This window comes from Dipodomys merriami, unplaced genomic scaffold, assembly GCF_024711535.1.
Source record: "Dipodomys merriami isolate MVZ:Mamm:240054 unplaced genomic scaffold, mDipMer1.0.p SCAF_174, whole genome shotgun sequence".
NCBI classification, from domain to species: domain Eukaryota; kingdom Metazoa; phylum Chordata; class Mammalia; order Rodentia; family Heteromyidae; genus Dipodomys; species Dipodomys merriami.
In genome coordinates, this window is record NW_027203093.1 from 444,884 (window position 1) to 582,483 (window position 137,600).

General features: G+C 60.9%; 2 protein-coding genes and 1 pseudogene across 12 annotated transcripts; 2 read left to right on the plus strand and 1 right to left on the minus strand.

The window, feature by feature from the left end:
- Positions 1–388: 388 nt before the first annotated feature.
- On the plus strand, positions 389–26,632 carry LOC138829576 (protein tyrosine phosphatase type IVA 3). 6 transcript variants are annotated; one of them, XM_070025930.1, is made up of 7 exons: positions 389–414; positions 9,234–9,349; positions 19,853–20,788; positions 23,305–23,397; positions 24,920–25,050; positions 25,725–25,799; positions 26,132–26,632. In XM_070025930.1, exons 3-7 carry the CDS (start codon positions 20,684–20,686, stop codon positions 26,247–26,249), a joined length of 522 nt encoding a protein of 173 aa, XP_069882031.1. In that variant the 5' UTR covers positions 389–414; positions 9,234–9,349; positions 19,853–20,683; the 3' UTR covers positions 26,250–26,632. The 6 variants fall into 6 exon arrangements, with proteins under 6 accessions (XP_069882031.1, XP_069882032.1, XP_069882036.1 ...); XM_070025931.1 differs by lacking the exon at positions 389–414 and adding an exon at positions 7,410–7,512 and having other exon boundaries at positions 9,234–9,351; XM_070025935.1 differs by lacking the exons at positions 389–414; positions 9,234–9,349 and adding an exon at positions 14,332–14,416.
- A 1,584-nt stretch (positions 26,633–28,216) lies between these two features.
- On the minus strand, positions 28,217–63,552 carry LOC138829577 (maestro heat-like repeat family member 5). 6 transcript variants are annotated; one of them, XM_070025939.1, is made up of 30 exons: positions 63,446–63,552; positions 57,691–57,875; positions 56,612–56,757; positions 55,892–56,020; positions 54,540–54,699; positions 53,930–53,973; positions 52,495–52,602; positions 52,130–52,246; positions 51,664–51,783; positions 50,819–50,965; positions 50,379–50,501; positions 49,228–49,307; positions 48,086–48,221; positions 46,679–46,774; positions 46,281–46,385; positions 45,198–45,327; positions 44,787–44,959; positions 42,535–42,684; positions 42,117–42,271; positions 38,718–38,877; positions 37,211–37,389; positions 34,677–34,814; positions 34,111–34,225; positions 33,166–33,309; positions 30,557–30,733; positions 29,784–29,939; positions 29,184–29,306; positions 28,965–29,067; positions 28,802–28,876; positions 28,217–28,439 (listed from the first exon to the last, which is right to left on the minus strand). In XM_070025939.1, exons 2-30 carry the CDS (start codon positions 57,854–57,856, stop codon positions 28,339–28,341), a joined length of 3,756 nt encoding a protein of 1,251 aa, XP_069882040.1. In that variant the 5' UTR covers positions 57,857–57,875; positions 63,446–63,552; the 3' UTR covers positions 28,217–28,338. The 6 variants fall into 6 exon arrangements, 4 of the variants coding, with proteins under 4 accessions (XP_069882040.1, XP_069882038.1, XP_069882039.1 ...); XM_070025937.1 differs by having other exon boundaries at positions 44,787–44,956; positions 63,409–63,552; XM_070025938.1 differs by having other exon boundaries at positions 29,184–29,303; positions 63,409–63,552.
- Positions 63,553–67,466: 3,914 nt separating this feature from the next.
- On the plus strand, positions 67,467–72,821 carry LOC138829557 (uncharacterized protein C8orf90-like; annotated as a pseudogene).
- The last annotated feature ends 64,779 nt before the right edge of the window (positions 72,822–137,600 follow it).

Sequence of the window (137,600 nt, forward strand, 5' to 3'; positions counted from 1 at the left end):
GGAACTCCGGTAGGAATGAGAACCCAGAGGCTGGAGAGGAGGAGGACGGAAGGAGCGGCGCCGGCGGGCGGCGGGTTTCCCAGCAGGGTCTTGGCTGGGAGGACGGCTGGGGGCCGGCGCGGGGAAGGACGCGGCCTGCGGGGGCCCCGGGTGGGCGTAGCCGGGCCCAGGCGTGCACGGGACGGGGTGGGGGGGCAGCCCGCGCCCCAGGGCCGCGCCCGCCTGCGCCGCCGCCCCGACCCGGCCTCCGGGCCGCGCGCGCCCCCGCGGGCGTGGAGGGGGGGGCGCTCCCATTGGGCCGCGGTCACGTGACCCGGCGGGCCGAGCGCGCGCCCCGCTGCGCCTCCGCCCCGCGCGCGCGCGCGCCCGCAGCCCCTCCGCCCGTCGTGCCGGCGCCGGCGCCCGGACCGCCAGGTCAGTCTCCCCCGCGCCCGCTCGGGCGGGGGCGCGCGGGGCGCGCGGCGCGGGCGCGGGCGCGAGGGGGGACCGTCCGCGCGCGAGCCCGCCGCCCGCCGCGGGCGCCGCCTCGGGGCCGCGCCGGAGCGCCCGCCCGCGCCCGGGGCTCGCCCGCACCCCGCCTGCGGGAGCGCGGGCCCGCGGCCCCACGCGCGGGGAGGGGGCCCGGCCCGGGGAGGCGGCCTGCCAGCCACCCGACGGCCCCGCCCCGCCCCCGCCCTCCAGCCTCAGTTTCCTCGTCTGGCAGGGTCTGGGGCGCAGCACCCTACGCCCCCCCCCCCCCGCCTCTGGGGAGGGTGTGGGCCGCACGAGGGCACCCCGTGGGGGCCACCCGGCCACCCGCCCCGGGGTGGGATTAACGGAGGTCCCGGGCAGGTGCCCCAGCGTGGCCGGGCCCGCGGGCGCTGTCCCCCAGCCCCAGCGGAGTGGCCACCGTCCTGGGCCGGCTCTGCCCGGTGGGGACCCTGCGGGCCAGGGGCCGGTGGTTGAGAGGCCCGTGGAGGGGCGCCGTCCGTGGGAGCTGCGGCGCCGCCCGCACCAGGCCTCCCTCGCCTCCGCTCTGCGTTGGCTGCCCGCACATGTGGGGGTCAGGCGGTGAGTGGACGCCGAGGGGCCTGCTCCCCAGGGCCGCAAGCTGGGTGTAGGTCGGGGATGGACGCCCCTCTTCTCACCCAGAGAGGAGCCCCTGGGCCGTGGGGTGCTGGCCACACGCCTCGGAGCGGCCCTCCAGGTCACTGACCCCATGCTCAGATGAGGAGGTGGAGGCCCAGACGGGTGGTGTCCCGTCCAGCCTTTCCTGAAGCCGCCTCACCTGACCCTTGCTTTCCTCACCCCGTGCTGCTGTGTGGGACACCTGGGAGGGGGACCGGGTCTGTGGCCCAGAGTGGAACGAGGCATTGGGGCTCCCCACGGCCACTCCAGCACTCTTGCTCTGGGTCCCCATGGAGCTGGCCACCCTCTAGGACCCCCAGATGTTCACCCAGCACGCCTTCTGGGGCAGGCTTGGTGCTGGGCCTGGAGGGGGCCCAACCCCATTGGCTTGTGGGTAGAGCAGGGGTGGGCGGCCTCCTGGTCCCGGGCAGGCAGCTGTGATGGCCGGAAGTGCAGGTGGTGTTCCTCGGCTCACCTGCCCTCCTCCAGGACGTCTTCCCGACCACGGGAGCCAGCTGGTCCCATCTTCTCCCACCAGCTCAGGACTGGCGGGGTGGCCAGTGGTGAAGGCATGGTCAGGAGGCTCTACTGGCCTGTCACTCTGGCTGTGTGTAGTTCAGAGGACTCGCTTCCATTTTGCTTCGCTCGGGTCTGCGGGATTGCCCAGCAGGATAGGGTGCGCGGTTTGGGAGGCCTGTCACCCCTGCTGTCTGACCTGGAGACCAGCTGGATGCTAGAGTGAATGAGTGCCCGCCAGTCAGACAGGCAGACCTGCCCTGCAGGGGGTGGGGCTCCAGCTGAGCGGCCAGGAACCACACTGGGGTGGGTGGAGCTAGGCGTCTTGGTGTGGGGGTGGGGGGTGGGGGGGTGAGACCATGCAGGCTTGGTTAGGAGTTCACCTGGTGGAAAGGCTGGAAAGTGTCTCCCTTCATAGGTGGTCTTGGGTCAACACTGAGACCCTCGCCTGTCCCGTCAGCCAGGTGGGGCCTGGACCCGTGAGGAGGCCGGCGGTGCCCCATCAGGCGGGCACAGCCTCCCGCTTTCTCAGGGCAGTCCTGGGCTTGGAGCGGGAGCTCTGCTGTCCAGCCATGCTGGCAGCTGGGGGCTGGCCATCCCGTGAATGTGGGGGCCCAGGTCTTGCCCTCCTCTGGGAATCTTGGAGAGGGGTGGTGTGCTCTGCACAGCTCCTGCCCCGGGCGCTCCCGCTCTGTCCTGGGGCCCAGGGTCTCTCTGCTGTCCACCCCTGCAGTTCCCGTCTATGGCTCCTTTGCACACAGGAGTCCCAGATCTGGGTGTCCGTGCATGCGAGGAGCTCGTGGTGCGGGGAGGACCGGGCGCCGTGTCGTGTGCTTACTGCTGTGCCCCGCCCCATCCTGGCTAGGTACATAGGTGCTGCCCCACCTGCTCCCTCTGCCCTGCTCAGAGGAGACAGGCTTACCCCAATGTGTGACCAAGGCCCCAAGCCCCATGGCCTGGTGCTGGCAGAGATGGGTGATGGGCATGTGGTGTGGCCCGGGGACCCCAGTACTTGGTGTGTCTCCCTCAGGCCTTGGGCAAAGAGGACTGCTCCTTGTCATTGTCCTGACCTGCGGCCGGGTGGGCCCTAGGGGCAAAGTGATCCATCCTCCCAGAGGCTTTCAGCTGGCAGGAGAGTGGAGATTGAGACACTGGCCGCCTGGGCCTGGGGCCTGTGCCCACTGCCTGTGCTCCCGCCACGATACCATGCCTCCTTTCTGGGGAAGGGTCAGCCCGTGGGCAGGGGACTTCCCGCCACGTGAGGTGCAGTCCTCGGGGTTCAGGCAGCGCTCTGGTCTCCAGCATGTGCAGCCCCTGCTCGCTGAGCCCACCAAGAGTGACCACCCATGGTGCGCCTGCCAGATCCGGACAGTCCAGCCCGCCCCTGCCCTCACACCTGGCCAGCCAGATGAACCACAGGCCACCAGGCCTCTGCTGTGAGGGGATGGAATAGGTTGGGGCCATCGGTGGTGCAGGGGCGGGGTGGCCGGGGCAAGGGCTGGAGAGCCGGTGCCAGCTCAGGGGTGCCGCCCTCTGCGCCGAGGCGTTCCTCCCGTCACATGGCACACACCACGCTCCCCCGGACCCCGCCTTTAGGAGCCCCGTGTCTGCTAGGTGGCCGGCCCGCCGGCTGGCTGGGAGCCCAGCACTCCCGTCTCACCCGGTGCCAGGCCCGGTGGACTCTGATGGCTCCAGGGTGGGAAATTGTGTCCAGTGTAGTTTGCATGGTCCCAGCAGCCTCCCAGCCCCTCCCTGTCTGGAAAGGGGGCTGGGGTACGGAGCCCAGCCCTGGAGGGTCAGGTTTCTCTGGCAATAGGCAGCAGGGCCTGACTAGGCTGCCTGCCTCAGTCTCCCCAGCGTGCAGGCCTAGGTTAGCCCAGGGGATACTCTAGTTGATGACCCTGGCCAGGAGGCGGTTCTCTTGGGCCGCAGTTTCCCTACAGAGTAGGCACGGATTCACACACTCGCTGGCTCCTCCATCTCTGTCCCTCTCGGGAGCTGAGGGAGCCTGTTCTCACGGTCTCGCTTCACCCGCCACAGACCCAGAGCCAGGCCTGGCCCTGCCGAGGAGGTGGGCAGGCTGCGGTGGGCCTGCCCTGCCCCCTTCCCATGAGACTGGGACTCCCTGGCCGGGGGCCCTCCTGGACCCAAGCGTTCAGGAAGAGGCTTGGCTGGTCCCAGCCCGCGTGCCCCTGTCCAGCATGGTCCCTACAGGCGGCCAGTTTCATCTGTTTATCCCCGCAGCCCATCTGCTTGCCCACACCAGGGGGTGCCGCTTCCTCCTGGCAGCCCTCCCTGGCATCGTCGGCTGGTGACCAGGGCATCAGCTCTTCCCCTGGCCTGGCCTGGGCCCAGGACTCCTGCCAAGGCAAACAATTTGCTCCTTTAATCTCTGCGCTGGGGTCAGTGAGTGCTCCCTCCTCCCTCACCAGGGCCCTGCTTCCCTCTGGCTGCCCGCCAGAGCCGGTCATCTGCTGGGAATCGCATTTCCCGGCTCAGGGGGCCCCGGGGTGCCTGGGGCTCCCGGCTACCCACCTCACAGTGGCTCCCCCGCTTCCTCCCCTGGGCCCAGGCTCTGCCAACCTCTCCGCGTGACCTGGGCCCACCCCGCCCTTCCTGAGCCTCAGTTTCCTTCTCTGGAGATGGGGAGCCCCCAATAGATGGCTGGGAGGCAGGGGGCGGTCAGCCCAAAAGCCAGGTGCCCAGTGGAAGCAGGCACGCTTCCGCTCTCTCCTGGTCTGGGCTCTGCAGGTGCGTCGGTTTCCTTGCCTGTCGGGCAGGTGCTGCTGGGGTCCGCGGGGACCTGCAGTGGCAGCACTGCGGCTCCTCGTAGGGGACTGTGCCACCAAGCCAGCTGTGTTTGGATTGCGGACATGGGCACCTTGGGTATCAAAGTTTGAATAGCTCAGGAGACGCGCGGGCCGGCCCCGCTTCCTGGTGTGTGTTGAACTCCACGGGGCCAGGACAGCTCCTCACACAGCGCCCAGCACCCCTGGCTTCCCGCGACCCCGGCCGTGGGCCTCTCCTCCCCCAAACCAGCACGTTTGGCCCCTGACCCTTATGGTCACGGTCCCCTTTACCTGTGGCCCTCGTGAAGGAGGTGCTGAGAGCCAGGGGCACGTCTGCCCGCCCATGTGGGTCTGTTCTGTAGCGCAGGCTTGGGCTAGAGAAGAGGAGGGTGGGTGCGGCTAGCCCTGTGCCTGTCACTCCCCGGGCCTGGTGCGCCCCCCCCATCCACCCCGTCCTGGCTGCTGTGCAGTGGGGCTGGTGCAGGTCTGGCTCCCTCCTCTCCAGACCTTGTCAGAGAGCCGCTGCCCAGGCCTGAGTTGGCTCCATGATGGTTTGAAGCTTGTCAGCATGAATCTGACTCTCGCCTTCTTGGAGCCTTCAAGGTCTTGGTGTGGCAGGAAGGTACCTTGCCTGGTGGCCAGGTGGGTTTCTGGGAGGAGGTGGGGTCTGGGGAGAGCTGGGGTTCAGTTGGCATCTCCATGGGTGTGGGGGAAGATTCTGCAGAGCCGCTCCCTTCCTCCCCCCCGCAGATGACAGGATGTCTGGTTCATAGTTGGTCCTGCCGCTGCCTCGGCTGGAATTTGCCTGCCTGGGCCTTAGTTTCTCCTCTGGCAGCACCAGGCGTGAGGGCCTCTCCTTGGGGATGCGGGGAGGCCTCCCTGCTGCCCCAGAGGCCTCTTCCCACGCTGCCTAGCCTCAGGAAGCCATCTGGAGGGCTTGTTTACCTTCCCCGCCCTCCCTGGCAGGAAGTCACTGGAAGGGACATCCCAAGGGCCCCCCCTTCCCTCTTCCCCCTCCCCCCAGAGGACAGCCAGCAGCCTGGGCAGGGCATGGGGGTCGTGGAGCCCAAGGACTGTGCTGGGTGGGGCTGGGAGCCAGATTGGCTCAAGGGTTGGAGCGGGTGGAACCGGCAGATCCCCGCCCCCCACAGGCCCCAGACCCAGAGGGGGCCCAGCAGAGCTCAGCCTAGAAGCCTGGCCTGGAAACGGATGAGGCCACCTAAGCTTCAGCCCAGGGCGGGGAGGGGTCCTAGGGTTAGGAGGTGGGGCCTGGTGTCACACAGAGCACCCTGCGCAGGGCTGGAGGGAGGGTTGACTATAGGCTGGGGGTGTGGCCCTGGGGCGTGTGGGGATTCTGAGGGGCAAGGGCAGGGGCTGGGGAGGCAGAGAGGTGGACAGGCCCCCCTCCAGCCCTGTGGTGGAGGCATGGACGGCCAGTCGGCGTTAGGGCCAGTGGTCGTGGCTGTGAAGAGCCCTCCCCACCCCTCCACCAGGCCCTGGCCTCTCCTTCAGGGCTCCCCCAGGACCCAGCCCCAGGTTGGTCCCCAAGTCTGGACTTGGTTCCAGCACTCCTGTCCTATGGGACGTATCTCGCCGCCCTGGCATTTGTAGCACTCCAGTGCCCACTGACTAGCTGAGTATGGGGGCTGGCACAGTTCCCATGAACACTGTCCGCTGAGCCTGCCTGGCCCTGGGAGGGTCTTTGGCCCCAGGGAGACTGGTAGGTAGCCTGTGTTCTTGGCTGCTTTGTCTGTCTTCAGAAGTTGGGTGGCCATGAGGAGGCTGAGCCACAGCCCTGCAGCCTCTGCCCTCCCCCCTGCTCCCCCTCTCCGTTGGTCATCTCTGGCTCATGGCTGTGTGCATGCAGCCCTGCTTGGAGTTTCCTCAGATGAGAGTGCCCCCCCCCACCCCCCCGGCCGCCATCCCTACCCCAGCTCGTGTCTCAAAACAACTACAAGCAAAGCAAAGACAAGCAAAGAAGCCAAGGATCTTCACCCCTTAGGCCAGTGCTCTGACCTTCCCTGGCAGCCTGGCCAGGCTGGCGATGCGCTTGGGAAGGTATGAGCAGGTGTTCTAGGTAGGGGCTGGGTTCTGCTGTCCTGCCGTGGCCTACACTCCAGCCTGGACACCCAGCCTCAAGCTTCCCCGTCCTCTGTGTGCCGAGTGCCCTGGGCCCCAGGATCTCTACGGAATAGATGCTGGGTACGTTGGCCAAGATGAGCCTGTCTCCCATCTCAGCAGTGCCCCGGGAGGATTGCCCCCCCCCACCCCAGGGTGGCTTTCAGCCCCAGAGAGTAACATCAAAATTGATGTAGAAATGACCAACATGTCCATCAGCCGAGGAGCAGATCAAGTGTGGCCTGTCCCTTCAGTGTATGTTACTTCGCCAGTAAAAGGAACGAAGTGCCGACATGCTAGGACAAGGGAGAATCTTGAAACATCACACCGTGTAGAAAAACCAGTCACAGGAGTCCACGTGCATGATTCTGTTCCTATGAGTGTACAAGACAGACAAGGCCATGGAGCCTGGGAGTGATCTGCAGGTGCCAGGGCCAGTGTGGGGCAGAGGAGGCGTCGCTGCTCAGGGGTGCAGTGTCTCGTACTAGGGGTGGAACCCAGGGCCTGGTGCATGCTGGGTAAGTGCCCTGCCACTTTGAGTCAGTTTCTGGCTGTGTAGGCTGGCTTTGAACTTGGGACCCCTCTGCCTGTCCTCCCCAGTCCTGGCGTGCCTGGCTATGGGTCCCCTCTGAGACAGTGCATGTGACACTGCATCTGCCACCACATGTGTGTCGCCCATGTTAACCTGGTGAGAAAGTAGATCTCACATGACTGGAATTTTCTCTCGGTGAGGATACATCCAAACAGCCGGGGCTGAGCGGGCAGGGCTTGCGTCAGGGGATGGATGTTCCCCTGGCCCTGCTCCAAGGTTCCGGGGCAGGCGCTTTGGGACTTCCGAGCGGCTGGAGAGCCACGGGGAACGCGCTGGGGCAGGGCCTGTGTTCAACGCCCCTCTGCCCCCGGGGTGACCCTTTTTCCTTGTTCCTCTGGTGGATTGTCCAGTTGCTGTTCCCGGGGGTCCCCAGGGCCGAGCCGAGAGCGAGTGAGTACAGCCGAAGCTTCCGTGTCCCCAAGGTACAGAGCAGCGGCTGCCTTCCTGAGTCCTTGCCTGGCCCTGTCAGAGGTGGCCTGGGAACCCCGGCCCTTGAGAGTGGCCTGGCACGGCACTGCCAAGTGGGTCAGAGTTCCCGGTCCCAGCAGCGTCCCAGGCCCGCAGAGCCGGGCTCCTCGAGCCCCTCCGCCCCTCCAGGTCCTCAGTCCTGTTCTACACGGGATGGGAAGGCTGGAGCCCTGGGTGCTCAGCTCCCTGGCTCCCTGTAGCCTGCCGGTTGTGGCCTTCTCCTACCCCTACTCCAGCCGTGTGCCTCGGGCAGTACCTGCCCAGGGCACAGGACAGAGGGTGGTTCAGTGGGGGAGGGGGTCCCGGGCTGCCAGCTAGGTCCTTAGATGCCAGGAGAAGTTTTCCTGTCTCTCCTGGGAGCTGGGCAGGGGCTGTGGGGGTGATGAGCTTGTACCCTGCACATTGAGTGACCGCTCCTGCTGTCCACCTGGGAGGACGGGGCGATGGCTCGGTGGTATCAGTGTGGTCGTGAGCGGTGGCTGAGCTTTCTGCCGCACGTTCGGCTTTGGCGTGGAGTCTGGGGGATCAGGCAGCCCCTAGCCCAGACCGTGGCTGCGGGCTGAGCAGGCTGTAGGGCAGGTCACCGGGGCCAGGATGTGGAGGGGCCTGTGGGCAGCCTCCGTGCTTGGAGCTAGGTGAAGGCTCCATGCTGGGGCCATGGTCTGGTTTCCCCATGGGGGAGATGGTCCCTGGCGCCGAGCAGGACCCACAGGGAGGTCACCTTCAGTGGCTCCCAGCGCCGGCCTGCAGGCTGTGTGTGCCACAGGTGACTTGTGAGGCGGGGTGGCCGGCAGTGTCTCCGCCGTTACCTGTCTCTCCCACCGTGTGCCCAGATCCACGGCGCCCGTCCTGCCTTTCGTGGGCTCGGGGAGGGGCTGCTGCCTTCGCACCCACATGTGCCGGGCACAGCTTGGCCTGTCTGGAGCCTTGTCTGCCAGCGGGGTGAGATACCTCGATGTCAGATGGGGATGGAGACTGAGGGAGCAGACTCCAGGCTCCCAACACCCCGGGGACATGTGTCCACGTGGACTCTCCACCTGTGTCCAGGCACTGGTCCTGCTGGGCCCCAGCTACCTCTTGCTGACCGGCTCAGAGGGTGCCGGAGCTGTGTCTCACCACAGGCCAACCCCAAAATAGCCTTGACCTTCCTCAGCCAGCTTCGCAGCGCTGGGCTGGCTGGGCCACAGCTACGTGCGCCCAGCCCAGCCCAGCTGTCTCACCGGGCCAAGCTGGCTATTTTGGACGTGGCCTCCTGAGGCCAGGTCAGAGCTCTTTTCCCAGCTCCTCAGGGCCTCTGATGCGAGTCTCAGGGCCTTGGCCCGTGGCCCTGACTCCCGCCATGATCCTGGGCTCCCTCCCACCCGTCTGACTCCAGGGGCCCTGGCTTTGGGTAGACTAGGAAGCTCCCTGGGGTGGAGGCACCAAGGGACACGCGGCCTCCGGCGTGAGCTGGACCCTTCGTTGCTTTTAGGGACAAGTGCACAGAAGGGTCATCCTGGGCTGACTCTGAATCCCATGCAGCCCCAGAGCTGTGCACCGAGCCTCCATTTCCCGCTCTGTGAAATGGGGGCACTCTGTGGATGGTGCTGGGCCGGGCCTGTGAAAGGCGCCTCATGTCTTCTCAGGCCTCTCTCATCTCACAGGACTGGACGGTGATCCAGGAGGGGACAAGACTTGGGGACTGAGCCACAGCTGACCCTGGACTGCAGACCACACGTGGATGACAATCAGCAGTGACCTCATCCCTGCCACGACACAGGTGTGTGTATCTTGGTCCTGCCTGGACCTGGCACAAGTGACCCCACGCTGTGATGTCACCCAGGGAACCGTAGTGACCCCACTGTGATGTCACCCAGGGGACCACAGTGACCCCACTGTGATGCCACCCAGGGGACCCCAGTGACCCCACTGTGTGATGTCACCCTGGGGAACCACAGTGACCCCACTGTGATGTCACCCTGGGAACCGTAGTGACCCCACTGTGATGCCACCCAGGGGACCCCAGTGACCCCACTGTGATGTCACCCTGGGAACCGTAGTGACCCCACTGTGATGCCACCCAGGGGACCCCAGTGACCCCACTGTGATGTCACCCAGGGGACCGCAGTGACCCCACTGTGATGCCACCCAGGGGACCCCACTGTGTGATGTCACCCTGGGGAACCACAGTGACTCCACTGTGATGTCACCCAGGGGACCGCAGTGACCCCACTGTGATGCCACCCAGGGGACCTCAGTGACCCCACTGTGATGTCAGCCAGGGGACCAAAGTGACCCCACTGTGATGCCACCCAGGGAACCGCAGTGACCCCACTGTGATGCCACCCTGGGGACCTCAGTGACCCCACTGTGATGCTACCCAGGGAACCGCAGTGACCCCACTGTGATGTCACAAAGGGGACCGCAGTGACCCCACTGTGATGCCACCCTGGGGACCTCAGTGACCCCACTGTGATGTCACCCTGGGGACCCCAGTGACCCCACTGTGATGCCACCCAGGGGACCCCAGTGACCCCACTATGTGATGTCACCCTGGGGACCTCAGTGACCCCACTGTGATGCCACCCAGGGGACCCCAGTGACCCCACTGTGATGTCACCCTGGGAACCGTAGTGACCCCACTGTGATGCCACCCAGGGAACCCCAGTGACCCCACTGTGATGTCACCCAGGGGACCGCAGTGACCCCACTGTGATGCCACCCAGGGAACCGCAGTGACCCCACTGCGATGTCAGCCAGGGAACCGCAGTGACCCCACTGTGATGCCACCCAGGGGACCAAAGTGACCCCACTGTGATGCCACCCAGGGGACCAAAGTGACCCCAATGTGATGCCACCCAGGGGGCCGCAGTGACCCCACTGTGATGCCACCCTGGGGACCGCAGTGACCCCATGCCGTCATGTTATCCAGGGAACCCCAGTGACCCCACTGTGATGTCACAAAGGGGACCGCAGTGACCCCACTGTGATGCCACCCAGGGAACCACAGTGACCCCACTGTGATGTCACCCTGGGAACCACAGTGACCCCACTGTGATGTCACCCAGGGAGCCACAGTGACCCCACTGTGATGCCACCCAGGGGACCGCAGCTTCCTGAGTCCTGCTAGAGGAGTGGCCCGCCTGGTCCTGGGCTGTGTGGTGGTGGGGAAGGGCAGCAGTCCCTCTGTGAGGGTGCTGGGGTGGGGTCCAGCCCTGCTTTGCACTAGTGCTGGCCTTGTGGGCCTGGTCCCTGTACTGTCCAGGAGTCCCAGGAGATGGGCTCTGGGCCCGGGGTGGGGTCCGGCCTGCCGCTTCTGCCACTCGGCAGTTCCTGACCCCTTCTGCCCACACCTGCTTTGTTGCATGGGCTGATTGCGTGGTGGCTGCGTCACCAGTCTTCACTGAGGGAGGTGCTGGGGACAGTGGCCTGGGACAGTGGGCATCCGTGAGGCCCTGGGTGCCACGCAGGCACTGGTGGTGGCCCTGTGTGACCCAGCCAGAGTTGGCTTGGACATTAAAGGGGATGGACTTGAACGCACCCCGGCTGGCACCAGGCTGTTGGGAAGAGGCAGAAGTTGCGACTAATGGTCGCCGTAAGTGCTGCTGACTTCTAGTGGGCCATAATGGTGTGAATATCAGGAGTCTCTGGGCTCGGAGTCGAAGCCCCGAGAGGCCCCAGGCTGTGTGGGCACCCATGCTGGCCTCCGCCTGTCCCCACCTCCCTGGCCTTTGTGAGTGTGCTGCCTTCCTGGGCTGGGCTCGGGACAGCTGAGGCCCGTCTGGCCTTGGCTGAAGCAGGGCTGCTGGGTCTTCCGTCGGCCAAGGTGTGCGGCGGGCGTGGTGATGGGGGTCCATGGCAGCTCAGAGGCGCTGCCGCGGGCTGTTGCCAGGGGCTCCAGGTAGAGTCTGGTATGTGTCCTGCCCCTGGGGTCCATTGCCACCACCTGATCATGGGGCCATGTGTCTGTCTGAGGGCCTCCTCAGGGAGGCCTCCGTGATTACCCTCCCATGGCGAGCCTTCCCTCTGCTCTGAACCCCTGCCTGTTTATCATGCCCACCTCTGGACCGGCCCCCTGACGTGGTCCTGTGTGTTCACTCACCCCTGCCCCCTGCCCCATGGTCTCCGTGAATCCAGGAGTTTCAGGGTGCCTGCGGGCTGCCTGGAGGAAGAGACCCTGGCCTCATCAAAGGGCTGAGGGTGTGGTGGGCATTCTGGGGGAGATTGGAGCTCCTGGAGGTGTGTCTGGAGAGGCGTGGGTGGTGTACAGTCAGGTTGGCAGGTGGCATAGGCCCCCGGTCAGGGGTCCAGGGTGGGCTGGACACACGTGTGCTCTGTACAGCTGCCCGGCCTGGGGGGGGTGTGGGCTGCAGGCCAGGCAGGGTGGGAGGCAGAGGGCTGGTGGCGGGGGGCGGGGGTGGGAGTGGAGTGGGAGTGTGGCATCAGGGGCCCTGGGGGCTCTGCCCTCTTTGATGGCAGGGGTAGGGCTGGCACCTTCTGAGACCACTGTTTATTGTCCAGGCCTGACTGCCTGGGGCTGGCAGAGATGTTGGAGAGGAGAGGCGGGAACAGCACAGGGAGAAGCCTGTGACCTGGGCCAGAGGGGAGGCAGAGGTCAAGGGCACTGTGGCTGAGGCGGGAAGAGCAGAGGCTGTGCCGTGCTCCTGGGTGGATCGCAGGTCTGGGCTGCTCAGGGCTTTATGACTGTGAGGGAGTGACTGTCGTCACACTGGTTCACATGAGGCAGCAGAGGCGCAGACAGCAGCGTGCTGGGTCACCGGTGCGGCGACGCTCCCTCTGACCCTGAGGAAAGGAGGTGGGCGGACCTGCAGCCAGCGCCCTGTGTGCTGTGCGGCCTTGTGAACACTGCTGGGGGCAGGGAGGTACCAGGAGGCTCTGGGACTGGTCCAGACCTGAGGTCGCTCAGCCCAGTGAGGGGCAGCTCTGCCCTCCTCACTCTGCGCATGGCCGCCTGGGGAACTGAGTCACAGATTGGTATCCTCTTCTTTGAGGACACCCAGGGGTGTGGTTCCAGAGTAGAAATGGCCCCTGACTCAGTAGTGGTACCTGCATAGGCATCCCTCCCCCTTGGAGCACCCCAATATCATAACTACGGGGTCCACAAGGGGCCTGTGGCTGCCTGGTCCTCCTGTGCATGTTTCCTTGTCTCCCCAAGCCCGGCCCCAAGCCCGGCCCCATGCCTGGCCAGGGAGACACCAGCACGTATTTGTCAAGTTGGGCGAATGCTGGCCTGCCGCTCCCCCTCTGGTCAGGGTCCTGAGGTCTCTGGGGTCTGCATTGCAGAAGACCTCCAGGCTGAGGCTGGGTCCCAGAGGCGAGAGACAGTGTGAGCGAAGGGGTGGGCCTCCCCGTGATGAGGGCAGGTCCTCCGGGGCCACTGGAGGCCAGGCTGGCTCAGAGTGGCTTCTCCCTGGGTGGCCCTACCTGGCTGCCTCACCCCCAGCCTGCTGGCAGCCAGGGTGTGCCCAGTGGCCATGAACACACTGGGTGCCTGCCTGCGGCTGCACAGGCCACGGTGGAGGAGCGGTCTGTGACTGGCGCGGGTGGGCGGCTTAGGGAGAGAGCCGAGCCAGTGGCCGGTCTGGAGAGGCCTGGCAGCCGCTGCCCAGAGCTCCGCGGCAGGCCAACAGGTGCCAGGCTGGCATCACCAGGCTCCCTGCAGCGCTGCTTCCTGTCACAGCCCAGGCGCCCTCTGACCCGCTGGGTGGGCACCATCTAGAAGGTGCCGTGTGTCCACTGATAGAGCGGCGCTGGCCCCAGGTTGCACAGGAAATTGGTGCCACCCGCCTACCAGCTCCTCCTCCAAGAAGCCTTCCTGTCTACCCTGCCTGGCGGCCCCTGCCAGCCAGGTTGCTGCCTGGAGCCTCTTGCTGTCCGCCTCCTGGCTGTGGGCGCTCAGGAGCTACCCCTTGGGTCACCAGCACCTCAGGGAGCTGCCCGAATCCGGAGGCCTGAGGCCCACCCGCAGGCCACCCAGGTCCCGAGCGCCCTCCCTGGAGGTGAGCGAGCGAGTTGAGCTGGATTAGGTGGCGGGGTGACCTTTGAGGCTCCTCAGACCTCCAGGGCTGAGATCTCGTGATGGCTTCTGGATATGCCCCACATCTGGACCTTTGCCCGGAACGCTGGGTCACTTGTTCCTTCCACAAACAAGCAGGGGCCCTCTCGTGCCAGGGCCTGTGCGGGAGGGAGTGGTGCCAGGCCCGAGGAGAGGCCCTCCCCGTGGTGGGGACACGCTGCTCCTCGGGCTCATGGCCAGGAGACGGGGGCTGGGTGGGCAGGGCCAGTGGTGCCAGTCACTTGGGAGAGCAGGGCTCAGAGCTGTGGGGTTCACGGCCCTAGGCTCTGGGAACATCGCGGGCAGGGCCTGACTCGGGGCTCCCCTCTGGGCCCACAGTGATGGCTGCCCTGGAGGGTTCCAGGAACGGCTCCTGCCGTGGTATAAATAGACTTCTCCGAAAGGCCTGGGACCCTGCCAGCTGAAGAAGGTGCCCCCCTCCCCCGCCTGCCCCCGCCAGGCCGGAGGCCTCTGGGAAGGGGTCTCGGTGGGAGACTGGCACGCGCTGGGGGCTCCCAGCCGCTCTGTGAGCTCGGCGTCCTCGCGCAGCTGCACGGAGCTGGCTGGCACCTCTCACGGAGCCTCCCTGGTGGTAGGAACAGGTGGACGGCAGCGCCAGCTGGGCCAGCTTCTCTGCTGGAGGCACGAACCTGGGGCCAGTAGAGTCTCTAGGATCTCTAGTCCTTCTGCTTTGTGCTGAGCGACTGGGAAAGCTGTTCAACCTCTCTGAGCTGCTGTGTGGGGTGAAATGTCCACCAGCAGGTGATGAAGGTGGGAAACTGGAGGGCAGTGAGTGTCCAGAGCTGAGTCAGCCAGGGCTTAGGGACATTCTGCCGTAAGGGAGGGGGGCACTGGAAAGGGAGGGGGGCACTGGAAGGGAGGGATAAGAGCCCTGGAAGGAGGTGGGGAGCACTGGAAGGAGAGTGGAAAGCACTGGAAGGAGGGTGGAGAGCACTGGGAGGAGGGTGGGGAGCATTGGGAGGAGGTGGGGAGCATTGGGAGGAGGTGGGGAGCACTGGGAGGAGGTGGGGAGCATTGGGAGGAGGTAGGGAGCACTGGGAGGAGAGTGGGGAGCACTAGGAGGAGGTGGGGAGCACTAGGAGGAGAGTGGGGAGCATTAGGAGGAGGTGGGGAGCACTGGGAGGAGGTGGGGAGCACTGGGAGGAGGTGGAGAACACTGGGAGGAGAGTGGGGAGCACTGGGAGGAGGGTGGGGAGCACTGGGAGGAGGGTGGGCAGCACTGGGAGGAGGGTGGAGAGTACTGGGAGGAGGGTGGGGAGCACTGGGAGGAGGTGGAGAGCACTGGGAGGAGATGGGGAGCACTGGGAGGAGGTGGGGAGCACTGGGAGGAGGTGGGGAGCACTGGGAGGAGGTGGAGAGCACTGGGAGGAGAGTGGGGAGCACTGGGAGGAGGGTGGGGAGCACTGGGAGGAGGGTGGGCAGCACTGGGAGGAGGGTGGAGAGCACTGGGAGGAGGGTGGAGAGCACTGGGAGGAGGTGGAGAGTACTGGGAGGAGGGTGGGGAGCACTGGGAGGAGGTGGAGAGCACTGGGAGGAGATGGGGAGCACTGGGAGGAGGTGGGGAGCACTGGGAGGAGGTGGAGAGCACTGGGAGGAGGGTGGAGAGCATTGGGAGGAGGTGGAGAGCACTTGGAGGAGGGTGGAGAGTACTGGAAGGAGGTGGGGAGTACTGGGAGGAGGTGGGGAGCACTAGGAGGAGATGGGGAGTACTGGGAGGAGGTGGAGAGCACTGGGAGGAGGGTGGAGAGCACTGGGAGGAGGGTGGAGAGCACTGGGAGGAGGTGGAGAGTACTGGAAGAAGGTGGGGAGTACTGGGAGGAGGTGGGGAGCACTAGGAGGAGATGGGGAGCACTGAGAGGAGGTGGGGAGCACTGGGAGGATGTGGAGAGCACTGGGAGGAGGGTAGGGAGCACTGGGAGGAGGTGGGGAGCACTGGGAGGAGGGTGGGGAGCACTGGGAGGAGGTGGGGAGCACTGGGAGGAGGGTAGGGAGCACTGGGAGGAGATGGGGAGCACTGAGAGTAGGGTGGGGAGCACTGGGAGGAGAGTGGGGAGCACTGGGAGGAGGGTGGGGAGCACTGGGAGGAAATGGGGAGCACTGGGAGGAGGGTGGGGAGCACTGGGAGGAGAGTGGGGAGCACTAGGAGGAGGGTGGAAAGCACTGGGGGGAGGGTGGCGAGCACTGGGAGGAGGTGGAGAGCATTGGGAGGAGGTGGGGAGCAGTGGGAGGAGGTGGGGAGCACTGGGAGGAGGTGGGGAGCACTGGAAGGAGAGCGGGGAGCACTGGGAGGAGGGTGGGGAGCACTAGGAGGAGGGTGGAGAGCACTGGGAGGAGGGTGGGGAGCACTGGGAGGAGGGTGGGGAGCATTGGGAGGAGGTGGGGAGCACTGGGAGGAGGTGGAGAGCACTGGGAGGAGGGTGGGGAGCATTGGGAGGAGGGTGGGGAGCACTGGGAGGAGGTGGAGAGCACTGGGAGAGTGGAGAGCACTGGGAGGAGGTGGGGAGCACTGGGAGGAGGTGGAGAGCACTGGGAGGAGGTGGGGAGCACTGGGAGGAGGTGGGGAGCACTGGGAGGAGGGTGGAGAGCACTGGGAGGAGGTGGAGAGCACTGGGAGGATGTGGGGAGCAGTGGGAGGAGAGTGGAGAGCACTGGGAGGAGGGTAGAGAGCACTGGGAGGAGGGTGGGGAGCATTGGGGGGAGGGTGGGGAGCACTGGGGGGAGGGTGGGGAGCATTGGGAGGAGGTGGGGAGCACTGGGGGGGAGGGTGGGGAGCATTGGGAGGGGAGCTAGAACTTAAGGCTGCCTGAACCATCCCCTGGTCCTTGCCCTGAGCCCCAGCTGCTGGGCTTCCTGTGTTTGTGGGCCTGCTGCCTGGCGTGTTGGGGTGCTCTGTGTTCTGGGGTCTCTCCTTCCCTGGGGTGGGTGGTGAGGCCTGGTGTGTTGGGGTGCTGTGTGTGTTCTGGGGTCTCTCCTTCCCTGGGGTGGGTGGTGAGGCCTGGCGTGTTGGGGTGCTGTGTGTGTTCTGGGGTCTCTCCTTCCCTGGGGTGGGTGGTGAGGCCTGGTGTGTTGGGGTGCTGTGTGTGTTCTGGGGTCTTTCCTTCCCTGGGGTGGGTGGTGAGGCCTGGCGTGTTGGGGTGCTGTGTGTGTTCTGGGGTCTCTCCTTCCCTGGGGTGGGTGGTGAGGGTGGCGGCTCAGGCAGGTGCGTTTTGGGGAGGGCAGTCTGGAGGAAGTGTCTGCTGACCTCTGGCCAGCCTTCCCCTGCCCTCCGCCCTCCCGATGACTGTGGTCCAGGGGTCGGCGTCCGTCTGGGAGCTACGCTTTGAGCTGGCTTCCCAGCATGGAGAGGCCGGGGCCTGCCGCGGGCCAGGCCTGGCAGGTCTGGAGAGGCCGACGCGTGGAACCCAGACCTGGGGCTGTGTCTGGGGAGCGCGGGGCCTGGGGAGCACCATGGCTTAGAGTCCTCTGGGCTCCAGGCGCGGGGCGCGTGCACCGTGCTCCTCAGTTCCCTGCCTCCCTGTGTGATTGGGGCCTCTCCCCGGCTCTGTGCCTCAGTTTCCTCAGCTGTAGGCTGTTGGAGGAGATGACCGGAGTGAGGAGCTGGCCTGGGCTGTGCGCCCTCCGGCCTCTGCCCCATCCTGACTCCCCGGTGGGGGTCTTGGGGGCTGGTGGCCAGGGGACCCAGGCTGGCTCAGGGCCACTCCCTTCCCGCCCCGCCCTGCCCGAGTGCTGTCTTGGGGTGGCAGGTGCCCGAGGGCCGTGGGCCGCCGCCCCCCCACGTGATGCCGGGCGCTATAAATAGCGGGGCAGGCGCTGGTCCTGAGCCAGCGGCCGGCGGCGCATGGAAGCCTGGAAGCCGCTGCTCAGCTGCTGGGCTGCGCGCGGGAGGCGTGCGTGGTGAGCCGGGCTTAGGCGTGCGTGGTGAGTCGGGCTTGGGCGCAGGTGGGGGGCACAGCGGGCCCCCATCTCCTCCCGGGACGGTAACCTGGGATCCAGCCCCGCCCCGGGGAGGCGGTGCCCTGGCTGGGAGCGGGTGTGTCCCTCCCCGCTCCCCAGACCCCAGGGTTCCAGCCTGGGGCACCCCAGCCCACCCGTCCCTGCCTGCTCAGCGGGTAGCCTTCTCTGCCCCGGGCCCCACCTCCACTGCTGGGTCTGTGTACCCAGGACCCCCTGCAGCCCACCAGACTCAAACCCCTTCACCAGATCTGTTCTGCCCCAAGGCAGGTCCCACGGGGAGCAGTCTCCTGAGCTCAACCTGCCTCTGCTTCCCCTACCCAGGTTGCAAAAACCCACTTGAGCTGAGGGCCTAGTCTGGCCTGCCCGGCAGACAGGTGGGCCTCCCTTAAAGCATTTTGAGAAGAGAGCAGTTCAGGGAACAGCACTGGACCTGGGGCTGTGGGCTGGACTCCGTGGAAGGGGAGGACCTGGGGGAGGGGCTGGCCCACATGGAGATGAGGCGGTGGGCGTGGTGGCCTGGCTCTGGAAAGTGGGGCTGGGTGAACTGCACGGGCTCAGTAGGCAGAGGCCTCAGCCACAGGGAGCTCACCCGGCCCTGCTTCGCCCACCTCTGGAGGCACTAGGATTGGAGGATGGATGGCCAGGTAGACTGTGGCTGGGCCCCCATGTCGGCTGGGATGGCTGGCAGCCCTCCCTCTCCCCTTCCTCAGGGACCTTGCAGAAGGGCGTGGACAGGAGGGGCTTCTAGGGGCAGTGTGTGGGGCCTGGCTGTTTGCTGCTTTGGCAGAGCCCGGGCTGCTGGGAAATGGGGTGTGTGGTAAGATAGTGGTGTGGCCCGGTCCTACCCGCCTGGGGTCCCTGGCTCGTGCTGGTCAGGCTCTGCTCTGGGCCCTTGGTCCAGCCCTGTGTGCTTCGAGTGTGTGCACAGGTGCTCTTCTGTCCTGGGGATCTGTCCAGAGACAGCAGAGCCACACTATGTGGTGGATAGGGGGGTCAGCCTCTTTGGAGGCTCCTAGAATCTCATGGCTTCCTTGGGCTTTCTCCCTTTATTCTCTGTACACATGAGGTGTGCATGCTCCCACGGGACCTTGCCTTCCCAGGGGCCCTGGGTGTTTGTGTAAAAGCTCTCCTCACGAATGCTCAGGTGGTGAGCTTGCCCGCCCGCGCTGGAGTGCTATGCCTTACCTCCCGGTGGAGGTCAGGGAGTGAGGGGCTCAGCCCGAGGGGCTTGTGCCCACAGCTGGGCCCAGTCTGCAGCCAGGCTGAGGTTCCAAGGGCCTGGTCTGCCTGGTGGGCTGCTGGAGAAGGGGGCAGGGGTAGAGGTAAGAGGTGGTGGGCTGGGGAGGGACTCTGCCAGGTGGGGGCAGATCGAGGCCGGCGCTGTGGGTAGACTGAATCCGGTGGCTGGAGGCTTGCTGACCACCGGATTACGGCTGGAGGAACTGAGAAGGCATCTTGTTTGGCTCCTCATTGTGCCGATGGAGACACAGGCCCAGAGACCCCTGGGAGGGGCCCGGGTGCCCCTTGCCTGGGGCCTTTGGAGCTGTTGGCCCCCCGAGAGGAAGAGAGGCAGGATGGGGTGCTCCTGTGGCCCTGACCAGCTTCCCCAGAGCCCTGTCACTCTGTGACCCCACCCTTGGCCACCCTTGCTGTACCACCTTGGCATGCTCCTGGCGGCTGGCCCTTGTCCTGTGGTGTGCCCGCCTGGCAGCTCCCGGAGGACAGGACGGCTTGTTTACCTCTCCAGCCCAGCCAGCCCAAGCGCGTGGTGGCTGGGGGCGGAGACCACAGAAAGACCCAGGCAGCTAGGACTGCTTGTGTCTGTGAGCGGGATCTCTCAACCCTGTCCCTCTCACACGGCACCCCCAGAACACTCCTTATCCTGAGCTCCCTTTCCCAAGGTCAGCTGCTCCTGCTGACCCCGGCTCAGAAACTCCAAGACAAGGGCCACTGCTCTTGGGGGGACTGGGGGGGGAGTGCTACTGTCCTGGCCTGTGGGGTAAGGGCTAGGCTGAGAGGATTGGTGGCCTCTGTTGCCTGCTTGTTGGGGTTCAGAATGCTTCTGGAGTGTGTGTCCCTGACACCGTTCCCTTCCAACTGTCTAGAGGCTGAAATGGCTAATCTACCAATCCCCGGTCCCGGGAAGGCCAGGCAGGTGCTGCGCTCCTTGTGTTCACAGATGGGAAACTGAGGTCCAAGAAGGGACACTCATTCTCTCTCTCCTCGCCCCAGGCAGTGCCAGCGATTGATGGCGAGACCTTGGCGGGCCGGCTCTGAGTACTGCCGCTCCCAACATTGCAGCTGCGCCCGGCGCTGAGAAGAACAGGGTCCCTGAGCCCTCACCACTGCCCGGCCTGCCAATGGCTCCTGCTGCCAGCCTGGGGACCAGCTCCGCCTCTGGATCCCGCTGACCCCCTCCGGGACGTGCCCCACCCCAATGGGGTAACGCGCTGGGGGGCCCCCCACATGCCAGAGGCCGCCTGCCACGGCTGCTTCCTGCGACCCTGTCCCGGGGCTGCTGGATCCAGTGTTCCTTTTGGCCCTCGGTGACTTGGGACGCAGCTTTGGACAAAGGGGGCTGTGTGGCCCACGGATGCATCCACAGAGACCCTGCCACGCTCCACACTGCCGGCAGCCAGACTCACTTTGGAGTTTTTGGATTCTTTTAAGTCTTTTAATTCCCCCACCCCACCGAGGCTGTTGTTTTGTCTTTGTTATTCCTTTAACATTTTACCCTTTTATAATTACCAGCTCTGACACAGGAGCTTGAAACTGCCCAGTTTACTGTGGGGCTGTTTTGTTCATTTTCCTGTTTGATTTAGGTTTTTTTTTTAAATAGTCTGAGCACAGGGAAGCTTCTCTTTCTCCCAGGAATTTGCACAATATTTGTGTGTGTGGGGGTGGGGGGGATGAGATTTTAAAAAGTTATTTTTGTTTTGTCTTTGGACAAGCACGGGGATCTCATTTGACACAGTTTGGGGGGTGGGAGGAAGTGTGCAGGTCTGGGTCCCGGGCCTCTCTGCAGCCCCCAGCTGGCCTGCCCCCCGCCTGCCTGGAGGAGGCATGGCCCGCATGAACCGCCCGGCCCCGGTGGAGGTGAGCCACAGGAACATGCGCTTCCTCATCACGCACAACCCCACCAACGCCACGCTCAGCACCTTCATTGAGGTGAGTCCAGGGCGTGCCCCGCCAGGCTCCTGTCACAGGACACGGGTGCTTGGGTAGGGGGCACTGGGGGCCGGTTGGGTTCCTAGATAGCACAGGGCGGGCCAGGACTGAGCAGTGGTCCGTGGGCTGTGTGAACCGAGGCAGTGGAGAGCTGAGGGTCTTGAGCGATGAGATGCTGCCTAGGCTGTGCTGGTAGCCTCTGCAAAGGCTGAGCAGAAAGGGGGCCCTGGTGTGGCTGCTGCTGGGGAAACAGCCCGTAGGCAGATGGGGAGAAAAGGTCAGCCGCACAGCCAGCCAGGCTGGGAGAGGCCCTCGGGCTCCGGGAGGCGTTGGGCTGGGACAGGCAGGGCAGTGGCTCTGGGCTCAGATGTCAGGTAAGGACCAGGCAAGAGTCACGCCTGGACGTGGGAGGGGGCAATGGCTGCCACTGGAGAGGCAAGGGGGCGCCCCTGCCTGCTGCCCAAGGCCCCACAAATGTGAGCAGGTGTGCTTGTGGACCCTGAGCTGGCACGGCATCAGGTACTGTCAGCGAGGTCACGTGGAGTGACCGCCGTGGGGCTCCCTCCTGGCCGCAGATAGAGGGCTGCTTACAGAGCCTGGGCTGTGCAGGGCACCCAGGGGCTGTGTGCAGGGCCACCCGTGGAGCTTGTCACCTTCAAAACGGAAAACAAGCTAGATGGGGCAGAGGTGTCCTACTCTTGGGGAGCCGGGACCCTGGCCCTGCAGGGAGCGGAGGACTGTTCCTCCCATGGACACCCTGCAGATCCCAGCCAGCACTGAGTGACCACACCAGAACTCAGGGTGTAACAAGCATGAAGGCTCAGTGTGTGACAGGCCAGGGACCAGGATAAGGAGGGCTCAGTGTGTGAGCAGGATCAGGGCTCAGTGTGTGAGCAGTCAGGACTGAGAATGTGAGCAGGGTCAGGGCTCAGTGTGTAAGCAGGATCAGGGCTCAGGGTGAGTAGGGTCAGGGCTCAGTGTGAGTAGGGTCAGGGCTCAGTGTGAGTAGGGTCAGGGCTCAGAGTTTGAGCAGGGTCAGGGCTCAGTGTGTGAGCAGGGTCAAGGCTTAGTGTGAGCAGGGTCAGGGCTCAGTGTGAGCAGGGTCAGGGCTCAGTGTGAGTAGGGTCAGGGCTCAGAGTTTGAGCAGGGTCAGGCTCAGTGTGTGAGTAGGGTCAGGGCTCAGTGTGTGAGCAGGGTCAGGGCTTTGTGTGAGCAGGGTCAGGACTCAGTGTGAGCAGGGTCAGGGCTCAGTGTGAGCAGGGTCAGGACTCAGTGTGAGCAGGGTCAGGGCTCAGTGTGAGCAGGGTCAGAGCTCAGTGTGAGTAGGGTCAGGGCTCAGAGTTTGAGCAGGGTCAGGCTCAGTGTGTGAGTAGGGTCAGGGCTCAGTGTGTGAGCAGGGTCAGGGCTTAGTGTGAGCAGGGTCAGGGCTTAGTGTGAGCAGGGTCAGGACTCAGTGTGAGCAGGGTCAGGGCTCAGTGTGAGCAGGGTCAGGACTCAGTGTGAGCAGGGTCAGGGCTCAGTGTGAGCAGGGTCAGGGCTCAGTGTGAGTAGGGTCAGGGCTCAGAGTTTGAGCAGGGTCAGGCTCAGTGTGTGAGTAGGGTCAGGGCTCAGTGTGTGAGCAGGGTCAGGGCTCAGTGTGAGCAGGGTCAGGGCTCAGTGTGACCAGAGTCAGGGCTCAGTGTGAGCAGTGTTAGGACTCAGTATGTGAGCAGGATCAGGGCTCAGTGTGAGCAGGGTCAGGGCTCAGCGTGCGAGAGCAGCAGCAGTGTTTGGGGCTGGGTGGTGTTTCCTTCTCTGAAGGCTGGGGAGGTCGGTTCAGTGCCCTGTTGCCTGCATTCTCGGAATGCTTGGGTTCCAGCCTTGCTGTGTCTGGTGTCTCTGTCCCTTGACTGGCAAGGCCAGTGATTCTCACCACTCCCAAAATATCAGCCCGGAGCAGGTGGGGAGCTGGCCCGGCCCCCGTGTATAAATACCGGTATCTGGCTGTGAGTTCCCTGACCTTTGCTTGGGTGCGGGGTTTCCCCGGTGTGCAGGGCCTGGCTCCCTGGACCCCTGGGGCTGCTGCCCTGATGGCCGAGGCTGTGTGCGTGGGCACTATGCAGGATGGTGCTGGGTCAGGCCCCCCAGCTGAGCAGACAAGGCCCACCTATGAGTGGTGTCCTGTTTTTGCTGGGCACCCAGAAGCTTCTGGGAGAGCCTTGCTGCTGAGGTGGGGGTCCTGAGCACCACAGGGTGGAAGGGTGGAGGAAGGGGCTATGTGGGAGGTGGAGCTATGGGTTACAGCGAAGGTGGGTGGGTGGACAGGGACACAGCCCCGCCGGCCATCCTGCCTGTCGCTGAGTTTCGTGTCCAGCACTGCTAGGCCATTGGCCTCCTGTGGTTGAGGGGACAGTTCCCTGGCCTGATGTCTAGGAGTGGGGACATAGTCCTGTCCTGGGCCCCCAGGAGGCGTGGGCATGCCTGGGGGTCCCAATCCAGGCCCCTGCCCAGCCCCCTCCCTCCTTCCATCCTGCCAGGACCTGAAGAAATATGGGGCCACCACTGTGGTGCGCGTGTGTGAAGTGACCTACGACAAGGCCCCGCTGGAGAAGGACGGCATCACCGTGGTGGTGAGGGTGTGGCCCCAGTGGTGAGGTGGTGGTGGGGTGGGGCCCTGGCTGTGGGTCCAGCATGGAAGCCCCCTCTCGTGCCTGGACCGTGGGCGCGCGGGCACCGGTAGGCAGTGAGCATTGGGACCGAGGACCTTGAGTGCATCGCCCCTCTGCCCCCGAGGTGGGGTTGCCGCGCTGGGGGAAGCGTCGGCTAGCCTCCCGAGAGCCAGGCCTTCCTGTGTGTCGGGGCGGGCGGTCCTCACTGATGTCACCAAGCCTCAGACCCACATCCCTCCTGGGGAAATGGAGGCCTGGGGGCCAGGCATTGTGGGGCACAGTCAGTCAGGAGGACTTAGCTGGGGAGTGTCTGCCTGGGCCCCTGGCCCGGGCCGCCGTGGTGCAGAGCGGCTGAGACGTAGCGGGCGCGTCCCCATGCCTGGCTCCTCTGTGCTTGGGCCTGTCCCGGGGGCCTCTTCTCAGCCTCTGCATGCCAGATGCCCGGAGCCCTGTAGCTGGGCAGCCGTGGGCGTCTGGGGAGGGCCTCGTGGAGGCCTGAGGCCTCCTGGGCCGTTTCCTTGGTGCCTGTGGCTCTGGGGACCCTGTGGAGGATGACACAGCGCTGTGGGACGGGCTGCAGGCAGGCTCCCTGGTGCAGGAGGGAGGCCTGGGTGGGCCAGGCCGGGGAGGAAGGCCCCAACTAGCTTGGTGCTGAGCCACTCCTGGGCAAGGACCCTCTTGTAGTCGTGAACAACCACTGATTGGCGGTTTGGGGTCATCAGGTCGGGGCTGAGTCCTGCTGCCGTCCCTTCCTGGCTGTGGGTCCCCATGGGCCACTCGGAGCCTCAGGATCCTCACCTGGTGTGGGTGGTTGGAAAGCACCAAGTACCTCTTCCTTCCCCCCCAGGCAGATCGGGTTGGGGTAGACACTGGCAGGACACGGCAGCACGTTGCTGTGTTCCCGCTGACCCAGAGGCTCCTAGACTGCCGCTGGCACAAGACGTGGGAGAGGCTGTGGCCCCAGAACTACAGGCAGGCCAGGTGCCGTGGCTCACGCCTGTAACCCTCGCTCAGGAGGAGCCGAGAGTCCAGCACTCCAAGTAGGGTTGGAAGCCAGCCTGGGCAGGAAAGTCCCTGAGACTCTCATCTCCAATAAACTACCAAAAAAGCCAGAAGTAAAGCTGTGATTCCAGTAGGGTTGGAAGCCAGCCTGGGCAGGAAAGTCCCTGAGACTCTCATCTCCAATAAACTACCAAAAAAGCCAGAAGTAAAGCTGTGATTCCAGTGGTAGAGCGCTAGCCTGGAGTGAAAAGGCTCAGGGACAGCGCCCAGGCCCTGAGTTCAGGCCTCAGGATTGGTGTCCCAAACCACAGGCAGGTGACCAGGAGCCTCTAGAGAGAGGGGAAGGGCCCCAGAGGAGGAGAGGGGGAGGACGTGGAGGGAGGCCTGGGTGCTCTGCATGGCTTGGGCTCAGCACCCTGTGCCCTGGCTCTGCCCACTCTCCCCAGGCCCCAGCGTAGGTTCTCAGCTCTTCCCTCTGCAGGACTGGCCCTTCGATGACGGGGCGCCTCCGCCCGGCAAGGTGGTGGAAGACTGGCTGAGCCTGCTGAAGGCCAAGTTCTGCGATGACCCGGGCAGCTGTGTGGCCGTGCACTGCGTGGCGGGCCTGGGGAGGTGAGCCATGGGTGGGGCTGGTGGCCGGCCGGACTCGGAGTGGCGGGAGTTCACATTGAACCTGGCTTCCTGTGCATTGCCTTTCCTGCCTTCTGATGCGGGCCCCATCCACCTGGCCTTCCCAGAGTCAGCTGTCCGTATTCCAGGGTCCCAGTCAAGTCCTCCCATAGCCTGGCAGGGAAGAAGGCCTTCCGAAGCCGAACCTCACCCCCTCCTGCTGTCACCTGCCCCTCCCTAGACACAAAGACCCCCCAGCTCACTGAGCTGGGCCTGCAGCTCTTCCTGGAGAAGGAACAGGATCTGGCTTGGCTGGGAATGAGCCAGGCTGGGGAATCGCCCATTAAAGGGACCACCAGCATCATGGTAGTCGCCGTGTCCCGAGCTCTCATCCCAGACACTTGGCCTGGGCCCTGGTCTAACTGTTCACAGCAAGTTACCCACAAGGCACAGAGGCACAGAGAAGTTGTTGCAACCAGGAAGAACCCTGGAGGGAGCTGGGATTTGGTCTGGGCCTTCCATTGAGGAGCTTAGGGAACTGGGAGGGGGGTGGGGGGATGGGAGGAGGATCAGGCCTCTGGAACACCCTAACACCATGCCCGCGTCTCCAGAGGTGCTGTGTTGGGGGACACGGGTTACAGGGGCTCGGATGACCAGCCCTTGTCACATGCCCGCAGGGCTCCGGTCCTTGTGGCACTGGCCCTCATTGAAAGTGGGATGAAGTATGAAGACGCAATCCAGTTCATCCGGCAGTGAGTGCGGGGGGGGGGGGGGGGGGCGGTGGGAGGGCCCCGGGGGTGGGAACCCATGAATGCCCTGGCGGTGGGAGGGGTTGAGGGCCCAGGTGCAGGGCTCCTGCTGCTGGGGGAAGGGCAGGACTATCACACCGCTCTGTCCTCTGGGGCTCCATTGCTTTTGCCTGTGCGGCTGGCTCCCTGGCCTGAGGCTGCTCAGGTTGCATGGAGGCCTTGTCGTCGTCCTGGTTCAGGGTCGCTTCGCTTGTGCAGGGGGATGGATCCTAGCCCGGGCAGGTGGGGGCTGAGCCGGGCCTGGTGACCCGGCCGCCTGTCTCCCATCTCTGCAGGAAGCGCCGTGGAGCCATCAACAGTAAACAGCTCAGCTACCTGGAGAAGTACCGGCCCAAGCAGAGGCTGCGGTTCAAAGACCCGCACGCGCACAAGACCAAATGCTGCGTCATGTAGCGCAGGAGCCTGGCCAGGCCCAGCTCTGTGATGGCCGCGTCCGTCAAGGCCCGTCCTGGCTGCCTTGTGTCATCCCAGGGCCTCCCCGGGCTGTGTACACCTGTGTCCGAGGAGGCCATGGCGGTGTGCGGGGTCTCTCTGTCTTCCTGTCCGTCTGCAGCTCCACCCATGCTGCCCCTCTGAGGCCGGTTGGCCCTCTGTCCTGGACTTGTGGGCAGCGCGCTCTCCCGGCTGCAGGCTGCCCTTGGCCTGCTCGCTGTGGGCATGTGTTTTTTAACCACTGGCCCTTTTTGGCAACCCCTCACCTGTTCTCGGCACCTCGTTATTGGATCCCGGGGCGTCAGACGCTCTGGACGTTTGAAGGCAATAAAATGGGAGCCGTGGCTACGTGTGGATACTGGACACAGGGCCGGGTGGGGGTGGGTGGCCCCACGGCCCTGGGAGGCTACTACTACTGTCCCTCTGCCCCTCATGCTAGGGCTCCCGTGTGCTCCCACAGCGCCCCTTGGTGGCCAGGCCTGGCCCTACATGCCTGGACTGCGTGTGTGGTGGGATGGGGGCGCTGTTGGTCCAGGGCCCGATGCCATCCCTTCCCCTTGGTGGTGTTTGAGGCCCTGGATAGGCCCAGGCAACCACCCACCAGTCCCCAACTGGCACTTCTGTCCTCTGGGCCCACCCGCCTGCCCTGGTCGCCAGGCACCTGAAAGGGGTCCTGAGCCCCTAAAATCTCCGTTCCTTCCTCCGTTGGCTCACCCACCAGCGGCAGCACCCTGCCCCCAGGCCTGTGCCACCCGCACTGGCCTTAGGAGTCCTAGGGTGGCCTGGGGAGGATGCAGCTTTCCCGCAGCCCTAGAGGGGGGACAAGGGGGGACACGGCTCCCCCTTTCCATTCCAAGTCTGCTTTGTCAGGCTTGGCTTGGCCTGGTGTTGCTGTGGGTGTCTGAGCACCTATTATGTACGTCTGAGCACCTACTGTGTGCCACCTCCCCAGAGCCTGCCTGTCCACGCCATGGGACACCACCACGGAGCCTGTCTCAGGGCCAGGTCTGAGGGCCCAGGCCTGAGAGCCGCAGGTGGGCCTGCTGCCCAGGGCCCAGGGCTCTCGAGGGCAGCCAGGAGGGCTAAGAGTAGCCCTCTCCAAGAGCCCACCCTTCTCTGCAGAGTCAGTCCTGGCCCCTGCTGCCCCGGCCCATCAGGCTGGATCCAGGAGAGACCCCAGGCACGAGTAATGGCTCGGATGCCGGCACCCACGAGGTCAGTGGTCAAGCTGGTGACACACAGAGAGGCAGAAGTACGCTGAACGCGCATAGCCGTGCCCCGCGGGCAGAGGCTGGGGAGGTGGGAGGATAGGCTGGGTTTTGTCTAGGCGAGGTGGGGTGCTAGGCCGCAGGAGCAGCCCAGGCCTCTGTCCAGCAGGGCTCGTTGCTGGGCCTTGGGGTTGAGGGGTGGGGATGTGCGGGTTGAAAGCTCTGCTGGGGTGTCCAGCCTGGGAGAGCTGGCTGGCCCGTCTGGCGGGGGCGGGGTGGGGTGGGGGCACAGACAAGGGAAGGCCTGCCACTCCACACGAGGGCAAGCACCCTCCCCTGCCTCAGCCCGACGTGGGCCAGGCTGGCCGTGGCTGCCAGCCCCTGGGACCTGCCCTGACTGGACGCAGGAGGGTGGAGGGGTTGGAAGGGAGACTCGGGTCCCTGCCTGGCTTGACATCCTCCCCCGCCATCAGCTTCAGCCCCAACATGGCTCCAAGATGGAGACAGACCAGAGGCCAGGGGCGCCAGGGGGTCGCGTGGAGCTGGCCGTGTCTCTGGAAGCGGAGGGGCTATCACGGGCTCCCAGCCCTCACAGCCCGTCCCTGCTGCCCTGCTGGCAGTCCCCGAGTCCCCGCCAGGGTCTCGCGTGGCGTGGCCACAGCGGAGGGGCTGCGGATGTTGGGATGGGGCCACGGAGGGGAGCCGGTGGGTCCACAGTGCTTTGTTGAATCTAGACTTTTCTTTCAAATGGAAAAATGTCATGCAGCCGAGCTCTGGCGAGCGGCACCGGGGCTGCCCTGCGTGGGCTCAGGGAGCAGGACAGGCAGGGAGGCGGCTGCCAGTCAGTCCTGGGATTTGGCCGACATCTCCCGGAAGAAGGAGAGCAGTCTGGTGGCAAATTCCCGGATGCCTGGTTCTGGGTCTTTTCTGAGATCTTCGAAAGCTCCAGGGAGGGGAGAAGAGATAAGTCAGAGGGGACCTGGCCGTGGAGTGGCCCCAAGGCAGCCGCGTGGGGGTGGGTGCGAGCCAGGGCCTAGACCTCATTCTCCATCACATTTGCCAGCCCACCCCTCGTGTCCTGGCTCTGTTGGAGGGGTTCAGTGGGCTGGGCAGAACCCCACACCCCAGGGGCCCTGTCTGGAGCTCCAGGCCAGGGACAGAGGCAGGGCGGGAGATGCCTGGGTCCCATGCTGGGGCTGGCACTAGGCTGGGGAGGAGCTGGAGGAGCCGCTGATCTCTGGGGTTTTGGTTTTGCCATCTGTGAAGTGGGTCTTAGTATGTGGAGTCAGGACAGGGGCTGCTTACTGCAAAATAGTAGCTTTCTATCGATGTCATTGGTCATCTGGGACACGGCCTCAGGGTGGTAGCAGGTGGTGTACCCTGTGAGAGACCGCTGACAGCTCTTGGGGGCCCAGAGCCACCCTGTGTCCCTTCCCCCAGGTTCCCTCCCCCAGGGCCTGCTGCCCACCTATGAAGAGTGCTGCCCAGGTCTTGATGTGGTGGTGGCGGCTGTGCAGGTAGCTGAGGGCCTGGGATAAGTGGATGCTGAACTCCTCCTGGCTGTGGGTCATCTGGCCACAGGAAGCCCACTCATCACCACCGGGCTGGCCCGGCCCCCACGAGACAGCGAGGGGTCGGGGCGGGTAGCCCAGGCCCCCACGCCCGGCCCTGGACCCCAGCAGCTCACCAGGCAGGTCCAGAGGAAGTGGCGGGCGCTGAGACCATGCTCCCAGGCCAGCGTGCAGAACAGTGTGTGCTGTAGCGGCCAGCAGAGCAGGACCGCACAGCGGTAGAAGGCGAACTTGGCCTGCTGTGGGGACAGCCAGGGGGCACTTCAGCCACTGCCCTGTGTGTCTGGGCCCGGGGTCTACCTCCTCCCTCAGTGACCACAGTGCTGAGGATGCCCGGGCAGGCTGAGGTCCGGGGAAGCCCCCAGCCTCAGGCTGGACTGTGAGTAGCTCTGACTTGGCCCCTTCCGGCTGTGCTGCGTGTCCATTTCCCAGGTGACAGCGAGGCCACCAATGCTGGGCACAGCAGGGAGTATTGCAGCCAGTGTACAAGCTCAGTGCTCCTCAGAGCCCTGTGCATGCCCCGTGCGGGGAACAGACACCTGGCTCACAGAGAGCACAGTGAGAATGCACGTGAGAGTGCATTTGCATGCATGCAAGTGTGTGCCAGGTGTGTGGCCACCTGTGTGGGTGCATGCACCTGCATGCACGTACACGTGCACCCACACGGACCCCTCTGTGAATGCCCTCGTGTGCACGCAGCCACCGCGGGCACTGACCGCGACGACGGCCGGGCACTGGTCCTTCAGGTGCAGGAGTAGAGGCAGCATGCTCTGGCACACCTGGGTCTGGAGCCCACGCAGTTCCCTGTTTGCCACCGTTGCCACCAGATCTCCGAACAATGCCATGGCTGCTGCTCGAATCTTGTCCCGCTCCTGTGAGGCAGGGGCTTGGAGGGGGTGCCCGGAACCCCTAACTTGGGGCCTTCCTCTCTTTTGGTTCCCTCAGGCAGGCCTAGCGCTCCAGGGCAGCACCGTGCCTCCAACTCCTGCAGGGGCCCTGGACCTGGCCTTCCCCTTCAGACAGGAATCCAGGAAAGAGCCAGGCCTCCTACCTCAGACTGAGCCAGGCCTCCCCCCTCAGGCAGGGCCCCAGGCCACGTCTCAGACTGTCCTCATACACAGGGCAGCCTGTTTCTCACACCCAATGATTGCATCCTTTCAATCCAGCTTGGTGCAGAACTTATGCTTCACCCCCTGCTCCCCTTCTCCCAGCGAAGGGAGGGCGGCTGCTGCAGATGTAACTTGTCTTAGGTTTGGGGGACTGCAGGGCCACTGGTGGAGCCGTTGGTGGAGGGGCCAGAGAGAGATTGGCCTTGACACTGCTCAGCCACACAGGGACCGGGCAGGCCAGCCCACCTGTGGCCTGGGCTCCTGCAGCTCCCTGGCCTTGGAGTCCCCCAGAGCAGGAGGGGAGTGGGGTTCCCAGGTCCCAGGGAGGCGCAGGGAGGGCCGCGTGGGACGCACCCAGCCCCACCTGGCCCCGCGCTCACGTCATCGAAGAAGGAGCGGGCGTTGATAGCGATGCTGAGGCTCAGGGCCCCGGCGCCCTGCGCCCCGAGGCAGCGCAGCACATCTGACAGGGTTTTCATGACGCCCACCACCATGGCCTCGCTGTTCTGGAAGAAGCCGGCCAGGAAGGGTGGGATCTGTCTGCGGAGCAGGCTTCTCTGTGGATCAGGGGGTGAGGGCGTGGGCTACTCCTCCTCCTGGAGCCCCTATCCTTGCACCCCCATCCCTTGCACCCCTATCCCTTCCCCGTCCCTGTCCCCCGGGCCACAGGCTGTGCGGAGCCCCTGGGCACCCCACGCTGGGCTGCCTGGGGCAGTGCAGTCCAGGAGACGGGCTCCGTACTGCTCCCTCTCAGCCTCTTCCTCCTCCTGGTCCTGAGTCACCCCTCCCTCCCTCCGTCCCGTCTGGCCTTCGCCCCATTTCCAGCTCCCCTCGGGTCAGATGCCGGCTGGAGCCGGACCAGTGGAGGCAGGTCCAGGGACACCTACTGAAGCCCCTGCTTTCCCCCATAAGCAGAATTCCATGGGTCCCCGGTGGTGGTTTCCGGCTATGACCACTGTGCTCCATTTTTATACCATCTTAAAATAATAATTGTTATTTTTCTTTGTTGGTCGTGGGGCTTGAACTCTGGGCCTGGCTAGAGCTCTGCCACTTGAGCCACAGCACTACTTCTAGTTTTCTGGTGGTTAATTGTAGATGACAGCCTCATGGACTTTCCTGCTCCGGCTGGCTTTGAACTGTGATCCTCAGATCTCAGCCTCCTGAGTAGCTAGGATGACAGGCATGAGCCACCCACGCCCAGATTAAAATTAAAGATCCCTGGATCTTAACATGGATGTGACTGGATCCTCAAGGGAGTTCACTGTGAGCCAATTCTGCCCGTCCCACTTGTTGGCAGTACACTCCCGAATTCTCTAGATGATCATCAGAAAGCACGGTGGATGTCCCCAGATCTTGTGCTGTTTATCGATAATGTGTGCAAGCCAGGGTGACTTGATTTTACAACTTTTAAGCAAAGAGCCAGGGTCCTCATGCATTTGGCACCTGCAGGTGCCCCTGAGGAGTGTTTTATAGTTAGGTGACTCAGTTGTTGAGAATGAGTCAGATGAAGGGACTAAGGAACAAATAGATGATGGATAGGTGGATGGATGAGTGGGTGGGTATACAGATGAATGGGTAGCTGGCTGAATGGCTGGATAGGCAGATGAATGGATGGGGATAAATGGACGAGAGATAAATGGATAAATGGTGGGTGGTTTTGTAGGCAGATGGAAGGATGAACAGGTGGGGGAAGGATGTTTGGGTGGATGGATGAATGGATAGGTTGATGTGGTTGTATGGGTATGTGAGTGGGTAAAGGAATGAGTTGCTAAGGAGATACATGGGTAGATGAAGGGTTAGATAGAAGGGTGGGTGGACAGTGTATGGGTGTAAGGATTGATGAATAGATGGGTAGATGCAGCAGTGGATGGATGGATGATGGGTCAGTAGATATGTGTGTATATATGTATGGTTGGTGGATGAATGGATGGGTAAATGAATGGAAGGTGAGATGACTGGTTGGATGGGTAGATGATTGTGTGGAGGGATGGAGGGTATATATACACAAGGTTGGTGGATTGATGAGTGGGTGAATGGGTGGGTGGATGGGTGAATGGATGGATAGAGGGTTGGATGGGTGGATGGATGGATAGAGGGTTGGATGGGTGGATGGATGGTTGGGTGGATGGATGGGTAGAGGGTTGGATGGATGAATGGATGGAGGGTTGGGTGGGTGGATGGATGGAGGGGTGTGTGGGAGTATGTATGTATGGAAGGTTGGTGATGGATGGGTGGATGGATACCTGCGTAGGTAGATGGAAAGGAAGGGTGGATGGTCAGGAGGCGGTAGGTGGATGGAAGAATTGAACCAATGCTGTCTCCAGCTCGACTCTCAGGTACCTACTATGTGTCACGTGCTGTTAAAGGGCGTTGCTGACTGGGGGGCCCTTACTGACGGTGCCTCTTTCTCCTGTGGAGATCTACAAGCTGAACACCAGTGGCGAGAGCCAGACTGGGGGTTCTCTGGAAAGCATCCCTCTGTGCCTCCTGGTGACCACGCTGTCCTGCGAGCTCTGAGGGTCCTGTGTCTCTAACAGCTTCCTCAACAGACACGGGGGCGAGGCGCGCCTCCCCGGACAGAGGCGGCAAGGCGAGGTCTCCCTTCCCCGTCAGCGAGGACGCCGCTGTCTAGCTGGCTTTTAGCCTGGGAGGGCCACACCGTGCAGGGTGCCAGCCACAAAGGGGACAAAGTGCTTGGGGCTGACCACAGGCCCGCGCTGCTCTCCGCAGGAACTCATGTTCTGTCTACCACGGAGAGGCAGACAGGGCGTTGGGACCCCGCCTCTGGGGATGTCCCGTCTGGGAGCCAGCTGGCTGGCTTGTCTCTGTGTGGGGACTGGTCTGCCCTTGGTGCGGAGGGGTGCGGTGCTCCCTCCCACATGGGAAACTGGTGCAGAGGTGTCAGGTGTCCCCGCCACACCAGTGGAGGTGACAGAGACGGCGTGCCGGCCCGCGGGCCCCGCTGCCCCGGCGTGGTGACCCCGCTCACCTTTTCTGGGTGGAAGAGGATGTTTCCGAGGCCCTGCAGGCTGGACACGCGAACCTTGGGGTTGGGGTCCTCGAGGCCTTGTGCCAGGATGGTCAGTGCCTGCTGTTTGGACAGCACCTCCAGCAGGGTGGGGCTGTAGAGGAACTGGGCGGGAGGCGGTCCCAGAAGGCAGGTTGCTCAGGCCCGGCCCTCCCTCCCAGTAGGCTGCACCCTCATTGGTGGTCAGGGGGGCCAGTGTCTGGGAGGGGCAAGGGGCCTTAGCTAGCTCCCCCTGGGCTTACACACATTTGAAGTTACCTGTCCACTCTTTCAGGTACACTGGCCCAGAGAGGGGAAGGGCCGGGTCTGCATTATGCAGTGAGGCCAGGGCCAACTTATACCCATAGCTGGCTCATGGGCACCCGGGGAGAGGCTGCCCGGAAATCTTGCTGGTTGGGTGGGAGCTGGCGTTAGGAGGCTCAGGCCTGGGTTAAAGGCATCCGGTCACCAGTGGCCATCATAGTGGTGACCCTACCTCGAAGCCCTGCTAATGCTCAGAGCCCACAGTGGCCAAGCCGGCCATAGCCCAGCACCTGCCCCTGCTGCTTCACCGGCCTGGGCTGCTGGTGGCCAGCCACGCCAGGGGAGGACAGGGCTTCATTTGTGTCTCTCGGCTGGGTGGGGAGAGGATCCTCAAATTGTACCAAGCCAGGCCTGCCTGGCCTCAACTCAGAGGCCAGTTCTGAAGCATCTCGGGGCGGAGGGTGGATGTTTAGAGACATGGCTACAGGCTGTGGGGGGTGGGGGGGCCGATGGAGGGGGCCCCAACCCAGCAGCACAGTGTGTGGACAGCTGTAGAGCTGGAGGTGAGGGATGAGCGAGACCCCCCCCCCCGTAGCCTCCTCCCACTGGGGTGAGGTCTGGTGGGGTTTTGCTGTCAGGTGCCACACCCTGGTCCCAGCTCACCTCAATGAAGATGAAGATGGCTGCTTTCCGCTCCCGTTCCTCCTGGCTCTGCAGGCTGGGCAGCAGGTGGCTCAGCAATGCCTTGATCTGTTTACACTGGTTCTGTACCATGGCCCTGCGGGGGCGGGGTCTGGCCTGCTGTCCCTGTCCAGCCACACCCAGCACCACCGGGCAGGTGAGGCCTGGTGGCCAGGAGTGTCCCACCTGAGTGGACATTCCCCTTTGCGAGAAAGTCCCTCCACCTCGGTGTCCTAGCTGTCCACTCTGTGCCAAGCCTGGGCTAGGCGTGGGACGGAGAAGTAGGCACAGGTAGACACTGTCCCCGAGGAGGTCAAGGCAAGGGTGGGGCAGGGGAGGAACCTGACCCTACAGAATACCGTGCACCTGCCTGTGACCGGGGCTGAGGCTACTTGCCATCCTGTGCCCAAAGCCACTGGGCCAGCACCTGCTGTTCACACACAGCCCTGTGGAGGCGCTGGTGATCTAGATGGGGCCCGGGTCTCATTCCTGTGGTCCACACATCCACCAAGCCTAGAGTAGGCTCCTGCTCCTTTCCCCAGGGATACCTGGCGAGGAGGCCCACGCCCTGTGCGTAGGTATGGATGGAGGTGAAGTACTCCCAGGTGTCCTGCAGCTCCAGGTGGGCGAAGTCGTGCCAGTGCCCCGTGGTGGACAGCAGGCTCTTTAGTGCCTCTACCGATGTGCTGCGGCAGAGCGGGGAGCTCAAGGTCTGTCCGGGCTGGAGAGCGCGCCCAGGCCACCCCTGCCCCAGCCAGCTCTGCCTCTGTGCCTTCCTCCCGGGGTGGCACCTTCCTGCCCTTCTTGCCCCCAGAAGGGCTGAGGCCTAGGGTGAGGCAGGGCAGCCTGCAGCATGGACAGTCGATGCCCACCCAAGCCTGGGCCCTGCTTGAGCCAGAGACCAGTGAGAGCCCTTGTAGGGGAGACAGCGGGCTCCCGGGGAAGCAGCAGTGCCAAGGGTCCTGGGGTCACCTGCAGGAGACAGCAACTGCCCAGCACTGATTCACAGGAGTGGAGTTCAGAGGGCAGGGCTGGAGAGAGCTTCTGGGCCATCTAGGGCTCCGTGGCCTCCCCACCCCCATGCTGGGAGGGCTCTGCCTGAGCCTGGAGGGGTGCAGAAGCTTAAAGACAAGATGGAGCTGTGAGGAGGTGTAGCGGGAAGGGAGGAGGAGAGGTGTGTGGAATCAAGGGAAAGTTTCTTTCCAGTACTGAGGCTCTGCCCTCAAACACAGAGAATCCAGGAGACCTCAGCACACACGAGTGCGCATGTAACCGGGATGGCCCAGGGCTGATTGCTTGGTGGCCAGGGTGGGCTCAGGGTCAGCCCACAACGGGAGAAAGGAGAAGACCTGGCTGTGACTGACTGTGGTGGGTAAAGCCCGTAAAGCAAGGGTCTTTTTGTGAGTCAGGGAGGCGATGCCAGAGGAAGCGTGCCCTGCCCGAAGCCCCTCTCTCCAAGGCTCAAGGGACAGCTCACCGATTGGGAACCAGGAACCATGAACACACAAGTCCCCCTGCCTCAAGGCTGCTGCTTGGTGTCCTGGGCACCCACCTCCCTGGGCTGCTCCACAGTGGGTGCCCAGACCCCCTCTGTGGGCCTCCCTCATGGTACCAGTCATCTTGGTAAACTGGGGACACTGGCCCATGGTACACCGAGTGACATCACGCAGTCTCTGCACCCAGCGCAAGGCCAAGGGGCATCTTTCCCCTGGGGGAGGGAAGCTCTGTCACCTTTGGGTATATTATAGGAGGCATGGGAGCCAGGCCCAGCCAATCAGAGCCTCAAGTGCTCTTGCTTCCCAGGGATTGGTTCAGGGGTGGGCATGTGACAAGAGCTGGGCCAATCAGAGCCAATGTACTTGGAATGGGGGGAGGGGGAGAGACACTTCTGTGTTGGGAGAGACCTACCCCTAGAGAAGCCAGAGGAAGGTGGCAGAGCTAAGATGGATCAAAGCAGATTGATATGGCTTGAGATTGCTCAGCAAGGCCAGGGCAGAAAGCTACCCATGGGCCCCAAGAAACAGAGCTGCCCCTGATGAATGAGAAGGCACACAGGCGTCCCTGGAATGTTGAATCCTGAGACACACAGATGCCCCAGGGGTATGGGGCTCCCAGGAGAGGTGGACAGCCCTGCCTTTCAGGACCTTCTGTTCTTGGGGTACAGGCCAGGGACAAACCAGGAAGAATGGCAAGGGTGCCTGGTGTTAGATAGCGTTGGCATCATGGCGGGGGTGCTATTCATGGAGGACCGGTGGGGGGGGTCACTCAGCCGGTGAGCAGATACCTGTGGGCAGCAGCCCAGGGAAGGGCTTTGGGAAGGGAGAGAAGCAGTCAGAGGGAGGCTGTTCCCCTTCGCTTATCTCTCAACCCGCCACACTTTGGGGAGGAGATCGTCTTAGCTTATTAGGGAAGATTCATGCATTGCATAGTTGATCTGAATAAAAAAAGGAACTTCATGCACATTGGAATTCTGAGACTATAGAGAAGCAGTGACATTCTTTTCAGTGACAAGCCTTGGGGAGAGCTGTTAAGACTGACAAATTGCATGAAGCACCTCATAATACAAACAAATGAAACGCATGAGCCCCAGTGGTTCGAAAAGGCTTGCTTATTGGATTTCAGGAATTAGGACGGGGTGCTCTGGGAAGCTCGGGGAGCCTGCCCTGTTCCAGGAGAGGATGCCACAACCCTCCCTCCCTCCTCCTGCTCTACCCACCCCAGTCAGGAGGGGATGAGGCTACAACTGTCCATGACCTTCACAAAAATGTGCCACTGGCCACCTAAGTAGCCAAGACACCTGCGGCGGGACGTGTGTCGGGAGGATGCACTTGTGTCTGGGACATTCACACCCAGACACACAGGGAGAGCAGAGGCTGAGATTAGAGTCCTGCTCCCAGCAGCTGATCTCCAGGGATGGCTGGAGCCACCGGCTGGAAGAACCAGGACATCTGGGCTCAGGCCAGGAGACAGGAGACAGCGCAGTCCTGTTGTTCTGGGCCTCTTGGTGTGTAGGCCTTGCTAAAGCAGCACCGCCCCAGGCACGTCTGCAGAACTGGCTGAGGGCACCCAGCTCTGGACTTACCTCTGGGGGCTGGGCGTGGCCTCGTGTGCCTGCTGCTCTGCCTCAGCCTCAGTGGGCAGGTCCAGCTCCAGGACGTAGTGGACCTGGGTGAGGAGTGCCAGGAACAGCTCGGGGTAGGCCTCGCACACAGCCTTCTTGAACTCCCGGGCAAACTGCAGCTCGTGCAGCGCGTTCATGGCCTGTAGGGGAGACGAGGTGAGGGGCCGGGGCCTGGGCTCCTGAGCCAGGAGTGCCGATCATGCCCAAGACTGATCGTGCTTTTCCCTCACTGCTCAAACACCCAGGAGAGAAATCCAAGTGTCCAGATGCCATTCCTGCTAGGACTGGGCCTTACCACCTGTGCCGACACTGCCACCTGTGCAGCAACCGCCTGGCCCTCTCTCCAAGCAGCTGGACCCACTGCCCAACAGTGCCATGTTCCCTGACCTCCCCCCTGCGCCGGGCTGGCATGATGCCCAGGCACACCCAAGGACTTCCGAGTGGACTCCCAGGGCCACCTTGGAGACAGCCCGACTGTGCCCTCTGCTCCGTGCGCAGTGGCTGTCGGAGGCATGTTTTGCTCAGGTCTTCCCTGAGGTGGGGGTCCTGTCCTTCAGCACCCGGGTATGCTCAGCTTCATGTCTACAGGGGCCTAGGGAATGGCTGCTCTGGAAACAAGGGACAACATCCACCCCCTTCCCTGGCAGCTGGACAGCAGCCCTGTCCGCCATGCCTCCTGACCGTTTGGTCCAGAATGTTCTGGGGTAGGGCTGGGAGACAGTGCTGGTATCCATGGCAAGGAGGGGCAGCTCTGGGGCTCTTGGGACTCAGGCAGGACGTCCTGTGTGAGCTAGCCTGGGTCCTGTCCCATGGGGCTGCATGGTCCCCTGATGTGACTGCTGTTCTGTTTTGGGGCTCCAGGTGGTTGTTTGGGGGGACACTGGCAGGGAAGGGGCAGCCGTGATGCTGTGTGGCAGTTTTGGGGGGCTGGGATCATGCCTGCAATCACAAATAGGGTCAGGCCCAGCCTCTGCCTTGCCGGGGTCTGGCCGGGAGGGACAGGATGCCGAGAGGGACAGGACGCCGAGAGGGACAGGACGCCGAGAGGGACAGGACTCCGGGAGTGCCTCATCCCGGAGGCAGGCAGGCCTGGGCTTATGAGCAAAGCTGGAAGGGTCCCTCCAGGAGGGTGGGGCTGCTTTATGGGTGTCCCAGCATCTGTGACTCCCCAGAACTCCACAGCACATGGGGGTATGGGAGGGGCTCTCCCTGCTTGAACTTTGCCCCCAGGGCCCTCCTGAGACGACTGACACAGTGTGTGGTGCACAGTGGGGACGGAGCCCCCTTACCAGTCCTGGGGATGGATGGGGGAACACTTGTGCCCAGACTCAGGGCCAGGGAGTGGGAGCTGGATAGAGAGCCTGAGCTGGATGCTTCCTGAGGCCCTGCCTCCCCTCTCCCCCCGTCCCCCACCAAAGCTCAGCACATCAGGCCAGGCTGGCCAGGCTGGGCTGGGGCAGAGACTCACAGCTAGTGAGCGCAGGTAGGACTTGTCCTTGGGCTGAGGGCTGCTGCCGCTTGTGCGAGGGGGCAGAGGCCGCACCCGAAGCCAGTTCAGCAGCATGCCCAGCACCAGGCTGCTCATCGGCTCTTCGGCCCCTAGGGCCCTCCACAGGCATAAGGCATGGCTGTGGGCAGAGAGCGGCTGTGAGGGCCATGCTCTATCCAGGCCTGCCTGGCTAGGCCAGCAGGCCCCAGGCCCTGGGTCTGGGTGCCTGGAAGAAGCCCCAGGGTAAGGGCCCCTGGGCCCGAGCTATGTGCAGAACTCTATTTGGGGCCGTGCCTTTGTGCCCACCTTGCAGAGGGGCATCTAGGCTTGCCTTAATCAAGCCCTGTCCAGACTCTGGGCCCAGCCTGGCCTCTCTGACCTTCCTAAGGGCATGGTGATGTGAGGCGGTCCTGAGACGCAGTGACCAGCACATGGTCTTGGAGTCTGGGTGCTGGGCTGGTGTCAGAGTGGGCTACACTGGGGGTAGCTGAGTGGGCATTAAGACAGTCCCAAGGATTGTGCCCTAGACCTGACATGCTAAGCGAGCACGTGGCTTGGATTCCAGGAGGTAGCCATTGCCCCAGGAAATGGAGGGGGCTCTGTAAGCCCGGAGGGGCTGGACCAAGGCCCTTCCCTGCCCCCTATGGGCTGTGAGATCTTTTGTAGGGCACTTAGCCCCTCGGGGCCTCAGCTTGGTGACTGCAGTGAGGGGCCACAGTGGCATCACAAGGACGGAGGACAGATGACCCATGGGCACTGGTACCCACAGGTGACATTTCTGTCTACTCCCTGGGCCTCTGGGTCTCAGCCTACAGCCTGTGCTGAGGGAAGAACCAGAAGGGATCTCTGGTCCAGTGGGGGTGCAGCCTCCCATGAAGCAGGGGAGCGGAGAGGAGGGGGAGGAGGAGGGAGGAGGGCGGAGGAGAGAGGAGGGCTCAGAGGTGGGGGAGAGGAAGCCAAGGTGACAGGTGCTCTCTGGAGGTGACTGGCTGAGTGAAAAGCTGTGCCCTCACCTGTTAAGTGGGGGCAGAGACCAGCCAGAAGGCTTGGAAATACGAAGTGACCCGGACAGCCTATGGCAGTGACCCAAGCAGGCTTACGGGACACAGAAGCAACATGTCAACAACCAAATGACTATCAGCCCGATCCTCAAATGGACCAAGTGCTTGAGCAGACATTTCTCCAGAGCATTTCTCCCATGGTGGGAAGCAAGGCACCAGCACCATGTCCGCAGGCAGCGCAAATCAGAGCTCCACGTGCCACTGACCCCTCTGGGGACAGCCACTGTCCAAGGAACGGGAAGGACTAAGGGGTGGCGGAGCCTGGCCAGTGCTGGTGGGAATGGGAGACATGGCTGCGGTGGACAGCGTTTGGTGGGGCCCCAGGGAGTCAGCACTGCCCCGTGGGGGCCCCCCACATTGATAAAACAGTCACCAAGCCAAGTAAGTAGCAAAGTGAGTTACTAATGTAGGTAACATGACTAAAAGATCAACTGAATAATTTAGTAGTAACTGTTATTGGCCAGGGAGTGACCAATGACCAAGCTAAAGCTTGGGTCAGATCTAGTTTTGTACAATTGAGCATGAATCAAATTTTTTTAAAGTAGTTATAAGGGGAAATACAGAAAAGGAAACGTAGCAACCTGATTCTAAAAGTTATGTAGAAATGCAAAGGGCTAAGAGAGGCCAAGATAGCCTTAGGGGAGACAGAGAGGGAGACCTCCAGCAGCAGGCACAGATACACTCTGCCGAGACAGGCTGCAGGAAGTAGAACTCTAGTACTGGCCCTGGGGACAGAGGAGAGGCCACAGCCCCCGAGCGGCCAGGCCAGCACGGCGTGATCAGCCAGTGAGCTGGGTGGAGCCCTGCCTTGTGTCTATAAGAAAATCATGTCCAGGTGGGCTGCAGGGTTGGGTGTGCAAATGTGTGACAGTGGAGTGAGCCAGCATCTCGCCGACGAAGAGGTCAAAGGCATGGAAGGCAGGTCACGATACGGGAGAAGATACTTTTTTTGTGCCTGTCCTAGGACTTGAACTCGGGGGCTGGGCGCTGTCCCTGAGATATTTTGCTCAAAGCTAGTGTTCTACCACTTGAACCACAGCTTCAACCTCCACCTTTTTAGTAGTGAATTGGAGATAAGAGTGTCAAGGATTCTGCCACCTGACCTGGCTTTGAACCACAACCCTTAGATCTTAGCTTCCTGAGTAGCTAGGATTATAAGAGTGAGCCACTGGTGCCCGACACAAAGCCTGTGTTAAGGTCTGAATTTATACCACTAATGGAGCCTCAAAATCCACACGCAGACACCTTCACGTGCAAAGTCATTGCAGGCTGCTAGTGCCCAAGTGATGGCAGGCTGGGCTGCGCGAGGGGGGATGCTGGGTGGGAAGGAGCCGGGTGAGGGGCGTGTGCAGGTGGCAGGGCCCTGGCCTTCCTCTGTCGCCTCTGGGGCTTCGCTGGCTAGCAGAGGGAGGGGATGGTGCCGTGGGAGGAGGCTGCTGTGGGGACACACTGGTAACCCTGGACGGCCAAGCTGGGGGAAGTCGGAGGGAAGGGTGGCAGGGAGAGAGAGAGGTCAAGGGGGAGAGAGAGAGAGAGAGAGAGAGAGAGAGAGAGAGAGAGAGAGAGAGAGAGAGAGAGAGAGAGAGAGAGAGAGAGAGAGAGAGAGAGAGTGTCACTGGCTTAAGGCAGGGAATTAGTGTGTCCCCAAGCCAGGTGCAGGGCACATGGTGGTAGGGGAGATAGACTGAGGACGTGGGATGGATTTGAGCTGGGAGTTTAGGGAGGAGGCCTGCACCCATCTCTGGTTCAGGGTCTGTGAAAGGCCAGCCCCAAGCTGGAGGCTGCTGTAGCTGCTGGAGGGCTCTGGACAAGCAGGAAGGAGAGGAGGAAGAGGAGGAAGAGGAAGGGAGGGAGGAGGAAGGAAGGGGAAGAGGAGGAGAGGGAGGAAGAGGAGGAAGGGGAGAAAGAGGGGTGAGGAGAGGGAGGGGGAGGAAGAAGAGGGGAAGAGGAGGAGGAGAAGGAGAGGCAGGAAGGTGAGAGGAGAGGGAAGGGGAGGAAGAAGAGGAGGGGGAGAAGAGGAAGAGGAGAGGAGGAGAGAGGGAAGCTTTTGCTGACCCATAGCAGGCCTTTGGAGTTGGCTGAGGTCTTTCCAGGAGCACTTAGTGTCCTGGGATCCCTCTGCCACCAGGCAATGGGGTGACAGAAGCTAAAGAAAATGTTTCGGGTGAAATGCCCACAAATGGCGGTCATCAGAGCCTCCGGCGCCCACCCCAGGAGGCCTGTGTCAACACCCCGGTGTGCAGCCTCCTCCATGTCTGTGGGTCTCAAGGGAGCAGATAGCTGGGGGGGGGCAGAGGACGAGGGCAGGACTGGGCACCTGTCCAGGGGGATGGAGAAGTCCAGGAAGGCGGCCACCAGCTCCGGGGCGTGGCTGTGGGCCAGCAGCGTGATGGCCTGCAGGGCCTGCTCCCTGGCTGTGGGGTTGCCTATGGCGCACAGGTGCTGGTGGATGGCCTGGCCCATTTCAGCCACCTGTGTGGGGAGGGGAGATCGGATGGGGAGGCCCAGCCCAGCTCTGCGGCATCCCAAGGGAAGCCTTCTGACCCTGAGAGCCTGGGCCGGCAGTTGCAGGGCTCAGTGGGGGTGCATCTTCCCTGGGCCCTGGAAGCCCCACCCTCCACCCCTTCATTCTACTGGCTGCTTGGGTACCCTCCTGGCCCAGAGCAGGGCCCTGGAAGCTGACTGCTGCCCTCCCGGCCACCCTGGGTGGGGGGGGGGGAGGCCCAACCCCTCACAGTCTCCAGCTTGGTCCCATGCTCCTGGACGACAGACAGAAGCAGCTGGGCGGCCACCTGCGTGTGCAATTCTTTGGCAGAGCCCAGGTTGTCGATGACCGTCCAGAGGAAGTCTGTCAGCTCCGCCAAGGTGAGCCGCCCGATGATCACCTGTGGAGTAGCGAGGGCGTCGCCTGGCCCCTCAGTCCCCCAGTCCCCACCACCGACTCCATTGTCATCCTTCTCCTTTGTCCAGATCCCAAGACTCTGAGATCAGATGTGGGAGGCCACACTCCACCAGCCCCCTCACATGGGCCTGCTCTGATGACGTCAGTCTGTCCTCACGTGGGCCTGCACTGGTGACGTCAGTCTCTGTCCTCACGTGGGCCTGCACTGATGATGTCAGTCTCTGTCCTCACATGGGCCTGCACTGATGACATCAGTCTGTCCTCATGTGGGCCTGCACTGATGACATCAGTCTGTCCTCATGTGGGCCTGCACTGATGACATCAGTCTGTCCTCACGTGGGCCTGCACTGATGATGTCAGTCTGTCCTCACATGGACCTGCACTGATGATGTCAGTCTGTCCTCACGTGGACCTGCACTGATGACATCAGTCTGTCCTCACGTGGGCCTGCACTGATGACATCAGTCTGTCCTCACGTGGGCCTGCACTGATGATGTCAGTCTGTCCTCACGTGGACCTGGACTAATGACGTCAGTCTGTCCTCACGTGGGCCTGCACTGATGATGTCAGTCTGTCCTCACGTAGGCCTGCACTGATGATGTCAGTCTGTCCTCACATGGGCCTGTACTGATGATGTCAGTCTGTCCTCACGTGGGCCTGCACTGATGATGTCAGTCTGTCCTCACGTGGGCCTGCACTGATGATGTCAGTCTGTCCTCACGTGGGCCTGCACTGATGATGTCAGTCTGTCCTCACGTGGGCCTGCACTGATGTCAGTCTCTGTCCTCACATGAGCCTGCACTGATGATGTCAGTCTGTCCTCACGTGGGCCTGCACTGATGATGTCAGTCTGTCCTCACGTGGGCCTGTACTGATGATGTCAGTCTGTCCTCAAGTGGGCCTGCACTGATGACGTCAGTCTGTCCTCACATGGACCTGCACTGATGATGTCAGTCTGTCCTCATATGGGCCTGCACTGATGATGTCAGTCTGTCCTCACGTGGGCCTGTACTGATGATGTCAGTCTGTCCTCACGTAGGCCTGCACTGATGACGTCAGTCTATCCTCACGTGGGCCTGCACTGATGATGTCAGTCTGTCCTCAAGTGGACCTGCACTGATGATGTCAGTCTGTCCTCACGTGGGCCTGCACTGATGATGTCAGTCTGTCCTCACGTGGGCCTGCACTGATGATGTCAGTCTGTCCTCACGTGGGCCTGCACTGATGTCAGTCTCTGTCCTCACATGGGCCTGCACTGATGATGTCAGTCTGTCCTCACATGAGCCTGCACTGATGATGTCAGTCTGTCCTCACGTGGACCTGCACTGATGATGTCAGTCTGTCCTCACGTGGGCTTGCACTGATGATGTCAGTCTGTCCTCACGTGGGCCTGTACTGATGATGTCAGTCTGTCCTCACGTAGGCCTGCACTGATGATGTCAGTCTGTCCTCACGTGGGCCTGTACTGATGATGTCAGTCTGTCCTCACGTGGGCCTGCACTGATGATGTCAGTCTGTCCTCACATGGGCCTGCACTGATGACGTCAGTCTGTGGCTCTCCTAAGGAGGCTGCTAGAGTGCCTCCCACTACCAGGTGGTGGACACTGTGCTCCTGGTGGTTTCCCCACCTTCGCTGTAGGCCTCCGCTGGGGTGACAGCCGGGTGAGCCTTGTCTCCCTGGCCTGCTCTTGCCCCTAGCCTAGGCTCTCTGGTGTAAAGTCAGCTCTGGGCTGGCTTGCTGTAGCCACTGAGAACACAGGGTCCGGCGTCCACCAGGGCACTTGTGAGCCTCATACACAACCGTCTCAGCTTGGCTGGACTCCATGGGTGTTACTGAAGACCAACCATTCTGCCCACAGATGCTGCACTAGACACTGGTCCTCAGATTTCATACTAGCCTCTGACCTCTGGATCTTGCGCCAGCCTCTGACCCCCAGATCTAGACTCTGACCTCCTGATCCCATGCTAGCCTCTGACCCCTAGGATCTAGCCTCTGACCCCCAGATCCTTGCTCGACTCTGACCCCCAGATGCTGGGGTCTGCCCTGCTCATCGCCCCCCACCTCCAGACCCTACAGGTTTTGACCTTGATGGCGTGGTTGCTGCCCAGCTGGAAGATGTGTTCCTTTGGGGGCACTGTCTCCTGGGCGATCAGGGTGGTGTCCCCCTGGTCTCCAGTGCTCCAGATGGCGGCTCTCTCTGTGTGGGTCTGGGGAGGCTCCTTGGGGCTCTGACACTCCACCTGTTCTGGCCCTCCTGCTGTCAGGGCAGGGTGAGGAGGCCGGACGAGAGTGGAGACAGCCAAAGGAAGGACGGCTCATTAGTGTTGGGGCTGGCCAGTGCCCCGTTTGAGGCCGGGGGTCTGAGGGGTGGAGTCATTGTCGGGATGAGTTGGAGACGGGGCTTGGGGCACGGTCAAGTTCAGAGTGCTGGTGTGGCTCCGCCTGAAGTGGTGGCTGAGACAGGGTGGGGGGAGATAGTTCCGGAGGGCGCTCACCTTTCTGGTGCGTCAGGAGCGGGTAGAGGTGACCCACCCCTTCCAGACTGTGGTACTGGGTGGTCCCGTCTGGATCCTGGCACAGAATACCCAGCATGCCCGCCAGCTTCCCGATCCGCGTGAAGTTCCCCTGTCAGTTGAGGGCATGTTCCTCCCGTGGTCCCCACAGTGCCACGGGTGCCCAGCACGGCCTCTCCCAAACCGGGTGGCGGAGCTGGGGCTGGGGACTAGCAAGATGGGATGGGCTACTAAAGAACGTGGCAATCAAGAGAAAGCATACGACTAAGGCAATATTGAGGAAAATACAATGGATCCAGGCGCCGGTGGCTCATTCCTCATTCCTGTCACCCTAGCTGCTCAGGAGACCGAGATCCAGAGCCCCACAAAAATACGCACAAAGCTCTACCACGAGCCAAGTGTCACATGTCACTTGCCTTACTTGATAGGGGCCCGAGCTTCAATAAAGCTCTTATTTGTAAGAATAACTGGCCAGCTCACATGCTCTAGTCACATAAATCATCGAATTCATCAATCACATTGACACAGGATTAATCTTGAGCAAGTCTTTTTGCTCTCCCACTCAAGTCCCGGCATGTGCGCACAGTGCCGGTCCCTCCTACCACCACTGCATTGGGCCCCAGGCCCCAGGCAGGGTGCTGGTCCCCTCCCCCTGCTGCCCTGAGAGGTCAGCCCCGATCTGAGTGAGAACACGCTCATCGCAAGCTCCCAGGACAGCAGCCACCCTGGCGTGTGGAGGCCCGCGGGGGTGAAGCGCAGGCGTGGGGGCTGCTCCCTGTGTGGCTAACTCCCCGAGCCTGTCTGTGCGGCTGCAGCCTAGCAGCACTTCCTCGGGCTGCCTTCCATCCTCTCCTCATCTCATCCCTCCTGTTACAGGTGAGAAGAGGGGCTGGAGGACGGCCAGCATCTGCCTGGGCCTCGAGGTGTGTGGACCAGCGTTCTGCCCAGGTCCACAGCCTGCTTCCCGTTCCCTGTGCCCGCGGCCATGGGGCCTGGCGGGGCTGGGTGGCGCTCAGGGCTCCAGGGCAGAAGGCCCAGGTGATGGGGCGGGGAGCAGGTACTCACGTCCAGGTAGTGGTTGTGGTTCACGAACTCGAGGAGGCACACACAGGTTTGCATAGCCCGCTGGCGCTCATGCGCCTTCTCCGACGTCAGCCAGACGTAGATGTGCTGTGGAGGGGGTGGGGGGTCAGGGTGTGGGGGCCGGTGGCATCTCTGTGATGTCCAGGGATGGAGGGGCACGGTCAGGGCTCCGGAAATGTCAGGGAGGGGTGAAGCGGCCCCTTCACCTGGGGACCAGGCCGTTGCCTTGCCCCGCTGTGCCCTCTGCCTGTGGGCCCTTCCCGGGATGGCTCCATGGTGACGTCCTACGGGTCCTGACCTGTGACCTGGGTGGAGCCAGCCTCTCCTCTGGGCCTGTGGGGAGGGGGACAGGGGGAGGAGATCCTGCACCCAGCCCTCACCGACAGCAGGAGGTGCAACTCATCTGACGTGGGGTTCTGCTTGATGAGACTCTGCAGCATGCGGTCCAGGGCCTCCGTGGTCTGCCGGTACAGGGCCTGTACAAGGGAGGAGGTCAGCCATGTCCCGAGGGTAGAGGATGAGGGCGTCAGTCTAGCACAGCACCTACAGATGCCATGTTCTGCCAGGCTCTACCCCACCGGAGCCCATGGCTGTACCCTGGAAGCCAAGGAAAGGCCCATCTGGTGGACGTGAAGGTGTCAGGGAGGCGGGCGGGGCCACCCAGGCCCACGGTTCTTGCTTTTCTTTCCAGGTGGACTCCTTTCTAGCAGGGCAGGCCGTGTAGGGGTGACCCGGCCCCTCCACAGGGCCCCAGGCTTAGGAGGGCCTGCATTTGCTATATCAAAAGCTGGGCATTGGTGGCACATGCCTTCTCAGGAAGCTGAAATCTGAGGATCATGGTTCAAAGCCAGCCTGGGCAGGAATGTCTGTGAGACTCTTATCTCTCATAAATCACCAAAAAGCCAGAAGTGGAGCTGCGGCTCAAAGTGACAGAGTACTAACCTCGAGCACAAAATCCCAACCACAGCACCCAGGCCCCGAGTTCAAGGCCCAGGACTCACACACACAAAGAGCCCCGATTTTCCCTTTGTGCGGTGCCTTATAGACACTGTTGCCGGGTCTGGCTTGGCCGCTCACAGGCCCCTGTGCTCTTCAGTGCCTTGCTCATCAACCCCAGCCTACGCTCCCACTGCCTCACCAGCGGCAGAGCCCCTGAGCGCCAGCCGCTGTCTGTCTGGGGGCCACAGGGGGGCAGCTTCACCTCCCAGCCCAGGTTCCTCCATAGGAGGGTGGCAGAGGGAGACCGGAGCAGGCAGGACCCCAGCTCAGCGCCCCCATTTCAGTGCTAACCGGAGTCTGATCGCGGGGTGCTCTGCCACCCTGGGTGGAGGGACCTCACTCCGTTATTGCTGCACTCAGCGCACGTCTGTCTAGACCCAGCCCAGACCCAGCCTTGGGAAGGCGCAACAAGAGCCACGGAGGTAGGTGATGGGGACCGAGGGGGGGCAGCTCCAGTCCCGGGAGCAGGGAAGGTGAGAGAATGTCTGCAGAGGGCCTGACGCCTACTGGTGGTCACAGGGCACAGGCCTCCCTGCCCTCAGCCCTGACAGCCCAGGCCGCTGTCAGTGCTATTTCTGGCAGCCATAGGTGCCCCCTGGTGGTGTCTATGGGACACTGCAGGCATATCTACTGTGCGTCTCAGCATTCCAACCCCATTGTTCTCATCCTCTTTGGTTACCATCCCCAATCCAGCCTGTGGTGTGGCCAGGGACCCTCCTACTTTCTCCCAAGTGGACAGGACAGCAGACAGAGCCGATGCCCTGCCCGGGAGGCCATGGGGGCCTCACCTGTACATTGTGTGGCTCCCTAGAATGGCAGGTGTGCGTCTCCAGGTTGTCGGGCTGCGGAAGGGCAAACACACTGTGGAGGCAGGTGCGCAGCAGCCGTGACTTCTGGTCCGTGCCCATGGGGGGCCTCAGCTCACTGTGGGGGATGCAGAGGGCGGCAGTCTGAGACCAGGGGACAGGGAGACCCCAGTGTGGGGACCCAGGGCCTCAGGCACCGGCACCGCTCCCGTCTACCTCTGACAGTGCAGATCTTGGCTGTCTGTCTCTCGTGGGCATGCCTGCGTACATCTGCTTTGCTGGTCCCTGCGCAGCCAGCCCCAGGGCCTTTGCTCTCGCTGTCCCTCAGCCAAGGACACTTAGGCCTCACTCTCTCACCCTTCGGGGACGTTTCTCCACAGCCCTTTCTGGGCAGTCTGACACTGTGTCCTGGAGCTTGGAGGAGCTCCGGGCTCATGAGGTACCCAGACAGCTAGCACTCGCCTATCAGCTTGGCTGGCCTCAGGCCAAGTCTCACAGAACACAACCCTGTAAGGATTTCTTTCCCTTCCCTGACTCACTGCCAGCCATGTCCTCAGCCCTGCGTGTGTTCTGTGTGCCGGCCACTCCTCCCTAAGGGTCAGAGAACAGGGACAGTCCCTCTTGGCTCAGAACTAGGCCCTCAGAGCCCAGGTGGCTCCTGGCACACCATGGTTGCTCCACAGCTGTGTGTGTGATGGTGAATTAGGAGACAGGGGCTCAGGGAGGCTGAGCCTAAGGGGGGTAAGTGGGGTTTGAACCCAGGCTGAGTGGATCCGGCTGTCCCTGCCACCTGCCCAGGTGCTGCCAGCTGCGCCCCCTGCAGGCAGCGCTTGGGCCTCTCTGAACTCCCTGGGTGCTCAGATTCTGGGGGGCCTGGCGCTCTTCCCCTCCACGACCGTGGAGAGCGGAACTGGGACCTGCAACCCCGACTGCTCTTCCCCTGGGCTTGGCTGGGGTCTAGACTCAGTGTTTCTTTGTATGTCTGTCCGGCCAGATGCTACCTAGTCTGGGCCTTGTCAGGAGTGGCTGCTCTACCTTTGCATCTGATGCTTAGCATCGGGGAACAGCTGCTGAGAGAGGCCTGGGTATAGCAGGGGAGGGCAGGGCAGGGCAGGGCAGCCTACCAAAGGCTGGTGGCGATGTTGATGGCCTCCTGGCGGCTGTGGGTGCACAGCGAGTCCTGGGGCTCCTTCTCTATCAGGACCTGCAAGTCCATGGATTAGGGGTGGCCTGCTCTGCTGTGACACTGTGTCTCTTGACCTGAGACCCCAGTGCCCGGCTGCCCAGTGCTCCCTGTTCCCCTCTGCATCTGGTCTCTGGAGTCCGACAGGCCAGGTCTGAATCCTGGTCACCATGTGCCAGTGGCCAGGGCCTGCTCACTCTCCTGACAGCCTGGAGTTTCCTCCCAGCTGGTCATAGACAGGCCCCACGGGAAGCCAGGTGGGCTAAGCTTAGGCCCGGGAGCCCGCAGGGGCCAGGACCCAACGGTGCTCATCAGTGCTGTGGTCACCACTGCCCAGGCTCCTTCCTGTCTTCTTCACCCTCCCCAGGGGTGGTGGTCAGTGAGGCCCAACCCCCAGCAGGCTGGGCAGGATCCCGGCCAGTGGTGCAGAATGGTGGCATTGTCTGTAATATCGGGTGCCTGGTCAGCTCAGGGCAGCTGTCAGAACCAGTCACTGGGGTCATGGAGGGTGACAGCTATCATAGAAACCCACCCGCCACCGCAGGCCAGCCCCGGAACGGGGCAGGCCCTCGGGGGAGGGGGCAGCCCTGGGGGGAGGGGCCAGGCCCTCGGGGGAGGGGGCAGCCCTGGGGGGAGGGGCCAGGCCCTCGGGGGAGGGGGCAGCCCTGGGGGGAGGGGCCAGGCCCTCGGGGGAGGGGGCAGCCCTGGGGGGAGGGGGCAGCCCTGGGGGGAGGGGCCAGACCCTCGGGGGAGGGGGCAGCCCTGGGGGGAGGGGCCAGGCCCTCGGGGGAGGGGGCAGCCCTGGGGGGAGGGGCCAGGCCCTCGGGGGGAGGGGCAGCCCTGGGGGGAGGGGCCAGGCCCGCGGGGGAGGGGGCAGCCCTGAGGGGAGGGCACAGGCCCGCGGGGGAGGGGAGGGGACAGGCCCATGGGAAGGTGGGAGGCCTGTGGGGGGAGGGGACAGGCCTTGGGGGGAGGGGAGGGGGCAGGCCCATGGGAAGGCCTGTGGGGGGAGGGGGCAGGCCCGAGGGAAGGGCCTCCTCTAACCCTCCCCCCCTCACCCCCCCCCCCCCCCCCCCCGCCCCCGGCATGCACCATCAGACACTCGAGGAGCTCGCCGGTCTGGGAGAGCTCGTAGCTGTGGGCGCCCTCGCTGCGGTGGATGGCCTCCAGCAGGGTGGAGGTGGCCGACAGGAAGCTCTGCTTCAGGACGTCGTCCTGCAGGGCGCAGGCCCAGGACAGGGGGCGGGTCAGACTGAGCCCGGGCACGTGGGTTTTCTTCAAGAATTAGGGAAACCCTAACGCGTGGGTGACTGGGGGGCGGCTGGTGAAGACGGGGCCCTGCAGCCACCCAGCGTGTCCCCACCCCACCGGGAACAAGTCCAGGGTTTCTCTAGTGTGTGTGTGGGTTTTCTCATGAAAGCCCAGAGGATTCTGGGAGGAGGGGGCGGGGACTGGGGCAGCCAATAGGAGGCTGGGCCTGGCTGGGTGTAAGGGGAGGGGGCTGTGGGACTCGGGCTGTGTGGTCGCCATACCCAGGTGCTAGAGCGGAAGTAGAAGACCATTCTGGACAGGATGTTGTCCACCCAGGGGAGGATGTGGGTCCTGGCTTTGGCCGCCACCTGGCCATAGGCGAGGAGGAGGGTGCTGCTGGCCCACTTCCACTGTGGTTCCTCCAGTTTCTGCATGTGTGGGAATACAGACGGAGGTCAGGCTTGGCGGGAGCCCTCCTCCCGGGCACCCCGGGCAGCCGGCAGAACTGGCTATCCAGAGGGGGTTGACCTCAGTTTATGTCAGGAAAACACAGGCTTTTGGGTAGTTGGGATAGGCCATGGACGGGCTGCCAAGGCTGGACATAGGGCACTTGGCTCTGCTGACCCTGGCCGGAGGCCCGGCTGCTCATCTGGGAAGGGGACTGGGGGTTGTACCTACACCCAGAGAGACAGCTTCTCACTTAGGTGACCCCCAGAGAGTGCAGGGCTGGGCAGGCCTGGGATGCCTCCCCTTCTAGACTGTGTGAGGTCCTTTCTGCTCCTGGGGCCCAGGAGCTCCCAGGAAGTGGGCTGGGACACTGTGAGCGCCAGCAGGGGCTGCTGACAGGTGGGGGCAGGGGCGCAGTTGCAGGGCTGTGCTCCGCCCGCCTCTCAGCATCCCCAGCCCTGTCAGGGAAGCTGGCAGCTACGTGCCGGGCTCTTGTGGGCCGGGAGGAAGGAGGGGGAGACGGAGGTGCAGAGGCAAGGGCTACAGGTAGGGCTGGAATCAGGGTCCATGGCCTGAAGCCCGTGCCCCTGACTTTGTCCCTGGACCCCCAGTCTGGGGTCCTGGCCTTTGTGGAGAGTCGGTCTGGTCCTGGAGCCCCGGCAGAGGCCCTGGCGGTCACCTTTGAGGAGAAGTTGTGGAGGCTCCACTTCATCGGCGTGCTCTGCCCAAACTGGTCCAGGATAGCCCAGACATCGTCTAAGTGGCGCGCCGCGGCCAAGCCCGTGGTGAGGGCAATGCCCTGTGGGGAGGGAAGCGGCCTGGGCAGAGCCTCACCACGCAGGCCCGGCCCCGCCCCTCGCCCCTTGCCCCGTCCCAGGCCCCACAGGACTGGCAACTCTGAGCCAGGCAAGAGGACACAAGCTGTGGGTGAGATCAGGGGCTTTCGACAACGGGATCAGAGGTCAGGCGCTGAGCAGGGCTCAGCGGGACTAGGGTCCCAGCCTAGCTCGTGATAAAAATCAGCACTCTGCTTGTGACTAGGGCCAGGGCTTAGTTGGGGACCAGTCAGGGTCCTGGTGTTGGTCGATGACCAGGCTCAGCACAGGGTCAGGGTGTCCCGGGGCCAGGCTGGGGCTGGGTCCTACCTCCCTCTGCTTGGGCAGCTGATGGGATGTTTGCAGGAGCGCCCACAGGTGCGTTCGGATGATGGTGCTGTCCTCCTCCGCTTGCAGGATCAGCCCATAGTAGGTGAACAGAAAGGCCTGGCGGAGCGTTGGGCATCCCGTCCTGAGCTGACCTGCCTGGCCTGGCCTGCCGCCTCCTCTGAGCAGCCCCCTGACCTCGGTAGTGCCCTCCCTCCCATCCTACCCTGTGTCGGGAATAAGCCCACCCAAGGGGGCAGTGGGGGAAACTGAGTCCAGGCCCAGGCCCACCCTTACACAGCCTCGTTCCCTTCTGGGATGTGGATGGAGTGCAGATGTCAGGGGCTGCTGGGGGGAAGGGGGCTCACCTTCTCAGGAGGCTGCTCTTGTGGGGCCCACCCGGGCCTGGTGAGTGCCTCTTGCATCTCCTTGAACCACATGTCTGAGTTCAGGAACTGCCTGGACTTGAGGGCTATCTGTGAGCAGACAGGGGAGGGGCAGGCCGGGCCTGGGCGCTCTCTCTCACCCGAGTGCTGGGGCCGGCACCAGCTCAGCGCCCCAACCCCTGACTTGCTCCTCTGGGTCTCTGGGGTCCAGCTCCCCTGTCTGGCCCTCAGCTCTCCACTGGCCCGGTGGATATGCTCAGAGCACACAGGAAGCCCAGGAGCTTGGGTGGCTGCAGGTCAGGTACCAACTGAGCAAGTCACCAGAACTGGCTGGGGTCCCACGCTGGACAGGTGCCAGGTGCTGTCTGAAGATGGCCCTCGGCAGGAAGGCCCGGGAAGCACACCTGCCGTGCATTCCCAGCAGAATCCCGGGACCGCAAGAGTGACTGCATCAGCATTTTAGGGTGGACTCCTACTTCTAAAGAAGTTCACTGCCAACAAACTCTGTGCTTGTCAGCAGTCACCTGATGCATTTTAAGTCACCATCTCCTGACTACATCAAGAGGCCACCTTGGAGACGGGCCTGAACCTCTAGGTGTGTGTGCTGTGTCCATGTCCTGTAACATCACTGGCCGCCCCCCCCCCCCCCCATGTCTCAGAGTGACCACCCACTTCCCAGGACTTTAACAGCCGGGCATATCCTTGGTTCCTCTACATCCATTGGTGAGCAGAAGTTTTAATTTTGAGGAAAGCAAGGTTGTCATAACTGGCTTCTTTTGGGGGGTAGTGATAACCAAAGTGATGGTGAAGGTGATGATGATGATGAAGGTGATTACTGGTATATGTTATGACAGTGGAAGTGATATTGGAGGTAATAATAATTAAGCAGAGTTTTGCATGGGGCTTCCCCCACATTTGTTAGTGAAGAAACAGAGGGACAGAAATGAAAAGCAGGTCGCTGCAGTTCACCTGCTATGGCCCGTGTCCCTCTGAGGTTTGTAAGTAAGCCTGTCATGGGGCGGAGGGCCAGAGACGGGGCTGACTGACACTTTCTCCATCCACCCCCATCAGCTTCCTTCCTGTGCTGGTCCCGGCTCTGGTCCCTGAATCTCTTCAGGCTTCCCTTAGTCGCATATCCAGCTCTAGGATAGGGGCAAAGCTATTTGTTCTGTGACAAGTGTCTACAGACCGAGATTCAACTCTCACGCTCTCCAGTAACCATCTCTCCGCTTGCCATGCTATTTGCAAACCTCTAATCTGGGGTCTGCCTTCGCACCTCTTTTCCTCTCCTTCTCCCCCTTCTTCCCTTCTACTTATGCCCTGCCCTTTTCTTCCTCCCCCCCCCGCCCGCTTTCCCTCCCCACCCCTCTCACTTCTGAACCCAGCACTGCCCTCTGCTTGCTATTGACCTCCCTACCTGTGCCAGCTGTTCTTCCCAGCGTTTCCTCTGATCCTCGTCCTCTGTGGGAGAAGGAGAGGTTCCAGGACCACCGTCCTCATGCCTGGTGTTGTCACACCTTAGCCCTTATATCTATGTCCTGATACCTATAGCCCTGTTTACAGCCCTCATGTCTACAGTCCCCACACCTACAGCCTGCATACCTACAGTCCTCACGCCTACAGTCTTCATACCTACAGCCCTCATGCCTACAGCCTTGCTTCAGCCTGGCTCCCTGGGAGCAGGCAGGCAGGCAGGAGGAAGATGATCAGGACTGTGTCCCTGTGTCCCTTGCTGTGTGACCCCACATGGCGGCCCGTCTTCCCACTCCCTCCTGGGGTTGTCTACTTCTCTGGGCTCTGCCCAGCACCTACTTGTAGGCAGAGAGTAAATGAATGAACAGACGTGGCAGAAGCGGGGCGGGGCGGGGTGGTGGTGGGGATGGGGGTGGTCAGATACTGTAGCGTTGGGGTGGGTGGGCGCTGGCTGACCCTAGCCTCACACCGACTCGCTGAGCTGGTCTCATCTGCCATGGGTGCTCGGGAGCCCCTCTCTGTAAGCTGTCCGGCCCTCCCATGCCAGTACGCACCCTGAGATGACAGTTTGCTCATCACGTAGATCAGGCTGCGGTGCGGGAAGACACTATTGAGGAGATGCGTCTCCAGCTGCTGGGTCACTGTCTGCCACGAGTGCCGGAAGATGGCCACCAGCACGTGGCTGGCTGCATCCTGGTACACGTCCTCCAGCTCCTGGGCAGGGGCAGGGGCAGCAAGGAAGCCCCAAGTAAGAATAGACTTGCACAGAGTAGCTATATCAACCCATTCTTTTGGAAAGAAAATGGAGGCTGTTGGCATTCCCATGTCTGTGCTTAGACAACAGCTGAAAGTCCCCGGCCGAGGTCACCTCTCCTGGTGGGGACCTCCAGGCTGCACAGGACACGCCACATTCTCCAATCCCTTGTCGCCGTGAATGCCTGTTCAACCTGTCTGCCCACACAGCCAGCCTGGCAAGGCTCCAGTGTCTGGCCCAGCTGAGCAGTTCCTGGCCTGCTTGGGCCTTGGGCCAGGCCAGCCCTGTCCAGTGTGCCCGGAGTGGGGGCGGTCGCTATGCTCCTCTCAGAGAGCACACTGGTGTTTCTCCAGCTCCTTCCCGCTGGTGGAGGCCACGGGGAGGGGCCGCAGGGCTCTGCCCCATTTGCTGATGTCTGCAGGTGCAGGAGGCAGAGGCCCTCCTCCCAGGATCGATCTTCCTGTGACACCAGCAGGCTACGCAGCGGAGTGGCCGCAAGGGCTTCTTGTGGACATGGTGACTTTGATCTGACTTTCGCTTTCAAAAAGCTCTCATCTAAAATCTACATTTAGAGCCAGGTGTGGGTGGCTCACACTGTAAGCAGGAGGCTGAGATCTGAGGATCGCACCATCCTGCTCCATCCTGACCCAGCACAAGAGATCAACGAGGAGGAGGTGATGTGGTTACAGTCCTGGGCCCTTCCTCGGCTGTCACTCGCATCCAGGCCTCTCTGGCTTCCCTGGGGCTCAGGAAACTGGTCACAGCTGCTGCTCACCAGCTGGCGTCTCCCTTAGACAAGTTTCCCAACTGAGCCTTAGTCTCTTCAGTAAAGCGGGGGGCTTATGAGCACCTGTGGGGAGGGCACGAGGCCCATCCTGAGCCTCCCCGCTCACTGCCGCGACACCTGCTGTTCCTATAGCAGAGGCTGAGCACAGCCAGGGCAAAGAGCAAAGAGCCAAGGTCCCGCACCTCAGAGATATGACTATTCTACGGGTGTTGTGCTATCATTCCTGTTACCTACCCTGACCAGCCGTAAGTCTCGAGGCTTTGTCCAGAGCGTCTACTGGCCCCGGTCCTCCATAGCCCTGTGTGCTATGTGGTGCCCATGTTTTGGTTGGGGGCTGGTCCCCAAATGGGGTGTGAGGAACTCACCGTGGATTTGGTCATGTTCTCCAGGGCCAACTGTGTGTAGTATTTTTCCCAGATCTCCCCTAGGGAGTCACTGGCTCCAATGACAGTCTCCAGGACCTGGAGTAGCCGGAACTTGTGCCGGTTGGAGATCTGTGAACAGCAGAAGGGTCCGATGGTGCAGGTGATGTCACGATGTTATGAGGAACATTGGTGCAAGGGGTTCAGGAAGGCCAAGGGAAGGAATCAGAGGGGCTGCAGTTACCATTCACTTGGTGGTAACCTGTGAAGAATGCCTGCCTGCCCACCCGCTGCCCGAATGCAGCAGACCTGAAAGGAGTGTGTCTCTCTCTCCAGATTCAATAGAACTCTATCTTCAAAGGCAAGGCATTCATTTGTCCATCCAACCATCCATCCATCCAGCCAGCCACCCATCCATCCATCCATCCATCCATTTACCTTACTATCTACCCTCCTTTTTCCCCCTTCCCTCCATCCCTCCATCCATATATCCACCCACCCATCCATCCACCCATCCATTCAGTCATGCACACATCCATTCTGAACTAGACGAATCTCTTCCCCACTGTGAGGATCAGAGCCTCTCTCAAGTGGTCTGGGTGTAGCCAGCATGGCTGGCCCACCTTCCCTCCCTTTCCACTCCATACTTCAGCATAGGAGGAGATTACGCTTTGCCCCCAGATTATGCAGCTGCTCTCTGTAGGACCTGGGGTTGGAGCCCACCTCTGGATTGTCTTTGAGGTAGTCGTGGATGGTTTCTAACACCAGGCTGGGGCACCCCTGAGCCATTTTCTTGATCTTCTTGATGACATACTTCAGGTGCAGAGGGTCGGAGCTGTTCATGTCCCGGAGCATCTTGTAGCAGATGGCTGAGGGTGGAGGAAAGGCATAAGGAGGCTGGGCTGTGAGGATGCCACACAGGGCAGCAGGGCTGGCAGGAGGGCAGGGCAGGCTTGGGAATGGCAGCCCTGGGCGCTTGCCCAGGTGGTCCTTGTGGGGTTCAGGATGAGAGCGAGCGCAGATGGTATCTGTCCCAGCAGATACAGGCTATGTTCTTCCATTGCCACCCACTCACACATCCACCCACATTCCCACCCACCATACACTCATCCACCCACGCACCTGTCTATCCACCCACACGTGTCTATCCAACTGTCTACCAACCCAGGTACCTATCCATCTGTTTGTTTATTTTTATATTCATGCACCTACATACTCATAATCCATCAACCACTGACTCTACGTCCATGTTTAAATCTATCCATCCACCATTCATCCATCCATCCATCCATCCACCCATCCATCCACCCATCCATCCATCCATCCATCCACCCATCCATCCATCCATCCACACATCCATCCATCCATCCATCCATCCACACATCCATCCATCCATCCATCCATCCACCATCCACCATCCGTCCACCCATCCATCCACCCTCCCATTCATAAATTCATCTGTATCTTCCTAGCTCTATCCATCTGGTTTTTGAGCCTTCTATCTTCTAGTTAATCCAACACTCCCTGGTGTTTGAACAAAGAGAAAAACATTCCAGAGAGGGGGCCAGGCCTACACTGGGGTTCTGAGACTTGGGTGTATGGGGTGGGGGACCGGGTGTTCAGGTTTTGGAAGGCATATCAAGAGGCAGGACATGCCAAGAGTATAAGGAACCCTGCCGCAAGCTTCCTGTAGCCACACTGCCCGCCGCCCCTGAGTCCCGGAGGGGCCCGCAGCTCTCCTCCGCGGGGATCAGCCAGAGCCCAGCCCCTGCAGGGACCCCGAGCCCGGGGCTGGTGAGCACCTGCATTGTAAGCCTCCTCCATGAACTTCTGATGCTCCTGGGGCACCAGAGCTGCCTGGCTGCTCTTGGACTTGCAGAGCAGGATGGTTGTGGGCTGCGAGCGTCTGTCCCAGCAGACGTAGTCCTCTGGAACCCTCGGCCTGCCCGATGACTCCTGGGAGGACATGTCCAGGTGGGAGGAGGTCCTACAATGGCAGAGGGGCCTTGGGGTCAGCATCTGTGGGCACCTGTATGTGTGCAGAGGCTGGGGACATGCACACGTGGCAATGTCCTTCCACGTGGCCGCCCTTCTGTCCAGTGGCCTGGCTGGGTCCCGGGGGGGCAGGGCCGGGCTTGAGGCCTTGGCCATGCAGAGTAGACAGTGCTGCCTGGTGCCTGGCGGGGCCTGGCTTCCCGGCAGGGGGTGACAGGCAGGTGTGGGGACATGGGGTGCTTGGGGTGCATGTCTCTCGCTCTTACTGGCATGGGGGCACTTAGGGCCTGGCTCTTCAGGCTGGTACAGGGCCCGCCTGTCCCCCTCTGGCTGCCCAGGTGTCCTGGGGGCTGTCGAAGGAGAAGAGGTGACTGTGGGAGAAGGTGGGGCAGGTGTTAAGGCTGTGCCCCCCTGCCCTTGCTCCCCCTCCTGAGAATGTGGGGAAAGGGTTCCTTCAGACCGAGACAGAGGGGGTTCTGGGGCAGCCACCAGGCCAGCTCCCACACTCAGCTCTTACTTCACCTGCTCCTGGGGGTGAATCCTGTGTAGGAAACCTGGGGTACTCCAGTGAATGGAGATGAGGTGGAGATGATGTGGCGTTTCCAAAGGTTTACCTTTCATCCGTGAGGAGTCATCACTGGGACCCCACCAATGGGTCCCCATGCCACCCGGGGGCAGTCCTCAGACCCCGCCCATGGTCCTGTGCCACCAAGAGGAGAGACCTCAGACCCTGCCCATGGTCCTGTGCTACCAAGAGGAGAGACCTCAGGGACCCCAAGCCCAGGGCTGGTGAGCACCTGCATTGTAGGCCTCCTCCATGAACTCAGACCCCAGACCCCCTCACCAGGCCTCAAGGGGCCTGTGGGGCTCATGCTTCCCAGTCCCACAAATGATGCACGATGCCAATGCTCCCAGCCACAGCTGAGAACCAGGATCAGATTCACATTCTGCCTTAGGCAAGTCAAAAATGCACGTGAATGTGTGTGCCTATGAGTGTGAGCATGCGTGAGAGGGCGTGAGGACGTCTTTGTGTGCCCGTGAAGGTGTGTGTAAGCTCTGTGCAACTGAGCATGTGCGTGTGTGACCGCGTGTGAGAGGGTGTGAAGTGTGAGGGCATCAGTGTCGGGGGGAGGACCAGGCAGTGAGTCTGAAAGCCTGAGCATGTGTCTGCCTGCTCCCCAGTTGTGGTGGAAACCAGAAATGCACAGATAGGAGACTCCGAGTTCCCAATCACAGCGAAACAGAATTGCCCCAAAACCCACGAGAAGGGGAAGTCCAGAAAAAGCCGAAGGGAAGAGTCGCATGGAAGGGAGGAAGGAGGACAGCAGGTTCTTGAGGGAACAGAAGGGGACACAGACAGGGAGACACGCGCCACCTGCCACACCCAGACAACACCCTGCACACAGCAGGAGGGACAGAGCGTGCCACCCTCCTGTGACCCCTCCGAGTCCACCCCAGGCCTGCTGGGCGGCCGGTGCTGGGGGTGGCTGTTCAGAGGCTGCGCTCCAGGTGCGCATGGAGAAATGGTGAACACAAAATATTTCTCAATGTTCTCCAAGTAGAAAACAAATGATGCTATAGATTTATAACAAACACAGCAACACAGCACAAGGCCAGAGAGAAACTGATCTGAATGTTAAGATGTTTTGTGTTCTAAGGGGCACTACCCAGCACTGCATGCTACGAACTTTCTCCGATGGCCAAGAGTAAAACAACACCAAATACAAACAAATCCAACAGAGGACAGGGATGAAGACCCTATCTTATCAAATGAGGCACTCTAACGATAAATGACTTGAAGGCCACAAACAGAGAGACCCAGGTGTCACTGCCCATAAGCAAGATACGTGTGCTACACACACAGTGGCACACCTGTAATCCCAGCACTGAGAAGGAAGGTCTCAAGTCTGAGGCCAGCCTGGGCTCCAAAGCAAGACTGTCCCATAAATAAATAAAAGAGCAACAACAACAAAGCACAGCGGATACCAGTTGACTAAAAACAAGAGACTGGAAAAGATATTCATATAGCCCCCTACCCACAATCTCAGAAAACTGATATTGCTTTGTTCATATCAAATGAGACATTTTAGATTAAATACTATGACAGCCATAAAGGAGTAATTTATCAAGATGATAATCATTATAAAAGCTCATGCACGGCCTAGCAGGACCTCACAGTACACAAAGCAAAGAGTGCAGGTCCAGAGAAGAAGCGGACAGACACATCAGCAGCCACAGCGGGAAATCTCAGTACCACTTTCTGGCAATTGGTGAAGTTGGGGAAGAGATAACCCCGAAGGACACGAGGGACAATGTCAGGTGTTCCGTGCTGCTGGAACTCTCCATCGGGAAAAACCATGTCCTTTTGGATGCTTGGCACATATAGGGATAGGCCAAATTGTCTGCTGTAAAAGGCCAACTAAGTTTGTAAAAATTCAAGTCAAATAAGAACAATTTCCAACCCCCATGGAATTAATTTAGAAGTCAGTAACAGTGAGGTGGGACATTCCTGGGACCTGGAGACAAAATGTTGTATTTTCAAATAACCCAAAGGTCAAGAAGAAGTCACCGAAAGGGAAATATCTTCAATGGGACAAAACAGAAACTAAAATGTCCTGGAGGAAAAAATTAATAGTCTTAAACACAAACTAAAAAAAATGCAAGTCGGAAAATGATGACTTAGAATCCCACCTTTAAAACAAACAAACAAAAAAGACAAATTAAAGTCCAAGAAAGAAATGAATAAAACGAAAACAGAAACACCAAGGAGCCCAAAGCTTGTTGATACGTGAGGTCGCCTGCCCGGCAGCATTTATTGGACAAAAAAAAAAAAAAAAAATCAAAAACAAAAGAGGAGATAAAATACTAATATAATGCAAGAGTGGTTCATTATTACAATAATAAGGAAACAGTATAACATAACCTTAGGGCAAAAACACTGACAACTCATACAAATTCCTTAAGGCTACAACTCACCAAACCTCATCTAAGACTTAAGTTGCAAGAATAGTACGAAAATTACTCTCCAAAATACTTTGCAGAAACAATAGGGTCTGGATTTTAGCAACTGTTGGAAGAAGGAAAAAAAATCATACAGATCCTACACAACTCTTCCAGAAGAGAGAGGAACCACACCAGCTAATTCCACGAGGTAGATGTTCCTGACTCCAGAATCACACAACATCCCAAACAAGACACAGAGCCATCAGCAGATATAATTGTTTGTTTGTGGTGCTGGGGATTGAATCAGGACCTCCTACACCCTAGGCAATCATCGTGCGTACTGTGAGCTTCATTCCAGCCCCACACGATGTATTTTTTTTTTTTTTTTTGGGTCCGGTCATGGGGCCTGAACTCTGGGCTTGGGCGCTGTCCCTCAGCTCTTCAGCTCAAGGCTAGCGCTCTACCACTTGAGCCACAGTGCCACTTCCGGCTTTTTTCTTTTTGCTTATGTGGTGCTGAGGAATCAAACCCAGGGCCTCGAGCATGCAAGGCAAGTGCTCTACCACTGAGCCACCTTCCCAGCCCGAACACACGATGTATTTTTGTGGGGGACCTTACTGGAGTTTGAACTCATGCTGGCTAGGCAGGGGCTCTGTCACCTGAGCCACACCTCTAGATTGGCATTTTGCTGGTTAACTGGAGAGGGAGTCTTTCAGATTTTTCTGCCTTTTCTGGCTTCAAACTGTGGCCATCCAGATTCCAGCTTCCTGAGTAGCTAGGATGAAAGGCGTGAGCCTCTGACACCTGGCTGGCCACTAGTTTTGATAAAGGTGAAAAACAGAATTCCATACACGGTACCACAACAATGGGATCTGCACATGCTAAAATAAGCCCCCAGTCATCCTTTGAAAACATGCTCACTCAAAATACAGCACACTGCTAAAGGAAAAACCTACACTCTGGAAAATTCTGGAAGGAAACAGGAGAGAAATCTTTGTGACCTTAGTGACACAAAGAATTTTTTAGATGTGACACGAGAAGCGTTGCCCATTAAAGAAAGAAATGAATACACTCGATTTAATAAAAATGTTAAAAAGTGTGCTTTTTGAAAGATAGCCTGGAAAAATGAATAGACAAGCTGTGGACTTTGAGGAAATGATTGCAAGTCACACGTCTGATAAAGGATTATATCCAGAACACAAAGACGTCTTAAAACCAAGCTAGCCAGGTGTGGCAACTTGAGCCCATCATCCGGGCTGTTTGGAAAGGTGGACGTGCTGGGGATCAGGATTCAAGGGAGGCCTGGGCTGAAAAGTTTGCAGGACTCCCTCTTGACTGGTGGTGGGCATGGCGGCACTTGTTAACCCTGTTATGGGAGGAAGCACCATTGCTGGGAACAGGTACACACCTGCCATCCCAGCAGTTGAGCCAAGGCACAAATAGGAGGATTGCAGCCTGGGCATAAAAGCAGACCCTACTTCAAAAACAATAAGGCGAGCCAGGCACCAGTGGCTCACACCCATAATCCCAGCTACACAGGAAGATGAGATTTGAGGATTGTGGTTTGAAGCTAGGCTGGGTGGGAAAGTCCATGAGACTCTTACCTCCAATGAACCACCAGAAAACCGGAAGTGGGGCTGTGGCTCTAAGTGGTAGAACGCTAGCCTTGAGCACAAAAGCTCAGGGACAGCACCAAGTCCCTGAGTTCAAGCCTCAGGACTGACACAAAAAAGGCAAAAAGGCAGTGTGAGCTGGGTGCTGGTGGCTCACGCCTGTAATCCTAGCTACCCAGGAGGCTGAGATCTGAGGATCGTGGTTCAAAGCTAGCCCAGGCAGAAAGTCTTTGAGATTCTTATTTCCAATTAACCACCAGAAAACCAGAAGTGGCTCTGAGGCTCCAGTGGTAGCGCGCTCGATGTGAGCTGAAGAGCTGAGGGACTGCGCCCAGGCCCAGAGTTCAAGCCCCACAACTGGAATAAAAAAGGAAATGCGGCTCAAGTGGTAGAGGACCATCCTAATAAGCACCAATCTTGAATTCAATTTGCAGTACAAAAACAAATCAACACCAAATCAACCCAAATCACAAGCATCTGAACAAAACACAGGTAACCACTACGCAGAAACACCAAGCCCGGGGAGGGAAGGTGCAGCATGGGTGTTCACTCGCAGTCCTGGCGGGCTTTGTGGCCCCGCCCTGGTACTAAGGAGTTAGAAGCTGAACACCTGTGGCTGTGGGCCTCGGTCTGGGCGTTGGCTCAGGCACAACTTCCACCTGCACAGATGTGGAGCAGTGGCTTGATTTATGAAAGCAACAAACAGAAGGCTGCGGTGTCCTTCTGGGAGCCCCCCTTCCCACTCCCCCCACCGGAACAGCTACGAAAACAAACCACCTACAGCACAGCCTGTCCCGAAGTGGCCCAGCCCCAGCCTCGGGCCTGGCAGCCAGGAACTCACAGCACTCATTTCCAGAGTGCCAGAGCCCTGAACTTACAATGAAGACCATCACTGGGAAGGAATCACGTGGTCCCGGCCCCAGCCCACCCCAGCCCACCCCTGAGGCCGGGGCAGGAGCCTGGGCCGACCTGGGATTGTCCGCCATGGCTGGTGAGGTCCCCTCACCCGAGGTGAGGCTGGGTGGCCTCTTAAAATGCTGTCTGTCCAGGTGGGGTGCACAGCGGGGGGCCCGCGGAGCCCGACCTCATCCCTGGCACAAAGCGCTGTCCTCATACCCGGCGGGCCAGGTCTAGCTCTGGGTATTGTCCCTCTTTTGCCCTGGCCTGCTCTGACCTCACTCTGAGCTCACAATGAGCTCCAGTACCCATGGCGCCCTTCCTAGGACATGTCTGTTGGGGTGGGGTGCCCGAGGGAGTCCCCCCCACCCGCCCCGTCCACTGCCTCCTCCTCTGGGACTCGGCTGCCCCTGGCTGAGCGCAGGAGGTGCCCCCCCTTGCATGTGGGGCTGAGGGCAGCCACCCCAAATCACAGCCAGCCCACCCTGCCCCACCTTTGTGACCTGGTGCTGGACACAGCCCCTCTGTGCCTCAGTCTCCCTATCTGGAAAATGGGGGCCTAGCTGCCAACTCCTAGGCTGCGTAGTGAGGGGATACAGAACCCCAGCAGTGCCCAGCGGGCAGGGGACTGTGATTCCCCGTCCCAGCAAGGCCTCTCCAAGGTGACAGCGCTGTGGCTGTGCGGGCTGGTGCCTGGTGGGGCAGAGGTGGTGGAGGACTAGTCTGCTGGGCCCCAGACACTGAGTCCCGACCGCCTGTGCTCCAGGGCGCTCCTCTGTGAGCAGGTCCTGCAGGGATCTACCTTAGTCTCTGTGTCTGTGGGGAGGGAGAAGAGTCCTATGCGGGCAGGCGCCTGTTCTGGAGGGGGCGGCTCCACCCTTCCCTGGGGCCCAAGGTGGAAGGGACTCTGATCCTGGGCCCTCCACTGTCCCGATGTCCTGTCCAGTTCATGCCTGAACCTCAGTGAGGCAGATTTTCTCAAAGAAAACACATTTTAAAGTCAGGAGAAGTTTCCAGTAAGTCACAGGCCCGAGAACTAAGTGAGCTGAGCTTCGTGGAGGCTGGACGCGGGAGAGGGCTGCGCGCATGCTCTGGGGTGGGAAGGGGCCAGTGGGACACCCACTGAGGCCTGGTCTGCCCTGCCCAACCCCACCCCTCCCCTCCCCTGAAGAGCCCAGGCCAGGCAGGCCGCGCTCCAGTCTCCCTGCAAATCACTCAGGAACCAGTGAGCACCCCCACCTCTGCTGGACATAGGCTGCCGGCTTCGGGTCACCTAGAAACCAGATGCGCTTGCTGTGCTGGTGTTGGAGAGGGTCATAAACCAGCCCAGGTTACCCAGGGGCCAGGCCCAGGTCCCTAAACAAGTCAGGGTGAGGAGCAGGCCCACACCACCTGGTACCCTCTTCCCCAGAGATCTGGGCGGACCCCTCCCACCCTGCCTCCCGTCCCACCAGCCTGGCTCCCCGCTCACCTCCCCCCGCGGCCGGCAGGTGGTGCTGTGGGCCCAAACAGGACTGGTGGCCGAGGGCGCCGTGGGAAGAGGTGTGGGCCTAGGGCCGGGCAGAGCCCCTGTGGTGGCCCTGCTGTACCTCCTTCCCACCAGCCGGCAGAGGGGGCATCGTGGGCTGCAGGCCTGGCATCCGGCCACCGCAGGGCAAGCCTGGACAGGCCGGGCACTGGAGTTGGCTGTGGTGCCTCTGTACAGCTCTTCCTGCCCCCCGCCCCCCCGCCCAGGTAGTGCCCTCCTCCTCTCTAGGAAACTCGTGGCACTCTCTTATCCCCGGAGGCCGGCCCGGGCATCTCCTCTGTGAAGCCTTCCCGGATTCCTCGAAGCTACTTTGGTGCTGATTGTGCTGTGGGTGCTAAGCACAGGACCCCTTGGGGAAGTTGACAGAGGGTGGGGGCACTGTACACACCCGCTGGCCAGGACAGGAGGGGCTCTGTGTACCTGTGTCTGTCCTCCAGCTGGTCCCACCACCGACTCCTCCCCGGGGGACATGAGGATCCCCTCTGACCTAAAATGAAGACTGGAAATGATCAGACTCTTAGAAGAAAGCCAGAGCACAGGCGAAACCCAAAGCACAAGCGAATAATGCAGAAATACCCAGGGAGACAACAACCGGCAGGGAACCCAGCCTGCAAAAGCTGGAAGGAAGCATTGACAAACCCCATTTCTGCCAGGGGTCAACAGGCAGAAGGCAGAGGAAGCCACCGCACCTCCAGGGAGACAGCACAGCAACCCGTCAAAGAGGGGCGGACGGCAGAGCTGACACTTCTCCAAACAAGACAAACAGCCGACGGGTCCATGGACAGGCGGTCCACGGACAGGCACCCGGCATCACTCACCACCTGGGAAGGAAGATGAGGTCGAACCGCGGTGAGACATCACTTCTCACCTGTGAGGATGCTATAATAAAACAAACGGCGAGACCAACAAACACACAAGGCAAAGGGACACGTGCAGAGGGAACCCTCCCGTGGTAGGGCCATAATATGGAGGGGCAGGTATAGAAAAATGAACACTAGCAATCTCACCCCTGGGCAGATATCTAGAAGGATCAGGAGCAGGATCTAGACTCTGAGACTCCAGCGCAATCACCAGCCAGCACACAGAAGCAGCCTCGTGCTCCTCTTGGGATGAGTGGAGACGGGAAAGGGAGACAGGCACCAGTGGAGCATTCCCAGCCGAGAGGGAGAGCTGCCGCACTGAGCATTATTGGGCCCAAAGGCACAGGGCTCCATCAACAAGGCAGCCATGGCAGCCAGACACAGCCCAGTCGTATGTCTACAATAAACCCAGTCTTCTCTCTCAGTAGCAGATCGAGTCCCGTCTCAGCCTTGCTGTCCTTGGGCTTGGGGCACGTAAACTCGTTCCATCCGGGTGGGAAGTGTCATGGGTGGGGCATTGAATTGGCCAGGCTGAGCTCATCTTAAACCCTGAATCTTCTCTCCAAGGGCCTACTTCTTGTTAGCTCCTTTCTGTTGTGTGCCAGTATTGGGATTTGGACTCAGGATTCTTGGTCCACCAGCTTGCTGGCTGGTGCTGTACCACCAGGCCACATCCCCAGTCTTTCATTTTGGCAGATAATTGCAGATAAGTGTCTTTCAGACTTTTCTGCCCAGGCTGGCCTTGGAATACAGGCCTCCAGATCTCAGCCTCCTAAGCAGCTAGGACTGTAGGTGTGCACCACAAGCACCAGCTGGACCCCTGTACTTTCCTACCACCTCAGCAAGGCTGTTTCCAGTTTCATGGAGAAGGAAACTGAGGCTCGTGGTGTTAATAGATATCCAGGCCACAGTGAGCAACGGCCCTGCTCAGGGCCCCAGCCTCTGCCACCTCCTCTCCACAGTGTACCCCAGCCTGGCTGAATGTGTCAGAGATGGACTGTGGATCATTTGGGGAAAGGGACGTCAGTCCTCCCCTGGGGCTGAGGGGACCAGAGGAGGTGCTTGAGGAAGGGAGGGGAGAATCAGAGTGATCCCGGAGTGTCTCCATGGTAACATGGCCTCTTCACCTCCTGCTTTGTGGAGCCCAGAATCTCAGTGGAGCACCAAGGCCTGGGCTGTGGCCCTGGGCTCAGAGGTGGGCAGTGTGTAGCTTGGGCTGAGGCCCTGGACTCAGATACACTCAGGTCCTCAGGACACATGGAGTCTGGGACGCTAGGCAGATGACTTCCTGGTGGGCTGGAGCTGGGAGGCAGCATGGAGGCGGCAGGTGGCTGGCCGTGGAGGGTGTGCTCATTGCCTGCAGAGCCCTGTGCAGCGGTGTGGAGGTGTGGAAATGAGGGGTGAGCAGCCCCAGTGGTGCACAAATCCCCTTCCTACCACAAGGCTGCAGTATCAGTCAGCGTGGCTGCAGTAACAAAACACCCCAGCAGTCCTTAGGGCCTCATGCCAGGCAGGAGCTTTACCACTTGAACCACACCCCAGCCTTTTTTGCTTTATTTTCTGGATATGATCCTGCACTTTTGCCCAGGTCTGGCCTCCGACTGTGATCCTCCTACTCACAGCCTCACACACGGCTGGGATCACAGGTGTGAATGACCATGCCCGGCCCTGGGTGGGGTCCCTTTAAGCTCAAGGTTCTTTTTTCCACAGAAGGCCCTTCCGGTCTCCGGGGCAGCCAGACTAACAGAAGCCTTGGCTCTCTCCCGCTGACATGGCTTCCCCCTGCTCTGGGGACCTCAGCCCCACAGGTTTGCCCCCTCCTCCCATCACGACAGGTGAGCCGTGTGGGTGGGGTGGCGGGGGTCCCAGGGCCTCTGGCCTCTGAGCTTGTGGGGTCAGGGAAAAGCCAATGATCTCTCAGCAGGGGCTCTGCCCAGTCACACCCGCATAGCATACCTAGCAGCGGGCGGGGCCAGGTGTGAGCATCAACCCAGCTCCCTCCCCAGGGACCCTCCTGCTCTCCCAGGGGATACGGTCCCCCCCACCTGGCCTTCCACGTGTGGCTCAGGCCTCAGGTCCCAGCCTTCTGGGGACACTGCCCTCCCTGCTCCCCGCCTCCCCGCTCCCCGCCCCTCTCTCCCTCCACTCACCGCATCGAGCCCTTCCTCACCCTGACTCAGGCCCCTGGGTTCCTCTCTTCCAAGTTCTCCCTCGGTGGCTCTCAGGTGCAGTCCCCCCACTCCCTGCTGCCTGGCTCTGCTGCACATGCCCTCCCCAGCCCCCCCCCCCACAGGCCCCAGGGCTGCCACCCTTGCCTGCACCTGTGCGGCGGGCACAGCAGGGTTCTCTTCTTCCGTGGCTGGCACCTGGCATCTCCACTAGGTGGGCTCCCTGCCACTCCTGCCCACCCTCTCCTAGAAACAGCCTGGCACTGCCTCTCTTTGTCCCCTCCCCCGCCTGAGCCACCATTCAGACACGGGGCAGCTGAGAGGGGCGGGCAGGGCCGGCAGAGTCCAGAGTGCCCCTAAATCAGCCAGCAGAGGGGCGCAGGGGGCCAGGTGTGGGGTCCCCCTGGGGAGGGGGTATGGAGAGTGATGGGAGTGGGTGACACCACTGGGGAGGTGCTGGGAAACAAAACTGCTGCCCTCTGCCCTGGCCAGGCCAGCGGGGGGGGGGGGGAGGCGGCACAGGAACCTGGGGGGAGCTGGTCATGTGCCTATCCTGGGTCTCATCAGTGGCGGCCTGAGTGCTGACCTCAGACCAGCAGCGAGGAGGCCCCGGGTGACCTTGACCGGAGCCGCGCTGGGGAAGGGCTGGGAATGGAAGCCTGATTGGAGTGGGTTCAAGAGCAAATGGGAGGCAAGAACGGGAGTGGTGAGGAGCAATGACCTTTTGGCAGAGTTTTGCTCTAAATGAGGAGCAGGGAAGTAGGGCAGGGCGAAGAGGGAGTGGGGTCGAGAGGGAGGACGCAGCAGCGGGCTTTTATGCTGATGGGATGGCCGAGGCCAGGCAGACGGACCGGCCAGGGGAGGGAGGACGAATGAACGGGAGGATGAGTGGATGCAGGATGGCTGGCTGGGAGCGGGTGGGTGGCAGGGGGGAGGGCAGGGCGGGGTGAGGTGTGGGAAGGACGCTCCAGGGCCCGCCCTGGTGGCCTCAGTGTCAAGGACAGAGAAGGGCAGTGGAGTCTCCCTCGAGCCTGGCCCCAGCTCCTCAAAGACTCCAGCCTGAGTGGGAATCATTCTCACCCCCTCCCCCACAGCTGCCCTCACCTGGACCACTGGCCTGAGACTCACTGGCCTCCTGCTGCCCCCTAAGTCTGCAGGACCAGGACCAGCCCAGCCTCCCCTGGAGCTGTCCTCTTGTGCCCAGGGCCGAGACGGGGCATGGGGACCAGCCACAACTTCCCTTTTATTTTCTTTTTTGTCCGTTGTGGGGCTTGAACTCAGGGCCTGGGCTCTGCCCCTGAGCTTTTCCACTCAAGGCTGGCCCTCTACCACTTGAGCCACAGCTGTACTCCTGCCTTTGTTTCTGAATAGTTTCCTGGAGACAAGGGATCCTCAGATCTCAGCCTCCTGAGTGGCTAGGATCACAGACTTGAGGCACAGTGCCTGGTTGTGGGTGTCATTTTCTAGAAGGGGAAACTAAGGCCCATGGGTGGTACAGGAATCGTTCTGGCTCTCACAGCTGCAGGAAAGATGCCAGCCAGGCATGCTGACTGCCCAGTGTGCACAGACCCCGCACGGGACTGGCTGCCCGGTGCGCAGCGGGGGGTGGGGGGTGGGGCTGGGGGCGGCCCGGGGTGGACATGCAGCAGACAGCTCGTGGCCGCTCGGGATGCAGCCTGTCCAGGGGACATCTGTCCATCCTGTGGTTCTGGGCCTGGCCTTACTATGGCCCGCTGCCAGGTGGCCTTTACCCCTGGGTGGTCTTCTCTTTTCACCCCCCATGCCGGGAGGCTCTTTCCAGATGCCCTCGGAACGCCGAGGGCCCAGCTGACCGTCCCCCCTCCGCCCCGCCAGGCCCCGCGGCGCCGCAGGGCCCCGAGCCCTGCTTCCCGGACATCTACGGCGGGGACGCGCGGCGCTGGGAGGCGCACTTCCGCGGCATCGGGCGCGCCTACCGCGCGCTGGGCAAGGAGGACGACTTCGCCATCCGCGTGCTCACCGAGGACTTCACGCTGCCCTTCCCGTTCGCCTGGCCCCCGGGGCCCGAGCCGGCCCTCGGGCCGCTCTTCTACGACCCGCGCGACCGCACGGGCTTCGACTTCCTGCTGCGGGGCCCGGGCGCCGCGCCGCCCGCGCTGCTGCGGCCCCTGCACGCCACGGCGCAGGCGGCCGAGCGCAAGCGGCGCCTGGAGCGGCTGGCGCTGAGCTACGCGGGCGCGGGCGCGGGGCCGCCGGGCCTGCTGCTGCTGGCGCCCGGCCCCGAGCCCGGCCGCCCCGCCTGGCCGGCGACCCCGGCCCACGACAGCGAATAAAGCCCCGGCCTCGGTCCTGAGCCTGGCGCGCGTTCTGCGGGGGGCGCCGGGGTGTGGGGTAGGAGGGTGGACCGCGCGTGGCCTGCGCCGCACTTGGGCGACGCCGAGGGACCTGGCCAGGGGAGCCCCGGGCGGATTCGTCCTCAGCTCCCACCACCCGATGGGTCCCCGGGCCCCAGCTGCAGGTTGGCACGGGATTTCCTGGATCCCAGGGAATGGGCCCGTCTCAGGCCCGCTCCCCGCAGCGCCCCCCCCCATCCCCACGAGGGTCGAAGACTTTGCCAAGGCAAAATGGCTCCCGTGAGCCTCTGTACCCCTCCGCAGGAGACAAACCCTAGGCAGAGGCTGCTGCCCATGGCAAGCCCGCACTGCTGACCTGAGGCTTGCTTCTTGATCAATAGGACACCAGGCAGGGAGGCCATGTGCAGGCCTTACAGAAGGACCCACCTGTGTCCTGCTGGGGCGTGGGGTCCCAGGTGTGCAGGGGACCCCAGGGTCGGGTGCGGAAGAAGCAGAGGCCGCACCATCACTCAGACACAGACAGAATCAGAGCCTTTGTGTCTGTGTTTGCTCCCCTCCCCTGGAATCTAAAGTGATCCACAGCTGCATGGCAGTGGAGAGCAAAGATTTCCCAGGTCCTCGCTGAGGACCAGAAGATGAGGATGTGGATGGAGGTGGTGGAGGTGCTGTGACTGGCCACCGCTGGGCCCTGGGCCCCGCCCGGGCCTCCTTTCCCCTGTGGACTTGTCCGTGGAATCTAATGAAGATGTGGGGATCACACAGAACTATCCAGGCGTCCGCCGCCACCGGCAGGCAGCCGCCATCACAGCATGGGGTGTTATGTGTTATCTGGTATGTTGGTTATTTGGGCTCACAGACTCAACATCCAGCCCAACAGGTTTATTTGGGGGTCACCCTCCTGGACAGGGCAGCAAGAAGCAAGACAGGCTGGCATGCAGGTCATCTGCTGTGGGCCTTTGGGAGACGTGGCGAACAGCCTCCACCACGGAGCGACAGGAAGCCAGCTATGACTCCCTGCGAGTCACTGTCAGGGGTGCTGGAGGTCAGCTTGTCCTGGGGGCGGGTGGTGAAGCTTCTGCCTTCTGGAAGGTGGCATTATCAGTGACCATTTAGCAATGTACATCAATTTCACAGACTCATTTTATGAGGGTGATAGCACAAATTTGGAGCCTGTGTCATTTTGAAAACTTCATTTTTCTAGAAGTTGTATTTTCAAAGTTGCTCTCCAAGGTGTGAGTGGGTGGATGTGACAGATGAGAAGCGAGGCCTGGGGTCCTTCCCCACCACTAGTCTGAGAAGCCTTGCTGTGGAGACCAGGAATTGGATCGGAAATCAGCCTCAGGAATGCAGGAAGGAAGAGTAGGGACCCCTTTTTAAGCAGGATGACAGGGTAAGGGTGAGGGCTAAGGCTTCCTGGGTTCTGTAACTGGGGTGTCTAGAAGTAAATGAGCTTCGGGGAAGGTTTGATCCGGGGCTCAGTTTGCACGAGGCCCTGTCTTTCACCGTCCAGTGACGCCCGCGGCCCGGCTTCCCCAGCAGCGGCCGCAGGAGCGAGGCCCCTGCCGCGTAGTCTCCTCACCCGGGGCAGGATCCGCACTGGCTTCCACAAAATGTCTCAGAAGGAGCAGCCGCCTGCCTGCGGGCCCAGGCCAGAGGCAGTGCACCAGGAGGAGGGGAAGAGAAGATAGGGGCGGGCCCCAGCTAGGGAGTTCTAGGGTTGGGCCTTAGTGCCTTCGTGTGAGGCACAGTCTGGCACCTGCTCTGTGCTGTGGGGTATGGGTGCCAGTGTCCAAGGATGGGAGTTAGTCCCTGCTTCAAGGAGCTCTTGCTCGGGGACTTGGCAAGCATCCTGAAAGTACCCCGCTGCTGGCTGCTGGACCCCCCCCCCCCCCCCCGCCCCTCAGCACACAGGCAGGGCTCCCATTGCCCTTTATGCCATCGCCGCTAGGAGGCTCACAGCACAGTAGCTCTAGCTCCTTCAGGCACCACCCGTAGGGGGGCTTTGGCCCTCCTCCCCCTCATGTTGGCCCCTCCAGCTGCCCAGCTTCCAGGATCGGGTGTAAGAACAAGACTTCAGCTATTCAGGAGGCAGAGTGAGAGGTTCAGAGTCAGCCCAGACAGAGAGTTATGAAGCCCCCATCACAATAAGCACACCTGGCATGTCACCTCCGGCCAAGAATCTTAGGTAGAAGGAACCACAGGCCAAAGCAGGAGACCCTATCTGAAAAATCACCTCAAGGAAATAAAAAGGATTAGGGCTACCAGAGTACCTGCCTAGCAAGTGTATGGTCTTGAGTTCAAACCCAATACCACCGTTTAAAGAACAACTGGAGGATGCCTTCCCGGAGCCACTGAGCCCGGCCTGGGGGAAGCGCCTTCCTTCCTTCCTGCTGACTGGCCCCAGGACTCTGCCATGGCCCCTGCAGCTCCAGGAGGCAGGGGTGTGTGTGTGGAGCACCCAGAGGCTGCACCGGGCCAGCTGCAGGGTGACCTGAGGGGCCAAGTGCCCCGGTGTCGCAAGGGGACAGTGCTGGACCTGACCCTGGCTCTCGGCATCCTGACCGCGCCCTGTGCCCAGGACTCTCGCGGGGGCTGAGCAGAGGCTGGTGAATGGTGGGCTCCTCCCCTCGGTGTCCAGGCACTGCCGGGGGAGGGGGGGGAGGGGGAGGGGAGCAGAGCTGGGCCTGAGTGCTCTGCCCCCCACCCGCCTCCAGGTGGCTTTGTGACCTTCCATCTGGATAAGTGGGTCCCTCTTTGATTCCCTGGACTGCCGGGAGTCGGGGGGAGGCGCCCCCATCCCTCGCCTGTTCCTCCAGCTCCTCGGTAATAGACTCTAAGGAGGAGCAAAGATGTTTAATTAATTGCAATTACAATCTTCAAAGGAAGCCCAGAGTTGAAAGTTGTTCTAATTACTGTTGTATCAACCAGCTCCCCATGTTGATTGTGTTAGACTTTCTGATGGAGGAGTCATTGTGTATATGCAAGGACCCACTTCGTGCCCCCCACCCTCGAAAAGGTGCCAGAGAGCGGGGCTGGAGTGGAGTGGGGGCTGGGGCTGGTGGGGGGCTGCTGCCTGGGTGGAGACTGGATCGAGGCAGGTGCCCGCGGGCTGGAGCCTGGCATGGGCTTTGCGGGGTCAACAGCGCAGTCACCCAGTGTCATCCAGCCCGGGCCTTCTGGGGGTGACGCCGCTCCTCGGGCCCTTGAGCTTGCCAGGGCAGAGGTGACATTGGTGGACACCACGGTCTGCCTCCAAAGCGGAAGTCCCCTCTGTCTGTCTGGGTGCTGGAGCGTGCCCGAGGCAGCAGGGTGGCCCGGGCAGGGCTGCGGCGGAGTGAGAAGCGGGGCTCTGAGGCCGGGAGCCTTGCTGGGCAGCCTGGCCGGCTTCCCCGGACAGCGCAGGCCTGGCTGGCTCTGCCACACGGTGGACTGGAAGGAGAGTCTTGGTGAGAGGACTTGGGCTCGGGTCCAGGTCTTCCTCCGGGCCTTGGTCTCTTGGTCAGTGAGGCCTGTGGGGAGTGAGAGCACACCCCTGCGGCCATGAGACCACGTGGGGCTGTGTGCCTCTGCTCCCCTCACCTCTGCCGGCCTGGGGCGGCTGCTCCTGAAGCAGATGATCCCCAACACCCGGTCTACCTCCTCCCCCTCCCTTAGCCCTTCCCTTCCTCCTCCTCCTCCTCCTCCTCCTCCTCCTCTTCCTCCTTCCCTCTTCCCTCCCTCCCTCCTTCCTCCTCCTCCTCCTCCTCCTCCTCTTCCTCCTCCTCCTCCTCCTCCTCCTCCTCCCCCTCCTCCTCCTCCTCCTCCTCCTCCTCCTTCCCTCTTCCCTCCCTCCCTCCCTCCCTCCTCCTCCTCCTCCTCCTCCTCCTCCTCCTCCTCCTCCTCCTCCTCCTCCTTCTCTTCCTCTTCCTCCTCTTTCTTCTCTTCTTCGCCAGTACTGGGGCTTGAGCTCAGGGCCTGAGGAGCCTTTCTTAGCTTTTATCTCTAGCCTGGCACTCTATCACTTGAGCCACAGCGTCACTTTTCCCAATTACTTCTTGTCCCCAGGACCCCTCCCACCTGAGAGACAAACACCAGGCCCGGGAGCACCACCAGCACGCCCCAGGGTGGATTTGAGCTTCCTTTGAGGAGGAGGCTGGAGGCTGATGGAGTCTAAAAACGGAGTGGGTGCCAGGCAGAAGAGATTAGGGAAAATGAGGCGTGGTAAACAGTAGCCAGATAGCTAAACAAATCTTAAAGCAAATAAAGAAGCCCAATCCACCATTAACTTTCCTTCAGACTAAGGGATCAAAGTCGAAGGACAGCCAGGAATTTAGAAACACGGAAGCACCATCTCCTTTGTTTTAACCCTCATACTCCTTCCTAAGCTGCAGTATTAGCATAAGGAAAAAAAGAGCCAGCGCGGCTTTCTCCACCTGACCTTGCCTGCTGGCCCCAGACAATTAGTGTGCTCTAGAAACCGAGAAAGGACATCATGAGCAACAAAAGGACATGCATCCCGGAGGAGCAAATACTTGGAAAAATGACTCCTTCCGGCATAAAGTGCTAATCTCAAAGGATAAACAGCTGTGGCAGGATGCGTTCTATCTCAAGGATAAACACAAGTTTTCAAATGCATGGCAGAATGCATGCTTTCCTAAGCGGGATGCCCAAGCGTAAGGGTCATATCTTGAAAGTACTGGTCAGCCTCAGGGACCCTGAGCCCAAGGGGTAACGGTGTAACTCCAAGAGTGATTAGAGCAGAGACTTAAAGTCAGACCTGCCTTTATCACATCATACCCCATGTCAAAGAGCCCAGGGTGTTGCTCCCCCTCAGAGATTACCCACACTGTTAGAGTGTGCCCCTGTCTGTCTGCTTGCCTGTCTGCATTTTGCCTGCTTGCCTGCTTGCTTGCTTACTCAACAAAGCTTTGCCGTTTCCTTACCATTGGGACTTGTCCAGAAATTCTTACTCTGAGATGAAGTCAAGGACCCTAAGTGAAAGAATCCCTGTTTTTAGAGGGAAATGTCACAATCCCTCCCTCGTCCCCCCGCCCCTCCTCCCCGCCCCAGCCCCCCCCCCCATGGCAGGTGGAAGGGGGGAGGCTCTCCTGGACCTGAGGGAGGGACTCAGGCTGAGACCTCATGTGTGCATGAGAAGGAATCCATTCCTAAGGACAGAAGATCCCAGAGATCTTCAGCGGGTCTGAAGAGACCCAGCTCAGCACATGATTTCTGTGTATTGGAATGTTGGGGGTGGGGGGGGGGAGAACACGGTGGGAGAGTGGGTGTGGGAGGATGTGTCCTAGGGCTGGGGAGATGGGGGAGGGGTAGAAGAACAGGTCCTAGGGCTGGGAGCTGGGGCATCTGGGTGGTGCTCTGTCTCCAGGAGGAACATCTTGGGGTGCCTGGGGACTGCTGCCACCCAGATGAGCCAGGCTGCTGACTTGGTGGGGCGGGACCAGGTGTCAGCACAGGAGGAGAAGGGTTGGGTCAGGGGCAGCCCTGGGGTTTCCTGAAAGTTGGGTGTGGACTCAGGATGATGCTCAGGTCGCCCAGGCTGGGTGCCCCCTGAGGAGGAGGTGTTTCAGGGCTGAGACAGGCGGGAAGGAGCAGGGTTGGGGAGCTTGTGGACCTGGGTCTAGCGGGGATGGAGGACTGGGTGCTGGGTGGCTGTGTTTCTCGTCTGTGGAATGGGCCCACAGACACTTGGCCGGGCAGCTTCTTGTCTTTGGGTTGGGGGCTGCCCCTGCAGGAGATGACGAGCCCATTTCAGGCCTGAGCGGCTGGGCAGTTGCCATGGTGATGGAGCACTTCCCCTGGCCCTTCAAGTACCCATCACTAACGAGCCCTGAAATTAAATGGAGAGGGGCTGACAGCCCAGCACCCCATCTTGGAGATGGGACAGGGAGGGACAGGAAGCCTGGCACCCTGGGAGCTGTTCCCCTCAGCCGGGGAGCATGGGAGCAGGCCAGGGGCTGGTGTGGGCCTGAAGAGACACAGTGTGGGTAGGGCTCAGCATGTGTGAGAACCTCACCGGTCCTGGACCCAGTGGGTCCCACGCTCTGCCCTGCCACCTGTGCTGTGGAAACTGAGGCACATGTCACTGGCAAGAGATGGGTGTCACCTGGGCTCCTAACGTCAGCTTTGTTCCCTGGCTAACTGTGGGGCCCTCTGAGGCCTGCTGTCCTGCCTGTCACACTCATCCGGGCCTCCGGGTGTCACAGGCCTGTGCCTGACGTGGGAGAAGCCCCAGGGCCACGTGTCACCAGCCAGCCTCTGTCCTATACCGAATCCCAGGCCCGGAGCTTGGAAAGTCCAGGAGCTCCCTCCCCACCCCTCCCCGGGGAAGCCCCTTTTTCCCCAGCCCCATTAGTTAGCTTGTGCACATCTGTTTCTCAGCCATGAATATGCGAACGTCGCCCACCCCTCCCGGCTTCCTCCACCACAGACTTCTACATTAATCACGGCTAATTGCTAGCGGGAGCCGTTTATGTCAAGAGCCATTATTCCTGGGAATAAAGAGAAAGAAAAGGCAGTTCCTTCCAGGAAGCTGGGTTTGGCCGGTAAAGGAACAATTCCAGAACCGGAGAAGGCCCCCCCTCCCCCCCAGCCCGGCCCACATTCAGGAGCTGCCGGCCGCTGGCCTTCCCTGAAAGCGCCGGCGAACAGCCCATCCATCATCTCTGGGCTTCTAAAGTTGTGAGCTTCCTTGAAACCACAAAGGTTTTTAAAAAATTCTTCCCTTTTTTTGGCAACAACAGCTGGGAGTAAGTTGACACTGTGTAAAAGCTGCTGCTTAGCCCTGGGGCTGGGGGTGGGGAGCAGGAGGCCACTCGCCAGGCCCGGAGGCCTGTACCCCACTTTCTAGCCAGGATACACTGAGGGTGCTTCACATCCCAGGGCCGGTAGCCCTGTCCTTGGCTTTCAGGCCATCAGTGGGGACAGCAGAGCAGCCTGGGCTTATTCGGGACGCTGGGTCCAGCTCCCCACCCAGGAGCTGGGGAACAGAGCGGGAAGCAGAGAGGAATGTCTAGGGGTTCCTTGTTGTAACCCTTTCCACCAGCTTTCATTGCCTTGCGTGTGGTCTTGTAGCACGTGCATGCACAAGAAGGTGCTAACACACACAAAGACGCACGCATGCACCTGTGTGTGTGCATGGGTGCCTGTGCCTGTTGTGTGTGGTGTGTGTAGGTTTTACAAAGGCCTGGGCTGACTGGGAGCCCGGGATGGTCTCACACTCTCTCACCACACTTCTCTGGCCCTCATTCTCTTTTACTGAGGGTGGCCTGAGGCGGGAGCACTGGGGACCTGCCTGGAGTCTCCACGCGGGGAAGGTGACCTGTGACCCATGCAAAGGCATGGGGGTGGGGCTGGGTGTGCCAGGCAGCAAGCAGGACCAACTGCTCTGAGCAACCCCCCTGCGGACTCCTCACCCCTGCAGACCCCTCACCCCTCACCCCTGCAGACTCCTCACCTCTGTAGACCCCTCACCCCTGCAGACCCCTTACTCCTCACCCCTGCGGACTCCTCACCCCTGCAGACCCCTCACCCCTCACCCCTGCAGACTCCTCACCCCTGCAGACCCCTTACTCCTCACCCCTGCAGACTCCTCACCCCTGCAGACCCCTTACTCCTCACCCCTGCAGACTCCTCACCCCTGCAGACCCCTCAGCCCTCACCCTTGCAGACCCCTCACCCCTGCAGAGCCCTCACCCCTGCAGACCCCTTACTCCTCACCCCTGCGGACTCCTCACCCCTGCAGACCCCTCACCCCTGCAGACCCCTCACCCTTCATCACCGCAGAGCCTTCACCCCTGCAGACCCCTTACTCCTCACCCCTGGAGACTCCTCACCCCTCACCCCTGCAGACCCCTCACCCTGTGTACCTGGCAGGTCTCTCTGTATTTCCCACCACCTCCTGTCAAAGGTGACCCTGTCCACCCCCCAACCCTGAGGCCGTCTCCCTGGAAGCCTGGGCCACTGCCGAGGCCTGCCTCTCGGCATGTGCCTCCAGGGCCCGTGTGGCCCCCGTGGCCCAGTGGCCAGCGCAGCAGGAGGCCCTCACAGGCTCCCCTGTGCTCACAGGAGCACCACACCTTCTGCCGCAGGTGACCTCCCGACCTCCCGTTCTCTGCCCTGGGATGACCTCTCATCTCCCTCGGGGCCGCGCACCTCCCCCTCCCCGTGTCTCACATTCACACCTCCTCCAGGAAGCTCTCCAGACCCTACCCACAGCCCACCCTGGGACCCCGGTGCTCTGCTGTCCCCTGTGTGCCTGGGCTGATCCTGGGCACCGGGCAGCACAAGCAGGACCTTAAGTGTTATGTCACCCAGTAAATAAATAAATAGACCCTCAAGCTAGAACCCCTGAAGACCCAGCATCTTGGATGTAATCAGTTGTTAGCTAAGCTTCCTGTCCCCCATCTCTTTCAGGGGTACACTGTCACTCCTAATAAAAGCTCCTTTCTTTTGACAATAAACTCTCCTTTTCCATATAGTGTCTCCTGAATTGCATGATTGCATTTGTTCCCTTTCTGCGCCCCCCCCTTTCACTCCCGAAGAAAAGCAAAGTCTATTTATCTACTGTACTTGCCTTTGCCAGTTTATTCTCCCTTTCCTGCTCCTGTCTAATTTTAGGCACTGTACCCACAGAATGGAGGAACATCTGGAACCCCTCCGCCAGGCATGGAGGGAGGGGCGCCGAGCCCGCGCCTCCGAGCCGGGCCCTGCACTCAGCCTTCCCCCGGCTGCGTGTACAGAGGGCGGGCGGGGGCTGTGTGTGCCAGCGTGTCTGTTCTCACTCGGGGCTGGGACAGGGCACTGCCCAGGGACTGAGTGCATGGAGGAGAGGAAGGCGGGGGAGAGCGGATGCAGGGGAAGGGTCACGGAGGATGGGGCACGGGGGACACCCCGGCCCCGCGTGCCTCTTTCCTGGGACCTTCCTGGAGGCTGGGGTGGGAGGCAGCGCTGTGTGGGCTCCGGGAGGCTCTGCCCTGCAGTTCTGGAACCTGGAGGATGGGCAGACTTAGCCTCAGCCCACCACTTCCTGCCACCCCACCAAGGCCAGGCCTGACCCAGGGCGGCCCAGGTGTGCCGCTGGTCCCCCCCCCAGAGCACCGGTGAGGGCCTTGTGCGGTCCACCGCAGGGTTTGTGCCGCGCTTTCCACAGGATCCTGCACAGGCGGATTGGCGGGGCGGCTCCTGCCCTGCCCTGCCACACTCCCTTGCTGGATGTCCTGAGAGAGGCAGGGACGTGGCAGCCCTGGGCCCCCCAGAGACAGTGTGGCCTGTTGGGGGGCCTGAGGCTCAAGCCCTGCTTTCCTTTCAGCTGGCCCTTGCAGGCCAGGGTCCCCGGCTCCCGCCCTCCTGTCCTCCTCTGCAAAGACAGTGCCATGAGTGCCACAGGCCAGGGCCTGGGGGGCAGAAGGGACCCCTGGACTCCAGGGGTGGGTGGGAGTCTCCACCTTGCCACGCTTCGGAGTGCCAGCTAAGGACCAGATGGTGTTTTGAGCATTTTAATAAGAGCTATTTGCAGTGCTGCTACCATAAAAAAAAGAAAAATCCCCGCTTAATGAGCAAGTACACGTCGGCAGCAAGTTAAAGGCGCTGGGATGTTTTAAATATTATGTACGTCGCATTCGTGTTAACAAACCTGATTTTTAATTACACCTTCTCCTCCTGCCTGGCTGGGCCGGGAACAGGGGAGAGGAGGAGACGATCGGCAGACGCACGCCCGTGCCGTCAGAAGCACTGCCAGTTTCTAGGGATCTCCCCTCGGAGACCTGGCAGTATGTGTGCACGTGCACATACACACACACACACACACGTGTGTGTACACACATGCAGAGCTAGCCAGGAGTGTATGGCTGAGTCACACTTCCTAGCTACATGCTGAGCCCCAGTCCTGAACATACACTGAGCCTGACCCTGGTCATAGACTGAGCCTGGCTCACTGCTCCTCACCTGAGTCCTGATCTTAGAAACGTACTGAGCATTGACCCGATCTCAGGCTGAGCCTTACTCATAGGCTGAGCTCAGATTCTGGTCACTAACATACTCTGGTGCTTTTACGTGGGGCACTGCTGTCGGGGGGGGAGGGGGCGCGAGGGTCACTCTGCATGTAGCCTCAGTCTGAGCTCTGCCACCATCCGTGAACCCTCCTGGGTCTGGGGTATGGCCACAATGCCAGAGAGGCCACTGCCACGTCAATGCAGGCCTGGCGGCTCTGTTACTGTACCCGGTTTCCGGGTCTCTGCACCCGAGTGTTTGTGGAGTATCCGGCTGTAGAGCAGCTTCTCACGCTGGCCGCAGGTACTGCGGAAATGCAACTCCTGCTTCAAGAAGAAGGCCCCGGTCTGCCAGCCTCAGGGGGCCAGCCCCGGGGGCCCAGCCTGTCCAGGTTCCTGGGGCCATGAGGGAGGGCCGTCAGCCGCTCATCCCCACGGCTGCCGGGCGGTCCTTCCCACCCTAGGCAGCCTGCGGCCCAGGCCTCTGTAGAGAGAAGTCTCAACTCTTCCTGGGTGGTCCCTAGCGGGAGCCAGCTCCTGGCCAGGTCCAGTGACCTCACGTCTCCTGGCCTCCCAGCTGATGGGAGGCCGGCGGATGAAGGACGGGGCGGGGCAGTGGCACAGTGGGCTATCTTTGGAGGGCCCAGGGTGGGGGGCTAGCTCTATCTCTGGGGGGCACGGGGGGTTTCTATCTCTGGGGGCAGACACTCAGCATCTCCCCCATGGTGTCAGGCACTAGGAGGTTGGGCTGCAGGGCTGGTGGAATTGGGGAGCGGGATCACAGCATGCACCTCTAAAACATGCGTGAGGATCGCTCCTCTTTCCCCCGTGGGTGGGGATTCAGTGGTGATGGCTCGAGGCCTTTCCCCCCGGAGCCCCACGGACCCCAGCTTTCCCACATCAGAGCTGCCCTGGCCTCTTCTGTGCCCTGAGTAGCTTTGGCCAAATCAGGGGCCATGGCTGTTCTGTGCAGCCCCTGGGCCGGCAGATGCGCGAGGGGGGGGGTGTGGGGGGGGAGGGGGGAGGGGCTGGGGCTCCCCGTCCTCAGGACCCCGGCCAGTGCGGGCGTGATGATGGGATGAAGTCAAGGCTCGGGACGAGGCTCAGCCGCAGGCGAGGAGTTACCCCGACCCTCTGCTCCCCTGAGATTCGAGGCAGGGCTGGGCCTGAAGTGTGATTTCAGTTGTGCCTGCTCCTCCTCAGCCCGGCTGGCAGGCAGGGCGGGGCCTGCGCCTCAAGTGGTGAACAGAGGCAGAACAAGTCCAGCCACCCCTGCCGGGAACAAGGTGGCCTCCAGGGGGCGGTGGGCAGCCAGCAGCCAGAGGCCCCAGGGGCTGCAGGCCAGGGCGAGGTGGGGGAGCAGACAGACAGACACTGGGCCTGTGCGATGCCACTCAGTGCCAGCTGCTGCCTGCCTGTCCTCAGTGGTTCTAAAGGACCTGCCCAGCAGGGGGCACTGTCCCCTTCCAGAGGCAAGAAAGCCTGGGAGAGAGGTGAAGTGACCCCCCCCCACCCCCAGGTCCCAGAGGGAGGGATGGGGCTGGCCTTGGTTGTCTGACAGGGAGGGAGGGGGCAGAGGACGTACTTCCCATCCCCACACCGCTGACCACCGCTCACTCCAGGGAAGTGAGCCGACCCTCCTACCCATGAGATGGAGGGGCTGAGGCAGCTCTCAGAGTCCTCTGGTGCCCAGCTCTTTAGTCTGGCCAGCCCCAGGTGCGGCCTGGAGGAAGAACCCCCCTCCACCTTTATCCCTTCCTTGCGAAATCGGGACGGGATTGTTCGCACAGTGGGTTACACAGGCTGTGGGGCTGACGGCTTGGGGATGGGGCCTGGCTCACATAGGGGCCGGCTTCACATGATTAGGATCCAGCATCTCCCAGGAGCCTGCCTAGGAAGGGCACAGGGACCAGGGACGCTCCTCAGGCCCTGAGTTTGGGGTCTCAGGTGCAGGGTGTGAAGCTGGCATCCCGGCCGGCTGATGTGCAGGGCTGGGGAGGCCAATGGATGTGCCACCCTGAGCTGGGTATGAGATCTGCTCTGGAGTCCAGCAGGTGACCCCTCCCCCATGCTTCCGGGTCCTTCTAGGAGGCTGGGAAGTCCTTCTTCCCATCTGTCCTTGCTCTCACCTACCACGGCACCCATCAGTCTCTTCTTTGGGCTGGAGCTGAAGAGGGGCCTCCACCTGCTCCTTCCAGGTGTGGCTGAGCTGGGGGCAGTGAGGCAGAGTTCCTCGGCCCCATAGCTGGGCCTCTGGTCTTACCAGAGCCGGGAGCTGCTAGAGGCCACTTTCCCTCTTGACTTCCAGCCTCTGCAGGCAGAACAGAAAATCAGGCCTAGCAGACCTGTGGGGGCTGGGGGATTTCACACAAGAGGAAACTGAGGCCCAGGGGGGAGCAGCCTGGCACCCAGGTCAAGCCCTGGGTGGCTCCAAGGATGAGGTGGGTCACGTCCCCCCCGCCCCCCCCCCCCCGTGGCGTGAGATAGGGCCCTTCTTGTGACATCCACATGACAAGGAGGCTTCCTCACAGCCTGGGGGGGGTATACCCCATTCTCCTGATCTGTCGTCTCCCCCCTCCCCCCGCCCCATGCCCTGGATTGGCTTCTGGTTTGTCCACATCCTGTTTCCTGGCTCCAGGCTGAGTGACCACCCCACAGACCCCCCCTGACAGTGTTGGGTCTGCCCAGGCTGATTAGCAAACTGCCCGCTCCTGGCAAACCCTGCGAGAGGATCAGGGCTGTCTCCAGGCTCTCGTCGCTGGCCGCCAGGCCAGACGGCCTCACCCAGGAGGGCTGTTTGCTTCCCACGCGGGCTGCGTCCTTCGGGGATGGAGGGCGCGCCACGGCCTGTGTTGGAGCAGGGGTGGAGCGTAGGGGTGCTTGTTCCTAGCTGGAGTGTATGGTGATGGCTGCAGGAGGGAGGGGATCCCACAGGGCTGTCCAGTGGACAGCCTCCTCCTCCAGGTGACCAGTCTTGAAGGGGGCCCAGGCTGTCTCTTTGTCTAAGAGGGCGAAGTTGGGGGGCCTGTGTGGACCAGTGTCCCCCAGGCAGTCAGGCATACAAGAGATTACCCTTCTTCTCAGGGTGGCCTGACTCAAGCTTACGTTCTCTCTCTCTCTCTCTCTCTCTCTCTCTCTCTCTCTCTCTCTCTCTCTCTCTTACTTTTTCCTTTTTTTTGTGCTAGGCCTAGGTGCTGACTCTGAGCTTATTTTGTTCACTTGAGTTACAGCTCCACTTCCAGCTTTTCTTCTTCTTCTTCTTTTTTTTTAGTTTATTGGAGATTACAAGCTTCCTGCCTGGGCTGGTTTTGAACCGTGATCTTTGGATAGCCTCTTGTGTAGTAGCTAGGATTACAGGTGTGAGCGCGGACATCCAGGCTCTCACACACATTTTTTTCTCTCATATTTTCTTCCTCTCTTACATTCTCTCTCTCACACACACAACAGTGCACAGCGCTCTCACAAATAGCCACAGTAACACACGAACACAAAGTTAGCATGTCATCCCATTCTGGTGTGTGTACCCTGCCCTCACACACACACATGTGCACACACAACCATGCAAAGTACACTATACACAGCTCTACAATGAGTGGGTCCTGGGGCCTGGTGTCTGGGCCCCTGTGGCCCTGCCCTTGGCCCAGCTTTCGCTCACGCTCCCAGCTGCCCAGGACCTCCCCGGCCCTGGCCTCCTATTGGCTGTGCGTGCCAGGTGGTAGAGCCCTGGAGGAGCCAGCGCCCATGCAGGACCTTTCTTCTGCTCCATGTCCTCTAAGCAGCCAGTCCTATGCCTGGTTGGGACCCCCTCCAGAGGTGAATGTCCCCTGAGCTGTTCAGAAAGCTGCCGCATTTGGAAGGAACTGGAAGGTGTCACTGGCCACTGACATTGCTCAGTGCTGGAGGCCAAGCTGCCAAAAACATCCATTTCTAATTAAAATAGGAATTAATCCTCTTCCCCAACGACCTGCTATCTCCAGTCGGATGAGCAAAAGTTCTGGGCAGCTAATTAATGTTATCACCCGTTTGCTTTATTTACATAAGCAGATACAATTCATTCACATTTACAGGAGCTGATGAGGAGCTTAAAAAAAAACACAACTTTTTAAAGTTAAAACAATTAATTACCTTGATCCTCCCTCTTGTATTTTAATCAGGGACTTGCAGGGGGCTCTCTATGTGGGTCCCCAGAGCCACCGTGGTGCTTTCTTTGATCCCCAGGGGGGAACGGATTCCAAGCGAGGGAGAAATCCTGGAAGGAGCCGCGTGCAGACATGAAAGGCCAGCCTGATGTGCTAATTACTTACCGTTTCCTGCGTTAGGTGTTTTTGTGGCCCAGTTAAGCAGATTCTAAATACCGCATTATGATCTTGAAAAGTTCCTGGCAGATTCATAAATCACACTCACGGAGCTGGCGTTCAGCAGGGTTTTCAGGGTGGTTGGAGTCTGTCTGGGACGTGTTCTGCCTTCAGTTGTTGCCTTGCTGGTGGGTGGTGGCCGGGGGGGGGCTGCTGGGGGGACCCCGGAAGCCCTCATCTGGGCCTCAGAGCTGGCCAGATGTGGAGGCCAGGACTGCCCAAAGGCCACCATCTCTGGGAGCCCTGCCCAGCCCTCTGCCTCTGCCTCCTGAAAGCCCTCCCTCCGTCTGCGGTCCCCTCTCTAGGGACCTGCCTGTGACTTCTGTTTTCTTCTCTCCAGACTACCTTCTCCCTAGGAGCTCATTGCTGCAGTGTCCCCTTTATGCCTCATGCCCGAGACCGTGGGCCAGGCCTGTGGGGGAGCCTGACCTGCTCCCCGCCACCTTGGGGAACTCAGGAGACCCCAGGTCCTCCCAGCCCTGAGCACAGATCGCTTGCCTCAGTTTCCAACTTGAGAAGACACAATGACCCCCGCATGGCTTCTCTGACCCGTCTCTTCATCTCCCACCTCCCAGCCCCTGCCCCGGGGGTCTAGGGGTTCTAACCATCCCCAGGGAGGGGTGAGGATAACAGCTGGGAAAGGACAGCGATGGAAGTCTAACTTTGAACTCCCCCACTGCACCACTGCGGGAACAGATGCTGGGAGTCTGAAAGACTTTCCTCCTCACAGAGCTTCGGGCGTGCGCGCCCCTCCTCAGAGGGAGGAAGAATGAAGCTGAGTGGAGCGTAATTATTGAAATTGAGGCGGAAGTCTATCATGAATGGGAGAGAAATGAGGAGCAGCCAGGAAGTGCCGGTCTCCTGGCCCCCGGCCCGCCTGCCGCCGCCACCTGTGCCCTCGCCTCCCTGTCCAGATGAAGGGCCGCAGCATCCTGGGCAGCCAGAGGCGGCCTTGGGGGGCTGGCGCCGCCCCTGCCCCCTGAGCAGCTCCCCCGGGGGCTCCCGGGCCCCTCAGGTGCCCCACACCCTGGCCCCTGTGCACACAGGACTTGGGGACAGCAGAGCGGCCCAGCGTGGCACACTGTGAGAAAACTCCGGAGCTGAGCAGTCCTCCTCCTCAGGTCCCGTGGATGGGTTTGGGGTGGGAAGACAAGCTGGAGAAGTAAAGCAGGCGTAGAGATCAGCTCATCTCCCATCCCGACGCCCTTCCTCCTCGGCTCTTTCCAGAAGCACTTTGCGGTGGTGCTTCATGTTAACATAGGGGCTGGACACCACTGCGTCCTTTAGTCCTGTCCCGCCTCCTGAGGTCTCTGTAAGTCTTATTCTCTGCAGACGCGTGGCTTTGCATGTGCAGAGGGGAGGGGTCTGCCAGGCGGTGCTGTGATGTACGGCAAAGGTGACTGAGCCACGGGAGGTGATTCTGTGACCTCTGCCCCGGGGAACAGTCAGATTGCACAGAGACCAAGCCTTGATGGGGCAGCACCTCTGAGACCGCCTCTTCACAGACGTCCACTGCACCACGGGATCCGAGGCCCGGTGGAGCCTCTGCTCAGGGCCCCCCCCGGCACTGAGGAGGGCAGCCCCCAGACCTGGCCGCCTGGCCCTTGGGTGCAGCATGGCAGCCCCACATGCTTGTGCCATGTGGCTTTGGCGTGTGACTGAGGGGGACTGAGAACTGGGCTCACGGGGCTGTTTTCCGGTCCCTCGTCTGTGGGTATCTGTTACCAGGCACAGCTGGCCGCAGTGTCCTTGGGTACCCGGCCCGCTGCCTCTCTGGCTTGGGTGTGGAGGGGGGTGTTTGTCACCTGTGGGCGTGGCCGGGCTGACTTCAGTGGAGCCATCTCCCCGTGGCAGGCCAGCTGGCCGCTGCGAGGCTGGGCAAGAGGCCCCTGGCCTCTCACAAGCCCGCTAAGATTCTCAGAGGTCGTAGGGAAGGGGCCCTGCCTGCCCCGCGCCCACACAAGAGCTTGGAAGCGGCAGTTAACTGCTGTGCTGGCCGGGGCCTCGCGAACTCCGCCATCTGTTTAATGGTGGAGGAGAGGTGGAAAACCACTTGGGTTTATATCAGGGAGGTGTGGCCAGGTGGGGCACCATGTTTGTTTTTAGTTTTTATATTCATTTGCTTGCTTGTTTTGCTAGTCCTGGGGCTTGAATCCAGGGCCTGGGCGCTGTCCTTAAGCGTTGGTGCTCAAGACTAGCGCTCTACCACCTGAGCCACAGTGCCACTTCTGGCTTTTTCTGAGAGTTTCTTGGAGATAAGAATGTCATGAACTTGGCTTTGAACCGCGATCCTCACTCAGATCTCAGCCTCCTGAGTAGCTAGGATTACAGGCGTGAGCCGCCGGCGCCCGGCTATGTTTTTAATTTTTATTTTTATCCGGCCTTCCCCCTCAGGTCCAGGCCTGTCTGTGGTCAGCACGGGGCTGGCCCGGGCCAGGGGCATGTCCCCAGGACTTCATGGCGCTGATGGGGCTGCTCCACCGAGGCTGGGGCGCGCTCCCTCCCTGCTCTCACCGGCCCCCAGGCAGCACCTTGCCGGTGGGGCGTGGCAGCGTGGTGCACCGAGCAGAGGCAAATCCGTCCGGACAGGCACGCCATTGTCATGCCGGAGGCAGGCGGTGTCTGGGTGTGCCAGGACTCGTGGAGGATGTGGGGTCTCTGAGTGTCCCAGCCTCTTGTGAGCCCCCCGAAACCCCTGCTTGGGCCCCCACCCCAGGTTTAGGCCTTCCACGTGTGATAGGGATGCAGTGGGGGACTGGGATGGCTCCGGTGACATGATCCGGTCCTCAGCCATGACGGGAGCTCTCTGACTCCGGGGTCACCGGGACCCCAGGGGTGACGGGAAGCTGCCAGTCCCCTGTGGCAGCAGCACTACCCAGCCTCAGGGAGGACAGTGGGGGCTGCCGCAGGGTGCTGGCATGTGTGTGTGTGTCCCACCTCCAGGCGGCTCTGGGGATGGGGTCCCCTCTCTGAGTGGGGTGGGTCTGCAGTGGGACCACTGTCCTCTGCAGAATCTGACATGTGAAGGAGGCGGCTTGGGGTTCACTTAACAACCGAGAGGTGTCCCGTGCTCCCCGGGGCTGCAGCCTCCGCGGCCACATTAATGGCGGTGCAGATGGGTGTAGACACTCAGGCGGGATGGAGGGGTGACAGGGTTGTGGAGAGGGGAGGCTCTGTCTTCTCTGACCAAGACTGCCCTTGAGGGGGGTGAAGAGGGAGGAGGACGAGGAGGAAGAGGAAGAGGAGGAGGAGTGGGAGGGGGAGGAAGAGGAGGGGGAGGAATGGGAGGAGGAGGAAGAGGAGGAAGAGGAAGAGGAGGAGGAGTGGGAAAATGAGGAGGAAGAGGAAGATGAGGAATAGCAGCAGGAGGAAGAGGAGGGGGAGGAATGGGAGGAGGAGGAAGAGGAGTAAGAGGAGGAGGGAGAGGAGGAGGAAGAAGAGGAGCAGGATGAGGACACCATGGCTGCCCCAGCCCCTCCCTGCCTCTCTCCCCCTCCGCCGCCCCGCTGCCCCAGTGAGCCAGATTCATCACGTTCTGGGTTGGATTAATGTCCTGGCCCCTCACCTGCCAGGGCCGCGCCAGCGCTCCCGTGTGGCCGGTAGCCCCCTCTCCCGCGCGCTGGCCGCAGCGCCCCTCCGCCCTTGCTCCCCGTGAAAGCCAAGGCCGGTTCTTGGGAGTCGCAGCAAGGACAGTCTCAGGCTCAGTGTGTCTTCATGGGGTGGGGCCGGGCTCGAAGCCACAGCTGCCCCGCCCTCAGCCTCCCGGGGTCCCCAGCGTCTCTGTGGGCACCACGTTACTTGGGAGAGCACCCCTAGACCCTGGGATGGGGGGGCAGGCCAGGGTCTCCTGCTGGGGAGACCAGTACCCAGTGCCTCCTGTGACCGGCCGCGGCATGGCCCTTGGAGATGGCCTTGTTCACCCTGGACAGCCCAGCGTCTCTCTTGGGCCGAGGCTCTGGGCTGCCGGGCGCTGGGTCCCGGCCTTGTGGCAGGAGGGGCCGGCAGGATCCCGCGTGAGAGGAGCCCAGGAGGCGGCCGGCTTCTCCCACCTCTTTCATGTCCTTCCTTCCGACGGCTGCAATTGGAGTCAGGGGTCAGAGGAAGCAGAGGGACCATGCATCCGCCTTGCACCAGCCCCGAGCGGCAATAACCCTACCTCTGTCTCCTCCTGGGTGGGCGTCTGTGGGCTGGGACCTGTGGCACGCTCCGGTGCCTCTCCTGGCCCCCTGCGGTGTGTCCCCGTGCCCCAGTAGAGCCTCTGCCCCCGGAAGCCCAGCTCTGTGTGTGCAGGCGGATCATTCCGAGCTCTGCAGCTCAGCCCGAGCGGGAAAGTCACAGGGCCTCAGGGGCTGCTGGGCCCCTGCTGAGACCGGAGGTCGAGGTTGATGGCAGGCCTCTGCTCTGCGCCCAGCTCAGCTAAGCAGGCAAGATCCCCACCCCACCCCACCCCACCCCACGCCGGCTCCTTGTGGCCTCACACTGCCATCTTGGGTCTCTGTGGCTGACTGAGGCAGGGAGTCCTCAGTGCTGGCGGGGTCTCCTCTAGCTGGGAGCTGGTTCCCCAAGTCATTCCCACTGGTGACGCGTGGCAGGCCTGTTCAGCTGCCCACGGGCTGGGCTCCATCAAAGTCTCAGGTGCAGAGAACCCTGGCCAAGGTGTCTGGGGACAGGACGGCCAGCGGGGTGAGGTCAGAGGACATGGCGGCCAGCGGGGTGGTGTCAGAGGACATGGCAGCCAGCGGGGTGGTGTCAGAGGACATGGCAGCCAGCGGGGTGGGGTCTGAGATCCCTCTGGTCAGGCTGTGCCCTCCTGCTGGTGACACCCACCCATTTTGAGCAGAGGGCGGATTGGCAGCCTGTGAGGAGAGCCAGACATTCAGTCACTCAGCACACACCTCGGTGGGTGCCCAGGGGCTCCTCACTGGAGCCTTGGTCAGGAGGCCAGGGCGCCCACCTCCGCTCCTTCCCGCCCCGCCCCTCGCACCTTCCTCTTGTGGAGCTCTGCTCCCATGGGGTGGACTGGCGTCTTGGTTTTGACCTCATTACCATGGTGACATCCATGCGGCTCGTGTCCAAATCAGATGGCATCCTCGGGCCCTGGGTGGCCTGACCTTTGGGGTGCTCTTCAGCCTGGTGAGGGGAGCAGCACAGTGATCGTGCTTGGAAACCGGCACTCACGTTTGCCAGAGCTCCTGGTGCCAAGTGGCCGGGGTGTGGCGTGTGATGGACCCGGCGTTTGTCCCGCAGCTGGAGGCAGCCGTTCCCGATCCCTTCCTCACCGTGACACCCCCTCGGCTACGGGCGGCCCCTGCCTTGGGCACCGGGGTTGGCCACGTCCCTTCCCGGCCTCCCGCTCCCCCAGGCCTTTTCTGTGACCGTGGAGAGCCCTCCTCCAGTATTTCTGGGAATGGTTTTGCGCATCGTTCATCTCGGTATTTTTTGTTGACATTCCAAGAACAATCAAATAAGATAAACGTTTTGTCTCCTTGACCCGCAGGATGCCTGCCTCTCCTCACGGAAAATTCAATCCAATCTTCCTCAAACATCAGGGTGGCCGTGGTGGAGCTCGGGTGTGGAGCACTCAGCCCTGACAGGGATGCAAGCCACAGCTGCTGGAGGCAGATAAAACCCCAGGACCAGACGCAGCTGCACGGGCAGAGACGCGTGCCGACCCTGGGGAGACGGGCTCTGGCACTGTCTCCACCCGGCCCTGCCAGTGTGGCTGCGCCAGCCTGGGCCATGCTGGCCATGGAGCGGCCTGTGCTTCAGCTGTGGCTGGATGCCCGGCAGCGTCAGCCCCGTCATTGCTCTGGAGGTCAGTTTCTCTCCTATTGGTGACGGGTGTGGCAGTCAGCGCCTCCAGACGCTCAGAACCATCCCATCAGGACGGGGGTTACGGAGATGGAGAGAGGCACAGCTGGTGGAAAGATAGACAGGTGATAGAGATGGGAGTTGATGGATGATGGATAAGCGAGAGAGTTGATAGAGACAGGAGATGATGGATAATGGAAAGGTAGGGAGATAATAATTGGGCCTGGCGCCCATGTCTGTGTCCAATGTGGACAGTGACTGGTAGAGCGTCATGATTGCCTATCCAGTAAGGGCCAGCTACACTGAAGCTCATTTTCCAAGAGGGGAAACTGAGGCTCAGAGTTGTGTGAGCAGGCCAGGATCACAGTCACCTTGTAGGTGGCTGGCTGCAGTTGGCGTTGGCCGAAAGACCTGTGCTCTGTGTGATCACAGGGGCCTCAGATCATATCTATGTCTGATTGTGTCAATGGTCAGGGTCTCTGGGGCCAGAGCGGGGCTAGACGGTGCGTATGTTTGTCCATACCCATGCATGTGTATGCTTCTGTGTGCACACGTGTGCGATTCTGAGTCACGACTCTCCTCCCTAAGCTCCCTGGGTGGCTTCAGCCCATCACTTGCTCCTTCCCTGAAGACTCCTAGGTGAGTGATTATGACAGGTTCCCATGGGAGAGAAGGCTTCCTTGCACCTCCTCTGGGGTGGGGGTGGGCTTCTCATCCCAGGCAGGACCGGACCAGGTGAAGGCCGCCTTCCTAGAGGGTCCTGATTTCTCCAGCACTTCCTTTATTTCTGATTCATGGTGGTCTGGACTGGTACTGCAGACCATGTGGCTGTGCACATGTGTGCATACAGCACACACACAGACCTGGCACACCCAGATGCATGCAAACTCATGCACACACACTGATGCACTCATTGTAGGCACACGCGTGTATGAGCCGCAGGCCCTGACTCACATGCGACATGCACACAGATGCACAAACCTCTGTGCAGGACAGGGGGCCTGATGTTCCTGGTCATGTGACACAGCTGGGGGAGGAGAGGCAGCCCCATTTTGGAGCCTTTGGTGTTTTCCCACATCCCTGCTTGAACATTAAACATTTCCCGGAGTGGAGATGCTGTCTCCCATAGCAGCCACAGGGCTGGGACCGATCCTTTCTCCCTCCCCCACACTCCCAGGAGGCCTCCCAGCTCCTCCCACCTGTCCCGTGGCCACTGGGCCCTCTCCAAGCCCAGGCTGCAGTGAGCTGGCAGCGGACGTGTTTATTTGCCTGGCGGCATGGTGGGCGGGCAGGCGCGAAGGTAATTGGTACATTTTGTAAGCAATCATCTCCTGGCACCTTCTGCCTCAGCGTGTGGGCCGCTGGATCCGTTAATCACGGCCGCAGGCCGGGGCCCGCCTGACAGCCTCATCTCTCTCTCTCTCCTGGAAGGATGGAGAGGCTCTGCCTCTCTAATGGTGCGATCTGTTATTCCCGGACACAGTCTCTCTACTGGCATGTAGACGCAGCCAGGCCCGGGCCCAGGGTCTAGCGGTGGGTGATGGGGGATGGGCAGCAAAATCCCAGGAACAGCCCTGAACCAGAGCCGGTCAGCCGATCAGCCCTGGACTCAGCTGAGCCTCTGCAGAGCCCCACACCTGCTTCACCTGGGAAGAAAAAGGTGGGATGTGTGTACCTTCCCTTGTGCCCATGCTGGGGTGGGTAGGGACTGGCTCCAGTCGGTGATGATGACAGCCATCAGGGGAGAGGCTAGCTGTAAAATGAAAAGTCAGGGTTCACCATTACAATTGATCAGCTCTGTGAGAGCAGTCAATCAAATACCCCAAGAGCTCCGCCCTGGAGGACTGTGCAGGCCACGTGTGCAGGAGGCTGCCCGTCCCCGTGCTGCGACACAGAGCCGGGAGCACACACAGACGTCATAGGTGCACCCACACATGCCAGCTTAGAATCAGGCCCTGCAGTGGGTGGGTGGGTGGGGTGCAGTGGAGGGCCCCAGACATAGCTGGAAGCCTGGGCTGCCATGAGGGTCCAGCAGGGGGAGCTAGCTGGCGGCTTTCAAGTCAGGGTCCCACAGGAAAACAAGGCTGGCATTGTTATTGATGCTGTTCTTAATGACTGTGATGATGGCCACGTATAAGAAACTCAGTAGCAAATTTATCCTGAGATGATTCGTGAGAGGCCCAAAGTGTGATTAATTCCTGCGTCTGCTTTACTGCACATGCGCACAAACATGCACACAGCACCCACTGTGTACCACGCAGAGTACTGATGCTATCCCCTAGCCCCAGGCCTGGCCTCAACCAGAGCTTTGTTCTAAGCATCCATCCATCCATCCATCCACCCACCCATCCATCATCCTTCCATCCATCCATCCATCCATCCATCCATCCATTCGTCCATCCATCTGTCCATCCATCTACCTACCTGCCCACCTACCCATTCAATCTGGCCATCTGTTTGTCTGCTCTTTCATCTATCCATGCATCTATCTACTCACCCACCCACCCATCAACCTGACCATCTGTTTTTGTGCCCATCCATCCACCCATCCATCCATCATCCATCCCTCCACATATCTAAAAATCCATACATTTGTCTGTCCACCCATCTGTGTATCCATCCATCCATTTACTCACTTACCCATATATTTCTATCCACCCATCATCTATCTATTCATATACTCATTCACTTGTCCATCCATCCATCCATCCATCATCAATGCATCCATCCATCCATTTGTCTGTCCTCCCATCTGTCCATCCATCAATCCATCCAACCATCTATTTACCTACCCATAATTCCCATCTATCCCTCCCTCCTTCCATTGATCTACCCATCCACGCATTCACCAATTTATCCAGCTATCAAAGGCATTCCTTCAGTGAGTATTTGCTACATCCACCTTGAGATCAGTCCCTGAGGGTCTGGAACAGGCAGTCTACAAAGCTTCCCCTGGAGCTCCTCCCAGGGGTGGAGAAGAGGACATCTGAGCAGCTCCTCCCAGGGGTGGAGAAGAGGTCATCTGAGCAAACCCTAGGACTTGCACTGCAGTCAGCTGTGCACATGGCGGGCTGCAGGGTTCCAGGCCTGTTTGGTGATGTGACTACTCTCCGAGGCCCCCTTGATGCAGGCCCTTTACCCTGTGCCTCAGTTTCCTCTCTGTAAGGTGGAAACAGTTATAATACCTTCTTCCCAGGACCGCTGGGCACCAGCAGGAGAGGGAATTCAGTGTTAAGTCAAGTGTTTAAGATGCACATTGTTAGTGAGTCCCATGTTAGCAGGCGACACACATGTAACTTCTAAATTTATCCTTTACATTTAAAAATATTCCCGCTGGATGGGAGGGTCTGTCGGATTGAGACCAGCCAAGAATCCGGTTAAGAAACTGAGATGGGGTGGGTGGAGAAGGCTTAACGTGCAGCGCACACACAGTGCTGTTCCTGAGAGGGACAGGGGGCCAGCGCCTTCTCATCACTGACCCCCAACTGTGTGCCTTGGGGTAGGTTCTAGAAGGTTCTCTCCTGGAACATCTTACTTGCTCACAACTCTGGGCATAAGTCCTTGAAACCCAAAGACAGCTGGAGCGATGAGGAGACGAGGGTCCCAGTGCTGGGGAAGTTGGGGTGCTGCTCCTGCGTGGGGGGTCCTGAGGCGCTTCAGCCGCGCATCCGGGCTGTTCTGGCAGGCAGGAGGGGCCGCTATGCACAAAGGCCTCAGGTGGCCACGGACTGCAGATTACATCAAAATCGCCCAGGCGTGGAGACCCTTATCTTGTAGGCAAGTGGACTGAGCCATTGTTCATGGACAGTCCTTCCCTTCCCCCAGATATGGCACCGGAGCCTGGGCTGTGGACAGCCAGGACCTCCCTGCATCCTATGAGCCGACTGCCATTCAGACAGGCTGGGTGGGGGCAGGCCCGGGCAAAGGGGCAGGTGGCAGGCTCTCCATTCTCCTGGCTCCTGGCCAGAGCTGGTGCTCTCCTGCAGGGGCAGGGCTGGGAGGGCACGGTGGCCGTGAGCGGCCAGGGGCTAGGATGGCATGGTGAGCAGTGAGACACAGCCTCTCTTCCATCTTGCCCTTGACCTTGCATGTGGGGGTCAAGTCCTGGCTTGTTGAGTGGAGTTGGACAGAGGCCTCAGGGGACCCCTGGGGAGGTGGAGCACACGTTGGGAGTGGTAACATATACCCATAGTCCAGCTGCTTGGGAGGCTGGCGGGGGTTGGGGGGGAATCAAGGCCAGCTAGGGCGAAGTAGAATTTGTGAGGCTCTCTCTCAATTGTAAGAAGCTGGGTCAGGTGGTACATGCCTGCCATCCCAGCTATAGTGGTAACAGACAGCAGGAGGATTGCAGTCTGGGCATTGGTCCCAGAAAGTGAGACTCAACCAGTGCAGGAAAGTGCTGGAGATGTGGCTCAGGTCTGAGCAGAGCGTGCCTAGCAAGTCTGAGGCTCTGAATTCAAGACCCAGGACTGTTAAAGAAAAATGCAGAGAGTGGCCGAGTCAGTGGCTCCCAGCCACCGTGGCAAGGGGTTAGCAGGGTTTGACAGGCTAGGACTTGATGGGCAGCCAGCGCTGATGGCCTGGCTGGAATTTCCTCCCTTAGGCCGGGGAGCTGCCCTGGGGCTGCTTTGCTCTGGGGTGGGAGGGGCACCGTGGCAGGCAGGGATCGGACCCTGTGTGCTGCCTCCACCTGGGCTGTGGGCTTTCTACTTCTCCCCAGGTCGCTCCCCTGCATCCTGGGTCCACTTCTTTGGTTTTGAGATCTCTCCGTCCCAAACTGACATGGCTCCTGGTACCAGCTTCCTCACGATTCCAGCGGAGACGGGGGGCGCTCCTGTGCCTGGAGGTGGGGCGCTCCTGTGCGTGGAGGTGGGGCGCTCCTGTGTGTGGAGGTGGGGCGCTCCTGTGCGTGGAGGTGGGGTGCTCCTGTGCGTGGAGGTGGGGCTCTCCTGTGTGTGGAGGTGGGGTGCTCCTGTGTGTGGAGGTGGGGTGCTCCTGTGCCTGGAGGTGGGGTGCTCCTGTGCGTGGAGGTGGGGTGCTCCTGTGTGTGGAGGTGGGGTGCTCCTGTGTGTGGAGGTGGGGTGCTCCTGTGCGTGGAGGTGAGGTGCTCCTGTGCGTGGAGGTGAGGTGCTCCTGTGCGTGGAGGTGGGGTGCTCCTGTGCGTGGAGGTGGGGTGCTCCTGTGCGTGGAGGTGGGGCGCTCCTGTGTGTGGAGGTGGGGCGCTCCTGTGTGTGGAGGTGGGGCGCTCCTGTGTGTGGAGGTGGGGCGCTCCTGTGCGTGGAGGTGGGGCGCTCCTGTGCGTGGAGGTGGGGCGCTTCTGTGCGTGGAGGTGGGGTGCTCCTGTGCATGGAGGTGGGGTGCTGCTGTGCGTGGAGGTGGGGCGCTCCTGTGCGTGGAGGTGGGGCGCTCCTGTGCGTGGAGGTGGGGCGCTCCTGTGCGTGGAGGTGGGGTGCTCCTGTGTGTGGAGGTGGGGCGCTGCTGTGTGTGGAGGTGGGGTGCTCCTGTGCATGGAGGTGGGGTGCTCCTGTGTGTGGAGGTGGGGTACTCCCATGTGTGGAGGTGGGGTGCTCCTGTGCGTGGAGGTGGGGTGCTCCCGTGTGTGGAGGTGGGGTGCTCCTGTGCCTGGAGGTGGGGTGCTCCTGTGTGTGGAGGTGGGATGCTCCTGTGCGTGGAGGTGGGGCGCTGCTGTGCGTGGAGGTGGGGTGCTCCTGTGCGTGGAGGTGGGGTGCTCCCGTGTGTGGAGGTGGGGCGCTCCTGTGCGTGGAGGTGGGGCGCTCCTGTGCGTGGAGGTGGGGCGCTCCTGTGCGTGGAGGTGGGGCGCTCCTGTGCGTGGAGGTGGGGTGCTCCTGTGTGTGGAGGTGGGGTGCTCCTGTGCGTGGAGGTGGGGTGCTGCTGTGTGTGGAGGTGGGGTGCTCCTGTGTGTGGAGGTGGGGTGCTCCTGTGCGTGGAGGTGGGGTGCTCCTGTGCGTGGAGGTGGGGCGCTCCTGTGCGTGCGGCCTGCCCTGCACTAAGGTGCTTCCATTTCTTTTCTTTTCAAATTCTTTATTGTGATTAATTGGTTACATAATTCCCCAAATTTAGTGATGCTCAGTTAAAGTCACAAACACATTCTAACTTTCCTGGGGCAAATTATCTATCATGGTCCATAACATTTATGAGTTCTATGAGCTTTGCGATAGTTATTTCTTCCACATTGGGTGATATGTACATTTCTTTTGTTTTGCATAGCGTCAGCTGCTCCCTCTTTCCCACTTGTTCCCTCCCTCCCATCACTGCCATTGAGTTGCTTAGTTCATTTTGGTCAATGTCCAGTGCAGCTGATGGGTCCTGCTGTTGTATGTTTTCCCCTGATTCCCTCTAGTTCTGTGTCGTCCTCCTGGTTTCCCTCTGGTGTGCACATATATACCATATATGTGATCATCAGCATGGGGTTATTCAGTAGTGATTCGACCAGATGAGTGGAAGTCCTTTGTTTCTTAAGTCTTGTTAATTTTGTTGTATCACCTTACATTTTGGATTTAACATCTACTTGTTAGGGAGACCATGTCTCTTTGCTCTTGGCTTACCTCGTTCAATATGATTTCTTCTAGCTCCATCCATTTCCCTGCAAATGCCATTATTTTGTCTTTTCTAATGGCTGCATAATACTATTGTGTGTAGATACCACAATTTTTGGATCCATTCATCTGTGGTGGGACATCTGGGTTGTTTCCATATCCTGACTATTGTGAACAGTGATGTAATAAACATGGAGGTGCGTGTGTCCTTGTATACTGGTTCCTGTTGTTCAGGATAGATGCCTAGAAGTGGTATGACTGGGTCATAAGGGAGGTCAATCTTTAGCTTTCTGAGGAAGGTGCTTCTATTTCAACCAGAAGGCGGTGACTGTTGGGGGGCTGGGTGCAGCCAGAGTTTGGGCCCAGAGTTTGGTTGGTCGCTGGTTCTCATCAGCAGTGTGACAAAAACACGGACCTGGAAACCAGGAGCCTGAAGTCAAGCCCACCCCTACTGCGTGACCTCAGACGAGTGGCCGAACCTCTCTGAGCCTCAGTTTCCCTGTCGGTGAATCGGGGGATGTTATGGTGTGAGTTAGGCACGTCATATCTCCAGAGCTCCTGGAGTTTAGCTGGCTAAGCTGGTGGTCCCGGGGCCCTTCTGCGAGCCTGCTCTGTATGGGACAATAGGGCAGGCCAGGGGCCTGTGTTTTCCTTTGAAAAGCTAGAGTCCTGGCCTCCCCTGTGGGGATTTGAAAATAAATGCGACACTCCATCTCTGTGGAGGAACAAGGCTTTAGGATCAAACACTGAGGCTCCGACACCATCTCAATGGGATATTGATCTGCCAAAGATGGGCAGTGCCAAGCAGCTCTTTCTGGGTGCCGCTAAGGGGAGCTGCAAGCCTGGCCTGGCCTGCTTGGCCATCCCGTGTTCTAGCTCTTGCCTCTCCCTCCCCATAAAGTGGGCCCGACTTGGGCTATGACATCCAGGACCGTGGTGACGATCACCCCGAGCCTTGGGACCCCAGAGCAGCGGCAGCTCCGTGCTGTCCGGTGGGCTGGCTCACTGGGCAGCCGCTCTGGGCTCTCCGTCTCTCAGCACCATGGACAGCACCGCAAGAGGCCAGGGCAGGAGTGAGAGGAGGGGTACTGTGAAGGCCCCCTAGGGATCAGTTTCCTGTCGGATGACCACAGGGCAGTTTGAGAGGGACAGAGCACCCCAAACCCCCAAGAGCATTGTCCTCATTGTCACCCCCTGACGTGCACACGGCGGTGGCTGCCACCGCATCTCTACTTCTCTGCCCAGGATGGGGCAGCGACAGGGGACCCTCTGCTTCCCCAGCTGCCAGGTTCCCCGCATGAGTGGGCAAATGTCCAGCCCCATTTCTCCAGTAGGACACCCCTGAGGTGTGTCCAGGAGACCAGAGGCTTCTGAGACCAGGCTATCTCTCCTGGACGTGGGCCACTCCGTCCCCACGGTGGAGGGGATGTGGATGGTCAGGCCTGGGTTTACAGCCCAGGTGTGCAGTAGCCTGGCTCAAGGACTCTGCTGCCCGGAGCACCAAAGAGCCTCTGGAGGCAGGCATGTGACCTCTGACCCTTTGGCTCTGCCCACGAGCAGAGATCAATATGTGTGAACACAAGACCCTGTGTAGACTTCCAGGGCAAGGCCGGCTGGTGCGGCCACCCACCGTCCAGTGCTGGCCACACGCTCCAAAGCCCCAAGGGGATTTCTCTGGCTGCTGTCCGGCTGGGTGGCCTGGATGGATGCACTCTGAACCTCAGCTTCCCCTAGGAATCAAAGGGACTCATCTCCCTAAATGGGGGTGCCTTCACTGAAGAAGCGTCCTGTCAAAACCCTCAAGAATGAATGGCTGGAGGCTGGAACTGGCAGAGAAGGGCGCAGCGACCTACCCTCCTCTTCTTCTAGCTCAGGACCTGTTCAGTTCTGGGGCTCCCAGCCGGAATGCTCCGGGGAGCCCGTCCAGGCAGCCCGGCTGGCGGCAAGTGTGTTCAGCAGAGATGCAACCCATGGGAACACAGAGAAATACAGCCCTCCCTGTTAATGACCTCGTGGCGGGAGCGGGGTGGCATTGAACACGCACTCTATTTATGTGCCCTAATAAAACAGGAGCTATAATTTTCTCCCCGTTCCCAGGTTCTGCCTGGTACGGCCTCTGAGTGACCTCCAGAAGGCACCAGCCTCCGAATTCCTCTCTGGAGACTCAGCCCACACGGCGCCCCTGGGTCAGCGCCAGAGGACAGAGCAGCCCCGACCTCTCTCCTTGGGCTAGCTGCTCCCTAGCCCAGGGCCCAGGGCCACCTTCCCGGCCAAGGACCTCAGCCCTGGACCCAGGCGGCCGGTGGACATCCTAGCAGTGCGGCTCTCACTGGCCTTCCTCAGCCTGGCTCTGTGTGTGGGGCCGTCAGAGGCTTTGTAGTGGGGGTGCAGTGGGGCGTGAGTGGCAGTCCCCCACAGTCAGAGACATCAGCTGGGCAGGTAAGGAAGCTGGCACTGTACTGGCACTGCTGGTGCCTCTCAGCCCACCACGGCCTCTCCACCCACAGGCAAGATGCAGGTCCCCTGAGTGGCAAGAGCCACCAGCATCGGAAAACCACGTGGACCTTGAGCAGGGGCTGGGGAGGGAGACGGCGTGGGGTGACTGCAGAGCCCAGAGTGTGCCGCCGGGCATGGAGGCCTTCCAGGCCCCTGTGTGCCGGGGTCGAGGTGGGAGAGGGTGCAGCCCCGCCCCAAAGCAAGAAGTATCTGCACCCAGCCACGCAGGAGTGCCGGCGGGGCTGGGACTTTGGAAAGGGGTTGCTTGTTCACCCAGAGAGTTTGTTCCTCATTATTCTGGGAAATCAGAAACCCCACACAGTCCTGGTTATAAATACTGTACTCGTGCTAATGTGTGGATGCCTGCGTGGCACGGGAGGCTACGTGGGCCGTGGGCTGTGTGGCACTCAAAGGCACAGGGGTACGTGGGCGCCACCTGCAGGTGGTCCTCGAGGTCAGGAACACCGACTGGCTGGGTGAGCGCCTACTGTGCGCCATGCCTCCCTTTGCATTCCTATGGACTTGGCCCAGTGGCCTTGCTCGTGGTAGGTGGAGGTGGGCTGTCTCGGGAGGATGGAGGGTCCTTGAGAACCTGGGGCTCAGCTGGGCAGGAGTGCCTGCTACAGTTTGGTGGCCCAGAGCAGAGATTGGAGTGATGCAGCCACAAGCCAAGGAAAGCCGAGAGCTCCCTGGACGTGGATTAAGGTAAGAATGTCTGGAGCCCCTGGCTCTTGGCTCCGGGTGTTTGCATCCATCTTCCCCTCTGGTCTGGATGCTCCCTGGGATCTGTGCCCTGGCCACTGGTGCCCCACTCAGCCTTGTTCTGAGTGGGAAGCCCACGAGTGTTTGTCAAAAGCTTCTGTGATAGTCCTGGAAGTCCTGCCCACCTTCCTAGGAAGCCTCAGGCCTGGATTGGGGGGGTCTCTCTTCTGGGGTCTTCTTGCTAGAACAGGCGAGAGTGTGGCCTTCAGAGGTCAAAGAGCACTCAGGGCCCCCCTGGCCTCCCCCAAACATACTCCAGGCCCTACCTGCATATCCCAGGTTGGTCGGGAGAACCTGACAGTGACCTCCATCTCTTGGTTGGGGGAGTCTGGCTTCCCAGGGCTGGCATTGGGGTGCATACTTTGGCCTGCACAGAGTCCTGGAGGGACAGGGAGAGGGCACACAATAGGGCTGCAGTCTGAGCACACAGACCTGGCTATGTACTGGTAATGGAGTCAGCACTGGTCATAAACTTAACTCATCTGAAAACTTGTTTTCAGTGTTAAGCTTTATTGAGCATTTAACGCCCCTGGGCAGGTCTTGAGTGTGGAGCAGGTGCTCCTGCCAGCTGCCTCCTCAGATGCACCGGGCCAGAGGACACAGAGGCACGTGCTGGGGGCAGTGCCCGCACAAGGATGGCTAGCCGGCTGGGGGGGAGCAAGGAGTGGGAGGGGTCTTCTCTCCTTCACAGAGGGGGAATCCGAAGGCACCGGTCACACACTGAAAGTCTCTGATTGGAGGTCCTCAATAGACACAGATGAGACACACAGCGGGTCATTCTCGGTGTTGCCCTTTCCTGTCCCTGCTGCCTGGGCGGGTGGGCAGAGCCTTGAGTCTGGGCAGGGCTGAGCGCCCCTCCAGGAAGAGGGGCACAGGTGGACACTTCCTGTTTTGTCTCCCTCTGAGCCAGGGGGCTTCTAGAACGAACTTCCCAGCTCGGCACCCCTTCCAGAACAGGGCCTGTGGCGCCCTCCCCCCCCCCTCCCCCCCCAGCTCAGCTCCTTCTCTGTGACTGAGCCTGTTTCCCAGGCCTGGGTTCAGTCATGCTGCGAACTTGCAGCTGAGAAACCTGCCCCCAGCCCCCACCCCCTCTGCCCTGGGAGCTGCACGGCCAGGCCTGGGGAGGCGGCTGGGGAGGCCCAGCTCCGGACATCCGTCCAGTGCTCGCATAGCAAGCATCGGTTAGGTGCCTTTAGTGTGCTAGGGCCCAGGGCGGGCGACATGGAGGGGTGGAGCTGGCGTGTGGGACAGGAGAGGCTCAAGGGCACTCCCTGCCTGGAGGGCTACGTTCTGTGACGCAGGAGCTTTGGGCTCCTGGGAGCCCAGAGGGCAGGCTACATGTGGGGTGACCCCAGGAGTTCATCAGGAAGAGAAGAGGCAGTCTGTGCCGGGCACAGCCACCAGCCTGCACAGCAGCAGGGAGATGCCAATCCGCTGTGGTGTGGGGAGGGGAGTGTGTCCAGCCCCCCCAGATGGGGACACACAGTGGACATCATGGAGAGGAAGGGCAGTGGGAGGGGTCGCCTGACTGGTTGCAGATGGAGCTTCCATGTCTTACTGCAGAAGGAGTCTCGTGACATTGCAGAGGGGGGTCACGTGACTTGCTGCATTGGGGGTCATGTGACTTGCTGAAGGCACCAGTCCCTCTGAGCGGTGCCCTGGGACTCAAACCTGGTTCTCTGGCAGCAGAAGCTGACAACCCGCCCCTCCCCTGCTGCTGTGTGCATTAGGTTCCGCACAATGGGCTGGGTAACTAGGGTCCAGTGGCTTCCCAGCTTCAGGCCTCAGTTTCCCCATGGGTCAGGGAGGGGCTGGCTTACATGCCGTCCAGGCTTCCTGCCAGCTGGCACCGGCTGCCCTCCACGCCTGGGGTGGTCACTGTCCCGCCAGTGTAGACTCGGAGGAGAGCAGCAGCGTCTGGGCTTCCTCCAGGACGGGCCCCGGGGGAGGAGACGCTGGCTTCCCCAGCCCGGCACGCTCGCCCGGAGCTGTGGGTGGCAGATGGAAGCTGACAAGTTGAATAAATTAGGGCACAGTTGCTTTTTAGCAGACGTCACAGGAAACAGCTTGAGGCCCCTTAGTGAAGCGCGCGGGGCTGTGTGTCGCTACGAGGCGGTCTCTCTACCATCCCCCGGTTGTTCTGGACGGTTCCGCTGGGGCTAGCCCTCAGGCCTCTGTTCCTTGATGTTATGAGTTCCACAGTGGAAGGGGTTGCCATTCAGAAGGCGCGGTTCTCGGTTTCCCCACTGTTGTGGGAGCCAGGGACCCCGGCGGGCAGTCCTGAGGTGTGGGAGGGCCGCCCCTCGCCCGCCACACTGCAGCCAGACGTTGCTTTCTCTGGGATACTGTCAGAGCTGGGCTCGGCTGTCCACTCACTGCTGTTTGAAGAGCTTGGTGGGTGGATGTGGTTGGACCTGGGTTCAGCCACAGTGGTTGGCTATTCGGAGGGCCACTGCCAGGGTGGTGCCAGGGTCCAGCCTGGTGGAGGTGCTCTGCAAACACGATCACCCTCAAGCAAGGCTGGAGGTCGGCCTGCGTCACAGATGCAGAGGTGAGCGCAGTGACGTATTCAGGGCTGTTCAGGTGGGCAAACGCTTCTGTCTCCAGTCTTTGCTTCCAGCCTCTCGAGAGGTTGGTGACGCCCACCAGCGCCAGGCACACGAAACTGTGGATGGATGGTCCTCGTCAGTGCTGCCTGGCTGGCTCTGGAGTGGGTACCGAGGTGAGGAGGAAGGATGGGCGTGGCCACAGCCTAGACTGAGGAGGGGGCTGCAGGGGCCCACGGCCTCGGGGGGGGGGGCTGGTGGCCTGTGCATCCTGGAGGGCGGCTCACAGGCCTGAACCCTGGTCTGGAGACATGTCCACCCCAGCCTGGGGCTAGCCCTGGGACATGCCACATGCCTCTGACATCTTCAGGACCACAGCCTCAGGACTCTCGGAGCTCTAGTCTCCCTGGCCCTTGGAAGGGGGAGCAAAACTGAAGGATTGAGTCCTGCCTTATTCCCCAGATGTGCTCACGTGCTTGTTGGCAGGTGGTCATTCCCACCTGGGCCCCCAGCAGATAATCCACACCCAGCATTCCATGGTGGGCCTGGCCCAGGACATTGCCCTGGGTCCCAAGGAGACTGGAGCCCTTTTTTTTATTTTAAATTCTCTGCTTCCTTGTTAAGCCATAGATAAGCCCACCCCAAAATCCAATCCCTTGCTGGACTTCCAAACTCATGGGAAGTCTGTGCCCCTTGCTGTTCCTCAATAAACAGTCCTCACCTGTTGACGATCAAGTCCGACCTGTTCCTTTTCCGTTCTCTTCCATTTTCCCAACAACAACCATTAACACACTTTGGTTGTAAGTGGAAGACAGAGATAAAAAGAGAGAAAGAAAGGGAGGGAGGGAGGGAGGGAAGAGGAGGGAGGGGGAGAGAGGGACAGGGAGGAAAGATGGACACATGTGTACACACAGGGCTAGAGAGAGGCAGGAAGGCACCGAGCCTCTGTGCCATTGCTGCTTCAGGAAGCACTAATTACAGGTGCACCCCAGAGTGGTTCAGTGCTAAGCTCCCTTACGCCTGTCTTCCTTATGAGTCTGTCATGGAAGAAAAATGTCATGTTTTGCTTCTAACATGGTTTCCTTGATCTTACCTTGCAAGGGAGAGAAATGAAAAACAGAGCAAAAGAAACAACAAAAGCTGTCACGCGAGAGATCTGGGGAGGGCAGTGGGGCGGGCCGTGGAGTCGGGAGGGGAGAGCCAGCTTCGCGTGGTCTCATCCCTTTCTAGATCACTGCCTCCTGCGGCTGGGACCAGGTGTGCCAGTCAGCTAGCAATTGCCCCTGAGGTGCTGCATGACAAGGTTTCCCAGCTTAGTGGCTTGAAGCCAGATACGTTCCTGGAGGTTTTCTGAGTGAGCTGCCGCACGGCTCTGGTCCCGAAGTGGAAGGGGACTTGTGGGTAGCCAGCTTTGGCTCAGCCGGTGTCACGTGGTGGGGTGGGGGCAGGGGGGGGACTTTGGGAGGGATGGGGAGGAGCCTTAGTCAGTGTCACCCTTGGGGTCTCCCTGTGTTGTGTGGGTGGGGGTGGGGCTTGGCCGGGACACAAGTGATGTGGAATCACCCCAGCATGGCAACTGACAGGTGCTCAGGATGAGGAGGAGCAAGTTTCTCTCTCCAGGCTCAGCTCCAGCCTTGGCTCCTCTAGTCTGCCTAGTCTGCCATACATGGAGTTGGCCTTTGTGTCCCTGCCTGCCCAGAGCAGGCAGGCAGGCAGGCAGGCAGGCAGAACTCACGACCTGCTTGTCCAGCCCAGCCACAGGGCCTTGCAGGGCACGCGGCCTTCGTGGCGAGGATGGGGTGCAGGCAGGTGAGCGGGGATCAGGCCAATGGGTCTGGCCAGCCACAGGAGGCCCACAGCCCACGGCCAGGATGGGTCTGGAGCAGATGGAGCCAGACAATAGATTGCAGGTTGGTGGGGGAGCAAGGTTCCCTTTTCTAACTTGGGGGGTGGGGATGAAGGCTTGGAACCAGGCAGAGGTGGCAATCGCCTGGAGCAAGTGTACCAGGTGCCCGTGAATCGCCCACTTTACCAGGAGGTTCATTTTGCAAAGTCACAGAAACCCAAAACCAAAACCTGTCAACTGTGATTCCCCACCAGACTGGGGGCATGGAAGCTCATGAGGCAGATATATTCCCCATTCTTCCAGTCAATATCCTGGTACTTATCCATTCAGCAAATACCTGCTCGTGTTTATAAAGGCCCCAGTTGCTTTCAGTTTCCTGAGGCTCCTGGCCTGGCTGCTTCTACTACTTCCACCCACGGGGCTGTACCCAGGACAGGATGCCTGCAGCCCTTGTCATTGAATCGGCCTGCCGGGCTGGCCTGTGCTGCCCAGCCTGCTTGTTGAATGGAGCTGAGCACAGGTCCTTGCAGCCTGGACAGGGTCTTGGTCCATCCGCATTTCCCCAGCCTGGCCTGGCTCCCTCTGGGAAGGCTAGGATAGGTGGTAGACGGCCACACCTTGGCATGGACTGCTGACTTCATCTCTCCTCACGTGGGCTGGCCCAGTGCTCAGCTCTAGCATGGTCCTCTCTGGGTCTTAAGGAAAAGTGTGCTGGGAAGCTGGGACTACAGGGAGGGGTCCAGGGGAGGGGTGGAACCCACCAGGGGCTGTGGGCTCCGTTGGCTGTGGCCTGCAGCCCCAGGACAGCACCAGGAGGCTGGTGTCTGCTGGGAGGGTGAGGGTGGGCGTGGTAGACGTGTGAGAGGCGAGAACAGGGACTGCAGAGTCCTCCTTCTCGGCCCCTCCCCAGCTGCCTCCTCCTTGCCCTCTCTCTTGGCCCTGGCCAGGCCCCACCGGGAGGAAGTAAAGCCTGCAGACTTCGTGGAGGGGTGGGCTGGGTGGTCTGCTCTCCTTGGGGTCTGGAGGAGGGGCTCAGAGCCAGGGGCTGAGGGGGCTCCCGGTTGGTGCGGGGAGGAGTGAGGCCTGGTGTGTGGGCGTAGGTCCAGCCCCCTTCCCAGTGCCTCAGGCGCTCCCTGTGGCTCAGGCCACACTAGGCCATGCGTGCACCGGCCAGGGGCCTTGAGGGAGGCTGGGCTCTCCCCAGAGCCCCCATGGAGATGATGGATCCTCTAGGAAGCTCTAGAGCTTTCTCCCGTAGGCTCCCAGGCTCTGTAGGGCCTGGCCCCTCTGTGCCAGTCACGCCCGTCTTGTTCACCACGGAAGCTTCCAGGAAGGCAGGCCTGGGGAGGTGGTTCCCTTGGAAGGTGGTCTCTCCTGGCTCCTGAGGGAGAAGCTGCACCACGTTTCTTTTCTCTCAGAGCCCAGTGCCGTGCCCTCCCCGTCCTCCAGGAGAAACGCCCTGGCCGGGCAGCCTGGGAGGTGGGCATCTCTGAGACCCACGCTGGGCACCAGGCTGTTGTGTCTTCAGCTTGTGGCCCTGCTCCATCGTGCCCCCCTCCCACACCATCTGGAAGCCGCTTCCATTCCAGAGAGCCTGGCTGCGGCACCGAGTTCCAGGAGTAGCCAGGTGGGAAGGAAGTGGCGCGGGAGCGGGCAGAGAGAAGACGGGCCAGGGCTCCCTGCTGAGAGAGGCCTGAGAGGAGTCGTAGCCATGAGGGCCATGCAATCAGGTGACCGTTGCTAAGAGCCATCGCGGCACACAGGGAGAGGGAAAATGACAGGCTCCGTCTGTTAGTCATCTTTGTGAGCACATCTTGAGAGGCTGGGGCTACTTGAAGCATTCCTGTTTCAGGGCTGGGCCAAGTGAACAGGCAGACCTGGGGAGAAGGAGGGCTTCTCCACAGGGGAAGAAGGGCTGGGCCCCTCCACAGGGGCCCCTGACAGGGAAGGAGCAGGCCTCGACACTGGGGCGGACTGGGGGCTGGCCCAGAGCCCTGGGCACTGGACTCTCAGCTCTGGAGTTCTGTGTCCCCGCTGGACAGGGACTGGGGCCCTCCACAAGGCAGGTGCCTGGAGGCAATGGAGGCTAAACACGCCCTCCCTTGCTGCTCAGCCATCTCCAGGAAGCAGAGCTGGGGGCGCTGCCCTGCTCAGACACAGCCACTGTTGGCGCCTGTCACTGGCGTGTGTCGGAGCTAAGCACCCCACTCCCATCAGCAATGGACCCACCTGGCTGTGGTCACCACCCTCCCGGGACGCTGCCTAGGGGTGGAAATGGAGGTCACAGCTGTGCCCCTGGCCAGAGGGCAGGGTGTGAATGTTCCTTCATGCCAGCCCCGAGGTGACCCTCGGTCAGCAGGGTGACCTGTCTGGTCCCTAGACAGATCCCACAAATGTAGATACAGGCTGGGAGGGCACCCTAGGGCAGCCCCGGGGCCCCATCGCAGGGACCTGCCAGGTGAGGGAAAATCTGGGGCTTGAGGAGGACCAGCAAGCCGGCAGAAGGTCGGCTGCCGCAGAGGTCAGCAGTAAATGCCAAGGACAGGATCTCAGGAGGCGGGCAGACACCCTGTCTGTGGAGCTGTTCCACTGGTATGTGCGTATCCAGGTGGCCCCCACTCTGGCCACAGCGGCTGGCACTGGTGCAGCCTCCTGCCTGCCACACACTGTCCCACACACGTGACCCGTGTCTACCTGTGCCACTCTGGGACAGAGACTTAGGTCTGCACACATGGCCGTCCTATGTAGCCTGCTCCTGGCCTGCACGGGCAGAGCTCCCTTGCCCGCCCTGTGCTGGGAGTGCCCGGGCTGCCTCTTGGAGCTCCATCCTGATTTCTGTCTATGGTGGGTTCCAGGGTCCGAGTGGAGGCCATCGTCCTGGCCCAGCGTGCGGGCCTCCTTGGGCCCCAGGACCCTCACAGAAGCAGGTCTGGACAGCCTTGGCGGGGTAGGATGCTGGAGACCCAGCTTTCATGGGCTCACTCCACACCATCAACCTCCCCCTGCCTCGGTTTCCTCACCGGAGCAGTGGACCTGCATGAGAACTGCTGTTTGGCAGTGGGGGAGAGGCCCAGGGTTCCCGTCACCTGCGCGGCAGGGTCCAGGCAAGCCCGGGCTTGGGGTCATTCAGCGTGGGGCACCCCACGCACCCTTCGCTCCAGCTCTCGCTCCACACCCTCTGCCTCTTCGTGGTGACATTTAATCTCTGCGGGGCTAGCCGGAGCTTTATTGTGGAGCTGCGTTTGATGTGGAGGGATTGCTGGCAGGGTCCCCTTGGGAGAAGACGTAAGAACAAATATTGCTGTTTCTCACAGAGGCGTCTGCGTGTGCAGCACACACGCCCGCCCTGTCCAGAGCCTGCCGGGCCTTGTCTGCCGGGCTCCCCGGGCCCCAGCCTCACTCACTCGCCCAGAGCCGCAGTGCCCTCTGCGACTTCCTGCCCCACTCAGCCTGGACATTCAAGGCAATTTAGGGCAAGTCTACCCCTCAGTCTGGCCTCGGTTTACCCGTCTGCACTTGTGTGAAGGCAGCTGACAGTCTCCTTGGCCTGACATCTTCGGAGCTGACCCTCAGGGAAGAGGAGCAGGCAGAATCATTCCCCAAGTCGATCTGGGGGAGGTGTGATTTGCATATGATTTGCCTGAATGTATATATGCAGATTTCACAGAGGCTGTAGCTCCAGGCATTTAAGAAAATTCCAGCAGATACATCCGGGCACCGTGCCCACAGTAGCCCTGCCCAGGAGACAGTGTCTGCTGAGTACTGAGTCTCCCAGGCCACATCCCCTGCACCTGCCCACCTGGGGGCCGCAGGAGCGCGAGGGACGGAGGGCTGTGCCCGGCCCTGCCCACGAGCTGGGCCTCCACGGACACCCCACAGGGCTCCTTGGGCGGCTGGGAGTGATGCTCCTTTAGGCCCTCCAGGGGGACAAAGATGGGCCTTGAATTCAGGACAGACACCGCTGACCTGCTCCCTCCCCAGCGTGGGCCCCAGCCCCTGTCAGGCCCACTGCTGGCCATCTCTTCATCCACTGCCTGTGCTGGCTGGCTCGTGCCTAGAGGGCGCTCACAGTTCACATTGGGAAGCTGACCTTGCTTCCCTCCCCCCAAACCTCCCAGCCAGCTCCCCAAGCCCCCCGACCCAGGCACCTCAGGCTTGGCCTCTCCTTATGTATGGAGCAGAGACGGAGCTCTCTCACGTTGGCCCACAGCGATCCTCCAAGCCCAGCTACAAGCTGTGCTGTCCGTTTTGCGTCCTCCGTTCTCACGGGCCAGCCTGCGGGTCCCTCCACACTGGCCTCATGGCTATGGGCCGACAAAGGCTTAGCTGCAGTTTTCTTTATCCTTGTCTTCCAACAGATGGAAGCCCCCCGGGCTAAGGGTCAGGCTTTACCTTCGGCTGGCACATATGACTGACTGATAGACTGACACAGAGTAGGTGTTCACTCAAGACTGACACAGAGTAGGTGCTCACTGGAGACTGACACATAAGAGTAGGTACTGGTGCCTGACTGATAGCACATAGTAGGTGCCCACTGATGACTAATATAATAGGTGTTTACTGCTGACTGATTGACACAGATTCTATGCTGATTGACTGACGCGTATTAGGAGCTCACTGACACCTAACTAAATGCACGACTACTATATGTATTTTGCTTTTAGGTCAGACACGCACATGGCCTGCGGCTCCCGCCTGGTACAGTGCCCTCCCATGGCGTCCTGTGGGCAGAGTAGAAGGTAGGACCGGCCCAGGTGGAGAGGGGCAAGTGTAGACACCCCACTCCTGGGCAGGACAGGGGGCACACATCTCAGGAAGGGAGCGGCTGAGCCCTGGGGGTGGGGTGGGGGAGGATGCTGCTCTGAGTCCCGGACAAGGAGGCTGTGGGCTGGGCAGGGCTCCTCTGGATATGTGCTGACCCGCCGCCTTGTCCAGTGAGGAGGTGGGGTGTGTGTGGGGGGGGAGGGTGGGGATTTTGGATTCCAGGAAGCAGGAAGAGTCCTCTGGTCTGCATTCATGGGCAGAGCAGTCAGCAGGGTAGAATCAGGTCAAAGGAGGGGCAAACAGTTCGGCACAGACGCACAAGGCCGGCGTTTCAAGCCCATGGGTCAGGCGATCTCTGTTGTAGTTACTCAGCTCTGCCCTTTACTGCACAGACAGGAAGAGACACGCTGCCCCAATAAAGCTTTATCCACAAGGCAGATGGTGGGGCTGGGTGCTGCATGCAGCTGTGAACAGAGAGCTGTCTGTGCTGGTCCGAGATGGACTGGCCAGCAGGGGGTCTTGCCGTGACTCTGTTAGCTTCCATGTCAGTTTCTCCACAGGTACACACTCAGCTGGGGTGTCAGGCTGTGGGACTTCCTGGAGGAGGGGGGATCTGAGCTGCCTTAGTCCCTGAGGGGTTACTGGGAGTCAAGAGTGGGAGAGGAGAAATCTGGTAGTGGTCAAGAGGACTGGGTGCCATTTGCAGATTGCAGAGTGGGTTGCTGTCAGAGTCCCCTGCACTGTGACAAATGCGCCCAGGCTTCCAGCTCTGGCCCACGCACCCTGACTGATGGTGATTTTTCTTAAGCAAGTGGTTTTTGAAGAAAAAAAGAAAGGTCACAGCAAGTTAGGCCACGTGCATCTTATCTTGTTCCTGGCCTGCCAGCCAGCCTCTGCCTTTGGATGCTGGTGGGCTATCGGGAACAGGCATTAATATTGAATAAACAAACGCAGGACTAAATGCAGGCAGCCTGGGGAACAGGGTGCGCTGTTATTCTGGGGATTGGCAGTAGGGGGCGTTGTCTAGGCCTGAGATAAGACATCTAGGCTCAGGTGTGGAAAGTGGCTGGGTGAGGGTGAGTGGAGGTGGGGAAGGAGAGGAGGGTGGCTTGTGGGGAGGGCTCTGGGCAGCCCTTTGGTACCTGCACTCTAGTTCTGGAGTCATACTGGCTTCCATGGTGACCAGGGCGACTTCTGCCTGTGTAGGTCTGGGACAAGGTGGGGAGGTGCTCGGGAGAGAGAACTGAGCGCCACTGCCTCCTATGTGCCTGACACTGAGCCAGCACCACTTCGAAGCCTGGCCCTGTCCCGCAGGCCCACCCTGGGCCCACCCAGAGGACTCGAGGACCCCCAGCTGCCCAGCCTGGAGCGGAAGCCCCATCTGAGTCCTCTCCACCCTCCCCGCCCCATGACAGTTCTGCATGCTCCCCACCCCCCCAGGGTAACTACAGCGTCCCTTTAGGAGCTGCAAGCCTGTGCGGCTGGGGACCACCCCCTCGCTGGCTGCCTCTGGGCCTTTCTTGGCTCTAGGACCCCGTGTCCACTTCTGAGGGCTAGACATCTGTCCTGCAGTCAGGCCACCTGACTCAGTGGAAGTGGGGCTCCCCTGGCCCCCTGCCTGTGGGAAGTGGAGCAGGGCCCGGGTCTCAGGGGTAGAACGGCTCACGGTGCTGTGGTACTCAGTGCTCTAGGCACTTACCCTGAAGCCCGGAGCCGCGGAACTCGCCTGGAAAATGGGTCCACAGAGGCCCCGCCGTGCAGCTGCCCATCAAAACCAATGCGGCTGCCTGTGCCAGCCGCAGGCAGAACGGCTTCTTTGTCCCTTGTTACAATAATTGCAACACTGGCTCCTCTCAACCTGCCTCAAGGTAGACATCTGGATTGCAGACTTGGAGGTGCCAGGCCCCCAGCTCCCCAACCTGTTGTCTGGGCGGTGGCTGAGCCCAAGGCCGATGCCCAGTGCCTCTTCCCGCCGGGGCCCTCCTGCACATTTCCGGTGGCGGCAGCCCCAGCCACTCCCCACTGCCCACCACGGTGGTGGGGTGGGAGGGAGGCAGGCCCTGCCCCGCCGGTCACTTTTGGGGGAGGTGCTTCCTAGTTTCTGTGTTCATCTCCTTCTGGGAGGTCCTGGGCATCCAGAGCAAGACCTGGGTAGGAGTGACCTTGGAAGCTTCCAGAAGAATGTTGAGACTGTTTCTAATGTTCCTGTCTAGGAGGAAGCAAGTGGGCTGTGGCCTCTCCACCCTGTCCCAGGCCAGCTGAGCTTCGGGGTCGCCTCCCCAACCCCCCCTCCCCCGCATCCCAGCCACAGGGCTCCAAGGGAAGTGGAGCCCCAGCGAGGCTGGGACACCTGCTGGGGGCGGGGGTGTGTGGAAAGGCACACTCCCTGAACCCCCAAACCAGGCGGGGGCCAGGAGCTGATCTGCTTCAGGGTCATTTTGATATTCTGGCCGGAGGAGCGTGGGGTGGGAGCGGAGAGCGGCAGCCCAATGCCCCGGTCGCAGGGCCACGGTGGGCCTGGCCCAATTGCCCAATTGCCCGATGAAGCAGAGACTCCTGCCCGAGGCTGGCTGGGCATCCTGTTGTCCCCACGCCCAGGCCCCAGGGCTTCTCCACCCAGAGGGGGGGCACCCCACCCACTCGGGTGCAGGGCACTTTGGCAAAACTTCCAGGGCCTCAGAAAACACAAAGGGGGAAATAGCCAGGATGCACTGGCCACAGTGCTGCGTGCAGGAAGGAGGTGGCCGCCTCTCCACGGATAGAGGCTCGAGGCCAGGCTCTACTCTGGCTCTCCTGCGTCCATTGGCCCTGGCCTCCCCAGCTCCGAGGTTCCTCTGTGCATTTTCTTGTTACCCAGCTCAGGGGAGAAGGGCTGGGGGTCTGCTCTTCACTTGAGCGGCTCATCTCCCCAGGGGTCTCTTCGGCCATTGCACGTCCCTCTAGAGGGTCGCAGATCTGCAAGCGGGGACCTGGAGCCCTGACCGCGGGGGAGGGTGGAAGCGACCACGCAAGCCTGTCAGCCAAGACGGCACAACCTTAAAAATTACACCATAAAACTCCATAAATAGACCGACTTCAGACCCCAGAATTAAGTTAAAAGCTGCAGCTACTGACGTTTTCAAAAAATAGCATTTAGTAGGAGGCAGGGAGATGCTTTGCTCAGGGTGCCCCATTCCATTTATTTATTTTTTTTGGGTGCATTTTATTGATTTCTGCACTGAAATAGCACTTTCGCTGTTTTAAAATAGAATCCGAGGAGAAGGTATCCCAGACCTGGGATTTAAGTGGAAATTGATGTGGGTCTTCATAAACTGGACTTAAAGACAAGACTCTCAGGGTCCGCTCCTGGGTAGGCTCAGACCTCTCTCTTGGCCACTTTGTCTGCAGCCCTCCTCCCTCCCCCGCATTGAAGCTCTGGGTCTAAAAGAGGCACTGGGAAAATTGCTGCTGGCTATTTTCTCTTTTCTTCCTTACTAGATGTGGAGGACAGCTTGTGATTTTGTGGTTCAGCCTCGAGGCTCCCTGTCTGAGGCGCTCCCAGGCCCAGCAGGACCTGCTGGTGTCCCTCCCACCCCACCCCCACACAGCGCACCGTGTCCACTCCAGGAGTGGGCCCTGGAGTCCTCTGGGGAGATGATCAAGAGGAGAGAAATTCCAAGTGGACGTGGCCATCTGTGTCTAGGCCGGACTCTGGCTCTACAAGCTGAGGCTTGTTTTGTGCTACCAGGACAAAACACGTCTCCATACTGCCGGGCTGTTGTGAGGGAGGGCGAGGCAGAGGCTGAGGTCAGGGAAGGGCCTCCTGCTTCTGTCCCTGCTGTGTCCCTTTCTGGCCAGGTACAATGGACTGAGCGTATCTCCTCAGTGTGCTGATGTCACAACCCTGCCGTCGGAAGTGTTAGGAGTTGGCCTTGGGATGGTGGCAGGTAAGTTTTGCTCAGAGCCCAGGCTCCCTGGCCCCTTCTTCCACCTTGTACTGTGTGAGGACACCGCCAGAACCACCTGTGAACCTGGAAGCAGCCCTCCGTGGACCTGCATCAGCCCAGGCCCCAGATCTTGGGCTTCCAGCCTTCAGAACTGTGAGCATCACATCTCTGTTGTTCACATGGCTACAAGCCTTGTGCAGTGGCCTGGGTGGACAGGCTCCTGGCCTTGGAGAGGGTGGTCAGCAGGCAGTGTGGTCAAGGTGGGTCAGGCTGAGGTCCACCGCTGCCTGCAGTTGGTTACTTGACTGGTGTTTTGTGTTCCTGGAGATACCAGGGAATCGGTCAGAGCTCAATGTGCAACGGCTGGTGTGTGGCTTGCCCAAGCCCCCTGGTGAGGGCCTCATCGGAGAGTGGGGACACTGAGCTGCGGCTGGGGGCCGCTCCCTTTGGCCTCTGGGTGCTTGATTTTCTCTCATGCCCTCCACACAGACAAGGAGCCTGCAGTGTGGTGGGGTACTCGGCCTGACCCCTGCTTTAGCTCTACGAGGACATCCACTGTGGACCTGTCACGCGACCCTCCTGCCTCTCTCTCCTCCCTCCACTTTTTCCTGTCCCACACCTTGATGGATGCCTGGTACCCACAGAACCAGGTTGACTGCCCGGCAGGGAGTGCCAGGTCTTCTAGAGGGTGGGTCTCTCTCTCCCTTTGGGGCATCTTTGCCTGGGGGGCTGCAGCACGCACTGCCTTCCTGAGCCCTTCCCCAGCTGCTGGGTGTCCCAGGCTGTGGGCCATTCAGGGGCACCCAGGGAGCCTGCCTTGCAGGACTATCATCCATGGAGGACGTTTCTCTACAGGCTGTGCTGAGGTGGGCGGATCCGAGCTGGCCAGGAGCCAGGCGAGAGTAGTGCTGCCTGAGGTCAGGAGTCGGGGTCAGGGGTCACAGACAGCCTGTGGGAGAAGCTAGGGTGGGCTGGGCTGGGGCTTTCTCAGCCACGGGGGGCGCACATGCCATCCCTGGTCAGTGGGCCTTGATTCCGCAGCCCTCGGCGTGAGGGAGGGGTGCCCAGCCCCTCGGCTGGACGGCTGCTCGTGTAGACACCAGGAGAACGCGGCTGCTCTGCAGCCACTCTCTTGCTTTTCTTAAACGCTCCCAGCTCCCTGCCTCCCTCCAGGCTCCTCTCCCGCTGGGGCCTGGGGAGGCAGATTCAAGGGAGGCCCAGGTTGCTGGGCTCCTGAGTGGCTGGGGGGAGGGGTTCTTTGGGTCACCATGGCCCTGGGTTCAGCGTAGGACCAGGGAGCTGGTGCCAGAGGGTGCTGAGCAGCAGCCACGCAGCACCCCTGGGCTCACAGCCCCTTCGCGAGGCTAGGGTGAGGCTGAGCCCTGGCCTTTGGTTCACTCAGCTCTCACGATGACTGATGGCTGCACTTGCGATCTGGAAACATGGAAGCATGACTCTTCCAAGGTCAAGGTATGGGAGAGCCCTTGAGGCTCCTGGACGTCCACCTCCACCACAATCCTGGACGTCCACCTCCACCACAATCCTGGACGTCCACCTCCACCCCAATCCTGGACGTCCACCTCCACCACAATCCTGGACGTCCACCTCCACCACAATCCTGGACGTCCACCTCCACCACAATCCTGGACGTCCACCTCCATCGCACTCCTGGACGTCCACCTCCACCACACCACTGCATGACTGCCTCCACCACACAGCCTCAGCCTCTCCCTGCCCTGGACGCTGACAGGAGGTGGGCCGGGAAGCGAAGGCCTGGGCTGTGAGATGGGCCTAGACGGCCCCCTGGCCCACCTTCCTCTCCCTTGGCCTGGACAACACCAAGCCCTGAGGCCACTTGTCCCTCCCTGTGGAACTAGCCGCTTAGGGACACCTCTGGCCACCAGCGTCCTGTAGACCTGCCATCGCAGGCAGCCCCTGCGGGCACCCAGCCAGCCCCGAGTAGTTCCCAGGGTACCCTGTTCAAGAAACACCTTGATGGTGAGGAGGAGGCCAAGACTGGTGATGGGCAGCAGGGCCTCCTGCCAGGCTTGGACATGACTGGTCTCGCTGCAGAGGGAGGCCTGGCATAAACATGATCTCTGCTCCAGGTTGTCCCCAGGGTGAGCTCAGGGTGCCAGAGTGCAGCTGGCTCGAGGGCGGGTGGGGCAGGAACGACAGGGCGAGGGACGTGGGGGAGGCAGGAGGCAGGAACGGCCCAGCCCAGGGATGAAGTGTGCGCCTGCACATGTGTGTGTGCGCCTTGGGTGTGCGGGGCGGGGCGTGCCAGCCTTCTGCATGGACACGCTTTTCACATCAGCAGAGGGTGAGACACTGTGTAGCCTTTGCTTTCCCGTGGCAGCTGGGTGGGTGAGGAGCCGTGTTTTACCCCGCACGGACGGGGCCCCGGGCACAGTGAGGCAAAGGGCGTGAGCCAGTGTGGCAGAGCCAGCCCCTGCTCGGCCCGTCTCTGAGCCGCCGTGTGGACAGCATAAAGAGCCCTGCCTGGGAACTGCAGGCCTGGGGCTCTCCCGCCAGCGAGGTCAGCAGCTGCCCCGGGCAGCCAAGGTCATGACTTGGCCACGCGGGAGCCAAGACAGAAAGGCCAGTGTCTGGCTGCCCTGTGGGACCTGTGGGGAGCCGGCCATGCGGTGCCCTGCAGCCGCCCCAACCTGCTCTGCCACCCACACCAGGGGTCTCGAGGGCTCAACCACACTCTGATCATTTTCTTCTGCCTCTGTGGTTGGCCTCCAGCCGGGAAATGGGCCAGTGACCCCTCTGGCCGTGGCGGGCCTGTGTCCCACCTGGAGGGGGGCTGAGGGAGCTCAGGCAGGCCCAGGGTCATCGCTGGGATCCCTGACTGAGTGCCCTGACCCGGCAGGAACAGGAGACAGGCCAAAGCCCAGGGGAGCCTACTGACCCGCTGACCTGCAGGTAAAGGCCCCCGGGGAAGGCCCCTGCACAGAGAGCAGCCTGCGGAGAGCAGAGCACTCCTCTGCATCGGCCCCCAGCCCCAGCCCGCCCCCAGGCTGCCAGCTTCCGGTCCTTCAGCCACAGGGACCTGCACTTGCCAATCCCTGTGTGCACCTGGGGCCTTCTGCACACCGCCCCTCAGTTTCAGCTGCTGAGACCCCTGCCAGACTCCCTAAATCTCTGTCCTACAGGAAAACGGGGTGTTAAGGCGCAACATCCTGGGGGAGTTGGGCCACTGCCAGGTGGGGTGAAGATGGTAGGTCTGAGGGGAGTGGGCGTGCAAGAAGAAGCAGAACACACGTTCACAGTGTTGGGGTGACTGAGTTGCAGCCTGGAGGTGGGTCCTGAGGTGCCCAGTGTAAATCCACTTACCACCCAGAACTGTCCATCTCAGCCTGCATGAAGACATGGCACCAGAAACTGGCCACGTAGTTCTCTCGTGGCCGGACGCACCACGGTGGTCATGCATACTGGCCACTCCCAAGGCTGCGTGGCTCTGTTTGGCTGTCTGGCCCCAGCTGGGGAAGGCTTGGATGGAGCCCACAATGCTTTGTGCTCCCTGGTGGCATCTGGCCTGGGGCAGAGCCCAGCGGCCTCTTTATCTGTGTGCACCCCCACCATGTGACACGCAGCAGGGACCCGCACAACCATGTGATGCCAGCCACTCTGTGACTTCAGAGTGTCCTTCCTCTTTGATCCAATGCTTGCAGGAAATGATGACGTTGAACTTGAACTTCAAGAGCAAAGCTTCTGAATCGGTGTCTTTGAGTCCCAAAGTTCATTTCTACCCTTAGAAGTTTGCTTCTGGCCTGCCCCAGCCCAGTTCTCAAAGTCCTGGGATTTCTCCTGATCCCCACCCCCATGCTCCAGTCTCCGCTTTCTTCTCAGAGCTGCCGAGCAGAACTGGCTGCGGGATCCCGCTGCTCAGAACAGGAGCCGTCCCCTGGCGGCGGGGCCTGGCGTCTTATTGAAGGAGAGTAGGTGAAGTCAGGGCACAGGGCTCCAGCAGCCCAATGCCTGCTCCGGGCAGATGCTGCAGCCTCCCTGCTGCACAGGGTGGGAGGGGAGGTGGGCTCTGCTGTGAGGGCCAAGGCCTCGAGGGCATGGGGTGCTGGTGAAGCTGGCAGGGCACATCAGCCAGTGTCTCTCTGCTGGGGCGTAGGGAGGCGGGCAGCCTGCGAGAATTGCTGCCCACTGTCCTGAGCATGGCCTGGCAGGACAGCCCTAATGGGATCCCACATGGGTGCCCTCTCCAGATCCAGTAGCATCTGACATTGTGACGGGTCCCCTGGGCATTGGGACATCGCTGCCACCCGCCGGGCCTGTGGTCCGACTCCTGCGGGATCACGCTGTGTAGCCAGCTTGCAGGCCGCCCAGCCTCCCTCCACACAGCCCAGCAGGGAGATGCAGGAGTTTAAAAACAACCACAGGGCCAGAGGCAACTGGGATGCAGGATGGGAAGGGGTCAGCCGGAGCGAGAAGGCCCACGCTGGCCTTGGAGCGCAGGAGGCCCAGCCCTGCCTGCCTGGCTCACGCTTCCCACGTCAGCTCCTCACGGAGACACCGGATCCTGTTCCGAGATATTGCAGGTTTTTAGAACAAGGCTTTGCCTCCCTCCTGGGGGGTCCCTGCCACCCCACTCCAGGCCTTCTTCAGGCCCCCTCCCCCGCCAGTCTACGAAGATAAGGAGGGTAAGCACGCTTCTTCTTTCCTCTTGTCTAGCCCATGTTCCAGTGCTTGGCAGTCTTGTGGTTTGCCAGGCTCATTGGTTCGGGGTTGTGTGGGGGGAGATATTCCTGTGTTCTCGCTGCTATGATCATGCCTAGTGGTGTTGGAATTGTAGGAAGTTCTTCGGGTGGCTGGAAATGCACCCTGAGATGTCCTGAGTCCAGTGGAGGTCCTGGGGAGGTAGGCAGCTATACCTGCTGCAGAACTGACCGCGGCCCCGCTGCTGAGGGGCTCAGGGGACAGAGCTGTGCCCAGGTGAGGGCTGCGGGTCCTCCGGCGCTGTGCCCTTCAAGCACCAGCCACGGGCTCACTTGGTGGGCTGGGGCCCCTGGGGGAAGGCTTGCAAGACCAGCAAAGGGTGTTAAGATGTCTGCCTCACCCACGGGCCTGGGGCTGCTCCAGAAGGCAGCATCCAAGCACTGCATCCTTGTGCTTGGGCTCTTGTTTGATGACAGGGAGAGATCTCGATCAGACAGTTGGCCATGGCTGTCTTTCCAGGGGGAGTCCTGGTCTCATCTCCTGGTTCTGCAGCTAACTTGGTAAACTTGGTACTAGACTCCCTTGGAGTCTAGTCTACCCAGCAGGATCTGGCCTGGGTGTGTGTGTGTGTGTGTGTGTGTGTGTGTGTGTGTGTGTGTGTGTGTGTGTGTGTGTGTGTGTGTGTGTGTGTGTGTGTGTGTGTGTGTGTGTGTGTGTGTGTGTGTGTGTATGAGACTGCTACCAGGGAGCAGCGAAGAGGTGAAGAACTTCTCTTTAGAGCTAGTTTTCTGCAGGCTTGGGACCTGCATGAGTAGTGTCAGTGCAGTATGGGTGGTTAAGCTCTGGGGACCCCCCCTCCCTAGCTGCTGTACCCTCCAGGGACCATGGCCTGGACCAGTTGACAGCTGCACCCAAACCCTCTCTCCTTTTCAGCATAATGCACCGTTGGTGCTTTGTAAGCACCTTGTTGCTCGTGTCCTTAGCTGTATTTCACAGAGTCCTGTAGAATGGACACACACTGGGGAGTCCTTCCTGTCTACGAGGTGGACAGTAGAGGAATTTCCCCCTTCCTTCCTCCTAGGACCCATGGCCTCCTGTGTTCGTTTCTGAGGTCCACAGAGGCCCGCAGCGGGGGGCTGCACTGGGCTGGGGTCCCCGTGCGTGGCCGACCCTCACAGGCAGTTTCCGTGGGTGCAAAGCGTCTGCAAGAAGCAGCTCCTTCTGCTTTCAAATCCTAAGACTGGCAAGAACATTTGTGACTGCAGCACACCCTCCTCCTCCCCCGCTGGCACAGTCTCACCGGTCATCAGCAATCCAGTCAACGCTGAGAAGAAAGGGGCAAAGCCACCGGGCATGTTTGGGAAGTAATTCAAGAGGAACTGCATGCACCTTCAGTGAGACAAATCTTGGGGACCTGGATTTGGGCTGACATATTGCGTGCATTACTGCCCTCCGCCTCCCCACCGGTGAAGAGGAGACGTGCTCTCCAACACCCTGGGGCGCCAGCGGGGCAGCTCTGCAACCGGCTCAAATGACGCCCACAGACGGGACAACCGGCTAGCTCGGTGTCGCGCCCTGGACGTGGGTTTGCTGAGTCACTGGCAATGTCACGCGTTTGCACTCCTTAGGCTTCCATGAGGTGGCTGTGTCCCGGGTCCGCGTCCAGGAGGGCAGACTCCTCTGCCCCGTGTTGCGCCATCTGCTGGTCTTCCCTCCCCTGGTCGGAGAAGTCATCCACACTCCACCAATCACCCACCCTGTGCAGGGTCCCAAGCCCCCTGGTGCAGCCATGGGGGCAGCCAGCCATGGCAGGGCCCCACCATGGCCGTTCCCGCTGCCTCTCACCACCACAGCCGCTCCTACCAGACACAGCGCTGCCACCCAGACACAGCACACCTTTCACCCAGACATGCGCCCCTGACACCCAGACACAGCGCCCCTGACACCCAGACACAGCGCCCCTGACACCCAGACACAGCGCTGCCACCCAGACACAGTGCACCTGCCACCCAGACACAGCACACCTGCCACCCAGACACAGCGCACCTGCCACCCAGACAAGTGCACCTGCCACCCAGACACAGCGCACCTGCCACCCAGACACAGTGCACCTGCCACCCAGACACAGCGCACCTGCCACCCAGACACAGTGCACCTGCCACCCAGACACAGCGCACCTGCCACCCAGACACAGCGCACCTGTCACCCAGACACAGCGCTGCCACCCAGACACAGTGCACCTGCCACCCAGACACAGTGCTGCCACCCAGACACAGTGCACTCACCACCCAGACACAGCACACCTGCCACCCAGACACAGCGCACCTGACACCCAGACACAGCGCACCTGCCACCCAGACACAGCGCACCTGTCACCCAGACACAGCGCTGCCACCCAGACACAGCGCACCTGCCACCCAGACACAGTGCTGCCACCCAGACACAGTGCACCTGCCACCCAGACACAGCGCACCTGCCACCCAGACACAGCGCACCTGCCACCCAGACACAGCACACCCGCCACCCAGACACAGCACACCCGCCACCCAGACACAGTGCACTCACCACCCAGACACAGCACACCTGCCACCCAGACACAGTGCACCTGCCACCCAGACACAGCGCACCTGCCACCCAGACACAGCACACCTGACACCCAGACACAGCGCTGCCACCCAGACACAGCACACCTGCCACCCAGACACAGTACACCCGCCACTCAGACACAGTGCACTCACCACCCAGACACAGCACACCTGCCACCCAGACACAGCGCACCCGCCACCCAGACACAGCGCACCTGCCACCCAGACACAGCGCACCTGCCACCCAGACACAGCGCACCTGCCACCCAGACACAGCGCACCTGCCACCCAGACACAGCGCTGCCACCCAGACACAGCACACCTGCCACCCAGACACAGCGCACCTGCCACCCAGACACAGCGCACCTGCCACCCAGACACAGCGCACCTGCCACCCAGACACAGCGCACCTGCCACTCAGACACAGCGCACCTGTTACCCATCGTGTTGCAGCCACTGCATGCTCCTCACCTCACGTCATCCATGGCTCCTGTATGTGTGTGTGTGTGTGTGTGTGTTGCGCCTGACGCTCACACCACAGGGCCTGGGCACTGACCCTGAGCTCTTTATTTTCTTTCTCAAGGCTGGTGCTCTGTCTGTTGAGCCATTGCTCCACTTCTGGCTTTTTGGTGGTCAAGTGGAGGTAAGACTTTCCTACTCCAGCTGGCTCCTCAGATCCTCAGATCCCAGCCTTCTGAGTAGCTAGGATTATAGGCGTGAGCCATGGTGTCTGGAAGCTCCTAACTTCTTAGAGAGCAGTGAAAATCTCTTCCAGGAAAAAGTCTTGCAATGAACATCAAATAGAAAAGATGCTGACCAAAGCTGTCCAGAGGCAGCCAGGGAAGCCGCCAGACAGGGCTGCAGGCAGGAAGGGCCTTGGGCAGACATCTGATGTCTGCTGCATCGTCTCCCTGCCCGGAGGCTGGAGGAGGAGCGTCACCTTTGACATTGCTGAGACTCTCCAGTGATGCCTCTGGGCCTAAGCATTCCTCTGTGTCCACCCGCTCCTCAGTGTCCAGATAGTTCTCAGTGTCCAGCTTCTCCTCGGCATCCAGCCTCTCTTCTGTGTCTAGCTTCTCCTCAGCATCCAGCTTCTCCTTGGTGTCCAGCTTCTCCTCTGTGTCAAGCCTCTCCTCAGTGTCCAGCTTCTCCTTGGCATCCAGCTACTCCTCTGTGGCCAGCTTCTCCTTGGTATCCAGTTTCTCTGGGTCTATTGATCTCCTTGTGGTCAGATGTCCTGTGTCCAGGCATGGTTCTGTGCACTTCCATATATTAAGTGTTACACACACAAATACCTGCATTCGCCTACACCCTAGGGAAAGTGTGTTCTAGATGTCACCTGGGAGCTAACGCTTCTGTGAGCTGTGCGGGCTGCCTGAACCATGTGTTGTCATAACCACAGCCCCCTGCAGCCAGGGGCTGGGACAGGGCCCTCAGCTCTGCCTAGTACCCGCCGTTCCCCGGTTCTGCACCCAGCGCCCTTGGGGCTCTCGGGGTGCTCTTGGATTTGATCCGCTTGGAGGCCCCCGACCTGGGCCCCCCATTTTCCTGCGTGTGGGCAGGCTCCACCCTCATTTCCAGACTTCAGAGGCGCTGTGGTGCTCCTCTGGTCCTTGTTGGTTCTCAGCGCTCCTGAGTTTAGGAGAATGTCACTGCCCATCAGAGCCGCGTGCCCGGGCCCCTGCGGTCTGCTCAGGTGTGGACACGTGGCCCAGCACAGTCCAGTCAGAGCGTGTCTTGACTGTGTGAGCGCTCCTTCCATCGCACTGGGCCGGGGAAGACGGGGCCGGGGCCGTTGCCTGCAGAGCCTGGGAAAGAAGCCAGCGCGAGGTGAGTGAGGCTCGGTCCCGATGGCAGCACCGGGCCCCTGCATGCGGCTGGACCCGACGCCCAGGCCCACGCTGGCAGCACTCGGGCCTTCCGTGAGTCAGGCTCTCTCTTGCTCTCTCTTGCAACCCGATAAAGCCCCAGGAGGCTGTGCAGAGCACCTGCTCTCCTCCTTCCTCTGAAAGCTGGGCAGGAAGGGGAGAAAGACGATGCCTGCAGAAATCCCTGGCACCTTTCTGTTGGCAAGGCTGGGAACGACCCGCAGTGACCGGCTCGCTCCGTGGCGCACGGCGTGCCCCGGGTGTCCTCCCGCTGTCCTGTGTGGAAGAGGCACACGCGCACACACGTGTCCCTCCATCTGCCTTCTCTCCTCACCCTCTCCCACGGTCTGGGTTGCTGAGCTTTCTTGATCTCCAGAGCCCGATGTGTGCCTTGCCCCCAGAGGGCCTGCCGGGCTCTGCACAGACCCCTCCCCGCCAGCTCTGTGTCCTTCCACAAGGGGCCTTGGGTCTCTGCTCACCCCCGCTCCCTCGGCTGTGGCTCCTCTGCACTGGGAGCTCCCCCTAGGCAGACCGGGGCCTTGCCCTCCGTCTCCAGGGCTCAGCTGGCACAGGACAGCCATTGGCACAACAGTTGTTATGTGAGTGACTGCCAGGAGCGGCTCCCCTGGGAGCAGGGCCTCTGGATGGTGGCCTTCGCAGGTGGAAGACTAGGTACAGGGTGAGCTTCCCTCTTGTCCCAGTAGAAAGATCTTGGGGGTGTGTGTGCTGAGAATCTTTGGGTTCAGAGTGATTCACCCACACAGCTGTCAAGCCTGGAGCATCAGTGCTCTAGAAAACACAGGGGCTCCAAGGCGCAGGGCGTGGAAGCAGCCGGCAGCGAGGGGCAGAGCCAGGTCCCTGCGCCAACCTCGGACCTCCGCTGCTCATTGCTCAGCTCATGTCCAACCTCTGGACTGTGGCACGGAGGGTCTCAGCAGGGGCCCGACGCCCGCGCCTCCCAGCTGCTTCTCACTCAGAGATGGGAGCCAGGAGCATGGGGTCAGTTAAGTGAAGAATAATTCTCAGGGAGCTAGCGGTAGACCCGAGGCTGGATTTGGCAGCTCCTGCTTTACCTGTGTGGTATGAATGTAATTTGGCTTTTGCTAGATGGAATCAGGAACAGCACTTCTATTATTATTATTATTATTATTATTATTATTATTATTATTATTATTATTCCTATTTTTACTTTAGGTAGTTGTATGAAGGGATTTCAATTTAGCAAAGCAGTTGATAGGCACAATGAATCTTAATCCATGTTACTCTTCCTGGGGCCCAGGATTTCTGAGAGGTCGACTTGAACTCACATGCCAAGTTCACGTTCAAGGTGGGAAAATGAGTGTCCCGGCTCCTGATGCTGGCACAGCGCAGGTGGCTGTCGGGGGCTGCAGACAGGGCATGGAGGACACTCGGCAAGCAGAAGCTGGCTGAGTGGCCGGCACGGGCTGAGGTGCCGGGCTGGCGGGCTGCCCTCCGCCTGCTCTGCAGAGCAGCGACAGCCAGGCTGGCAGTCCCCAGGTCAGGAGGGAGCGTGGGCTGCACCTGCGGGGCAGCTGGAGGGAGGCAGGTGCAGCGGCCAGGCATGGAGGGGCGTCTCATGGTGAGCAGCCTCTCCTAATACACACACGCATACATGTGCACACATGCAGAGGCACACACACACACAAACAGATATACATCCACACATGGACGACACACAGAGACACACACAGGGGCACACAGGCACACATGCACAAACACAAACACACATGCAGAGGCACGTGTACACACACAAGCATATGCACGCACAGAGACATATACAGAGACACACATAGGCACACGGCACACAGGCACACACACACACATACCTGTACACACACAAACACACACATGCAGAGGCACATACAAGCACATGCATATACATACACAGAGACACGCATGCACAGAGGCATACAGGCACAAACACACACATATACCTGTGCACATGCAAACACATACATGCAAACACCCACACAAGCACATGCACAAATACAGACATACACACAGAGAGACACACACGCACAGAGGCACACAGGCACAACAAACACACACACACATACCTATATACACAAACACACACGTGCTGAGGCATGTATGCACAGACATGCAGCCATGCGCACACACAGAGATACACATGCACACACAGAGATACACATGCACACACAGAGATACACATGCACACACACAGGTACACATGCACACAAGGCACAGAGGCATACACACAAACACACACACATGCTAGGACATGTTGGAGTGCCAAGGCTGGTGGGCTCTGTGTGCTGGGGTTTGGGGGGTGTTCACTCTGCAGGGTGTTCCGGAATGGTTTCCTTCTGGGAATGTGGCGGGGGTGGGGGGGTGGGGGGGGTGGGGGGGGCGTGGCACGGTGCTGAGGAATCACAGCCAGGACCATACTCTGGGAAGTCCTTGGAGCAGAGCTAAGCCACGCCCCCACCTGCCTCCTCCAGGGTCTGAGAGGCGGTCCCTGCAGGCCAGGGCTCTCGGGGAGGTTTGCTTCGTGGGGGAGGAGCTGAGGATGTGGGAGGAGCCAGGAGACCCCAGGCCCTGGCAGAGCCAGCACCTCCTCCCCCTATTTGACCTTGAGCAGGTCAATTCAGCTGTGATCTGAGAGGTCCTCAGCAATCGGGTGGACCTGCAAGGCGCGGCACAGCCGGGCTCCTGGGCAGCCAAGCACAGAGGGGGCTTGGGGCAGGTAAGGTGACGTGTGACAGCGGGTGAGGCCCCGGGGGCTCTGGGTACGTGCCACCGCCCCTTCCTCCCCTAAGGGCTTGGCTTGGACCTGCTGCCTGAGGCACCTCTTCAAGGCCCCCTGAAAATCGGTCTCAGTGCCCGCCGTCGCCGCCACTGCCGCTCTACCCTCTGCCTGCTCTGGGCCAGCCTGCCTCAGTGTCCCCTTGGTCTCCACCTGGCTGCGGGCAGGGACCGTGCTGGGACAGAGGTGCATCTGGTCAGGGGCCAGCTGTGCCCCGGACCTCTGCGCCTTCTATGAGGCAGGACTTTGCCGTGGGAGTAGGGAAGATTAGAGATACTAATTTAATTTAGTTTGGGTTCTAATTGTCTGGAGAAACTTCTTACGCACTCACATTAATTTATTTTCCCTGAGGGACAGTTATGCTCATTCAAATCCGCTTTAAGTATTAACACGTTGATATTGTGAATCTGATAATAAAACCGATTAAGGGAAGCGGAGGAGGAAAGGGGTCGGTGGGCAGTGGGAAATTCCTCCCTGTCCCTCTAGACAGGAGCGGCAGCCACACACTCTGGTCTCCTGTGGCCCCGGCAGGGCTTGGTGGAGTGACAGCAGCCAATGGCATGCTGACTGGCATCTAGGTGAGCTCTAGGCCTCGCCCTACGTCCAGCCTGAAGAATGGGCAGTGGGCTGCATCACAGAGGCCGAGGGCAGTGGGCTGTATCTCGGGGGGCTGAGGGCAGTGGGCTGTATCTCGGGGGGCTGAGGGCAGTGGGCTGTATCTCGGGGGGCCGAGGGCAGTGGGCTGCATCATGGGGGCTGAGGGCAGTGGGCTGTATCACAGAGGCTGAGGGCAGTGGGCTGCATCACGGGGGCTGAGGGCAGTGGGCTGTATCACGGGGGCTGAGGGCAGTGGGCTGTATCATGGGGGCTGAGGGCAGTGGGCTATATCACAGGGCTGAGGGCAGTGGGCTGTATCACAGGGCTGAGGGCAGTGGGCTGTATCACAGGGGCTGAGGGCAGTGGGCTGCATCACAGGGCTGAGGGCAGTGGGCTGTATCACAGAGGCTGAGGGCAGTGGGCTGCATCACAGGGCTGAGGGCAGTGGGCTGTATCACAGGGGCTGACTGCAGTGGGCTGCATCACGGGGGCTGAGGGCAGTGGGCTGCATCACAGGGCTGAGGGCAGTGGGCTGCATCACAGGGCTGAGGGCAGTGGGCTGTATCGCAGGGGCTGAGGGCAGTGGGCTGCATCACAGGGGCCGAGGGCAGTGGGCTGCATCACGGGGGCTGAGGGCAGTGGGCTGCATCACGGGGGCTGAGGGCAGTGGGCTGTATCACAGAGGCTGAGGGCAGTGGGCTGCATCATGGGGGCTGAGGGCAGTGGGGCTGTATCACAGAGGCTGAGGGCAGTGGGCTGCATCATGGGGGCCAAGGGCAGCGAGGTCCCCACAGGAGGATGGTGAGGGTGGCCAGGCCAGAGCTGGACTCCTCTGGTGGCTGAGGACAGGGCCCTCCCGGGGGCGGCAGGCAGCGGAGCCAGCCCCTGGGGCTTTGCCACCTCCCCGCTGTGTCCCGGAGTTATCACCCAAGAGTGACGTGGGCCGCCTCTGTGTCAGCGTGGCTCGCCGAGCCGCCTCTGCCTCCGCCTACGCGCCAGGGTGGCCCTCTCCTGTAGCTGCTGCTGGCCCAGTTTCCTGGCTTCCGGAACTGCAACAGGCACCTAGATCTTTGCTCTCTAGCTCTGAGCTCCGGCCGAGCCCAGGGAGCCTGGTCACCCCAGACAGCGGGCGGCGTCCACACAGAGGGCACCATGCCCCTCCCCCAACACACACGGCTGGAACAGTGGCTTTACAGCTACCTCTGTGGTGCCTGGAGCACACGCTGTTTTTCATAGCCAGAGCAAAGGGCCTGTGGCCACGAGCCCTACCAGGGCCAGAGAGTGGAGGCTCGTGGACTCTGGTACAGAAGAGATATAGAAAGCAACAGTTTCCTGCTTTGCAGTCCTTCCTCCAAGAAGCAAAGGTGCAGGACGGAGCAGAACGGCCACAGCGAGGCTCTGACCCGAGTGCCCACGGCCCTCTTGGCCCCAGCCCAGTCCCTCCTGCTGCAGAACAGAGGCGGGAAAGACAGCAGAGCCAGCTTCAGTACCAGCCAGGTCACCCGACAGCCAGGGACCCTGCCACTCACTGCAGCAGGGCTGAAGCTGGGCCCGGCCTGAGTGGGCAGAGCTGCTGGGGACTAGGGGTCTGTTCTCTTCTCTCCCAGGCAGGAGTGGGGGGCAGGGCTGGAAAGTAGGGGCCCAAGAATGGTCAGATGTGTGTATGTGTGTGTGGGGTCCTTGCCCACCCAGGGCCCATTGGAGACCTGAGCCCCGAGCTGCGGGAAAGCAGGACAGAGGCAGACCAGCCTCGCTGGAGAGGAGGCTGTGCTGGGCAGGGCGGCCGCTCTCTGGCCTTGGGGGATGGGCTGCCTCTCCCACTCATGGCTGGACAGACCTCCCTCCAAGGCTCCGCTCAGGCTGTGGCCGAGGTGGGCCGAGTCCTTGGCGTGGGGGCGGCTGGAATACTGTCCCCACCTGCCATCCTTGTGACTCATTAGGTGTCGACGGTGAGTCACAGGAAGGGCAGTGAGCAGGGCTCCTGGCTCAGAGCCCGCTGACTGGCAGCCCCCGGGCAGTGGGAGGCGGAGACCCTGGCGGCTTGGCCGACCTCCTGTGCTCCTGCACATGACCCAGGCCTCCTGCGCAGCCTCCCTGGGCTCTTGGACCCAGTTTCTCATGGTGCAGGTGGAGGACCAAGGTCCAGAGGGGTGTGAGGGGGACAGCCTGGGCTCCAGGGAGCCCCGTGTCCACTCAGGGCACAGGCGTGGACAGGCCTGTCTGTTTTCCCCTGGTGGTCCTGACAGAGTGGGGACAGAGCCCAGGGTGACTGTTTACAACTCAGAGAAGGAGGAGAAGGAAAGGCCAGAACTTCACCACAGCAACCGCTTCCATTTTACCTGGGGGAATGGTGGTGGGACGGGGCTCGGGTGGAGCTTGGGGAACGCAGGCCCTGCCAGGGCACTGTGGGAGGGGCTGAAGGGGGTTGGTGTATGTGTACGGGAGCACCACCAAGCGTGATGCTGCTCCCTCTCCTTCCCTCCCTCTGAAGCCTGCTTCCTGAGATGCACAGGCACCTTTTCCAGCCAGAGTTACTGAGCACAGAGCCAAGCAACATCCATCCGTAGCCAGCAATGTGGGATGCGTGGGCCCGAGAGGGGCTGGACGTATGGAGATACATGGATGGGAAGATAGGCAAATGGGTGTGAGTTAGTGAGAGGATGGATAGACGGATGGGTAGATGTCCAAGTAAAATAACAAAGAGATGGGTAGCTGGCTGGGAGGATCCATAGGCTGATATAAGGACAGAAGAACAAATGAATGGGTAGACGGGGTGAGGAGTGGGTGAATGGATGGGCACGTGGTAGGTTGGAGGATGGGTGGATGGATAGAGAGAAAAGGCTTGGCTGGGCAGTGCATGGATAGATGGAAGGATGGGTGGGCGGAGGGATTTATGGGTGACGAGTGGACGGATGGACAGATGGATGGATGGGTGACAGGTGGGCATGTGGATATAGATACAGATGCGGAGAATATGAGTGGATGGGAGAAAGGATGGATGGGTGGGAGGATTTATGGGTGGATGGATGGATGCGTAGATGGACAGATGGGTGGATGGTGATGGGTGAGTTGGTAGGCGTGTGGAGATGTGGAGAATATGAGTGGATGGGCAGTGCCTGGATAGGTGGAAGGATTTATGGGTGGGTGGATGCCCGCGAGAATAAGTCGGTTGACTTGGGGTAAGCGGATGGGCGGTGTGTGTGACCTTCCAATCCTGACTTCTGTCTTCTCTCATGAGCAGATATGGAACCAAGTACACGGTAAGAGCTCTGGATGGCCCAACGGGAGTCCTGGCGGGGCCTTTGTCCTTTGCTGTGTGATGCCGGGTTCGTCACCGTCACCTCCTCCCCTCCCCATCTGCCAAGTGAAGGTCGTTGCCTGTGGGCTGCCTCTCTGGGCTGAGTCTAGACGTCCCCGCTCCCTTCCCTCTCCCTGCCTGCCCAGGGCCTGCCCGCCTGTCTTGCTGGGACGCCTTGTGGAGCAGGTCCGTCTGTGCGTCGCCCTGGCCAGGTCTGGCCGGCGCCCAGCTGGGTTGGAGGCGGTCATCGGCACTGCCGGGGGCTGTCAGCGCTTGGCATCCCTGGCTCGGGGCGCAGCAGACAGCTGCCACCTGGCAGTGGTGTCCGGCAGTGGTTATTAATGTTTGATTGTTGTTCTGTGGTAAAATTGATGTGTTGATATCTACAGGATGCCTTTCCCATACCTCCACATTGCCCTCCCATCATTCAGTCGGCCATGTGGGTGGAGCCACGCAGCAGGTGTCCCCATGCAGGTGGGGAAGGAAGAGAAGCCGGCATTTCCTTCCTGGCCTTAGGGGTGCGGGGGGTGCGGGGAGCTGGGCTCAGATGCCACCTCTCCGGGTCCTGGGCCTGGGTCTGGGCCTGGCTGGGTTGGCTGAGTGTGGGGTTCTGTGGCTGACTCTGCCAGGCAGCCTGGCTTCAGGCCAGCCTCTGGGGGGCAGTGCTGCCCAGCTTCCTCCCTGAGGCCAGCACTGTTCACATCCTTTCATGCTGTGGCCCTGGCTGGAGCTGGAGTGTGGGCTGGGGGAGTGGCCTATGGAGAGGTACAGGGAGAGGGGGTTGGGGAAGGAGGGAGGGGGAGGTGGGGAGGGGGAGGGAGAGGTGCAGAAGGGGAGTTGGCTGGGAGAGTGGCCTATGGAGAGGTGCAGGGAGAGGGGGCTGGGGAGGGGGGGAGGGGGAAGGGGGAGGCCCTTGGGGAGGATTGCTGGCAAAATGGTGGCAAGGGCCCCTCATCTGTTGGTGCTCATTGGGTATTTGCCGCTGGCCAGGATCCACACGAGTCCACTGAGCTCAGCTGGACCTGCATACAGTGTCTCCGTGATGGCCCTGCACAAGCTCTGTCAGCTCTGTCAGCTCTGTTATTTGTCCCCAGAGGCCCTTTAGAAGCCACAGACTGAGACTGTCCCATGCAGGCCACATGACTGTGGCCTCTGCTTACAGGCCTCCCTCTGGAGGCTCCAGAGACTTAAGGGTGGAACAGCCATTTCACACGTCCCAAGAAGCCCTTGGAGTCAGGGACTGGGGGCATTCCTAGTAGAGGGTCCTCGGGTGCCAAGTCTCCAAGATGCGAACAGCCAGACACAGAGCAGGGGATGTAGTCACTGGAAGTGGTTGGGTGTGCCACAGCTGTGGACAGGGAGGATGGCCCGGGGCAGACCCTCAGCCAGGGAGGCCCCCCCGCCCCCCCCGCCCTGCCTCCGGCGTCATCTGGCTATGCTGTGTGTGCACATGCGCGTGTGCAATGGCCATCGGTGTTTGGAGACGCGTTGCATTGTCACACATGGGGGGGGGTGTGCTGCAGCGAGCAGAGGAGGGGCTGTGTGTCAGGCCAGCCGCAGGGCCAGCCGCCATGCTCTTTCTGGACCCCAGAGCAGCTGGACACCGTTAAAGTCCACTGGCCAAGGAAGAGCCTGCTGCCACCCCGCACTCAGCTGGCTCTGGGCTCAGATGCTGAGGCTGGACTGAGATGCTCAGCCTGGTCCTAGCCACAGCCACTGCTGGGACGGGACAGTGGGGGGAGGGTGGGGAGGGGGGGAACAGAAGACATCCTTGCTCTCCCAGAAATGCACAGCCACACCTGTCTCATGAACAAAGGACAGTGCTCTTATTAAAGATGAGCTGTGGCTCACGCCTATAACCTTAGCCACTCAGGAGGCTGAGATCTGGGGGTCAAAGTTTGAAGCCAGCCCAGGCAAGAAAGTCTGTGAGACTCTGATCTCCAATTAACTACCCAAAAAAGCCAGATAGGGAGCTGTGGCTCAAGTGGTAGAGTACTAGCCTTGAGCAAGAAAGCTCAGGGACAGAGCCCAGGCCCTGAGTTCAACCTCCTGGATAGGCATCAAAAAAAAAAAAAAAAAAAAAAGGAAGAAAGAAAAACGAAAGAATGAGTGCTACTCTGGTGCTTCCTCCTTCGTAGCCTCATGCATCCCAGAGCTCAAAGCCGGTCCTCCCGCTGTGTAGCACAAAGCCGGTCCTGCTGCTGCGTAGGGCCCTGGCCAGGGAGTCTCTGAGATGCTGGTCCACGACACTGGTCCGGGAGGTGCCTGGCTGTTACCGCCCAGGTGGATCCACCTTCGTGTATTTTCAACGCATTGTCATCTCGACACACATGACCTGCTGGCTGTGGCTCTGTCCCCGGGGAAGAGAGTGGCTCTCAAGAGTGTCCCCTGTTCTCTGGCGATCGACTTCTCATCCATTTGCCCAGATGTGGGCCAGGCCTGGGGATGAACATCGTGCTCTTGGGAGCTGGGAAGCCGGGATCCTGGTGTCTTCATCCCATCCCAGGGGTTCCTCTGCGTTTCTAGAACCAGCCCCTCTCACCACGCCTTGGGAGTCCCCCCCATTTTCTCTGAGCGAATCTACCTCCTCCTGCTGCTCTCCTGATCTGATTAAAGCAATCACTTCTAAGCTCGAAAATACCCAAGATGAGGGAAGAAGAAAAAGAGAGAAAGAGAGAGGGAGAGAGAGGGACGGGGGGGAGAGAGCAAGAGAGAGGGAGAGAGAGAGAGGCCCCCTCCCTGCGCAGTGATGGAGCGCCCCTTATCTCCCTGCGCAGTCTGGCTCTGTGTGTTTAATAACCGGCAGGTTTTGTCCTTTGCGGGAGCGTGACAGCGCTGGGAGCCGCAGGGCCGTGGAGGTGGGACTTGCCTTCTCCACCGCCTGCCCCTCCGTGGGCTCCCTCCCTGCAGGCCTGGCCCTGCCCAGCCCAGCCAGGCTTCCCTGGAGGCTGTGGAACATTGTCCTGGGCACTCAACTGGCATGGGCAGAGGGATAGATGGAGAAACTGAGGCACAGAGAGAACCAGGGGTGTCACAGTGGGGCAGGAGGCCACGGAGGAGGGCGGGACGGGAGCCAGAGGCTGCGGCCCCCTTCTGTCACCTGGGTAAGATGTGTGATGGTTTCAGGTGTCCCTGGAGTCCTAGGGGCACAGTCTGAGGACACAGCAAAGGGAGGGGCCTGGATCCTCGCGTGTGCGTCCAGAGGTCTGGGCTCAGGACGAGACACAGCTGGGTGGTGGGTCTGTGGCTCTGCAGGCCCCACCGCCCAGGCCCCCTCCAAGACAGTGTGCCCCACCCCTCCTCCTTGCAAGGGAACTCAGTCAAGAAACAAACCCCCAAAGCCGACACGGGTGGTTCATGCCTGTAGTCTTAGCTATGCAGGAGGCTGGGATCTGAGGATGGTGGTTCAAAGCCAGCTCAGGCAGGAAAGTCAGTGAGACTCTTATCTTGAATTAACCACCCAAAAGCCGGAAGTAGGCCTGCGGTTCCAGTGATAGAGCACCAGCCTTGAGCACAGAACTCAGGACAGCGCTCAGGCTCTGAGCAGAAGGCAGGACACCACGAGCCATGCCACAGGACTCCTAACCTGAGGTGTGGAGCTCTCCGCTGGTGGCGGCTCTAGTCCTGTCTTCTCCCTTCTCCTCCTCCTCTTCTTCCCTCCCTTCTTTTGCTCCCCTTCCCCCTCTTCCTCCTCCCCTTTTCCCCTCTTCCTCCTCCTCCTCTTCTCCCCACCCCCTTCCCATGGCTGTTGCCTGGCCTCCCGCTCAGGAGGCTCCACAGGGAATTCTTGCTGGGGTGGGAAAATGCCTGCCTGACTCACAGAAGCCCCGGAGACAATTCTCCAACGTTGTAATGCTGGCCGCTGGTAGAGCCGCCGTGTTCCCTGGATGGAGGGTGTCAGAGTTCCTGGAGGACCCCGTGGCCCCAGGACACAGTCTGGCCTTGGCGGAATCCAAGTGGCCCCCTCGGCCCGCAGAGCCAAGTCCACTCCCTCCTAGAGGGTGCTGGCGATTCCTTACCATGCACAGTTCCTCATCCACGGGCCCGCAATCCACCACATCCCTGGGCCACACTGTCCCTCGGCTGGAGGAAGACTTCGAGGCTCAGGTGGACAATGTCACCGCCACTGTCACTAATGTCACCGCAGGCAATGTCTCCGTTCTCCCTCCCCAGGGAGAATTTGGGGTCACCCCACCCCTCCCCGCCACCCCCTGCTAACAGTCCTCCAATTGTGATGGAGCATTTCCAACCAGCATTGAAGACTGCACAGACAGCCCCCGCAGGGAGCCACCTGTGCTGCGACGCCCCCCATCCCTCGGTCAACACCCCGGGCACATTCCAGGCGAGCACCTTTCCAGGAGGCTTCCACAGCATCACAGCCGGCATCCCAGTAAGGCCTCAGCACTCATGCTTGCACGGGAAGGCCTCTCAATCACTGGGTTTCCTCCCAGCCTTTCTGTACCTTACCATTTAGCAGCAAAGAAAACAAATCGAGCCAGGTGCCAGTGGCTCACACCTGTAATCTTAGCTACTCAGATCTGAGGATTGAGGTTCGAGGCCAGCCCTGGCACAAAGCCAAGCACTCTTATCCCCAATTAACCACCACAAAGCTGAAAGTAGAGCTGTGGCTCGCCAGCTTTGAGCTAAGTGAGAGTTTGAAGCCCTGAGCTCAAGGCTCAGTATTGGGGCACGTGTGTACACATACTTGCACACACACACACACACATGCACGCACACGCACACACACAGAGGAAACAGAACAGTCCCTGGAGTGTCCCACTGTCCTTCATTGCTCCGCCCCTGCTGTGGTCTCCATGCTCAGGTGTCCACAGCTTGGTGGCCTCCTCTGGGGTCCCAGCCGATGATGGCCATGTCTCCGTCTCTTCAGTCATCCCACTTTTTCCCCACAGACAACATTTTGACCTCAAGCCAAACAGGAGAGGTGCACGCTGCCTTTGGAGATGACCAGCGGGGCTTGCGTGTGTCACGGCTCTTCCGGGTCGTCTTGCTGTTCTGTCCCTTACAAAACAAATGGGGCTCCATTCGATGCATTGATCTGTCGCATGCGACGCTCACTCCACGTTATAAATTATGAACATCTTCATGTCACCGCATCGAGAGCTACTCATTTTTTACTCATGAACATTTCACAGTGTATCTCTGAAAGATGAGGGCTCTTAAAAATATACAAGCAGCACACCGTCCTCAGGGAAAGCAGCTGCCCGCTCGGCCAGGTCAGCCCTCCTGATTGTAGCCTGAATGGCACTGCAGGGAGCCCCCTGATACTTCCAAAATGAGCTCTCGGGTCTCGAGGTGCCCACCATCCCCCAACTGTTTGTGGGGGAGACAGGCCTGTCCTGCTGCTGGGGCTGGCAGCGCCTGGTCCCTGTTGGAGCTACACCCGCAGGGTGGGTGTAGAAGAGTCGGGGCCTTCCAGCCCCTGTATGGATGTGAGGTCCCACACCCTAAGCCTCCCCTCTTGCTCCAGCTGGCCCCAGGGACTTGCTGGGTCTGCTGGGATATCAGCTCTGTGAGTGGGCTGCAGCACGGAGAGGGCAGAGACCCTGCCCCAGGTCACGCAGCACACTCTTGGTGGGGCCGGGGTGCATTCTGAGCTCAGGCACACAGGGCCCCTGCCACCCATTCTCCCTGGTCTGCAGCCCATCCTCGCCTGAGCCAGGCAGGCCACCTCTGCCCATGGGACACCTGAACCCAAGCCAGGGCCTCCCCGCTCAGCCCCGGCCCCTCCCAGCCCCATCTCCTGCCTGCCTGTGCCAGCACCATCCCATGCCTTTGTAAGGGTGACATCATCCCAAACCTCAGCTTTGCACTCCTATGCCTCCTTCTAAACCCTGCTGGACGACAGCTCCCTTCCCAGCTCCCCTGCCCTGTCTTGGTCAGCAGGATGACTCTTAGTGTCCGACACGGGATCAAACTGTGTTCCTAAGTAGCTGCACAATCACAGACAGGTGACAAATCTCCAGGAGCCTCAGTTTCTCGGATCTGTGAGACTCCAGGACAGGTGGCATTGTCCTGGCCTTTGCGGGAGTGTTTAGGGGGAGCTCACTCACGAGGCTGGTGACGGCTGCTGTCCTGGTCCCTGCCTGGTCCCTGCCTCTCAGGGCTCAGGCCCCAAGGGACCATGGCACCCTGGCTGTGACGTGGGGGCGTTCGTGTCAGGTCTGCATCTTGCCTGCTCTGTGTCTCTCCACGTTGTCTGCCTGCCCCGGCCGTAGGCCTCAGAGCGGGGACCGGCTGGTGATCAAGAGCTGGGGGGAAGCAGGGATGGGCGGCAGACCCCGCATTCCCCGGGCACGGGGAAGCCCGCCAGAGTCTCACCGCGAGCGGGAGACGCATTCGCAGGCCCCGGCCCCTCAGCTGGCGATGCGGTTGAGCCTGGGGGGAGCCCATGGGACTCGCCTGCATCCACACCTGCAGCTCCCCGGCTCGTGTGTACAAACACCCCCATTATGCCTGATTACCAACCATTAGCGCAATTAGGGGGAGCCCCTCCACTCCGGGGCTTGGAGCCAGCTGCGCCGGGGGCCTGGGGCGGAATAGCAAGCAGCCTCCTTGCAGGCGGCCCCGCGTGTGCTCTGGGCTCCGGGGCCCGGTCCCCTTGGACCCAAGGGTGCTGCTGGGCTCCGGCCATCACTGAGGACAGGGCCTCAGACCAGGCTCCCTGGGGACGAGAATGCCACCCCTGCCTGGAAGGCTGTGCCTCCACCGGGCCTCCCGCCCCACGTGCCGCCCCAGGTGCCGAGGGGCCCTCAGAGCTGCGGCCCAGAATCTCCATCTGTTATTCCTTTGGGCCTTCCTGGGCCTTCCCAAGAGAAAGCTGCTTCCATGTGCCGTGGTGCAAGCCCTCGCTCGCTCGTGCCTTATTGCCTGTCAGCGCATCAGCCCCTCCCTCCCTCCCCCTTTCCTGACTCCCTCCCTCCCTCTCTCCCTCCCTTCTTTCATCCACCTGCAGAAACCTTTCAAGCCTAAATGCTCCTGCCTTCACCTCCAGCCCACCCCTCCCAGGGACGCAGATCAGACAGCTGGAGCGGAGCTTGGCCTGTCCCCTGACCCTCCGCGCTGAGCACGCAGCCCGCCCGCGGGACTCAAAAGGCCATCGGAGGTACACACTCGCCCAGGGGGAAAGAAAAGAGGCTGTGGCTGTTTGTTCTGGGACTGGGGAGTGAGCGTGCTGCTTCAGAGCTCGGCGGGGTGCCCTTCACCAGCCACCCAGCCACAGCCCCTTCCCGCCTCCCGCTCCGCACCCGGCCGGGTTTCAAAGTTCATATGTAATGAGCGAGCTGCACTAATTCTAAGACAAACCTCTTGGTGGATTCCTACGTGCTGGAAGCTGGGGGGTTTATGGAAGTGGGGACTGTGGCTGGCAGGAAGTCAGGGCCGGTGCCACAGTCAGGCCCTGTGGGTGTGAACCTGAGCAGCGGGGATGGGTGGCGAGCGTGCCTGCGTGCCAGCCCCTCGCCTGTCTGCGCCAGGGTGAGTTTCATCATTCTTACATGAGGAGGGGACTGAACTGACCGGACTGAGGGGACTGGGGACATGTGGCTCGGAGGCCTAACACAGAGAGTCCGGGCAAACTGAGGTAAGTTGGCTCAGTCAGTTGTCCTCCCCCCACCTTGGGCTGCGATTCAACTTGTGTCTAATGTGTCTAATTCTGTGTTCAGGACAGGCTCTCCCCACATTCTGAGCCCCCAGCCCTGGGGGTGCAGTGGTGGGAGATTCCTTGGCATAAATGCTTCCCTCGAGGCCCAAGGTCATGGGGCGCAGAGGTCATGGGAGAGGTGCACATGACTGGCCAAAACATCCTGAGGTGACCTCGCTCAAAGCATGGAGCTGAGTCTCAAGTAGCTGGGGCGGGGGGGTTCTTTGTGCAGGGCCTCCAGGGATTGTTGAAGGCTAACTTGTTGGCAGGTGAAGCCACACCAATGGACAACGTCATCCCAGCCAAGAGAATTCTGGGTCAGCCACAGCCAGCTGAGACCAGCAGAGATATCCATCAACCCCGCTGACCCTTAGGTCACGAGTGAGCCCTGAAGAGACCAGTGCCTCCTTCCGGTTCATAGCCTGCCAAGGTCACTGTTAAATTCTATTGTGTTAAGCAACTGCGCTGATTTACTTAAGTGTTGTAAGCAGTTCTTTACTCTGGGGTGTTTTGTTAGGCCGCAATTGCTAACTGATATATAGCTGTGCATGTCTTCCTGCTAGTTGGTCTATGCCATGTGTTCCACTAACCATCCTTTAACATTACTTTAAAGTTTACACTCCGATTCAGCATGACAGGGCTGTCACCCTGCAAGGCAAACATGGAGCTCCTGAGGCTCCTTTCATACGAAGAAAGCTCCTGCTTATCTCTGCAGAAATGGCCATATTTTCTTGCAAAGCAGCAGCTGGGTGCTTTATATGTCCAGAGAGGGGGAGAGAAAGAGGGAGGGAGAGAGGGAGGGAGAGGAGAGAAGGAAAGAGGGAGGGAGGGAGAGAGCCCTGTGGAAGACAAA

Bases quoted from the DNA above. Each gene is read 5' to 3' on its own strand.
- LOC138829576 (XM_070025930.1), top strand. From the start codon at position 20,684: ATGGCCCGCATGAACCGCCCGGCCCCGGTGGAGGTGAGCCACAGGAAC. The intron at 20,789-23,304 runs GTGAGTCCAGGG...CCATCCTGCCAG, and splicing joins CGCTCAGCACCTTCATTGAG to GACCTGAAGAAATATGGGGC. The intron at 25,051-25,724 runs GTGAGCCATGGG...ACATGCCCGCAG, and splicing joins TGCGTGGCGGGCCTGGGGAG to GGCTCCGGTCCTTGTGGCAC.
- LOC138829577 (XM_070025936.1), bottom strand. The intron at 51,784-52,129 runs GTAGGACCCAGC...CCCTCCCCACAG, and splicing joins AGCTGCCCAAGCAGAGGGAG to GGCATTGCCCTCACCACGGG. The intron at 29,940-30,556 runs GTGAGCGCGGGG...CCTGCCTCACAG, and splicing joins CCCGCTCCTTCTTCGATGAC to GAGCGGGACAAGATTCGAGC.